The 121,896-nt window shown below is 43.9% G+C and overlaps 1 protein-coding gene and 1 long non-coding RNA gene across 5 annotated transcripts; one reads left to right on the forward strand and one right to left on the reverse strand.

Moving 5' to 3' along the window:
* The first annotated feature begins 29,167 nt into the window (after positions 1–29,167).
* LOC121282308 lies at positions 29,168–49,451 on the forward strand. Of its 2 annotated transcripts, none has more exons than XR_005944040.1 (3): positions 29,168–29,239; positions 40,270–40,525; positions 48,667–49,451. It is a non-coding gene; the product is annotated as an uncharacterized LOC121282308 (long non-coding RNA). The 2 variants fall into 2 exon arrangements; XR_005944039.1 differs by lacking the exon at positions 29,168–29,239 and adding an exon at positions 29,859–30,248.
* Positions 37,432–121,544, reverse strand: LOC121282307 (hydroxyacid oxidase 2-like). Of its 3 annotated transcripts, XM_041195969.1 has the most exons (8): positions 121,437–121,536; positions 72,736–72,883; positions 62,567–62,718; positions 52,633–52,910; positions 48,646–48,867; positions 46,507–46,665; positions 37,719–37,788; positions 37,432–37,606 (listed from the first exon to the last, which is right to left on the reverse strand). In XM_041195969.1, the coding sequence occupies exons 2-8, from the start codon at positions 72,864–72,866 to the stop codon at positions 37,551–37,553; spliced, it is 1,068 nt and encodes a 355-aa protein (XP_041051903.1). In that variant the 5' UTR covers positions 72,867–72,883; positions 121,437–121,536; the 3' UTR covers positions 37,432–37,550. The 3 variants fall into 3 exon arrangements, 2 of the variants coding, with proteins under 2 accessions (XP_041051903.1, XP_041051904.1); XM_041195970.1 differs by lacking the exons at positions 72,736–72,883; positions 121,437–121,536 and adding an exon at positions 63,522–63,660; XR_005944038.1 differs by lacking the exons at positions 37,432–37,606; positions 37,719–37,788; positions 46,507–46,665; ... (2 more) ...; positions 62,567–62,718; positions 72,736–72,883 and adding an exon at positions 111,037–111,707 and having other exon boundaries at positions 121,437–121,544.
* Positions 121,545–121,896: the final 352 nt, after the last annotated feature.

Consider the following 121,896-nt stretch of genomic DNA (forward strand, 5'->3'; position numbering starts at 1 on the left):
GCTCCGTCATTCAATAAGATCATGGTCTGTTTGTGTTTCGAATTCCACATTCCCATCTACCTCTGATAACGTTTGATTCCTTTGCGTAACAAGGATCTATCTACCTCTGCCTTAAAAATATTCAGTGATCCCACCTCCACTGCCTTCAGAGGCAGAGAGTTCCAAAGTCCCACAACACTGAGAGAAAAAATTTCCCATCATCCCTGTCCCAAAAGGGCAACCCCTAATTTTAAAACAGTGCCCCCTAGTTCTGGACTCATCGACAAGAGAAAACATCCTTTCCACATCCGCCCTGTCAATACCATTCAGACTTATATACTTTAATCAAGTCACTCTTCATTCTTCTAAACTCCTGTGGAATCAAGCTCAGTCTGTCTAACCTTTTCTCATAAGACAACTGGCTCATTCTAGGTGTTAATCTAATAAACGTCCTTTGAACCACCTCCAATGCATATACATCCTTCCTTAACTAAGGAGAACAAATCTGCGCACAATAGTTGATATGTGGTCTCATCAATGTCCTGTACAATTGAAACTTACTTTTATGTTCAATTCCTCTCGTAATAAAGGATCGCATTCCATTAAAGTACTTGCTATACCTGCATACTAACATTTTGTGACTCATTCACTAGAATACTGAGATCCTTATGCACCTCAGAATTCTGCAGCTCTTCTCTGTTTGAGTCATACTCTTTTTTTATTCTTCCTCCCAAAGTGAACAACTTCACATTTTCCTACATTAAACTCCATCTGCCAGATTTTTTCCTGCTCACTCAACCTATCTTTATTTGTCTGCAACCTCCTTATGTCCTCTTCACAACATACTTTCCTACCCATCTTTCTGTTATCTGCAAAGTTAGCTACCATGCCTTCACTTCCCTCATCCAAGTCATTGATATAAATTGTACAAAGTTGAGGCTCCAGCACAGACCCCTGCAGGATTCTGCTCATCACATCGTGCCAATCAGAAAATAACCCATTTACGCACACTTTCCTCTTTTCTGCCAAGCAGCCAGTCTTCTGTCCATGCTAATATGTTACCCTCTACATCATGAGCTTTTATTTTCCGCAATAGCCTTTGATGTGGCACCTTATCAAATACCTTCTGGAAATCCAAGTACAGCATGTCTACAAGCTCCCCTTTATCCACAGCACATGTTACACCTTCAAAGAACTCCAATAAATTGGGTAAACACGCTTTCATTTTCACAAAACCATGCAGACTCTTCCCGATTACGTTGAGTTTCCCTAAGCGCCCAGCTACAACCTTCTTAATGATCAATTTTAACACCTTGCCCACGACAAGCTAACTGGCCTATAGTTTCCTGTTTTCTGCCTCCCTCCCTTCTTGAATAGAGGGATTATATTTGCTACTTTCAGTTTGATGGAACCTTTCCAGAATCTAGCGAATTTTGGAAAATTAACACCAACGCAGCTACTAGCTCATCAGCCACCTCTTCCCAGACCCTAGCATGAAGTGCATCAGTACCCAGAGACTTGTCCGCGTGCAGCTCCATCAGTTTGCTCAGTACCGCTTCCCTAGTGATTGTAATTTCACCAAATTTCCCTCTCCCTTTCACTTCCTGGTTTACAGCTATTATTGGAATTTTTTTTGTATCTTGTACAGTGAAGACAGAAGCGAAATATTTGGTCATTTCATTCGCCATTTCCTTATTATCTATTAACTCCCCACTGTCGCCCTCTAGACGATCAACACTCACTTTACTTATTCTTTTCCTTTTTGAATACCTCTAGAAACTTTTGCTATCCATTTTTACATTTCTGGCTAGCTTCCTCTCATGCTCTAGTTTCTTTCTCCTGATTAACATTTTAGTTATTCTCTGCTGTTCTTTGTATTCTGACCTGCCACTCATCTTTGCACAGTTATATGCTTTTCCCTTAAGTTTGACGCTTTCCTTAACTTTTTTAGTTAACCACGGATGGTGGGTCCTCCCCTTAGAATTTTTGTTTGATTTGTATTAAAGAATGCGTTGTTCTACAAGGTTTGGAAATACTCTGTTCATGCAACAACACAGCTAAAGTGATGTACGATGTTTCTTGGTGTCACCCCCTCCCAAACTTTTCACAAGACAGTATTTCCTTCAACATAAAAAGAAAAATGATTCTCAGCTTGAAAGAGGAGAAGAATTTTATTTCCAAAGAAATAAGAATGTTATCTTATTGTTGCTTCAGTATAAGCTGCCCGCAGCGCAGGGTGTCACCTTTTATCAATGCCAAACCAGACAACGGGTGGGACAAATGCAAGGCAGGGCAGGCGATGAGGTCATGGCCAAATGATAAATGTTTGTTTTGTTGATTAAGAAAGTTACTAGAAATCTTATTAACTTAAATTACAGACGTGTTGTCATTATAAGACAGAAATAAGACAAAAATAATGGGTTTATGTTTTAAAAACACATTCTTGGTGTTTGGTTAATCCATAGAAATTTCTAGACAACTGACTGAAAAATCATTCAGTCCAAAACCAGTGTGTCAGAATAATAAAAAACAGTGCGGTGGCCTATGTGGTGAGAGATGGTGCTTCATAGATTTAACCAACACTAAAACCAAGAGCAAGTCCTGTGGTGAATTATTTTTTCATTAATTGTGCATCTACACACAGTACTTGAAGGAACATGCATTCAAATGGAACTGGTTGAAAGGACTGTATAATGTTGACAGCTAACAAACAGAAGATAGATTTGCAATGGGCTGGTAGTAAAACCATAGCAACAGCAATAAACTTCCTGATGTGCTGCAAAATCCCTATCTGCCTTCATTTTCAAACAGGCTTCAATTCAAAGGTGAGGGGGGTTTGGTGGTGGGGTGGTGTAGGTAGATGTGAATATCCTCCTTGGTGCCAGGGTCAAGATGTCACTGAGCAGCTGCGGAACACCCTGATGGGGTGGGTGAACAGCCCGGAGTCATGGTCAATATATGTATCAACAAGATAGGCAGAAAGAGGGATGAGGTCCTGCAGGCAGAGTGTAGGGAATTAGGAATGAAACTAGCAAGCAGGTAGCAAGCCTCAAAGGTAGTAATCTCCAGATTACTCCTGGTACCACTGGTTAATACATAAAGAAATAGGAGGATAGAGCAGATGAATGCTTGGCTGGAGAGATGGTGCAAAAGGGATGGCTTTAGATTCCTCACATAACGGGACTGGTTCTGGGAAGGTCGGACCCAAACATATCCCTGCAGGGCAATTTGGTAGTGCTATCGGGAAGGGTTTAAACTAACTTCACAGGAATGTGGGAACCATGAGGTAATATTAGAGAGGAAAATCAAGGTGAACAGTGAATTGGGAGAGACACATAGCATCAGAGAAGGAAATAGTAAGGTATTAGATGGGGCCAGAGTAAGAGTGTATATAATAATATCAAAATTAAGTTTACTGCGTATATATATATATATATATATATGTGAATGCATGGAGTGTGATAAATAAGGTTGGAGAGCTGCAGATACAGATAGCCTCCTGGAAATATGATGTTGTGGCGATAATAAAGACCTGATTCAAAAAAAGGCAGGATTGGATACTAAATATTCCTGCTCAGGAAAGATAGGGAAAGGAATAAAGTGAGGGGCGGGTAGAAGCAGTATTGACTAAGGAGAACATTACAATGCAGGAGTGAGAGGATGTCCTAATGGGGTCAGGGACAGAATCCCTTTGGTTAGATATAAGAAATAGTAGTGGTACCATTACACTGTAGGGTGTATTCTATAGGGCACCAACTAATGGGAAAGTTATAGAGGAATAAATTTGCAAGGAAATTACATAAAGGTGCAAGAACTATAGAATAGTTGCAATGAAGGTCTTTAATTATCCCAACATAAACTGGAATAGTAATGTTGTAAAAGGCAGAGAGGAGCAAGAGTTTCTAGCGTGGGATCAGAAAAAATTTTCTACATCAGTGTGTTTCTAATCCAGTGAGGAAGTAGGCATTGCTGGACCTGGTTCTGGGGAATGAGGTGGGCCAGGTGGATTGAATGTCAGTGGGAGAATATTTAGGCAACAGTGATTATTGGATCATAAGGCTTAGGTTCACTATAGAAAAGGAAAACGAGCTGGCCGAGTACTAAATGACATAGCTGCTAAACTGGGTCTCTGGCAGGTGGTGAGGGAACCAACAAGGGGGAAAAACATACTTGACCACATCCTCACCAACCTGCCTGCCACAGATGCATCTGTCCATAGTATCGGTAGGAGTGACCACAGTCATCGTGAAGACAAAGTCCCGCCTTCACATTGAGGATACCCTGTTGTGTTGTGTGGCACTACCAGCATGCTAAATGGGATAGATTTCAAACAGATCTAGCAACTCAAGACCGGGCATCCATGAGGCACTGTGGGCCATCAGCAGCAGCAGAATTGTACTCGAGCACAATCTGTAACCTGCCTGTAATATGTATATATGTAATATAATCTGTAATATGCCTGGCATATCCCCCACTCTACCATTACCATCAAGCCAGGGAGATCAACCTTGGTTCAATGAAGAGTGCAAGAGGGCATGCCAGGAGCAGCACCAGGCATACCTGTAAATGAGGTGTCAACTGGTGAAGCTATAAAACAGGATTACTTGTGTGCCAAACAGCATAAGCAGGAAGTGATAGACAGAGCTAAGCGATCCCACAACCAACGGAACAGATCTAAGCTCTGCAGTCCTGCCACATCCAGTCATGGATGGTATGGACAATTAAACAACACACTGGAGGAGGTGGCTCCACAAATATCCCCATCCTTAATGATGGAGGAGCTCAGCACAGCAGTGCAAAAGATAAGACTGAAGCATTTGCAACAACCTTCAGCCAGAAGTGCTGAGTGGATGATCCGTCTCGGCCTCCTTTGGAGGTCCCCAGCATCACAGATGCCAGTCTTCAGCCAACTTGATTCACTGCACGTGATATCAAGAAACTGCTGAAGGCACTGGAAACTGCAAAGGCTATGGGCCCTGACAACATTCCAGAGATAGTACTGAAGACTTGTGCTCTGGACAAGTGCCCCTAGACAAGCTGTTCCAGTACAGCTACAACACTGGCATCTACCCATCTATGTGGAAAATTGCCCATGTATGTCCTGTACACAAAAAGCAGGACAAATCCAACCCAACCAATTACCGCCCCATCAGTCTACTCTTGATCATCAGTAAAGTTAAGGAAGGGGTCATCAACAGTGCTATCAAGGGGCACTTGCTTAGCAATAACCTGCTCACTGATGCCCAGTTTGGGTTCCGCCAGGACCACTCAGCTCCTGACTTCGTTAAAGCCTTGGTTCAAACATGGACAAAAGAGCTGAACTCCCGAGGTGAGGTGAGAGGGACTGCCCTTGACATCAAAGCAGCATTTGACCGAGTGTGGCATCAAGCAGCCCTAGCAAAACTGCAATCAATGGGAATCGGGCGAAAACCCTCCACTGGTTGGAGTCATACCTAGCACAAAGGAAGATGGTTGTGGTTGTTGGAGGTTAGTCATCTCAGCTCCAGGACATCACTGCAGGAGTTCCTCAGGGTGGTGTCCTAGGCCCGACCATCTTCAGCTGCTTCATCAATGGCTTTCCTTCCATCGTTCTGTCAGAAGTGGGGATGTTCGCTGATGCTTGCACAATGTTCAGGACCAGTCACGACTCCTCAGATACTGAAGCAGTCCATTTCCAAATGCAGCAAGACCTGGACCATATCCAGGCTTGGGCTGACAAGTGGCAAGTAACATTCGCACCACACAAGTGTCAGGCAATGACCATCTCCAACAAAAGAGAATCCAACCATTGCCCCTTGATGTTCAATAGCATTACCATCACTGAATCTAGCACTATCAACGTCCTGGTGGTTACCATTGACCAGAAACTGAACTGGACTAGCCATATAAATACTGTGGCTACAAAAGAAAGTCAGAGGCTAGGAATCATGCAACGAGTAACTCACCCCCTGACTCCCCAATGTCTGTCCACCATCTACAAGGCACAAGCCAGGAGTGTGATGGAATACTCCCCACTTGCTTGGATGACTGCAGCTCAAACAACACTGAAGAAGTTCACACCATCCAGGACAAAGCAGTCCACTTGATTGTCACCACATCCACAAACATTCACTCCCTCCACCACTGACGCGCAGCAGCAGCAGTGTGTACCATCTACAAGATGCGGTGCAGGAATTCACCAAGAATTCACCTTAGACAGCACCTTCCGAATCCACGACTACTACCACCTAGAAGGACAAGGGCAGCAGATAGATGGGAACACCAGCACCTGGAAGTTCCCCTCCAAGTTACTCACCATCCTGACTTGGAAATATATCGCCATTCCTTCACTCGCTGGGTCAAAATCCTGGAACTCCCTTCCTAACAGCACTGTGGGTGTACCTACACCATATGGACTGAAGTGGTTCAAGAAGGCAGCTAACCACCACCTTCTCAAGGGCAACTAGGGATGGGCAATAAATGCTGGCCCAGCCAGTGAAGCCCACATCCCATGAATGAATAAAATAATAATAAAATAAAAATAATTAACTGGGGGGAAGACCAACTTCAATGGAGTGAGAATGGATCTGGCCCAGGTAAATAGGAATCAAATTTTGACAGGCATGACTGTAATGGAACAATGGGCTACCTTTAAAGAGGAAATAATTTGGGTACAGTCAGGGTACATTCTCATGAGGTGGAAAGGTAAGGCCAACAAATCCAGAGTTTCCTAGATGATGAGAGATAGGGAATAAGATAAAGCAGAAAAAAGCGCAAATGACAGATCTCAGGTAGATAATACAATAGAGAACTAAGCTGAACAAAGAAGGTTCAGAAGTGAAGTGAAAAAATATATAATAAAAGCAAAAACAGAGTATGAGAACAACCTCATTATAATCTCTCATGGAAAGAAAAACTTTTTCCTTCAGAGCTTTTCTGGCTCCCAATGGATTGGTGCAGAAAATCATTTTAAGGAGCTAATTTGCTGGCTGCTTGCTCATACACACCACTTTCAGCGTTATCTTCTGCAAGTGACAAGGGGTGTATAATATGATAATCTGTGTATGGGCAGGCACATTGTAAAACTGTGCAAATGGCAGAAAATATGTTGTATGATGTAGTTCAATCACCTCCTCCATGAAATGGCTGTTCATCTGATTCCCATCTCTTGTGTATCTCTGCCCTCTTCACCCCACCATTGTTTGCTGTGTCCAGGCGCCACACTCTGGAGTTCCCTCCCTAAATCTCTCCATTTGTCCAGCTCCTTCTTCACCTTCAAAATCCTCCTGGCTCTATGACCAGACTTTTGGTTACCACTCCAATATCTCCATCTTGTGGGCAGTCGCCACTTCTATTCCTTAATCCCCTGTGAAGCACCTTGAACTTTCTGTTCTACATTAAAGGCGCTATAGAAGTTCAACTTGTTTTTGCAATATTTGCACCCTAGATAGCAATGCTACACATCTGTGTGTTCCTAGGATATGTGATTGCAGTAAGGTCTACCTCAACTGTGCCGTCTTCATCATCTACATGGATTTGCCCCTCCATCTATGACCTTCTCAACGCTGAGAAGGCAACACTAATCTTCTGCTCTTTCACTTCTGGTCTCCTATACATCCCTCCTTCACATTCCCCCAACCTGTCAGTCAATCTTCAATGGAAAACACTGTCTCTGCCCCACAATCTGGATACCTCCCATAATACCTCCATCTTGCTTAATAACAACATTGATTATATTTCAAAAGTACTTCATTGGCTGTAAAGCACTTGGCAGTGTTGGGGATCATGAGGTTGTGAAAGGCACCTTTCTTACTTCTTTCTTTTTATCTCCTTCCTTAAATTTACCTCAATACTTAGGGTGGAATTTTCTGCTCCGAAGACTAAATGTGTTGGTCGGTGGGATAAGAGGCTCATTCTCTGCTGGGCAGCGGGGTGGGAAATTGTACCTGATTTTAAGCTTGAAAGCTCATTAATTATGGGTCAGTGAGTAGTTCTCTGAATCACATAGCGGGACAGGCACCGATTTGTCCATCCTGGCGTTGCCTGTTGAGGTCGAAGGTCCTGGCGCCATATTTAAATGTCACTCAAATACACACGTTTGCTCTCTGTAGCCCAGCTGTGTGGACGAGTGATGCCATGATGGCCCCAAGAACAAAAAGAGTGTTGCGCCAAGGTTTAGCCCCTGCTCCCTAGAAGCTTTAATCAGAGGTGTCATCCAACACCGGGATGTACTTTATCTGAGGGATAGATCCAGTAGATCCAGGAGGTCCACCAACCTCACCTCACCAACCTGGGAGATAATCACAAAAGAGATCAGCTCCGCGGGCAACTGCCAAAGAAACATGATCCACTGCAGGAAGAAGATGAATGATCTCATTCGTGCCATCAGGGTAAGTCAACCTTCTAATCACTCCAAACTCACACTCTCATCATAGCATTATACATTCAAAGCGTCTCACAGCTCAGGGATCTCGCACAAACAGCATCTTCAGCTCTTACTGGGGAGGGCTCCACACACACAAACAGGCATGCATACTTGCCAACCTTTGCTCCATCCCATCTCATTACATTCCATCCATTTGTCTTCATGCAGGCCAAGCTTGCTCACAACAGGAGGGAGAGATCCCAGACTGACCAAACTTGAGTTGACCAAATTCAAAGAGGATGCCACCGAGTTGGTAGGGAGGACAGAGATTGCTCCTGTGGCGAAGGTGAGATCGGCCTCTTCAAGCAAGCCAGTATGGATGAGCCCTCCATGAGTTGATCACATCCTGACATTCACAGTGAGTGAAATGCATGTTGTATTCAGCCTGTTTATGAACTAAACCTATCTTCTTTCTCTTTGACAGACACCGGCAGGCCCAGACAGACCACCAGAGCTATCATAAGCTCCAACTTCTAGGGCACCTCAGAGGAGGTTGCCAAGGATCTGTTCAATGGAGACCCCTCACTGTGTTCACCTGCACCCTCCATCAGCGCAAGAGACACTCACCCCCCCCCAGTAGGTCACAGATCTAGATTAGGCTTGGAGTCACTTTCTGGGGAACACCTCACTGACATGTCTGTGCAGCCGTCAGAGGCAGTGACAGCTATGGTCCCTGGCACTCAGAGAACTTTTGGAGAACAGGCATCCATGAGTCCGAGATGAGCCTCTGGAAGCAGCTGTCACAAACATGCTGGAGATGCAAAGATAGGCGGCAGAACATCAGAAAACTTGCGAGAGACAGTCAACAGACTAGAGTAAAGGATGGAGGAGTCTGTCTGCATTCTGTCTGATGGCATGGTTCTTACATGTGAATGCCTTGAGTTCTCCATGGTGGTGGATGCCTTGGAGATTTTGGTCCAGTAGATCCTGCCAGATTTGCGCTTGGACTTGACTCCATCGCTATAGGCATTGGCGGGATTCATCAGTGGCTAGGCTAGAGGTGGGGGCGGGGCACTCAACCTTCCTCCAGGTGCCCCTTCCCCTCAAAAAGATAGGCAGGGCCCCTCAGGTACCCAAAGGGACGAGATCCATCAGCTGGACACCCCGGGTCATTCACTTAGGTGACTCTGAGAGTGTCTAGCTGATCCCAATCCCCTCACGTGTGACCCAATCACCTCCAGCTCTACAGGCCAAGGAGGGTGCACCTGCCTCACAGCAGGAGACCCAAGGCAGGCCGAGGCCCTCCAGAGGATGCCCATCAAAGTCATCACAGACAACAGGTTGTCACAGTCAGCAGCCTGCCACCACCTTGGCTGTGTGTGTCAGGGATGTATCAAGACATAGCAGTAGGGTTAGAAAAATTAAGAAACGTTGAGATCACTATGGGGGCATGGGTGTTCAATCACTGTATATATAATGCATCTTTATAAATGCGTCTTTATAAATACATTTTCTGTTCATGATAATGATCTCATATGAATGCATCAAGCATATGCATCTATGTGCTCTCTTATTGTGAGGGTGACCCAAGCTCCCATTCCGTGAATGTCTTCCTTTGTAAGCCTCACATTCATGTAATGTTTAGCGGACTCATATTAGTTGCTCGCATCTTGTGTAACGTCAGGGATATGTGTCAAGCTCATTACTGAAGGTGTCTGCAAATATAGTTTGGAACCGTTATTCCTTACAAGACACCATAGAGTTATGTGTGCTCATGGCTCATGCCTTGGAGGGTCTCAAGAAATGTTGTTTCATCAACATTGAACTATCTTCATGGCTTGTGCCAAAACACAAGACTTGAATCCATGATGGTCCTTGCAACCATGTGTGCATCTCTGTGGCTGCAAGAAGTATCTCATTCAGGTGTCCAAGACTGCATCATATGCAGGGTTTGTGCTGGTGTGCTGCTTTACATTTCCCACAGCGGCTACATACAGCTTAGGGTGTTGACCTTTCCAAAGATGAGGACCTCAAGATTCTTTAGGGTTGCAGATCCAAGGCTGAATGCGGACCTCAGTTGCGATGTCACTGCTTGTAAAGGCCTTTCCGAGCAACGGCATGGCTCTAAGGGACAAAGAAATGTGTTTGGTTCCCCTTGCATGGGCCTTACTCCTCCTGGAACCTTGTGGCTATACCAGTGTGCCTGGGACACATCTTCCAAGTTGTGCTGCTTTGAGGGCATCATCGGGTGGAAGCTGACCCTCACTGCCCACTTCAGATTCCTGCCCTACCAGATCTTCATCATCCGAGGAGCACACAGCCTCCTCCATGTCTCCCTTTGGCATGTGATACCCCCTTTGAAGTGCCAGGTTGTGCAGGGTCCAGCAGACCACGATGATGCGAGAGACCCTCCGTGGACAGTACTGCAGATCTCCACCTGAATGGTCGAAACATCGGAAGTGCGTCTTCAGGAAGCCAATGGTCTGCTCAATAATGGATCTCCTCACATAGTGTGCCGTGTTGTATCTTTCCACTTTGAGGATGACACACAGGTGTCATGAGCGATCTTTTCAGCGAGTACCCCTTATCACCCAGCAGTTAACCCTGTAAGCGCTCAGCCCTTTGAATATCTGAGGCACCTGGGAGTGATTCAGGATGTAGGGGCCGATGGAACCCCCAGGGTAACTGAAACAAAAATGCATAATATGCTTCTGATGAGCACAGACCAGCTGAATGTTGAGGGAGTGGAAGTTTTCCTGTTAAGGAAGATCAGGGGCTGCTGCTATGGAGGTCTCAAAGCAATTGCACCCTGTAGTCTAAGGAAGCTACAAAACCCAGAAATCTAGCTGCCTAGCTAGCATCAGCTATTGTGAACTTTATATTATAATGAACCTTGTAGAGGGCATCTGTCACCTCCTTTTATATATTTATTTGTTGAGGACTGAGAGATGGCACATAGGACCCCTGTGGATTACTCAAATGAGTCGCTTACAGAAAAACTGAATGTGGCATTGACCTTCAGGGCAGTGGCAGATGATGTCCTCCCAATCCAAGTGGTGTTGGATCCTCCCACAGAATGTGGCAGATATGAGCCACCACATCTCTTGACTAGCGTAGATGTGCGCAGCACTGTCTTCTGCTCATCTCCAACTAGGAAAGGTGTCTTTTGTATACCCTTGGTTGTGCCAGTTGCCTCCGTTGGATGGGTCTGACTTCCTCAGCCTCTGGTTCTTTCTAGGGCTCCCCCAGACCATGCACCTCAGGCCAGGGCTCCTCTCAAAGCTGTGTTAGATGAAACTGGGTCTTTCATCTCCTCAGTCGGAACTCCGCCATCAAGAAGGCAACATTGAGTGCAACCTCCATTCTGCAATCCTCCTCCTTCCTGTTGACAAATGGATCCAAGTGATTAATGTAGAATGACCAGTTATAGTAGATCTCCCCACCCATAGCCAGAACGCCATTGTCATGCCCTAGTGCTGCGTCTGTGCTACTTGCCTTTCCCTGTTGCGGTCTTGTAGCTGAGGCGCTCCCTCAAAGATAATTGGTGCCTAAGAAGCCACCCCAGCAACTTGACATCTCAATTTCATTGAGATTGGAAGAGGCTTGAGTATAACCATGCTATGTTCACCCTCGCTAAAGGCACTTACACGATGCCTGATTTGCACTTTTGGAATTACTGGATGCCCTTTGATCTGTAGCCCATGTCAATTGGACAATGCACATTACAGGGTTTCATTGATCATCTTGCAGATAACCAGGAGCCGTGGTCACTTAATGGCTGGCTGCATCTTCTGTTCTCACATTCCTCTCACTTTTAAATGTTTAAACTGACCACCATTTATGTGACCCCAATGACTATTGCAGTCTCGTGTAAAAGCGCACTATTTGTCAGTGGTTCAATTCTAACTTCTCAATTGAGTGTTCATGAGGTGTATCAGTTGAGTCCTCATCACCATGTTGGGAATCTAATAAGTATGAGGGTGCCACCTGAAAGGGCCCTGAGTCCACACTGCCTCAGACCACATCCGTGGAGATTTTTTTCCAGTTTCATTTTTAAACTCTGTCATTGCTCAAGATGTCTCAAGATGGCGGTGCTGCATTTCTACTTCAAGATCAGCTTCAGCCCTCCCTCTGTCACTGTTCACATCCCTCCAATCATCCTGGAACCCCAAGACGTGCAGGTAGACCTCCCTCTGGTAATTCTGCAGCCTTCTCCAGTAACCCCGGAGCCCATTATTATTATTGTGGCCATCCCTGCCTTGCCCCCTGAACCCATCTCTGTGGATGTCCCCATGTCCCATGTGGACTTCACTCCTCCTCATTTTGAAGGTGTGCATGGCGATATACAGAGGCGACCTCCTCATCCCCCATCAGAGCTTCAATTACGTCCCCTTTATTATATTTTCTGCATTTACAGACTGCAGATGGCTCCCCTGACCATGACTGTCCCATCTGTAGCCCAGTACCAAGCCAGACGCCCCCAGCACTACCAAGTGTGAGACAACGATCACACCCTGCACACCAAGCTGTGCCATTCAGCACACAGGCCTTGCCCCTCCCTGGAGTGGGAATATGTCATGTATACCATGCATAGCCCTGTAGCATGGTCCGTAAAGCTCCAGGAGTGCCTTTGATCTCTCACCATGACTGTGCTGTCCTCAGAACTGCCTTTACTCTCTCGCCCTGACTATGTGGTTCATAGAGCCCCAGGACTTCCTGTAATCTCTCATCCCAAACTTTTCCTTTCAGTCCCGAGGCTCTGACTGTATGTTACTCAGCTACCCATTTCCTTCAGGACTGACTACAACACTGTTTCCCTCCCACCTTCCATGAGTCTCTGTGTAATCCCCCCCATACTGTGCAAGACTGACCCCATCCCCTGCAGTCATTGGTGTGCATGCAACCCTTTTCTCTTGTGTTACGCTAACTGTGACCCCTCCACCCAACTCTAAAGCCTGCATCTATCCCCTCCCACTCATGCCATACGAAGCCCACCCAAACCCCTGCTTTGTCTGTGTTCTACCCTCCCATGTCTGGCTCCACCTTCCCCACCCCCACCTTCCCTCTGCCTGCCATCTCTCCCCCCACCCCCCCAACCAACCAACCAACCAACCAACCAGCCCACCCTGCATGTCTCTGAAAACCACCTCTCCACATCCCCCCAACGCCCCCACCATAACCCCCCAACCGTAAACCCCCAAGCATCTCTGTCAGTGGGGTGCAGCCCTGCCTGAGATCCACAGGACATATTGAGTGCTGTCCTCCCAGAGAAGTGCAGCACCCTTCCTGAGAAGCCCAGCTAGACACCCATGGCACCCACCGCGAAGAGCCCAGCTAAACACCCGCAGCACCCACCATGAGGAGGTCAACTAGACACCCCCACAAGTCTGGCCTAATACAGCAGCTTTGGTATTGCTGATGACCCGGAACAGTGCCATTGCAGTTAGGCTTTAAATGTTGCACTCACCTCAAAGTCACGGGCAATGTGATGATTCCTGTCTGACCCCCATAACCCTTGTTTATCAAATTCAAAATACTATACTAAATTCTATACTGAATTCAAAATAAGCTCTATACTAAATTCAAACTAAACAAACCAGCAGGTGAGAAAAGTAAGTGCAAACATAATGAGCCAGATTGCTAGGAATCATGGGCCACCCCTCGGAGCTGAGAAAATCAGAATTCTCACTTTTACTCCTTTCCCTCTCTTTCATTGCCACATTCCACCAATTCATCCCATTCCCCTCCTTCCCATGAGTGAAAATGACTGTTCCCCCATCTAGTCCCCAATCCTCCACACGGCCTCATTAAGAACCCCTTCTTTCCTACTCCAACTACCTACCTTGCATAGCTTGGCCTAAATAGCCAAGTGGTTATGGTACTGGGTTTGTAACCCCAAGATCAAGAGTTCCGATCTCACAACGGCAAACTATGAAACAATGTAACTTCATCTGACTAGGAACAGATGGAAACGTGTTTGTACTTGAAAGAGTTACACCTTCTTAACCAAGAGTTCAAATCTCACAATGGCAAACTATGAAACAATGTAACTTCATCTGAAACAGATGGAAACGGGTTTGTACTCGAAAGAGTTACATGGGGGATTGTACCAAGTGAAAAATAGAACTAAAGCCAATATTATATCTCTGCCCCGCTGAGGAATCCTGGCCGGCAAACTGGCAGGAACTGCAGACGAAAGTCACCGCTCACCTGCGGCGCTGGACAGGACTGCTCCGAGTGCTATCTTACTGAGGTCGAGTTCTGGTCATAAACCAGCTGATCGCCACCATGTTGTGGTATCGGCTGGTCACTTTGACCCCTCCCCCGGACTTTGTCACAAGAATCCAGAGATTGTTAGTCGACTTCTTCTGGGACAAAAGATTGCACTGGGTCGCTGCCGAGGTTCTGAGTCTCCCGCTTAGAGAGGGTGGTCAGGCGCTGGTGTGCCTACGCACACAGGTGGCAACTTTCCGCCTTCAGACCCTGCAGTGATACCTCTATGTCGAGCCTCCTCCTAGATGGTGTGCCCTGATGACGTATTTCTTCCGTCAGGTGCATGGCCTGAATTATGACGTGCAGCTCCTGTTTATAGAACAGCTGGGCCTCGGTGGCTCCTTGCAGGCATTGCCCGTCTTTTACCAGGACCTGATCAAAGTCTGGAAAGTGGTCGCCTCGCGACGCAGCTCTCCCCCGTCAGGAGTAGCGGCTATCGTCAGAGAGCCGCTGCTCAGGAATCCGCCCCTCCGTCCTTTTCAGTGGTTGGCGGAGAGGAGGGCTGTGGCCGCAGAGGTGACCAGGATCGGGGACGTGCTGGGTGGCGGAGGACTGGGCTGGATGCTCCCGCAGGAGTTGGCGCGACGCGCGTCTGTGAGTGTCCAGGTCGCAGCCGATGCCATCCAAGACCTGAGAATGATCGTGCTCGGACCCGACGTTATTTTGGGTCTTGAGGTGGCCCAGGTGCGCGGTGGTCTTCCGTCTGAGCGTTCCCCTGTTCAGACAGAATTCCACATTGGCCCCAAACCCCGAACTCTCCCTCGAGTGCTGGTGCCCCGCAATATGAGCCGCCTTGGGGACATGCCCTCTGTGCCTTTTGGCACGGCAAAGAGGGGCTTTTTGTACGGACTGCTGCTGCACACCTTCCATTTTCTCGCCCTTGTCCGTCGACCGGACACGCCCTGGCGTGCCTTGTTGCCGTCTGGCGACGGAGGCCCCCGATGGGAGGCCCTCTACGGAGGTGTCCTCCCCCTTTCTATCGGGGACCTGGGTTGGAGGGTGTTGCATGCAGCAGTCCCTTATAATAAGAGGATGCATAGGTTCACGGACTCTCAGGACACGTGCCCTTTTTGCGGTCTTGTGGAGACCGTGGACCATGTATACATAGGGTGTTGTAGACTGCACTCCCTTTTTAGTTATTTGAAAAATTTTTTATTGATGTTTTGTTTGCACTTCAGCCCCACGCTTCTGATCTATGGGCACCTGGTGCGGAAGGGGGTCGGGAAGGAGGAGGACCTCCTCGTGAACCTGCTCCTGGGCCTGGCCAAGTTGGCCATTAACAGGTCCAGGCAGCGGGCGATCGACGGGGGAGTCCCGCCCGATCGTTTGTCCCTCTTCTGTGGCTACGTTCGCTGCCGGATGTCCCTGGAGAAGGAGCACGCGGTGTCTGCTGGCACTCTCGAGGCCTTCCGTGCTCGGTGGGCACCCCGGGGACTGGGGTGTTTTGTTGACCCCTTTAATCACATTTTGATTTAAAGTTTGTAAGTTTCCTTTAAACTTTGTTCTTGGTTTTACAGCTGACCTGAATTAGGGGCTGTGCCTGATTTATCCCAATTTTGTTGATTTGGTTTTCATTTTAAAGATTATCAAGAGTTCAGATCTCACAATGACAAACTACGAAACAATGTCACTTCATCTGAAACAGATGGAAACGGCTTTGTACTTGAAAGAGTTACCTGCCTTGCATACTTTTGAGGCATTAACTTTTTCTAAATGCTACAGCTGCCATCAGTCATGTGCACAGTAAAATATTGTAACGGTACATTTTATACTTCAAGCTAAAGCGGAACAGGCTGAAACCAATAAGTGCAACAAGATTTTATCCTTTGGCTCATCTGACGCCTCAACAAGAAACTTTTTCTCTTTCTCTCAAGTGCTAAGGAACGCAAGCTCCAACAACTCATCGACACCAACACCCATCTAGGACCCTCCACCCCTGCCTGTCCCTCCGTCCCCACCCTTTCTTCCAATCCCAACCCCAGCCGTGTATTCACTATACCCCCTGACCTTCCCCTCTCCGATGCTGAATGTTCAGTGCTCAGCAAAGGACTTAGTTTCATACCCTTACGCCCCCACCTCAATGAATTTCGGGCTCGGCATGATGCTGAACTCTTCTTCTGCCGTCTTCGTCTCCGGGCTCACTTCTTAGGGCAGGAGTCCTCTCCCAGTTCAACGGATCCTTTTACCCATCTCCAATACTCTCCCTCCACCTGGACCCCTCCCTCTGGATTCTTACCTTCTCTTGATCTTTTCATTGAGAACTGTCGGCGCGACATTAGTCGTCTCAATTTCTCTGCTCCTCTCACCCATTCTAACCTGTCTCTCTCTGAACTGACTGCACTCCATTCTCTCAAGTCCAACCCTGACATTGTCATCAAACCCGCTGACAAGGGTGGTGCTGTTGTTGTCTGGTGCACTGACCTCTACCTCGCGGAGGCTGAGCGTCAACTCGCAGACACTTCCTCCTACCTCTCCCTGGACCATGACCCCACCACTGAACATCAAGCCATTGTTTCCAGGACTGTCACTGACCTCATCTCCTCTGGGGATCTCCCTCCCACAGCTTCCAACCTGATAGTCGCCCAACCTCGGACGGCCCGCTTCTATCTCCTACCCAAAATCCACAAACAGAACTGCCCCGGTAGACCGATCGTCTCAGCTTGCTCCTGCCCCACAGAACTCATTTCTCGTTATCTTGACTCCCTTCTCTCTCCCCTTGTCCAGTCCCTTCCCACCTACATCCGTGATTCCTCTGACACCTTATGTCACATCAACAATTTCCAGTTCCCTGGCCCCAACCGCTTCCTCTTCACCATGGACGTCCAATCCCTCTACACCTCCATCCTCCACCAGGATGGTCTGAGGGCTCTTACCTTCTTCCTCGAACAGAGGCCTGAACAATCCCCATCCACCACTACTCTCCTCCGTCTGGCTGAACTTGTTCTCACGCTGAACAATTTCTCCTTCAACTCCTCTCACTTCCTCCAAATAAAAGGTGTGGCTATGGGTACCCGCATGGGCCCCAGCTATGCCTGTCTCTTTATGGGGTATGTGGAACATTCCTTGTTCCAGTCCTACTCCGACCCCCTTCCACAACTCTTTCTCCAGTACATCGATGATTACTTCGGTGCCGCTTCATGCTCTCGTCGGGACTTGGAAAAATTTATTAATTTTGCTTCCAATTTCCACCCCTCCATCATTTTCACGTGCTCCATCTCTGACACTTCCCTTCCCTTCCTTGACCTCTCTGTCTCAATCTCTGGTGATAGACTGTCCACCAATATCCATTACAAACCCACCGACTCCCACAGCTATCTCGACTACAGCTCCTCACACCCCGCTTCCTGTAAGGACTCCATCCCATTCTCTCAGTTCCTTCGCCTCCGTCGCATCTGTTCCGATGATGCTACCTTCAAAAACAGTTCCTCTGACATGTCCTCCTTCTTCCTTAACCAAGGTTTTCCACCCACGGTCGTTGACAGGGCCCTCAACCGTGTCCGGCCCATCTCCCGCGCATCCGCCCTCACGCCTTCTCCTCCCTCCCAGAAACATGATAGGGTCCCCCTTGTCCTCACTTATCACCCCACCAGCCTCCGCATTCAAAGGATCATCCTCCGCCATTTCCGCCAACGCCAGCATGATGCCACCACCAAACACATCTTCCCTTCACCCCCCCTATCGGCATTCCGTAGGGATCGTTCCCTCCGGGACACCCTGGTCCACTCCTCCATCACCCCCTACTCCTCAACCCCCTCCTATGGCACCACCCCATGCCCACGCAAAAGATGCAACACCTGCCCCTTCACTTCCTCTCTCCTCACCGTCCAAGGACCCAAACACTCCTTTCAAGTGAAGCAGCATTTCACTTGCATTTCCCCCAACTTAGTCTACTGCATTCGTTGCTCCCAATGTGGTCTCCTCTACATTGGAGAGACCAAACGTAAACTGGGCGACCGCTTTGCAGAACACCTGCGGTCTGTCCGCAAGAATGACCCAAACCTCCCTGTTGCTTGCCATTTTAACACTCCACCCTGTTCTCTTGCCCACATGTTTGTCCTTGGTTTGCTGCATTGTTCCAGTGAAGCCCAACGCAAACTGGAGGAACAACACCTCATCTTCCGACTAGGCACTTTACAGCCTTCCGGACTGAATATTGAATTCAACAACTTTAGGTCGTGAGCTCCCTCCCCCATCCCCACCCCCTTTCTGTTTCCCCCTTCCTTTTTTTTCCAATAAATTATAAAGATTTTCCTTTTCCCACCTATTTCCATTATTTAAAAAAAAACACCCCCACTAGAGCTATACCTTGAGTGCCCTACCATCCATTCTTAATTAGCACATTCGTTTAGATAATATCACCAACTTTAACACCTATGTGTTCTTTTGTACCATTGTTGTTGACATCTTTTGATGATCTGCTTCTATCACTGCTTGTTTGTCCCTACAACCACACCACCCCCCCTCCACCTCTCTCTTTCTCTCTCTCTCTCTCCGCCTCCCACACACACACCTTAAACCAGCTTATATTTCAACTCTTTCTTGGACTCGAACTCAAGTTCTGTCGAAGGGTCATGAGAACTTGAAACATCAACTCCTTTCTTCTCCGCCGATGCTACCAGACCTGCTGAGTTTTTCCAGGTAATTCTGTTTTTGTTTTTGTTTTGGATTTCCAGCATCCGCAGTTTTTTTGTTTTTATTATTAAGATTTGAAGAGAGGTGTTCGTAACCATGATGAGCTTAGATGGAGTAAAGAACTTGAAACTGTTTCCAAGTGGCAGAAGAATTGGTATCCAAGGGATACAGATTTAAGGTAATTGGAAAAAGAACCAGAGGTGACACGAGGAGATTTTTCTATGCAACTATTTGCTGCAATCTGGAATGTTTTACCTGAAAGGGTGGTGGAAGAAAAAAGGAAAAATTAAAAAAGTCTTGCATTTATATAGTATCCTTCATGAGCACATTCCAAAGTGCTTTACAACCAATAAAGTACAAGCCGATTTTGTAATGCAGGAATCAACAGGAGCCAATTTGCATACCTCAAGTTTCCACAAACAGCAATGTGATAATGACAGGTTAGTCTGTTTTTGTGATGTTAAATGCCAAGCAAACCAAGAACTCCCCTGCACTTCTTCAAAACAGTGCTTTGGGAGCCTTTTATGTCCCCCTGAGAGTGCATATGGGGCCTCTGTTTAATATCTCGTCCAAAGACGGCATCTACAGCTGATGGTGTAGCACTCCCTCAGTACTACACCAGAGTGTCAACTTCTGGTTTTTACACTCGAGTGGGACAACACTTTGACATGGAGTGCTACCAACTGAGCCATGGGTGACACACATCAGGTTCAATAGTGAGTTTCAGAAGGGAACTAGCAAGTACTTAAAGGGGGAAAATTTGCAGGGTTATTGGGAAAGAGGATGGAGTTATACTAATTAGATAACTCTTTCAAAGAGCTGGTAGAGGCACTAAGGGCTAAATGACCTCCTATTCCACATCATTGTATAATTCTAAGCAGTGGTAAGACATCATTGAAAGAAAAAACGTCTCTGATTATACACAGCACCTGTATCTTCAGGGTTCACTTCAAATATACACATTGAGTTCACTGTGATGATCTTTTCTGTGGTATTAATAGGCTGTACAAATTTAAAACCCACTTATTATAAGGCCTCTGCCCACATAGATTCAGGAGATATAGAAGAAGGAAATCACCCGAGAAAATCTAAAGATAACAAATTAATTCAGCATGATTTAACACTGTATATTGTATATTGGGGTTTACAAGCAGGAATGATATGATCCAAGGGAGCAATTATGCAACTACCAATCTTTGTGTTGGAACAACATAATGTTCATAATCAGTTTAACCCCCAGCTGATGGTAGTATGACCAGTCAGTTATGACAAGGGGGTGGCAGGGTCACTTGCCCAAATGTGACTGGCAGCCAATTAAAGTAATTAATGACCAATTAAGGCCTGTTAATGGAGATCATCTGGCATTTTCCAGTCAGCCTCTAGGTCCCTGCAGGCAGTGAAGGGGCAGGGCCAGTCCAGCTGAGCTGGCGGAAGGTGGCTTCTTGCCTACAGATCAGAGAGCTAGCACTCCATGCCTTCCTTGCCTGCCTAGGTGTTGCAAAAGAGGATGAAAGATTTCAAATCTGAAATGTTAACTCTGTTTCTCTCTCCACAGATGCTTTCTGACTTGCTGAGTATTTCCAGCATTTTCTGCTTTAATTCATATTTGCAGCTTCTGTAGTATTGCTTTTGTAATAATCTGGAGGTCAGGATTTATGATCCAGAGTCTCAGGTTTAAGTTCCGTAACGACAGTGAGGGAATTTAAACTCAATTGATTAAATAAATCTGGAATAAAAAAGTTAGTATCTATAATGGTGGCAGTGAAACTACTGGATTATTGTAAAAACCCATCTGGTTAGCAATGCTGTCTTAGGGAAGGAAATCTGTTGTTTTTACCAGTCAGTCTATACATGACTCCAGACTCTCAGCAATGTGGTTGACTCTTAATCACCCTCTGAAATGGCCTAACAAGCTACTCAATTTTATTCAACAAGACAGCTCACCACCACCTTCTCAAGGCTAATTAGTAACGTGCAATTAATCCTGGCCTTGCCAGAAATGCTCACATCTCATGAATACTAAAATAACATTTGACAATTCAAATAACATATTATTCATAAGCCATTTAAAGAAAGTCACTGTTTATATTTCAAAGGAAATTATTGGATCACAAACTACACAGATTCATATTTATAGAGCTATTGTAGTGATGCCAAGTGCAAAGCAGTGAAGAAAATGTTCAGAATGGGAATGAAAGGTAGATATAATTTTTGCTTCCACTAATTAAATAAAACATGCAGTTCAAGAGAAAGAAAACTCTAGCCTATTTAGCTTTTGAGAATAGGACAACATTCTTAATTATTCAGGTCAAATGGCAAATTAACCAGATAATCAGTGATGATGAGGTATGCTAAAGTGTCACATAATTAGGAAGATGTGCCAGATATCCAGTTTAGACTGAAGCTTGGAGTTCTTTGGGAACCCATAAGCAGAATTGCCCAGAGCAATGGATCACATTTCTATTATATTTCATTTACTTTAATGAGTACCATAATATAAAAAACCCTCATGAAGTCAATAGATTTGTCTCTAAATCTAAAGTAATATCCTAGCTGTTCAGCAATTTTCTTTACGGCTTGCAATATAACAAAACCAAAAGAAAATTCTAACTGAATTAAGTGATAAATTTATAAGTATGGCAACAGATATTTTATTTGCTCAAAGGTACAATTTAAGACATGAACAAACACATTATTCCTGGCTTATATCTGGCTTATATTCTGCAAAGGGATTTTTATGGCTGAATCAAATGACTTAAACTTGGTAAAAAAAAAGAAAATTACTATTTAAATATGTACTTCAGCTGAAGTGGTTAGAATGTGTGCCACAGGAATCATTTAATTATTATAGGGCAACTTATCATTTTAGGGACTCTTGTGTTTATTATTGATTGTTCAATAAAGAGCAAAGGAATGACTAACTCCCAAACACAACTTGTCCATTGCAAAGCTAACTTAATTAACAATCAGATTAATCCTCAGAAAGAACTTCTTGATATTATTGATTTCTCAATCACAATTCTTTGGAAATGCTAGATTGTAGGGTGTATACTTAAAGCTGGAGGCATCAGGGTCATTTCTTTCCAGCAGTAATCCCTATTTGATGTCAGCATGAATCAGATAATTGGAAATACGAGGTCAGCATGAATCATGTTCATTGATGGAAAGCTAGGAGCCTTGTGAATCAGACATACTGAGTTTCTCCCACTTAGCCAGGCTTCACACCAGAAATGGCGTATCACAAAATGAGTGCAATTAAGTACAAGCTTGTCAATTCACCCACACCCTATAAACAAATAATAAACACTAAATGACCCTATCTAACAGTTGTTAAAAGGTGCCGAGCAAACTTTTTCCTAATTGCAGTGTGATGGGAAACACTGATCCACTGCTTTCTTCTATATTTTTTATACAATGTGCTTTACCATCTACGTTCACATCAATTACTTTGTTTTTTGACAAGATTTTTAAAACAACAAATACTGGCAGAGGCATAATTCATCCTGTTGTTTCCTACATTGCAGCAGCCACTAGATTTCTGTAGTACTGGCTGTAAAACGCTTTTGAGGTCTTTCTTTCTATGTCATTTAAATTGATCTTATTGTCACCAAGGTAGAGTGAACACCCTGCAAAGGATCTCCCTTGCTCACATCATTCAAGATCATCCACGTTTAATAAATGCAATTATGATTCCTAAGTGAAACAATAAAAAGCAAATTGCCTTGGCTTCAGCACCTCCGAGCCATGGAGGGAAAGAATCAGAGCCCCTGCCTGCTGAGTGCTATCCAGGGCCCATTGTTGGAAAACATGTGTATGTGTATGTGTGAGCACTAGGCCAAGGAAGGATCAGACACAGTCTTGATGCCCAGAATAATGCAATCACCAGCAGTTCAGTGGTACTCAAAACACATTCCGGGAGCATTTATAGCCCATTTCCTCCTAATCTATTGCTTCATCTGCCCCTGCCCCTCAAATCACAGTCCATTAGCCCTAGTAAGATTATGAGGTCAGGGTTTAGGGAATAAAAGTTGACAGACAAAAAAAAAATAATGCCAAAGTTAGAGAAACAAAAGAGCTTTGAATCGTTTAAGGTGGGCTTGTGAAAGCGCCATTCAATAATTCATTGGTAAGGACTGTATGGCCCTTAACAAATGTGTTGCATTTACCCTGACAAGGCTAGACCAATTAAGGTTTGTTACCTAGTCAGGTTATTGGAGGTCTGTCTGTCACAGTTACACCATACTCCCATCATAACACAAAGTCTGGTTTTCATTAGAAAATTTGTGCAAAGAAAATTAATCACCTGTGATAATCTTGAAATGCGGAAAATACACAAAATGTTTATTACTAACGCCTGCACTGAACAAAGCCTGACAAATTTCTCCTTTTCAAGTTCATACTACCTAGGACATACTGCCCAGAAACAGACGATTGACCTAGTCAGTCCATGCCGGCATTTATGCTCCACTCGAGGCTCTTCCCATCTTTTCTCTTCTAAATCTATCTTGTAACCCTACTCCCCCATATGCTTATCTAGCTTCCCCTTAAATGCGTCTATACGATTTGCTTCACCGCTCTGGATAAAGAAGTTTCTTCTGAATTCTCTGTTGATCTTATATTATTGGCCTCTTGTTGCACTCACAAGTAAAAACATTCTCTTTGTATTCAGCCTATGAAAACCTTTCATAATTTTAAAGACCTCTATTAGGTCACTGATCAGTCTTCTGTTTTCAAGTGAGAAGAGACCCAGCAGGTGGAATCTTGTTGATACATCGGGGGTCTCGCGTTGCCTCTTTTCTGGAAGGTTTGCCAAACCACAAGCCAATCAGGTAGTGGCAAGGCCAGTGTTGGGCCTTTCCCTGGAATCAAGACTCCTGGGCTGGAAGTCTTGCCTACCAAGAGCTGCCAGCCAATCAGAGGCCAGCAGCTGTTGTGCTCAGCAGCGCCACTGGGGAGGCTGTGGCTGCTGCCAGGAGGACACACACCAGAGTCCCAGGGTTGCGGAACGACCCAGGCCACAGGTAAGTAATGTTGGGGGAGGGGGTGGTTTGCAGGGAGAGGAATGCAAAGGGGTCTTCATCAAGGGCAGGGGTTGCTCTCAGCCACCACCCCCTTCCTGATGTCCAGTCCCTTGATAAAGCACTGAATGCCTTTGATTGAGAGCGCCCCCCCTCACCACCACTGCTCCCACCACCCCCCCTCCCACCCCAAACGTGTGACAAGCAGCTCACACATGTTTACCTGTTGTGTCATGCTGCATGGTGACAGGCCTGTCTGCAGCTGGGTTATTACCAGCAGTGGGGGATAAGACTCTTAAGCGGTCATTAATTGGCCACTCAAGGGCTTCAATTGGTGGTGGAGTGGGAAGATTGACCATGGGCTTTCCTGCCCAGAACGTAATTCGGGCGGAGATGAAAGGCAGCAGTGTTCCAGTATGTCACCATCTTGCCTCATTACATGCCCTTCCTGTCTCCAAGCTCACGACCAATGATAGCAAAAGATACTGCCCAGCATGTTAATCCTTTCCTGATAAATATACACATGCATTTCTGGTATAATTCTTGTAAACCTTTTTTGCACCCTCTCTCATGATGCTATATCCTTTTTATAACATGGCAACCAGGAATGCATACAATACTCTTTAGAGGAAAGATTAACACAGAGCAGTTAAGCCTTCCTGTCTTTGGATTGATACCTAAAGTGAAAGTGCTTTCATATGTAAAAAATAACAATTTTACTGAGGTATTCTAGTAGGTCAGATATTTCAATAGAAATCCAACCACATATCATTGGTTAAAATATAAACCTTGTGTTCCAAAGCAGGATGTGATGGCAAAATCCTGAGGCTGTTCTGCTAAGTCTCTTGGGCCTTCCAAACTCTGTTTTAATCACTTATGGTACGTCAGAACAAATAAACACCTCCGGTATAATGTTCCTAATCTTACCAAATTGTTATTCTAATGTCTGAAAGTTATTTATTCATTCAAACTTGGAAATTTTGAATATAAAAGGATCTGTTGAGCTCTTTTGAATTAATAGTGTATAAATGGAACATGTCCTACATTGCAATGTGCCCAGTTTTTTAAACCATTCTTTAAAGTGTCCACCATTTTTGGAAACTTGTCGTAAGACAGACTGTAAAGACTAAAGGGACCATTTTGCTTTGCAATTTGAAATGACATTATTATCGTTTTCAACAGAATTATTCTCAATCCAAAGGATCCCACAGTACCACTGAAATTATTCAAAAGCACAGTGCCCACTACAGATGAAATCGATAGTGAAAACAAAATGTAATTCTACAATGTAAATTACTTTCCAAACCTATACAGTTCAAGCAAAAAAAACCAGTAACATATACATCTACTGGCTTGAAGCTGCCATTAATTTCCTCAACAGGAAGGATGTGAGGATCCTAGAGAGGATGGAGAGAAGATTTAACAGAATGGTTTAGGGATGAGAGATATTAGCTGCAAGGCTGGGTTGGAGAATCTGGGGTTGTTCTCCTTGGAGCAAAAGAGTTTGAGGGGAGTTTAAAAGGTTATGACAGGTTTAGATAAGATGGGCATTGAAAAACCTGTTCCTTTTACTTCAATGCCAAAAACCTTACACCCCAATTCTTCCAAACCTCTTTGCTCCTCTCAGGCCCCAGGCTGGTTTTTCAAATGGTGGTAGTGACAGGGACCCAGTACAGACGTGATTTCAAAATTGTGGTTCTGGAGGTCATCTCAGGGCCTTTATGCCATGAGGGCAGTTTGAAATTTCCAAGGTGCTGGCGTGAGGGGGAGGGAACAGGAAACTTGTTCACCTTCAATTAACAGCCATTAAACTCCTTTAGGAGCGTGTTAACAGGCCAGGGAGAGCGAGGACAGGATTTACAAAGGACAAGTCAGTAAACCAGCACAATCTTGTGCATGTTAGTTGCACATCAGAAAGTTTCTTTGCTTTTGTTGAAAACTCTTTTTTCATGGACCAACTTGCAAGGAGTCGTGTGCAGTATCTTTATTTTGTCTGCATGGTCATTTTCTTCACAGTAACGCTCCTCATGCTTTGAGAACAACCCCAGATTCTCCAACCCAGCCTTGCAGCTAATAGCTCTCATCCCTAAACCATTCTGTTAAATCTTCTCTCCATCCTCTCAAGGATCCTCACATCTGTTCTAGGTGGCATGTCAGCGGCTGCCCCATCATGGGTGTCGCCTTCCACTGCCACTGGCGACAGACAGGCAGCTCCCTCTTCCTGGGGGTGCTCGGCATCCGAAATGGATGCCAAGCTCGCCTCATCTCCAGTTAGGGTATATACATTTAAAAATTAGTGCTGATGGTTGGTTCATTATGTTGTTAAAGATACACAGCTGATGGGCATTGATTGATTAAAGATTGAAAGCACATATAAAGAGATCCTGTCTTCCATGAACAACAATTGTTTCCATCTAAACATTGGGAAACCAAAAGAATCATTTTCAGCCCTCCACATACAATGTACATCCTTGCCACTGTTTTTCTTTGCCTCCCCCACCACATACTGAACCTGCCCATTCAGAACCTTTTGTCCTATTTGATCTGAACTTCAGCTTTCAACCATTCACAAAGACCTCCTACCTCCACTTCATTAATATCACCAACATTCACCTCTCCTTCTGCCATCTATTATGAAACCTTCATTCTTACCTTTGTCACCTCCAGTTTCTATTATTCAAAAAGCAAAATGCTGGCCATCTGAATTAAAAACAGAAAATGTTAGAAATACGCAGCATGTCTGGTAGCACCTATGGAGGGAGAAACAGAGTTAAACCATCAGGCTTGGGATATTTTGACAGATTTCATATTATTCCATTAATTTTCTGGCTAGGCTCCCATTCCCAAGTCATCAAAACTCTATTACCTATATCATATACCACTTCAAATCTTGCTCATCCAATAGCCCTGGCCTTACTGACCTGCGTGTTGTGTTCTCACAATGTCCCATGACTTTATCCCTCCCAATCTCTGTAACTTTTTCCCACCCTAATCCAAACTCTCCATTCCTCTTGTTCATTTCGCCCCATTCCTTTGCTCCACTATTGGTGGCTGGCCTGGTCACAGCGGAACAGTGGCATAGTGGTGTTGTCATTGGACTAATAATCCAGGCTAATTGTCTGGGGATATGAATTCAAATCCCACCATGGCAGACAGTGGAATTTGAATTCACTCAATAAATCTGGGATTATAAAGCTAGTCTCATTGATGGTGACCATGAAAGCATTGTCGTAAAAACCCATTTGGTTCATGACTGCCCTTTAGGGAAGGAAACCTGCCATCTTGGCCTGATCTACATGTGGCTCAAGACCCACAGCAATGTTGTTGACACTTAACTGGCCTCTGAAAAGGTCCAACAAGCATGCCACTCAGATCAAGGGCAATCAGGAGGGGCAACAAATGCTGGCCTTGCCAGTGACACCTACATCCCATGAAATAATTTTAAAAAATCACTTGCTAAATCCCTCCACCTTTCCACAACCTTTCCTGTTAGATCCACTCTGGCCATATTGATCTCCAGTCCTATTGGCCAGAATTCACACTTGTCGGGACCATTTCCAGGTCCTAACTCAGCCTGTGTGTGCAGTCCACCAACCATGCAATCTTACAGTGACCAACATACCCCAAGTAGGGACATCTGGGTGGCACACAGATGTGAGAGAGCCATTTGGAGGGGCCAAAGGGAGACGAGGCCAGCAGCCTCACTGGGTAAAGTGAGTATTGCTCAGGTAGATGGAGAATGAGAGAGAGAGGCACAAGATGGAGGAGCTCACCTAAATGTCCAAACAGCATCCTGTGAATAGAGGCCAGAACCATCTCAGGCATCAGTATGCAGGGAAAACAGCTTCAAGTACCTGCAGATATGCCACATTCAACATTTCTGCTTATTTAAACCCTGAATCTGCAAAATAATATGATGGTGCTCTGATCATCTGCCGTGAAGTCGCCTCTGATATATTGCCAGATAATTGAGGCCTGAACGACTTTAATTGGGTACCCTCTGTGGATGATGGGTGGTCGTTGCTGCTAGCAGCTTGCCTCTAGGAAAATCTCCTGGATTGCTACAACTGAGTGGCTTGCTATCGGCTGATTCAGAGGACAATTAAGGGTCAATCACATTGCTGTGGGTCTGGTGTCATATCCAGACCAGGTTTGGTAATGCTTTCTTCCCTAAGGGACATTGCTTAATTAGTTGGGTTTTTACAACAATCTGATACCATTGCTGATACTAGTTTTTTGTTCCAAATTTATTTAATTAACTGAATTCAAATTCACAAACTGCAGTGGGATTTGGACTCACACCCCCAGATTATTGGTCCAGTCCTCTGGATTACAAAACAATTATACTACAATTATTGTCGACCATCTGTGAACTGGCTCAAGACCATCTCCATAGGTCAGTCAATGAAGTCTCTCTGTTTGACAACTGTCATCTGATCAGTGACCTGCATTTAGATTTGTACGAAGAACTATTCCCACCTCCCTTTGTTCTTGAATAGGTTGTCAATCTAACTGATAATGACTCAAGCTTTTTGATTCCACATCCTTAGAGACCTGAGCTGCTAATCTGTATATTTCTTCATCTTTCCCTCTTTGTGCTTCTGTGCCTCACTGCAACTACAGTCCAATTGAGTGTGATTGGGACTTCAGTGCTATATCTTTTAGCAATAGTATTTTCACCAGTTCTGGAAGCATAATTGATTCAGTTGCGGTCATTCAACACTCTCTTGCAGTGTGAAAAAACTGTATTCAATGGAATGTGATAAATTAGTGAGAATACTGGTCATACAGCGGAAACATGTCCCTGTCAGTTTGCCTTAATTCAACATATGCCCATCAGCATTTTTTGAGTTATCAACATTCAGGTTTAATTTATTCAATGAGTTGACTGAGTGAGTCAATATTTTTGAAATATGAGTTCATACAGAGATGTATTTGATATGAGAAGCACTTGCATGAATTTTAAAACCCAGAGGAAATGACATTTGACACAGTAAGTAATTTAACAGGGCGGTGCTCAAGGTTCAGCAGTTGCTCTATAAATATTGCTGTCACTTTCCCTTTTAATCAGAAATGACTGTTCACACTTGTTACAAATGTGTTGAAGAAGATAACCTAAGATGTAAAAGTTCAGGAAAAGGTTGAATTTCTGCACTCTTTTGGTCTGCACGTTCCAGTGTTACAATATTAAACATTAAAGGGAATTGTGACTGTTATATTACATAAAGCATCTTTTTCACAAGAGCATAAAACATTTAGAGGCACCTATATACTTGCATTTTCTGTTTTTACCTCACAAAACTTACACATGACAGGGAATTTTGATTGGTTCAAGTGGCCACTATTTGTTAAGCTGAACTTGCTGATTAGCTCAAATACCCTCATGTCAAAATATGAACCAGTCAAAGATCAGTTTTGTTCACTTGGCAGGCCAAAAAAAAATGCTGTGAAGCAGAAATGAGTAACAGCTCCTGTCAACAAGTTGAGATCGTGTGCCTACAGCATTCCATAGAGCTTAAATTATTAAATAAAATTTCTTGTGCTAAATGTGTTATTTGGGGTAATGTTTATTTTAGTTTCACTGAGGAGAGACTGATGTTAGTGTATGGATCAGAGAGCGTCGATGGTAGCACATGTTGATTCTGAGATAAGACATTATGGCCAGAGTCAGTCAGGCCTGGAGCATAACAAATGACTATCTGCTCCTCGTTGCAGACTCCACGTTGTATCACTTCCTGTATCACCTGTAACAAGGGCCTGGATTTTATGGGGGGCCGCAGTCCCATTGCCCCCAGCTATAAATAGTCAGGGGGAGCCCACCCACAATCCCCCGATGGCTGCCCTGCAACAATTTAACACCGGGAGCAGTGTTACTTACTTTAAAGTGAGACTTCTGCCCCATTATCAGGAGAAAGTCCCACCTTAGTGAGCTGTTGGCCATTTGCCAGGAGTGGTGGCCACTCCTGAGTCTACAGGCTGTCCCCCCACGCTGATGAGCCCAGGTAAGTCTGAAGTTCTGTGTCTGAGCTGTAATAGCACCTTCTTGTGGCCTTTTGGATATGTATGTATATAAAAATCAAACCGAAATAAACCAGTTCTGTTGAGTACTTGACTTACATGTGCATGCAGTTTCTTTTGTCCTGCAAAGATATCACATCAGCAAGGGGCTCAGGAGGTCAAGTTCAAGAGGCCAAGGGGAGGGTTAAAGGAGGTGATAACTGGCGGATGTGGATGGGGGTGGGGGGGGGAGGGGGTGGTGGTGGGTGGTGGGGGGGGGTTTGTCTCCAATGGGCGCAGGACTTACAAAGAAGGTCCCCCATTCTTGTCTGACACTAGCTCACGCAACTAAAGCTGCTGGGCTTTCCACATGGCAGGGGCCTCCCACGCTGTGGAAAAATTACTGGCAGGGGATGATGCCCTTAAGTGGCCAGTAACTGACTACTTAAGGGCCTCAATAGGTTCAAAGGGGGTGTGGGGCGGACCACCCAATGCCTCCTCCCCTCTTACCTGTAAAATTTCAGATGAGCAGGCAGTTAGGCAGCAGGAAGGCCGTTTGGTGGGATTTATTGCCCCCCTCGCCTTCAAACCTGTCAACAGAGGGATGAAAAATCCTGCCCAGGTTTGCATAAGTCACAGGTAACAAAGCTAATTGGGCAGGGCTCCAAAACTGAAAATAATTGTGCCGAACATTCTTTTTCAGGCATAATTAAAAATAGTTTTGATGATACGTTCAGAATCAGTTCTGCAAATCTATGAATAATTAACTAAACAAATCTTTAAGCTCTGCCATTGACTCACAAACGGCTACTGCACGGATGAAAGCGGTTTTATACAATGGTAGAATCTGGATGACCGGGAAAAATGTTTTGTGAGCAAACAGAAGATAGGAATTCCCCCGCACCCCCATTTCTTAAAATGGCAGGTGGGGAAAGTGGGCAGTTAATAATTGTAATAAAACGTTAAATAGCACCATCTTGTGGGATAAAGATGACAATTCTGGTTTTGACATATTGACCTCTGTCAGGAAGAGAGAGCATGCGTGTTACAGAACTTTTATGTTTCACTTGTTTAAACTTCACGAAGGCCGCATGCCTCTCAGTCTCTGTAATTTCCTCCAGTGCTATAACCACCTGGAACATTCTACTCCACTGGTTCTGGACTCTATTGCACTTCCTCCTCCCTTTGCCCATCATTAAAGCCTGCAAGCCAGGAGTAGGCAACTTTGCCTCTCGGGCCTGCTCTGCCATTCAATAAGATCATGGCTGATCTGATTGTAACCTCAACTCCACATTCCTGCCTACCCATGATAACTTTTCATCCCCTTGTTAATCAAGAATCTATCTAGCTGTGTCTTAAAAATACTCAAAGACTCTGCTTCCACTTTTGAGGAAAAGAGTTCCAAAGACTCATGACTCTTTGAGAGAAAAAATTTCTCCTCATCTCTGATGAATGACACCTTATTTTTAAACAGTGACCCCTAGTTCTAGATTCTCCCACAAGAGGAAATCCTCTCCACATCTTCCCTGTCAAGACATGTCAGGATCTTAAAGGTTTCAATTAAGCCACTTCTTACTCTTCTAAATTCCAGTGGAATAACCTGTCCAACCTTTCCTCATAAGACAGCCCACCATTCCTGTTATTAGTCTAGTAAACCTCCTCTGAACTGCTTCTAACGTGTTCACATCTTTCCTTAAATAAGGAGACCAATATTGTACACAATACTCTTGAATGTGGCCTCACCAGTGCCCTGTATAACTGAAGCATAACCTCCCTACTTTTGTAATCAATAAATAACATTCTATTAGCTTTCCAAATGACTTGCTCTACCTGAATACTAGCCTTTGTGATTCATGCACTGTGACACCCAGATCCCTCTGAATCTCAGAGCTCTGCAACTTCTCATCATTTAGATAATATGCTTCTTTTTGTTCTTCCTACCAAATTTCAATTTTCTGACATTATACTCCTTTTGCCAGATCTTTGCCCACTCACGTAACCCATCTATGTCTTTTTGTAGCCTCCTTATGTCCTCTTAACAATTTACTTTCCTATCTATCTTTTGTTTCTTCAGCAAATTTAGCACCCCTACCTTCGATCCCTTGATCCAAGTCATTTATATAAATTGTAAAAAGTTGAGGCCCCAGCACCGAACCCTGTGGCACACCATTTGTCACATCCTGCCAACCACAAATAGACTCATTTATGCCAAATCTCTCCTTCCTGTTAGCTAGCCAATTTTTTATCCATGCCAATATGTTACCCCCTCTACCATGAGCTTTTATTTTCTGCAATAACCTTTGATGAGGCACTTTATCACATGTCTTCTGGAAATCTAAGTACAGTACATCCACCAGTTCCCCTTTATCCACAGCACACGTGACTCCTTCAAAGAACTCCAATAAACTGGTTCAACATGCTTTCCCCTTCACAAAGCCATGTTGACTCTGCCTGATTACATTTATCTAAGTGCCCTACGATAACGTCTTTAAAATAGCTTCTAAAATTTTCCCTATGATAGATGTTAGGCTAACTGGCCTGTAGCTTCCTGCCTTCTGTCTCTCTCCCTTTTTGAATAAACGAGTTACATTTGCTATTTTCCAATCTAATGGAACCTTCCCTGAATCGAGCGAATTTTGGAAAATTAAACTCAATGCTTCAACTATCTCACTAGCCGCTTCTTTCAAAACCTTAGGGTGAAGTCCATCTGGGCCTGGGGGTTTGTCAGCCCGCAACCCCCAACAACTCGCTCAATACCACTTCCCTGTGAATGTAATTTTCCCAAGTTCTTCCCTCCCTTCCATTTCCTGATTTACAGCTATTTCCGGGATCTTACTTGTGTCCTCCATTGTGAAGACAGAAGAAAGTACCTGTTTAATTCATCCGTCATCACCCTACTTTCCCTTATCAATTCCCCAGATGCACTTTCTATAGGACCAATGCTCGCTTTGTTAACTCTTTTCTTATTTAAATATCTATAGAAACTCTTACTATCCATCTTTATATTACTAGCTAGCTTTCTCTTGCACTCTAATTTCCCCCCCTCCATTAATCATTTTGTCATTCATTACTGTTCTTTATATTCTTTCCAGTCTTCTGACCTGCCACCCGTCTTTGCGTAATTATATGCTTTTTATACTGCCTTTAACTTTTTTAGTTGATCAAGAATGGTGGGTTCTCCCATTGGAATTTTTCTTTCTCATTGAAATATATCTATTCTGTATATTCTGAAATATCCCTTTAAATGTCTGCCACTGAACTTCTATTGACATATCCCTTAAGCTCATTTTCCAGTTCACTTTAGCTAGGTTGGCTCCAGAATGTGCTGTTCCAAAAAACTAGCCCAAAAACATTCTATGAACTCCTCATCTATGCTACCTTTTTCCATCTGATTTTTCGAGTATATATGTAGATTAAAATTCCCTTTGATTATTGTGGTACCTTTCTGACAAGCTCCCATTACCTCTTCTTTTGTACTCTGTCCTACCGTGTAGTTAGAATTAGGGGGCCTGTACACCACTCCCACAAGTGACTTCTTGCCTTTATCATTTCCCATCTCAACCCAAACCACTTCTACATCCTGGTTCCCTTAACATAAGTCATCCCTCTAGAACATGCTAATTCCATCATTAATTAACAGAGCCACTCCTCCATCTTTTCCTAACGTCTTGTTCTTCCTAAATGTCACATACCCTTCAATATTGAGGCTGCAATCTATGTCATCCTGTACTCCTGACTCTGTAATGACTATCAGATCATATTTATTTCTATTTACGCTATTAGTTCATCAAATGCTGCATGTGCTTAGATACAGAGCCTTTAGTTTTGTCCTTTTATTATTTTTGTAGCATCTAGCCTTAGCTGCTGATTTACTCATAGATTTGTACTCCCTCTACCTTCCTGTCATGGTCTGTTTATAATTTCCTATATTAATAACTATCTCTCTTGCCTTATCCCCACTCTTTTGTTTACCACAGTTTCCCAAATTTGTTCCCTTGCCCCCACTATTTAGTTTAAAACTCTCTTTACTTCCCTAGTTATGAGGCTCGCGAGGACACCAGCCCCAGCACAGTTCAAGTGTACGTCATCCCAACAGTACAGATCCCACTTTCCCCAATACTGGTGCCTGTGCCCCAAGAACCGGAACCCTATTCTCCCACAACAGCATTTGAATCATGCATTCATTTCTCTAATCTTATTTGTCCTATGCCAATCTGCATGTGGCTCAGGTAGTAATCCAGAAATTATTACCTTTGAGGTTCTGCTTCTTAATTTGGTGCATAGCTCCTCACACCGACTATGCAGAGCCTGCTTCCTCATCCTGCCTATGTTGTTGGTACCTACATGGACCACAACTGCTGAATCCTCCCTCTCCCACTGCAAGTACCTCTCCAGTCCTGAGCAGATGTCCTGAACCTTGGCACTTGAAAAGCAACAAAGCTGTCTGCACTCTTGCTCTTTGCGACAGAGAACAGAGTCAATCCCGCTCATGATACTGTCCCCTAATCCAATGCATTTCTTTGTGCTCCCCCCACTTGAATTCCTGTACCATAGTGCCATGGTCAGTCAGCTCATCCACTCTGCAGCTCCCCACTCTCATCCAAACAAGCTGAAAGATCCTCAAACCTGTTGGACAATCATAGAGGCTGACGGTCCTGCACTGCTGTCCTCTGGGTCCCCATGTCTGCCACAGCTACAGTCATGCCCCCCTATCCCTGACCATCTTCCAGATCAATATGGCTAAAAGATCACATCCTAACGGGTGTGACCATTTCCTGGTACAAAGCATCCAGCTAACTTTCCCCCTCCCTGATGTATCGTGGTGTCCGCAACTCAGCCTCCAGCTCAATAACTCTGAGCTGAAGCTCCTCAAGCTGCAGACACTTACTGCAGACCTGTTTGCCCTGGATCACAATGGTATCCAGGAGCTCCCACATGCTGCAGCCATGACAAACCAACTGTCCTGCCACACTTATGTGCTTTAATTAATTACTTAATTATTTTTTTCAATTACTTATTTTCTTTTATAAATTTATTAAGCTTTTTACAAATTCCTGTACTATTTTACACCTTAGGAATAGAATAGACCTTGACCATTTACCATATACTCACCAAACAGCTAGCTTCTTCCCCTTTGCTTCTTCACCTCCCTCTTCATCTTAAAGATCCACTTTAAACACGCATTTATTTGCGCAAGTCTTTGGTCATCCTCTCAACATCTTTGTTGGCTCAGTATCTATTTCCCCCTTTTGCCTCTGTGATCTACTGTTCTTTCTACACTGAAAGCACTGTATGTGGTTGTTTGTTGTTTTGTTTCTCCTTGTTTAGAGTGCAGGCCTACAACAAAGGATGTGTCTGTGCTAGGGAAATGTCTGGCCTATGGAGATGTCTTGAGCCTTCCAACCTCATATTCGTGCCATCTGCAAGGCCTCTGTAAAATTACCTGACTTCGCCCCCGTCACAGCTCATCTTCTGCTGAAACCCTCATTCATGACTTTATTGCCTCTAGACTTGACTATTCCAATACACTCTTGTCTGGTCGCTCACATTCCACCCTTCATAAACTTGAGGTCATCCAAATCTCTGCTGCCCGTGTCTTAACTCATAGCAAGTCCTGTTCCTATCACTCCTGTACTCGCTGATCTACACTGGCTCCTGGTCAAGCAATGTCTTGATATTAAAATTCTCATCCTTGTTACCAAATCTCTCCATAGCCTCACCCCTGCCTATCAATCTCTTCCAATCCCACAACCCTCCAAAATATCTATGCTCCAGTAATACTGGCCTCTTGTAAATTCTCAATTTTAATTGCTCCACCATAGTGGCCATGTCTTCAGCTGCCGAGGTTCTAAGCTCTAGTATCCCCTCCCTAAATCTCTCTGCCTCTCTGCTTTCTTCCTTTAAGACCCTCCTTAAAAACTACCTCTTCGACCAAGCTTTTGGTCATCTAACCTATTTTCTCATGTGGCTCATTTTATAATGCTCCTGGGAAGCCCCTTGGGATGTTTCATTATGTTAAAGTTGCTGTATAAATATATGTGTAAAAGTGGGTGGCTTTAGATCAGTCAGTTGGACCACAGCTGGCATTTGACGGGTGGGGATAGTTAGGAAAATTGGGAAAATACCTTCACCAAATTTTGACAAATTGAGATTCAGGATAAACTTTTTCTGCCAGTCTGTGATTTCAGAAAATTCAATTGCCAAATACCAACAAAATTTTTTAAATTTTCATTTACATATATTTTTTGAACAGTGCTATCGTTCATTTTGATTTGTGTATTGCACTTTCTGACCTCTCCAATTTGTTCCTGCTTACTTATTACATTTGTACACATGCAGGAAATTTCAGATTAAAATCATCTTGGCTAAAAAGGGATGTTTATTTTGTTTATTTACTAATTTACTCTTGTTCCCCTCTCTACAGATGTTCTCGGACCTGCTGAGCATTTCCAACATTTTCTGTCCCATTATTAGACAAACATATGTTTGACAACAGTGGGAATATTCATCAGAAAATAGATAATCAGAACAAACTGGGTTGTGAAAGAATGTGTTGATTTGACATATTATCACTATGATTTTTAAGCATCTCTGAAAGAACCATATTCTGCTAGAGATAAAGGGCCCAAAATTCAATGGCCCTGTTCCACTGCCATAAAAACAGCCACTTTCTCAAATCCTCAGGATGGGATCATTTAAATAGTCAGGCAGCCTGAGCTTGAAGAGGAGCAACAGAGGCTTTAGCCCTGAAGACTCAAAGATCAGAGTCATGTGTACTCTGAAATGGAGATGGAGAGGGCTGACAAACTAGATGGTGTAACTTTTCCTGAACCAAAGGAGGTGGTAAAGGGCAGAATTTCTGGATCAGCCTGGAATGGCCGTTGAATCTATCCCAAAGCAGACTGCATAATGGGGAGGGCAGGCTGCCTGCTCTTGCCCCAGGTCAAGATGATAAATAGGACAGGAAACTGATGGATCAAGATTCCACCCTAAATTCCTTCACTTCCCCCATTCTCTGCATCCTTCATCCTAAGCCTCCAGGAATTAGAGGTCAAAAGGATCCATGTCTAAGGATAGAATGAACAATTCAAATGCCCTGTCCTTTGAACAAATAGTCAATGTCTGCCTGTTTGTTGACATCAGCTGAGTAGTTAACAGAGCAAAGAGTATAAATGAGAGATTCTAAAATACAAAGGTACATTTTAATCAATGAAATACCCCAATCAATGCAGTTAATCACTTTGTTCAAACCATGGAATGCATTCATTTTCAAATTTTTGTTTGTGATCAATGATGCTCATCCACTTCTAAAGCTTTGCAAACTGCACCAGTGTCCTGTCAATCTCAGAGAGAGTCTTGTATCCTGCAATGCAAAACAATTTGTAAGTGAGTTAAGAACAAGCTGTATAGTACATGCCTTAGTATATTTCTTAATTATGTTCATCTCGCAAAGTGAGTGCATTTAGATTTCATACCAGATAGAGCTAGTGCTGTATGAAGTTCGGTTTTTAAAATCTGAAGTATGCTTTTAACTCCTTCTTCACCCTGTTGTCAAAATGTAAGAAGCTGTTAGCTTTCAAAATACTCTTTCATTTATTGAACAGTCTAGTTGTCTCGGGCTTTGGGAAGGTGCAGTATGGGACCCATGGATGGTGTTACTTTTCCTGAACCAAAGGAGAAGATAAAGGGCAGAATTTCAGGATCAGCCTGGAATGGCCATTGAATATGACCCCAAAGCAGACTGCATAATGGGGAGGGCAGGCAGCCTGCTCTTGCCCCAGTTTAAGATGATAAATAGGACAGGAACCTGATGACAGACAGCAACCAAATTTAGGAAAGACTCTTGTTGTTCAGGAAGACATCTCCGCCACCTCTCCCCACCCCCCCACCCCCTCAGTTTTTAATTATATATGTATTGGCTTGAAGTTGGGTTTAAAATGGAAACATCTATATACAATTTTCAAAATTGTGTAACATTATTATCGGCTTTAACTAATTTTTCTTTCTGCTTTAGAAATAATTTGTTTTAAACAATGCTTATTTCAGGGAATGGCTTGTGGAGCTTGCTAATTAAGTGATCAAGGTGAATTAGTATACTTAACTGAAGGATCATCGTGGGCAGGATGGCGGAAAATCCCGGCCAAGGTCACTAAAATCCTGGCTCAGTGTTTTTATCTCAAAGGATTCATGCAGCTGCTGTCCACTTCTCCAGCGATCTCTTCAGTGATCAATGATTTTAACAAAAATATTCCCATCCCTACTGCCAACCACAAGCCACAGCAGAAATACATAGAACATTAAATAGAAGGAGGTTAAAAGATCAATTGCAGTTCTTCACAGAGATGTCATCCTCAGAGGTCTGCATGCATCAAGCATAAAATGGCTGCTGGGTGCGGTGTTGATCTCTTGCCAAAGAGCCAGGACATAAGTGACAGAGTAGCCAGCAGAGCTCAGGCCAGCATTTTCCTGCTTCTGCCCACAGCCTAAGATGTGGCACTCAACTTACCAAGCTTCAGAAGACTGAAAGACTGAATTAATTAACCTTGCATGGATTCAAATCAAAGGCCCTATGTTCTCCACGCTGACTAAGCTTTCCATCTTGCTGTGGCTCCCTGACATGATGTCTGTGGTGTGGTTTATATTGGAGCACTAACATATTGCACCATGACAATGCAGGGTTGCAAAATAATAAGAGAATTGCACTGAAAGTGAAAAGAAGGAAACCCTCCCACACCACCATGAGAGATTTCTGAACATAGTAGCACAGTAAATATGGCCATGAGGATGGAATTACCCCATCAGATGGGTCAGCCAATTGCAGATTAAAAAATGGATTAATTTATCAAAGATCAGTGTAAATCCAATCATTTGGTGGAACATATTTAGTATTGATTATATAACTATATTAATCAGTTGTTAATTAATGTCAGCATGAGTGAGACAATTTCACTTCCTGCATAATCAATTCTTGCCTCTCATGACTATTTTTTAAACCATATCGACACACATTCACAAATCTGTCATAAAATATTCAATTGCTCCTTGTATTAAGTATGCTCAGGTCAGATGATTTGAGAAGGGTCTGAACCATTTGGAATAAGTCAAAGATTCCATCTTTTCCAGACAAAGCAGAACCAGGTAGGGCTGATAGCCAACCCAGCTACTGCTGAACTGAATGCAGAAGGCCCTGAAGCTCGTGGCCATTGATGCATCTGGGCATGAGGGCTAGGTTTGTGGTGGGGAAATGCTGGGCCTATTTATTAACATGAACATTGAAGTGCAGATGCAATACACTCTGCCTGAATAACGCCTATGCCCACAAAGGGCATTTCTGCTGTTTGAAAGAGCACATTTGGAGAACGTTTTGATAAAGTGGGAATAAAAGTGGGATGAAATACTCCATCAAGACCAGAAGGGAGAGCAGGTTCATTATGCCTTTTTTGTCTTGAAAGTTGGTATTTAAACTATCCAATGTTGGAATTTACAATAGTGCTGACACATTGACAAATAATCCACCCCACAATAGGGGATTATCCAAATAGTCCAGTTCACATTGAAGTTTGTACAAGATACATACTGCAGTTGTTATTTGACAGTCCGAAAGCAGCCTCATGGGACTGGATTTTATATACCTTGACGATTGGTGGGAGTCTGTTCCGGAAGTCAGTGGCTTGCCAACTCCCGGCTTTAGAAAATGCAGGGCATTTTCTGGGCACTGAGGTGGGAGGCTGTGACCTGCAAGGAAGTCACGGCCGTTCATTTAAAGGAACAACTGGCATAGAACTGTGTCAGGTGCACCAGGGATTGGCATTTGCTGAGAGTAAATTTCTGTTGGTGATTATAAAACTTCAGACGCTTTGCAAGAGGTGAGTGATTTTAAAAAAATGGCTACTTAAACTGTCGAAAAGCTCTCAGGATCTTGGGCACTGAATATTTTGGAATGCAGCTGAACAAAATCCTTATTAAAATGAACAATGTATGGAGATATGACGCATCAGGCTGCTAATTCTCTGTGTCTCTCCACAGATAGCCAAGGGAAGGGAGTCAGGTGATGGGTAAGGGAAAAGGTACAAAATGCCTCAAAGTTCAATGACAATTCCCTGAGAGTCCTCCTCCAGACTGTAAGTGACCAGCAGAAAGTCCTCATGCCTGCTAACAGAAAGAGGAGATCTCCCAGCCTGACCAAAGCAGCCTGGATGGAGCTTGTAGCGGAGGTAAGAAGCTTTGGGGTCATCCAAGGAACCTGGATTCCAGTGCCCCAAGCCTTCTACGAAATGCAAGGGTGAGTGTGTTACTATTATGAATATGTGAATGCATGAAAGGTTTAGTGAAGACCCCATTAGGGGATTGTCTTGTGTGCTCCCCAAGGGTGTGACGCAACATGATACAGAAAAGCGACTCTACACGGCACCAGGACCTATGAAGGGGTTTTGAGGGGGGAGGGGGGGGGGGTTGGGGGGTGGGTGGGTGGGGGCGGTGGTGGGCGGGGGGTGGTTGGAAGAACTATGAAAAGTCTCACCGGTTAGTGTGCGCAAGTCATTGTGCAAATTTTGCCACCTTTAGAGTTGCCATAGGCCATACATAGGGAGGAATAATTGTTCAGGATAGTAGAAAGCATTAAAATGTGACACTTTAATTGCAGGAGTAGAGGGCAAGAGGGTGCACAATGCCAGGGAGAGAATCAAGACCAGAGGTGGTGTGCCAAACCTAACATCCTAGCAGAGGAGGTGCTTGAGTTGGTGATGAATGAGTGGAGCCAGTCCATTGGAGGATGTGAGATAGGAGGAATGGAATGATGAGAATGCAAGGGGTATTAATTACAATTGGAAAAAAGATCTGTTAAGAAGGCTGGGGAGGGGAGGGTGCACAATGCCTGGCATGCTTGGTGTCCTCTGCTCAGCCACCTTCAGCTGCTTCATCAATGACCTTCTGTCCACCATAAGGTCAGAAGTGAGGATGTTCGCTGATGATTGCACAATGTTCAGCACCATTCATGACTCCTCAGATACTGAAGCAGTCCATGTCCAAATGCAGTAAGACCTGGACAATATCCAGGTTTGGGCTGACAAGTGGCAAGTAACATTCACGCGACACAAGTGCCAGGCAATGACCATCTCCAATAAGAGAGAGTCCAACCATCACCCCTTGACATTCAATGGCTTTACCATTGCAGAATCACCCACTATCAAAATCCTGGGAGTTAACATTGACCAGAAACTGAACTGGACTAGCCTTATAAATACTGTGGCTACAAGAGCTGGTCAGAGACTAGGAACCCTGAGGCGAGTAATTCACCTTCCCCAAAACCTGTCCACCATCTACAAAGCACAAGTCAAGAGAGTGATGGAATAATTTCCACTTGTCTGGATGAGTGCACTTCCAACAACACTTAAGTAGCTTGACACCATCCAGGGCAAAGCAGCCCGCTTGATTGGCACCCAATCCAGAATCTTGCACTCCCTCCTCCACTGGTGCACAGTGGCAGCATTGCATACCATCTGCAAGACGCACAGTAGCACCTCACCGAGGCTCCTTAGACAGCACCTCCTATACCCATGACTGCTCCCATCCAGAAGGACAAGGGCAGCAGACGTATGGGAACACCACTACCTGGAAGTTCCCCTCCAAACCACTCACTATCCTGACTTGGAAATATATAGCCATTCCTTCACTACCACTGGGTCAAAATCCTGGAATTCTTTCCCTTACAGCACTGTGGGTGTGCCTACAACACATGGATTGCAGCGGTTCAAGTAGGCAGCTCACTATCACCTTCTGAAAGGCATTCAGGGATGGGCAATAAATGCTGGCCTAGACAGCAACGCCCATGTCCCATGAATGAATAAAAAAATGGCTGTTAGGAGAGACACTTTGATGGATTGTGAATTTTAAAGCTCTCATGCATCGGGGAGTAAAGAGTAACTGCATGTTGCAGGTTGTAAAATGCAAGCAATGAATAACATTTCACAATGCTTGCACTGATGCCAATGAGGAAGTTTGTCTTTGCATAGTCATCTCAAAAGTAGAACATGGCCTTAACCTTCCCTATTTTTGCTTCCTGCATAGATGCACCATCAACTGCTGCTGAAGCAAGGTCCGAGGGTCATGCGTTGACCCCTGAGGAGGAAGAGGAAGCCTCAGAGGGTGCAACGTCACACCCTTGCTCTGCACCTAGCACTAGTGCAGATACACACTTCAATGGGTATGCTTGCCTCAGAACTAAGGGAACCACAAACCAATGAAGGCACATCACAGTCGCAAAAGCAGCTGCTGGACACTGAGGTAGTGCAGTCTTCTGGCAGTTGGAGTGCTGGAGGTGACCAAGATTCTGAGCCCCAGTCAGGTGAAGAGCCTCTGGAGTCATCCATAAGGTGGCAGCTGCTGGACATCCCATGCAAGGTCCGTGGAGATGTGCCAGCATTACCAGAGGGGTTACTCATTCTGGTATGGACTTTGGTGGAGCCTTTCCAGGCCATGAGGGCGGGATCACCTATTCTACAGAATATACTGCTTCCTCCATTGACAGACTGGTGACTCTCATGGTGGGCAAACCCAGTAGATTACTGAAACAATTGTGGGTACGCATTCTAACCTGCACTCCATAGCCTTGCCTCTGAGCTCAGTGGCCCAGAACCAGGGAAATACAGGTTGAGGAGCCTAGAGTCACATTCAGCTCCTGATCCCACTCGGGAAGCAGGGAGGGCCAGGTAGACTACATGACAGAGGGTGAGCAGCAGCTGACTCCATCTCGGGGCCATTGTCAAGAGGTGGTCTTTTGCCACTGGGGACCCCACCATGCCGGGGCCGTCACAACATCAGGCATTAGAGGATGGCTGCTGAAGTCATCACAGACAAGGGGCCATGCGGGTCAGCAGCCTGTCTCCGCTGCAGCTCGCAGCAAGGGCTGGGGAGCACCATACCACAGCACCCAGAAAGGATTCAAGAAAACCCCACACTGTTCATGCTTGGCTGCACATAGTGAAGTTATGATTTGTATTATTTAATCATGTTAATGAGTTTCTGTGTACATAAATGATCTATTGTTTCAACATTTTCCAGAAGATCACTGGTTCATTGTCGTATGTGGAGCGATTAGGCCGACTAGGCCTCTATCGATGGGAGTTTAGAAGAATGAGAGGGGATCTCATTCAAATGTCTAAAATTCTGACAGGGATGGGCAGACTGGATGCAGGGATGATGTTTCCTCTGGGTGGGGCGGTCTAGAACAAGGCGTCACAAACGCAAGATACGGGGAGGCTATTTAGGACTGAGATGAGGAGAAACTTCTTCATTCAGAATTCTCTGCCACAGAAGGCTGTGGAGGCCAAGTCACTGATTATATTTAAGAAGGAAATAGATTTCTGGACACTAAAGGTGTCAAGGGGTATGGGGAGAGGGCAGGAGTATAGTATTGGGATAGAGGATCAGCCATGGTCATATTGAATGGAGGAGCAGGCTTAAAGGGCCAAATGACCTACTTCTGTTCCTATTTTCTATGTTTCCATGCTTCTATACACTGTGTGTAAGAGTGCCTGCAGATCAATTCTAATGATGGTGCTGATTAATAATAATGTGCATCCGAATGAATGACGTGGTTTGGAAGTTTGAATGTATTCAGGATGACCATCTGATTTTCTTCTGATGAAGGATAGAGAAGCAGGAAACACTGGGCCAGATGATGACATATTTGGGCAGACTTAACTATCGGAATCTTCTCCAGATTAGAGCCTTATAGTTTCATGCCCATCAAGACTCTCCCTGGCAGGACCATGCACATCTCGAACACCACATTAAAGAAACAGTTGCACTCCGCAACTCATACTCTGAAAGAGGATCCCCCTCTCTGTAGTGCCAGGTTGTGGAGCGCACAACAAACAATGACCATGAGGGACACTCACAATGGAGCCTACTGGAGATATCCACCAGATCGGCTGAGGCATTTGCGTCTTATTTTGAACAGGCCAATGGCCTGCTCAATGATGGACCTGGTCACATCATGGCTCCTATTATATCTGCACCCATTTTCAGTCCTAGGATCTCTAACAGGTGTCATAAGCCACTTCTTTAGAGGTACCCTTTGTCTTCCAGCAGCCATCCTTCCAATGCATCCGGTCCACAAAGCATTCCTGACAGCTGGGAGTGCCTGAGGATGTAAGAGTCATGGCTGCTCACTAGGTACCGTGCACACACCTGCAAGATGCACTGCTGGTGGCTGCAGACTATCTAGACATTGATTAAGTGGTAAACATCTTTGTTAATAAAGGCCCTTGGCTGCCTTGCTGGTGCCTTAATGGCGACATGGGTACAATGGCACCTTGTATCTTTGGAAAACCAGCCACGGCCGCAAAGTCTCTGGCTCCTTCCATCTGACTAATGTTGTCAGTATTGAAGGAAATTAATTGCTTGGCTCGGTGATACATGGCAAGTGTAAAGACCTTAATACAGTAGTGTGCTGCACGTTAGGCTATGCAATTCATGTCTCCACAGGTGGCCTGAAACGACCATGATTCGAAGAAGTTTAATGCCACTGTGACTTTCAGTGCCTCAGGCATCAGGTTACCACCCACACAATTGGATCAATCTCAGAGACTAGAATGTCACACAGAGATGTCACAGTGGCTCATGGAAGACAAAGTCTCTGCAGGCACTACCTTTCTGTCATTTGTAGATATATCATACAGACCCTATACGCATGATTGGCACGGTATGACCTTCGTCCATGTCTCTGTGCCTGCTGCAGCCTGTCCTCAGCAGTCCCTCGCTCCTCGTCAATTTGTCCTCCATCCTCCACTTCATGTGGCTTCTGCCCCTGTTCAGCTGGCCTCCTTCCTCTCCTTACCCTCCTCACAGGAGGAGGTATCTCCAAGAGAATACACTATGCCCATGTTGGACTCAGTACCAATGCTGCAGTGGTGTTAGAGTACAGTGTCAACAATTTTGCAGACACTATACTGAGTAATACCCCTGATAACTAAAGAGTTATGCACAACAAAAGATTTGCCAGGGAAATGCCTGTCAGCAGCCTCACCTGCTAAAGTCAGGTATAGACCCACCTGCAGCCTTAATATCTGCCCTTTTCAGTATCAAAGAAAAAAATTGAGGTTCCTATCTGCCATATTTCATGTGCAGGCACCATATTATAGCTTCAGGATGTATACTTGCAGTCGGTTGGACTGCTAACAAGATTTAATAAGCATTAATTAGAAAATTCAAAATGACAGGCATGCTGCTGATTTTGGAGCTTGCTCAGCCACAATATAATTGCCAACTGGCATGATGCCTTTGGGATCGTGAACCAACATCATCATGCCAGATATTATGCTTCCATGCGATGACAACAGGCCCGTTTCCCATGGAGTGTTGAATGGCAGAAATTGTTTTTAATTTAGATTCATTCAATCGACCTATCAGGATACATAGGATGTTAATTTGAGATCATTTAAACAAATACACCTCAGTATATTCTGCAGTGAAGTACATTATTGAGCAAGTTAATTTGAAGCCTGTTAAATATTTATAGACAACCATCCTGAATTACTGATATCAAGGCTCAGCATCAGATTTGAAAATGTCCACAAAGAATCAATTAGTGTAGCATCATAGTGCATCATTCTCATTATAGGCATTTTGCAAATATTGTATAAATGTCTCTCACATAACTATATTATTACAATTGTTATGTGATGGGAAAGATTGAAACCAAAGTGTATTGAATTATCAATTGATTGGTTATTGAGTAAATATTTAGCATTTAGTGCTTATTGAATTTAAATATACATAAGTTATTTCTATTTCCTAATGTTCAGCTGAAATTTGGGAGGTTTATAGTGATGCTAAAAAGAATTATGACTATACCAATCCAGGCTTTAACTTCACAGAATCACAACATCATCAGATGCAGGACAAATCGGTTCCTGAACTCATTTGTGCCCTTCTCTATAAGAAAGTTTAACAGGAGCTTGATAAATGGATGAGAATATGTGCTCAGGTTGGGACTTACTGACTGATTATTTTAATTGGAATAGTTTTTAATACATATTTAATTAAAGTTAGAACTCTGTGATAGAGTAATTTTCTTTTATTATTATCAACCATTTATATGTATTTTTTTTTACGAACGAGCAATGTGCCCAAAATGAATTTCCATTTGAATTTCCATATAGATAGTAAAGTGAAATTAAATGGAAGTTGAAGTGAATTATTCCATAATAAAGAAAATTAAAAGTAATAAGTGACAGAAATAAAAAGAACTTGAGAGTTTACCTTATAGGCTAATCCCCAAATCACTGGACGACCAATGAAAACACAGTTCGCTCCAAGTGCTAATGCTTTCAGGACGTCAGTTCCTTTTCGAATTCCTCCATCTACATAGACTTCAACACGGCCCTTCACAGCTTCAACAATCTCTGGCAGCACTTCTATCTGCAATGGGACAGCACACCTACATAAGGATCAAATAAACACTTTTACATGCACACAACTAATTACAGGGAGCAAAGAATGCCATGTATTGTTTGATTTTTTTCATGTGTCATATTGACCATTTCACGAAGTTGGCAATAATTTTCATTGCCAAGTTAAGTCAAAATTTACCATTTTTTGTTGCACAAGTGCCTGAAATATAAAATTTCTTGCCAACAGTCTGACCTTTGTAATTTCTGACAACATATTTATATATACAAACACATGCCAATATATGCAACAAACACATAGGGCAGAATTTTCTCTTTGGCGTCCCCCGCATGTCGACGTGTAAAATGACGCGTAGTGACATTGGGCACGCGTCTCAATGTCACTGCACTTCATTCTGATCTTTCATTCAGCAGGCATGCACCGGACTCGGCTGCGCGCCCGCTGAACTGTCAAAGGCCTGTTAAGGCCATTAATGAACCAATTGAGGCAATTGACAGGGCTGCCTGTCCAACCTTAAGGTTGGCGGGCAGGCGAAGAGCCTAGCAGCCTTTGTGTTTTGCATGAAACCTCATCCATGGGCAGGATGAGGTTTCATGAAGGTTTTATTAAATAAATAAATAAAATTTTCACAATTGATAAACATGTCCCAGCTCATGTGACACTGTCACATGAGGGAACATGTCTGAATACTTTTATTCTTTTTTTCAAACTTTCAGTTTGATCTTAATCTCCCTGAGGCAGCTCTGTGTCTCAGGGAGATTTCTGCGCTCTTGTGAAAGAAATAATATTAATAAATGCAGTTTATCATTAATGAGGGCCATAGTGTTTTTCTAGACCAGTTTCAATTACTGAAAAAAGTTAGAGGATAGTTTTCCAAACTTTTTTTCTGACTCTTATTAGCCTGGGTTTGATCTGTTTTTTTACACCACTCCATCACATGGCAGTCAGGTGGGATGGAGATTGTATATTGTGATACATAAGACATTGCAGTTATGTGGGACAGGCTGGACAGACCAGTGAGTCTTTTTCTGACTGTTTTGATTATGGGGAGAATTTTCTCTCTGTCGGGTGGGCCGTTCGGGAGCGGGCACGGGAGGATGCAATGCCCATGATTGGCTGCGTGCCACCATTTTACGTGAGTGGGCCAATTAAGGCCCAGTAGCGCACCACTATCTGCGCGGTGGGGGGAGGAGGAGAGTCGGGGTCTCTCAATATACAATCTCCATCCCACCTGACTGCCATGTGATGGAGTGGTGTAAAAAAACAGATCAAACCCAGGCTAATAAGAGTCAGAAAAAAAGTCTGGAAAACTGTCCTCTAACTTTTTTCAGTAATCGAAACTGGTCTAGAAAAACACTATGGCCCTCATTAATGATAAACTGCATTTATTAATATTATCTCTGTCTAGCCAGAAACAAGTCCAGATCTTGCTTGAAAGAATAAAGAGGATTGGCTTGACTGACCTTATGAACAGTTTTCTTAGCTCAATTTAAGGTCAGGTATTTGGAAAAGTACACAAGCAAATTTTTAAAAATTAATTTATAGAATTTGGCATTGCTATCAAGGCCAACATTTATTGTTATATTTATATTGTTATTTATTGTTCATCCCTAATTTCCCCTAAAAAGGTAGTGGTGAGCCACCTTCTGGAGCTGCTACAGTCCATGTGGTGTAGGTACACCCACAGTGCTGTTAGGGAGGGAGTTCCAGGATTTTGGCCAAGTGGCAATGAAGGAACAGCAACATATTTCCAAGACAGGATGGTCTGTGCTTTGGAAAGGGAAAATAAACAATCAGTTCATTTTTTCTAAAGCCCCCACTTTGTTACTTCAGCTGAGGCCTTAGCTCACTTTAATAATTTCAGGACCCTAATATTTCAATAACAGAGTCATTCCTACCCATGATTGAGGCCATCTTTTCCATATTTCAGGAGGTGCAAAGATAGAAGGAAATAAGTGGATTCTGAAAGCAGCATGTTTAAAAACTTACAGTTGCCTGTACTCCATCTAGCTGTCTGCCTCCATGATTGGACACAATGATTCCTTGGACGCCGTGCCTTACTGCAAGCTCAGCATCCTCCTTAGTCAGGATGCCCTTCAGAATGATCGGAAGATCAGTCAAGGACCGTAGCCATTGGATATCCTTCCAGTTTACCGATGGGTCCAAGACATCATTGTAAAGAGGAACATTGTCATGACGATCTTTATCTTTCTGCGCCACAAAATTATGTGAGGAATGTGTTATTTATGTATGAAAATATATTTGCTTGTCTTTGATATTCTGTGAAAAAGATGGTGCAAAGGCCATTACATCAAAATATTGTGATCAAAAATGTAAAGTGAATGTGGGCGAATAGAGTTAGTGTTTTTGGAAATCTAAAATATTTTAATTTTCTGTTACTATATACAACTATCTGTGCATATTTATATTGTTGTTAAAGTCTATAACAAAAAAATTATATTGATATATCCATTCAATCCATTATCCCTCATTTCAGTACTGAGTTGTTGCAAGATTACAACAATCTCTCAGGTTTCCTTGGAAGCAGTTACCCATGACTCCATTGTCCAGACATTTTTATTATTCTCAAATGCTACATCATACATGAAGAAATTCAAACCAGATTCCTTCATGTCCTGAGGCATGTCACTGGCTCCAGACCTAATCCACAGAGACTTCCTTGTATCACTGGAAAAACTGAAATAGGTGTGTGACATTTAAACAAGGCAGATATTTTTCATTTGTATATTATTGGCTAAAATGAACAGAACTAAATTAAACATTTTTGTTTCTGATGGAGCCAAAAAATTCACTGTACAGTACCGGTCACTGAAGTGCCCACACCCTTTCTCACATACTCATTTAAGAGATGTTTTCTATTTGTCAAAGCTCACATTCAAGCATTTAATGCAAGTGAACAAATTCCTTGATGCATTACTTTTAGACAAATGTTAATTTGCTTAAGTGCTTAAAACCTGTTAAAATGTTGGAGGGATGTAGTATGAGCAGACTGAGCATTCATATATGAACTTTGCCATAATATTGTATAATCATAGAGTACAGAATAATAGAATGATAGATTATTACAGCACAAAAGGAGGCCATTCAGCCCATCGGGAAACACAGTTAATCCCACTTCTCCATTTTTCCCCGTATCCCTGCAATTTTTACTCCTTCAATTATATATCCAATTCCTCTTTGGGGTGACCATTGAATCTGTATTCACCACACTATGAGGCACTGCATTCCAAATCCTAACCACTCAATGCATAAAAAAAGTTTTCCTAATCTCTGGCTTCTTAATTGCCAGTCACCTTAAAACTGCATTCTTTGTCACTTGACCTTCAACCACTGGAAACTGTTTATTTCTATTTACTCTATCTAAACCCTTCATGATTTTAAATGCCTCCATTAAATTTCCTTTTAACCTTCCCTGCTCCAAAGGAGCAGAAAGTGTTACAGTTGGTCATTAGAGGGATTGAACCCTTGACATTGGCTTTATTAACACCACATTCTAGCCATCTGAGCCAACCAACTGAACATTAATATTCAAACTCTGTATTGACTGGGAAACAAATGCAGGTCTCCAAAATGGCAGGTGGGAATCCACTGGACCACCATTGCTTGGACAGAAGAAGCCCATTCAGCTGGCTCTTTGAAACAGCTATTCAATTAGTCCCACACCCTTGCTCTTCCAGTACATTCGCCTCCATGACCCAAATGTTTTGAGGAGGTAACCGAGAGAAGGCAAAGATAACACAGTAGATGTGATTTATCTGGATTTTCAAAAGGCCTTCGATTATGTGCCTCATAATAGAACAAATATAAGGTCAGACAATGTGGAACCAGGGGACAAGTGGTAGAATAGTTTGCTAGCTGGCTTCAAGACAGAAAGCAGAGAGTGGGGGCTGGACTTTCGTGGAGTTGGGAAGACTCCAGAGACCTTTAAAAATAACAGGAGGGACACAGCTGTGGAAGTTGTGCCCCCCATTTCTGTCCAATACCATTTCCACCTATAGAATAAAGGGGGTGTGGTGTGAAATGCATAAACGCAGAACAAAAAGCTGGTGGGCCATTTGAAAATAGTTCTGAGTTTAAACAGATGCAATATTTGCTGCTTCAAGTTCCTTAGCCCACAGTGTGGGATTCACGAATTTAAGGTGCAGGCATAAAAGCTTCTGAAGGCCTCCCCATATACAGAGCTCTGCAAAGTAACATTTTAAACAGCGAAGCCTTACTTCAGAGATAGAGACTGGTGGGAGACTACAAGGAAGGTGGGGAGTGGAGTTTGGGAGTGGGGCGTTGTGAAAGATGAAGGGCAGATCTGTATGGCCCCTGTACATTAACTCTTGCTTCAGGCAGCCAAGTGGCAGACAGGGCAAACTGCCAGGCTCGCTGGGCAAAGAACATGTTGCAAAGGATGGTAGCTGAAATAAATAGTATTGGTACCTTCCCACATACAGGCAATAAAGGAAGGACAGTGGCAATGATATGTGGCCAGAGCCACGGCATTTGGTCAGGAGGTGTCAGAACTACCGCAGAAAGCAGCAGGAAGGAGGAGATGTAGCCCTGAGTGAAGCATACTATCTCTGAACACGTTTTCTTGACATGATTATGAGGCAGTGCAAAGGCTCTGATTTTAAAAGAAATGCTTAGAAGCATTGTAGGTCTTGGAGAAAGACCTCGTGCCATGATCAACTAATCCTCATGCTCTGCCTTTTGCACTCAAAGTCACCATGGCCCTCAATTTCGATGCGACCATCTCCTTCCAGTGTTCACAGGTGTCATTTACTCTCACAATGTTAATAGCTACTTTCATGCACCTTGTAAATGCACTGTGTACTTTCTGATGTGGTGGTCTGTCATTGTAGAGTAATAGCTACAGTTACCAGAAAGACAAACAGCAGCACGATCTTTCCAATGACAATGGAGGCTGCAGCTAGTAGTCCATCTCTTAATGATGGTATGAGTGTGAAGGTTGTGGCTATGCATGTCCTAGGGCCTGGACGTACAGGAGGGAGGTAGACCTAGGGTTCTAGGAACACAGGAGAGATATGCTTAAAACACTCATAATTGCCTTTTTATGTTTCTCAATTGGCTTCCCAGCAAACCCCATGAAGATGCCCTTCATCTTTCACAACCCCCACTCCCAACCTCCACTCCCCACACCCCCTTGTGGTCTGCCACCAACCTCTATCTCTGAAGTAAGGCTTCTGTATTTAAAATGTTACTTTGCAGAGCTCTGTATATGCAGAAGATCCCTGCTGCACTCGAAACAAGCCTCTGGAAAAGCAGGGTGTGACCATGTCAAGATCCCAACACAATGTCATTTTCTTGGACTTTTCCACCCCGTTCACCCCTGAACCCACATCCAACAGCAAGGCCAAATTATGTCATGTCTCTGCAATGCTCCTAGAACCTAGGGTTCCTGTGCATCCAGGCTCTGGGAGCACTACCCCACCCCCTTAACAAATAATGTTAGACCCCAATCCCAGTGTTCTCCAATCCCTGGGCTGCCTACAGTGTGGAGATGTCAATGTCCTTAAATTACCCCCCTGTTCATTTAAAATCTTTGACTCACTGCGAGCCATGCCTCAGAAGATTATTTTTAAATTCATTCTTGGGATGAGGGCATTGCTGGAAAGCTTGACATTTAATGCCCATCACAATGAGAAGATCTCCTTGGAAACAGTTTGGTAAACTAAGTGGTTTTCCCGCTTTAGACGGCAACTGGGCACCAACTGCATTGGTGTGGGATTGGAATTCTGCACAGATCAGACTGGATAAGTACAGCAGGTTTCCTTCCCTAAAGGCATTCATGGACCAGTTTGGTTTTAAGACAATCTGATAGCTTCATGCCCACTTTTACTGAAACCAATTGATTTAAAAAACTGAAACAACTGATATAACTTAATATATTTCTACCAACTATCTAGTGCTTCACACATGACATCTCATCATTGATGTATCACTTGCCTTAAATATTTCAAAGTTCTTCAGTTCTAAATGGGCAGGTAGCTTGAAATTGTTCACCATGTCTTTTCTCCTCTTGCCAACATAAGGCAGATCAACAGTCACCACGAGAGCCTTGTACCCCAGGCTCTTGATCCGTTGCACCAGTTGCTTAGTAACCTCACGCCTTTTGAAAATGTAGAGCTGAAACCAGCAACAGCCAGAGGAGGCTGCTGCAATCTCCTCTATGGAGCATGTTGCATACATACTGGCAATATAACATGTCTTCATGGCATCGGCAGCTGCAAGGAACAACTCCAACTTATCATCAACTTTAACAGAGACATCAAGAGCAACATCTTAACTCCTGGAGGGATCACGCCAAAGTGAACCTCATTGCTCCCCAATGTGGCCCTCAGGTTAAAATAACAGATTGAGCCCCGATGTTGCCGTTGGAATCCATCAGGATAGTTAAAGAGGGCTAAGCCCTCTTTGGGCATGCCCACTTACCTCCTGAAACTCAGCCAGATTGGGGTGGGAAAAGAAAGGCTAAGTCTCCTGTTTCATTTTAATTCTCCCCCCAGCCCCAGCCCCCCACTCCCCTGGCACCCTCCACCCCCTTCCCCCCTATTGATACCCTTCCTCTACTGGCTGCATCCCTGACTTGAGGGAACTAAGTTGGCTCCAAGGTCGGAAACGTGGAGTTGAGGTAAAAGTTCCTCCCTGTTCTTAATGAATAGTGCAGCAGGCCTGAGGGGCAGTATGGCCCACTCCTGCTCTTAATTCATATGTTGTGTTAACACAAATTGCAACAAACAATGTAGTTTTTATGGAAATTACATGGTGGATGTCAAGAGACTGGGCACTGAAGTTTTATCAGCAACTGGAAGTAGTTGCACAGGAAATATTTTTCACAGCCTAATAAGTGTCAATATTTTATTGCACATTGGATGGACCAACAAAAATAAAATGAGGAGTCACTGATCATCATCCTTTATAGCATGGCAAATGAGCAAAGAGCTTTGTTCATGTCGTGCTTTTTGCATGCTAAGAACATCCAAAAGTGTTTTCCAACCAATTAATTATTTTTGAAGTGTAATCACTGTTGTTTTACAGAAAAATGAGAAAACACTGGCATTAAGTGGCAATGTTTGATGAGATTTAATTACTTCACATAAAATGTAGCTCTTCTAAATATAATTTCAACAGATTATACTGTGGCATGGCGGGTAGTGTCCCTGCCTCTGAGCCAGAAGCAACAGGTCCAAGTCCCACTACAGGACCTGATGGTCAAAGGAGGTTTTTTTATAATGTGGCCAATAGGCTGATTATCAACCTGAAAATCCTTCCAGCACTTGCCAAAGCAGGTGGTAAGAGCAGAGAGATTCCTGTGCATTATAGATACCACCTGAATCCCACTGAGCTGAGTATTGCTGGGCTCCTCCAGAGCTGTCCCAAGCAGGGGAATTGCTTCAGGATGCCATTGGCTGATCTATCAGATTTATTGTGGCAGCACACTTCTCATTGTATGCATGCTGTGCATGTGTGTGACCAGGGGGTCATGAGTCCTCTTGTCAGTGTTTAAGTCTGGCCACCCAGAGCCACTCTTTGGTTTGCTGTGATAGTTGACATGCAGTAAGCACTGAGGACCGCTGCAGAATGAATGCATCGTGACTGTTGCCAAGATACTGGGTAGTGGTCTGCATGATTCAATGCCTGTGGTCACTACACATTGATGGAATAAAATCCCTTCTAATTCCAGTACATGGAAAAGCTGACACGAGGTGCTTGCAGTTAATGGCACCCTGCACCCTGAAATCCTTGCAAACCCTCATAATTGCTTTGCCTGCTTCTCTCTGGCAAGAGAGAATGCAATGAAGTTATCTCTCTTTAAGTCAGGAGCTTCAGTGGTTTCCTTTATGCAATTGTGCCCTGCAAACAATGAGATGGCGCTAACATTGCCAGCCACAGCTTTGACAAAGCCAGATGCATAAACCCACGAGAACCTTCATAGCCACTGGCAATGCCATCCTCCCCTGCTCTGAATTGGAGTTGTGGCTGTAGCAGGTGGCTACATCTGACCTCCTTAGTGAAGTGCAGGTATCTCAAACATTGGTTGTCGATGAGGTTCAGTTGGAAAATTGCTCCCAAAGCAACCTGGGCGGATATAGTCTCCTGCTGACAGCCCTTCTCCTCCTCCTCCCTCATGTAATGGCTTGTCCTGCTCTGTGTGGCCTTTGCTCATTCTCCCAGTTGTTATTGATTCCAAATGAAAGGCCTACTAGGCCACCCACATCTGGAAACAACTGGTTTGTACACAAGCCTTTGAAATGACCAAAAACATGTTTCAGCTCCAGCCAGATCACTTCCTGTAGACATTGAAACTTTTAACAAGCATGGAAAAATACCCAAAATGTGTGGAATTGCAGAAGAAGCCAGGATAAATAATTTAGAAACTAACTTGTAACCTTGATGATCCCATTAAGTAGTGCTGAAGGATCCTTCATGAAGTTAAACCTATGTTTCAACTGTGGGAGGTTAAGTGAGAGTGTCAGCTGGAGCACGGAGGTCAAAAATGTCACAGTTGGTGTCACAGCAGCATTGTGTGCTGATTGACACTATAATCTGTCTTTTCTCCATGCTTCTGATGGATGTAAAGTGTGCACATGCTAACCTCCTTACCAATATAGCATCCAGTGCACTTCAAGTCAGATATATGTATGCCTGCCACAGGTATCATTTCAGAACCTTGATGAGCCTCACAGCACTCCAAAACAGGAGCTACCAAGCCCAATTCTGCACCCACAACCTTTCCTTTTTTTTATGTTGGTATCCTTTTCTTTCAGACTTTGGTGACTGTGCTTTTGACTTCTGTTATTGCCAGGATTGCTGTTTTAAAATGAATAAATCAAAGGCTGTTTCATTGGTTGGGATTTCATTGCTTTTTTAAAAAAAAATGGTTTTGGCGTTAGGCGCATGGGCACCTCTGCAGTATCTGTTAACTCACAGGAAGCAAGTGCAGGAGGTTGGAGGGGCACAAGAATAATAAGCAATTTTTAAAAAATTCTTTCATGGAGTGCAGGCACCACTGGCAAGGCCAGCATTCTTTGCCCATCCCTTATTGCTCTCGAACTTGCCCTTTCAGAGGGTAGTTAAGAGCCAACCACACAGTTCTGGGTCTGGAGTCACACGTAGACCAGACAAGGTTGGTAGATTTCCTTCCCTAAAGGACATTACTGAACCAGATGAGTTTTTACAATTGATGATGGGAGGCAGTGGTGCTGTGGTATTGTCATTAGACTGGTAATCCAAACATCCAGGATAGTGCTCTGGGGACCCAGGTTTGAATCACAACATGGCAGATGGTGGAATTTGAATTCAATTAAAATCTGGAATTAAAGTCTAATGATGACCATGAATCAATTGTCGTGAATTCACTAATGCCCTGTCTGCCCTACATGTTCCACCCCACATGTGACTCCAGATCCGCAGTAATGTGGTTGACTCTTAAATGCCTCTGAAATAGCCCAGCAAGACACTCAGTTGTATCAAAACTGTTAAAAAGTCAATAAAAAGGAATGGACAGACCACCCAGCATTGACCTGGTTACTGGAAACTACAAAAGCCAAACTCAGCCCTGGTGCCCCATGCAAAGTCCTCCTCACTAACATCTGGGGGCTTGTGCCAAAATTGGGAGAGCTGTCTCATAGATTAGTCAAGCAACAGCCTGACACAGTCATACTCATGGAATCATATCTTACAGATCATGTCCCAGACGCCACCATCACCATCCCTGGGTATGTCCTGTCCCACCAGCAGGACAGACCCTGGAAAAGTGGTGGCACAGTGGTATACAGTTGGGAGGGAGTTGCCTTGGGAGTCCTCAACATTGACTCTGGACCCCATGAAGTCTCATGGCATCAGGTCAAACATGGGCACGGAAATCTCCTGCTGATTACCACATACTACATCCCCCCGAGCTTATAAATCAGTGCTCCTCCATATTGAACACCACCTGGAGGAAGCATTGAGGGTGGTAAGGGTGCAGAATGTACTCTGGATGGGGGACTTCAATGTCCATCACCAAGAATGGCTCGGTAGCACTACCACCGACCGAGTTGGCTGAGTCCTAAAGGACATAAATGCGGCAGGTGGTGAGGGAACCAACAAGAGGGAAAAACATAATTGACCTCATCCTCCCCAACCGGCCTGCTGCAGATACATCTGTCCATGACAGTATTGGTAGGAGTGATCAATGTACAGTCATGGTGGAGATGAAGACCAGTCAACAGGCCATCAACAACAGCAGGATTGTACTCAACCTCAATCAGCTATAAAGAGAGACTGGATAGGTTAGTGTTGTTTTCCTTAGAGCAGAGAAGGCTGAGGGGGGACCTGATAGAGGTATACAAAATTATGGGGGGCATAGATAGAGTAGATAGGGAGAAACGTTTCCCCTTAGCCGAGATATCAATAACCAGGGGGCATAGATTTAAGGTAAGGGGTAGGAGGTTTACAGAGGATTTGAGGAAAAGATTTTTCACCCAGAGGGTGGTTGGAATCTAGAACACACTGCCTGAGGGGGCGGTAGAGGCAGGAACCCTCACAACATTTAAGAAGTATTTAGATGAGCACTTGAAATGCCATAGTGTAAAGGGCTATGGGCCAAGTACTGGAAAATGGGATTAGAATAGACAGGTGCTTAATAGCCAGCATGGACACAGTGGGCCGAAGGGCCTGTTTCTGTGCTGTATAGCTCTATGACTCTATGACTCTATGTAACCTCATGGCCTGTGATATAGGAGGTCATGCCAGGAGCAGCATCAGGCAGACCTAAAAATGAGGTGTCAACCTGGTGTAGCTACAACACAGGACTACTTGCATGCCAAACAGCATAGGCAGCAAGTGATAGACAGAGCTAAATGGTTCCATAAACAATGGATCAGATCTAAGCTCTGCAGTCCTGCCACATCCAATCATGAGTGGTGGTGGAAAATTAAACAACTCACTGGAGCAAGAGGCTCCACAAATATCCCCATCCTCAGTGATGGAGGGGCCCAGCACATCAGTGCAAAAGATAAGGCTAAAGCATTCACAACAATCTTCAGCCAGAGGTGCCGAGGTGGATGATCTGTCTCTGCCTTCCTCGACAGTCCCCAACATTACAAATGCCAGTCTGCATCCAATTCGATTCACTCCACGTGATATCAAGAAATGGCTGAAGACACTGGATTCTGCAAAGGCTATGGGCCCTGACAATATTCCGGCAGCAGTACTGAACACTTGCGCTCTGGAACTTGCCGCGCCCCTAGCCAAGCTGTTCCAGTATAGCTACAACATTGGCATCTACCTAGCTATGTGCAAAATTGCCCATGTATGTCCTGTACACAAAAAGCAGGACAAATTCAACCCGGTCTATTACCGTCCCATAGTTTACTCTCCATCATCAGTAAAATGAAGGAAGGAAGGGGTCGTCAACAGTGCTATCAAGTGGCATTTGCTTAGCAGTAACCTGCTCACTCTTAGCAATAACCTGCTTTTTTATAATACTGTTACTGGGTCAAAATCCTAGAACTCCCTCCCTAACAACATTGTGGATGTACCTACATCACAGGGACTGCAGGGGTTCAAGAAGGCAGTTCACCACCATCTTCTCAAGGGCAATTAAGGATGGGCAATAAATGCTGGCCTAGCAGCGACGTCCACATCCCATAAATGAATTTTTTTTAAAAATGATGGTTTCATGGTCATCATTACTGAGGCTTGCATTACTTTCTAGATTCATTAATTGAATTTAAATACCACCAGCTGCCATGGTGGGATTTGAACCTGTGCCCTCAAAGCATTCACCTGGGCTTCTGGGTATTATTGGTCCACTGTGCCAGCACTGTCCCAATCGTCATGTTGAAGTTGTAATTTGACAAGCCTGAGATCATCCACAGGCAGATGCTTGCAATAACATGTTTATCTCCTGGAGTCTGATGTCTTGGATAGTGCTGGGGATGAAGAAGCGCCTGTTGTTTACCCCAGACACATCTAGCCCCCATTTTGTCCCATCCTCTCGCATCACATTCCCCTCAGCAGTACTCTCACTGCAGACATAGTGACGGCTGCCGACTCCATTTGCAATTTCATGCGCTGTATTAACCTACTTCCTCTTTAACCTATCCATCATCCCTAATTGGATAGCGATTCTGGAGACGCCCTAATAAACCTCCCAGAAAATTGTACTGCCAGTCCCATTGCTGCAGTGATCAGGTTTACAACCCAAAAATGGTCCTTCCATCCAGAAAAAAGCTAAGATGGGAATATTCAACCCTGTGATTCCGTCCTTTTTTTCTACAGAAACATGTATACCATGTACAGAAAGGACGGCAATTTCTTAAATAGTTTCTGATGATCGAAGAAGCTAATTTATGTCTTATATAGAAACTAAATCACCATTCTTTCTCTGTCACTGGGTCAAAATCCTGGGACTCCCTCTCTAACAGCACTGTGGGTGTACCTACACCATTTCGACTGCAGTGGTTCAAGAAGGTGGCTCACCACCACCTTCTCAAGGGCAATTAGGGATGGCCAATAAAAATGCTGGCCTAGCCAGCGACACCCATAGTCCATGAAACAATTTAAAAAAGGGATCTTAGCTTAAGATTTCAGGATCCATGATTTTGTCTATGCTTAAATGAAAATCAAAAAAACATTTTCCTTGGTATTCTACCACAGCTGGTGGGCTTTGCATCATGTGACTGGAAATTACTTTAGAAGTCAGATTGGATGCCACAGTAAGCTTTTTTTAAAACATAAAATGTGTTCTCCCTTGATGTGAAAAATGGTTTCATTGAAAAATACTGCATCTTGGGTTTGTGTATGTATTATGAAGCTAGAATGTACCAACATTTCAAAGGAAGGACATTATGAACATTTGAATCAGGTTAGAAATTAAATACCAATGTTGCACCAGTAATATGTGGAGATTCTTTGATCTGATGATTTTAGAGTACTGAGCCTACGTGAGCTTTGATGAGAGGAAAATGGGCACAAATATATATTTATATATATATATATATATATATATGTATAACGTAACCAAAAAACAGGAGTTTGGAAATTGGTAAACATTTATACAAACCCATTGGAATCAAGAACACGGAAAAATGACCTCCCACTTTACTTAGACAGAAATGACCTTTACATCTGATGGTATTAACTGTTTGACTTTCTGTCACATTGAGCTAATGAGTCAGATTTCTGCTTTGCAAATTAAGAGAGACAAATAATCTTTGATACAGCCAAAGGTACAAATTTATGAATTATCATACTTGCTTGTTGACTGTAGTGAAGACTGTGTGGACAACATTACTTTTGTAGCAATAGGATGCTCTGGGTTTTTGAAGAGCACCTCCCTCAAAGATCAGCAATATGACTGTGCCAGCTTTGGCGCAGTGATCGCACTCTTGCTTCTGAGTTAGGCATTGTGAGCTCAAGTATCTCTTAAGAGACACAAAGGCCAGGATTGTGCCCTCGTCGGGCGGGCTCGGCAGGAGTGAGTGGGAGTGGTCGGGAAGCCTGACCATAATTTCACGCTGGTGGGCCAATTAAGGCCCGCCCAGTGTGAAACGTGCACTGCAGCACTGCCTGTGCAGGCGCGGGGTGGTGGGGGGTGGTGGGGGGGGGGGGGGGGGGGGGGGCGTCGGTAGGGGGGTAGGGGGGTGGGTGCGGTTGGGTGAGCAGGGAACTTCGTCATGCACGCAGATGCGTGCAAGTAAAGCTCCCTGAGGCACAGAGCTGCCTCAGGGAGATGAAGATTTTGAAAAAATAAAAAAAGATAGATTTTTAAAACGTTATCAACATTGACTCTATTACATGAGCAGGGGCATGTTGGGAATTAGTTTGAAAATTATTTTTTTTTAATGACGGATCGAAGTCTCATCCCACCCACGGATGAGGTTTTGAAAAAATCCAAAGGCTGCTTGGCCTTTTCGCCCACTTGCCAGTTGTAAGGTCAGCAAAAACTTTAATTCAATTAGATCTTTAGTGGTCTTAATAGGCTTGTTAACTGACGGCAGGCGCACTGCCGACTCCCGCAAGCACCCACCGACCAAAATATTGTGTGAGTGCACGGTGATGTTGGGACACTCGCCCGACATGATCGCGCGTCATTTTATGCACATTCTGGTCAGGTGCGCGCCCACCCAACGAGCAGAAAATTCTGGTCAAAGTCTCAATTAATGTTCCAGTGCAGTACCGAGAGAGTGCAGCACTGTAGGAGGTAATGCCTTCCAAAAGAGGCATTTTTAATAATGTTTTTATTCATTCAGGGGATATGGGCTTTTCTGGCTAGGCCAGCACTTATTGCCCATCCCTAGTTCCCTTGAGAAAGTGGTGGTGAGCTGCCTTCTTGAATCGCTGCAGTCCATGTGGTGTAGGTACACCCACAGTACTGTTAGGGAGAGAGTTCCAGGATTTTGCCTCAGTGACAGAGAAGGAACGGAGATATCTTTCCAAGTCAGGATGGTGAGTGACTTGGAGGGGAACTTCCCATGCGTCTGCTGCCCTTGTCCAGATAGATGGTGAATTCCTGCAGTGTATCTTGTAGATGGTACACACTGCTGCTACACCCCTCTCTGGGGGATGTAAAAGATTCCATATCACTATCTTGAAGGAGAGCAGATGAGTTCTCTCTGATGTCTTGGTCAATATTTATCCTTCAATGAACATCGTAAACAGATGGGCCCGGGTCTGCCGAGCAGTTACAATGATCGCCGTCGGATTGCCATCGTGCTTCAAAATTCCCCGAACCCGACATGGCTCCGCATTACTTCCGGGGCCTTTTGAGCCCAGCTGTCAAAGAAATGTGCAGCGCAGTATCCCTCAGACAACTCCATCAGAGTAGGGTGGAGTTGGGGGAAGGCAGGACATGCTCACTTTTTCAGGCACTAGCTGTAAGCTTAAATGTCCCATTTGAATGTTTGAATGTGAGTGAATGGGTGAGTGGGTGAATGGGTAAATGGGTGAGTGGGTGAATGGGTGAGTGGGCGAGTGGGTGGAGGAGTGAATGGATAGGTGGGCGAGTGGGTGGAGGAGTGAATGGATAGGTGGGCAGGTGGGTAAGGTGGATAGGAAGGTAAGATAGGTACATTGGTGGAGGGGTAAGTGAGTAAATGGATAGGTGGGTGAGGTGTGGATGAGTGAGGTTGGTGAGTTGGTAGATGGGTGAAGGGATGGACAGGTCATGGGGGAGTCAGGTTGGATGGTAGGTGGGTGGTCGGGGGTCGTCAGGTTGGGCTGGGGGCACTCAGGTAGGTTCAGGGTGCTAGTCGGGTGGACAGGGGGTTAGTTGCATTGGGTCAGTGGTGTAATTGGGTGGTTGAGGGGTAGTCGGGGGGGCGGGGGGTGGTGATAAGGGGGATGATTCAGGGTTGTGGGACGGGGCCAGTTGAGTAGTTCCCCAGATGTCAGATTGGTTTTTTCTGCCTAACATTTCCTGGGTAACTATTCAGGTGAGTATAGCAGAACAGATTAAAGTCTCTGACTCTGGCCTAGAAGGTTCCAGGGAGCAGGGAGAATTGCCCATTGGAAGTTGAAACTTTGCGGGCAATTCCCACGCAGCTCTGTGCATCAGGACTTTCACAGGGTCCCAATGCACATCTTCGGTCACACATTCGGTCTCTTATGAAGCTTAGGCTGGAAGGTTTAGCCCATTATCTGATCGTTATCACATGGTTATTTGTGGAAGTTTGCTGTGCACAAATTAACTGCATTTCCTACATTGCAACAGTGACTGCATTTCAAAATTATTTAAATGTCTCTACAGTGTTTTGGGCAGTCCCAGGGTCAGAATTCTGCTATATAAATGCAATTCTTTCCTTCTTATCTTGTTTGACTTGTGATATGGAGAGAATTCATGGACCAGAAAAGGAACATAACTGGTCACATGCTGTAGCTTGCCAACACTTACCTTTGGCAATGCTGACCTCCCCATTAGGCCAGGCCATACTTAGAATACCAGTTGGAGCAATTCCTACAGGAAAGCTGATCTCCGTGCCCTGAATGATGGTTCTCATATCCACGGCTGAAACATCTCTCAAGACTCGAGGGTGTAGTCGGATTCTGCAAAAGCAAAGTGAAAACATTACGAAAGACTTTCGAGGCAACAGAAATCTAATACTAATGAAAATAAAATGGAGGAAAAATCTCCTTCCAACTTGATAATTTAAATGAACAAAGTCCATTATCAGACATTCAATAAGGTACTGCCCAGTAGACTCATGACTAAGCTCAGGACATGTGTAGTCAAGTTGGCTGCAAAACAGGAAATAGAGATTAGGGGCTACAGTAGTTACTGTCAAAAGGTAGGAAGTAATGTTCCATATAAGGATCGGTGCTGTGAACCAGTGTTGTTCACCATTTAAATAACCATCTTAGATTTGGCAATCAGAAGCACAATTTACATAACTTGTGGACAACACCAAATTGAGGGGTATAGTTAATTCAGCATACAGGAAGACATTAATAAATTTGCAGAATAGGTGTGTAATTTGACCGTTACACAGATGTGTGTGGTGGTACTTTTTCATAGAAAGAATGCATGCATGTTAGATGACTTGGTGTGTCAGCTTTAGCTCAATTGGTAGCAATTGTCTATGAATCACAAAGTTCTAGGCTCAAGCCTCACTCTTAAGGTTTGAGAATAAAATTCAAGGCTGATGCTCCAGTGTATTACTAAAGTCAGGATGAAGTACTAGTAAATAATGAGCCTAACTTTGGGCAGACCATAAAGCAAATCACTCAAATACTTTGTAATTATTAGTGACATGCCCCTTCTTCCAAGGTGTTCTGCAAGAATGCAGCTGGTAATACTAAGCTGCACACCATATCCAATGCTTAATTTCAGGAGGGAAGTGTTTGCTCACTTTTTAGCAGTTTAAAAGTAGAAGAATTCTCCTCTGTTGTTTGTTGGCCTGGATCCTTCTCCCTTCAGTCCTTCTCCCCAGTGCTGCTGCTACTGGAACAAGCTGTGTCTGGGAATTTCGGCTCTTCCAAAAGCGGGCAGAGGTGAAGATCCCTCAACTTGTGGCAATACTAGGGAGTGACGCTGAGGTAAGAGAAGCTGATCTGTTAGCATCACTCCTAATGTGTTGCTGCTGAAGAGACTGGAGGCTGTCCCAATGCTGCCCCCTACTGGCAGTGAGGGTGGAGCCGCTGTGAGGGTACAGAAAGAGGGAAGGGGAAAAGGAGATCTGGATGGCAATGAAAGGAAGGGGAAAAGAGACAAACATGGATGCTACTGAAGAAAGGGAAATGGGAAGAGAAAAAGGAAATGGGGCAAAATCAGGGAGCTGTGCTTGAAAGGGGCTGAGGGGAAGCATGGTGCAGCTGAGGCCAACTATTTGGGATGCATGGGAAAAGAAGAAAATTTCCAGCATTAACTTGGTTTGGTGGGGGTGGGAGTGGGGGGTACTGAAGTGCAGCATGAAGTGGGGAGGAGGGGAAATTAGAATGCCAGAAAAGAAGAAAAACACCAGCTTGAATAGGGAGTGGAAGAAGACTGTCAGATTGAACCAAGATTAGGTGGTTCCCAGATTAAATTGAGTGAAAAGAGGGAGGGGGATGTTTTTGGGGGGGGGGGGGAAACAAAACTTCCAAAAGGAGCTGAGAGAGCGAGAGAATTGGATGATATTTCTGTAAATTGGTGAGTAGGAAGAGGTGGAATGTGAGAGTGTGACTGTTGGGCTAAATGATAGTATCTGGTGATGCACTGCAAATCCAAACTCCTTTTTGTTTATTTTTATTTTCTTAGATGTGAAGTAGAAATTTTTAACAATTAACCAAATAGTAAAGTTTGTAATGGCTTCTCTTTCTGCTTCATTACCATTACCCCTGGCAATGCCACGGAGCTATCCTTGGTCCTCTCTTGTTTCTCTTCTACATGCTGCCCCTTGCTGATAACATCCAAAAGCATAGTGTTAATTTTCATATCCACACCAACAACACTTAACCCTACCTCACCAGCACCTCTCTTGCCCTTCCACTTTTGCTAATGTCATACCCAGTAGAGGCATGTCATATTTCTAACTTTTAAGATACAAACTTTATTCAATGTGGACTCTATTTTTAAAAAGAAAAGGAAGAAAATGACACTGTACTCTCCCAAAATGGCTGCCAGAAAGTCAGGTGACTACTGTGTGGTTTCTAGATGGACAAGGATTAACTCATGTCTGAAAAGCCTGGAAAGTCTAAAGTATAAACGTCCTTGGGTGGAAGACGGTCCCTTGAAAGGCATGCAAAATGCAAGACCCCTTATGGAATTTACAGCCCTCATTATCTGAGTACATACAGGAACTCACTGGAGTATCAGCCTCGATAGTTGTTCTCAAGTCCTGGAGTGGAACATAAACCTATAACCTCTGGCTCAGAGTTGAGAGTGTTACAACAAGACTGGCATAAAACTTTCCTTGTCAATATTGGTGATTGCAGCTCCTTCAGTCACTATTGTTACTTTAATAGTGGTCAGACTTTTTTAATTCAGTCCCCACCACTAAGAGAGATACAGTGGTCTTTACTTGATTTGCCCACTATGTATGACAGATGATAAAACAAGCAGCGGGTGAAGCTGTAGGAGGCAATAAACCTTCTCCCTGACCTTTCATCTAACTGAATGGGAGAGTACTCAGTGAGAAGGAGAAGCAAAACAAACTCAAGAAGCTGCCAGAAAACTACAAGTGGTTAAGAGACAACAACCTGTGGTTACTGAAGAGAAAATATCTGTTTAAAGAAGGATTCCATGAAAAAAACTGTCTTAGATGACCAACATAAGTAACACATTAAATAACCGGCCAATTGTTTATTATTATTATTTACACCTATAATAAAGGTAAATGGATAGCACCAATTACCCGATAAAGGCGGCTACCTGGAGGATAGTAGAAGTGGTGGGGCCAGTAATCTTCTAAAATACTGGCTGAAATCCTAATGCGATATTTGAGATGAAAATATCGGAGCTACATTTTAAGGCTGAATTTTAACTCTGTGTAAGTGGATAGGTTTTGATTGAGTTAAAGACTCACCCTAAGTGCCAGTAAAATACAATAATGTGATGGCATCAGCAGGAAGCTACCAATTTTATTTTTTAATTATAAATGAAACAGAAGACCGAGGTCCGTTTTGAATGAGGGTGAGGTAAGCAGGCATCAGCATTGTAGCCCCTCCCAAGCATAGCCAAACTCCATTTCCCGGATAGCATCTCTGCAGCCAGGAGGACTAGGCTTGTTACCTGTCTGGATTTGGCTGCGGCCGTCTGGATATTGTTTATCTGTAAATTTATGAAATGTAAACCAGACACAAAAAAGCTAGTCCTTTAGAAAGTCACATTTCTTCCATTTACTGCTGTGTTTTATGACGAGGAACCATTAGCTATTAAAATTTGCGATTGATATTTATTATCTGCAAAGAACTGAAGCCATGCCCAAGACCACATCTACTGTGCCTGAATTGGGGCTGAGCAATGGTTCATATTGGTCAGCTTTAAATGCAATTTCAGCAGAGCTCTGTCACCATTCTGCCGATATGCATTCCTGGACAGCTTTTCCTAGACCACCTGGAAAGCGGCAATCCAGATGGGCTCATTCTAGCTGACCTGAACCACTCATGACTGCACCTGACAAATGATTTAAAAGGCAGTTAGCCTACTGAGGACATGGATACTCCTTTAACTATACAAAAACACAAAGCAGGAAACTGCTTTTTATATCATATTGTGGTATAATCCACTTCTCAATGACTTTCCAAACATTCCTCATTTGTCTATCAGTAACTGCTGTGAAAAATTGCCAAATGATCCTATAATGCAGGACATTTAATCCCTCAGGTTAGATGTTAAATTAAACTCTAACTTTCTCAGTAACATTGTCTCAAACTTAATGTCCCTTAAAGCACTTACTGTATAGCAGTAAAAAAATCATTTCATGTATGGACCTGAAACTGAAAGCAATGGAGATTAAAAGCTGTGGTCAGTCTGGGATTAAAAGCTCCCCTTGGCAACTCAAGGGGACCTCTGTTAAATCAAAGGCTTTACATACCCCTCACTTCTTATATAATATCCTGTTCTGCATGTAAAACATGCAGAGTGACATTGTCCTTGTTTCAGTTCTACTACGAATAACTTCAGACCAAGGGTCATTTAATAAAATAAGAGCATATTAATTTTGTGTTTAGTTTATTTAGAAAAAAGAAAGAGGAAACATTGCTAGATTGCCATATTACCACAGTGTCAATAATAATAATAAACTTTCTATACAGGGTTATGCTACAAAGCCCAAAAACTATAATAAGGCTGTGGTAACCTCTGTATGGAGTTGGCATTATCACATGCTTTCTGCAGCAAGACTTTTATCAGATTTTTGACTTTAGATTTGGCTAAAAATGGGGTTGTAATTAACTAACTAACAGCCAGATATTAGTTTGTGTAAACATGGAAACAGGAGTAGGTTACTTAGCTCCTTAAGCTTATTCCACCATTCAATTAGATCAGTACTGAACTGTGCCTTAACTCCATCCACTCAACTTGCTTCCATAACCCTACTTACCCTTGCCTAACAAATATCTATCAATCTCAGTTTGAAATTTTCAACTGACTAGCTTCAACACCATTCTGGGGGAGAGAGTTCCAAATTTCCAATACCCTGTTGTACATACTGACCTGAGACTGGGGCCAGTGGTAGAAGCCAGTTTGCTGTAGTTTGCACAGTATAACTCCGCCTCATGTTTCTGACATGCCACTTGCCATTTTAGCATGGCAACTCCAACTACTCATTACTGCTCTAACACACAGAGTAGGGCAATTGTCATCAGCATACTTCGGTACTGAGTGAGACATGGACCGTATAACATATCAGCGACACATACCACCAGAGAAATTCCATAAAGCATTGCGTCTCCCACATCCTCCAGATTCAATGGAAGGGCCATCGAACAAACACTAGTGTCCTTCTTGAAGCCAGTTCCATGAGCATTCAGCCAAAACTCCTGCAAAATCAACTGGAATGGATTGTTCATTGTGTTCAGATGGCTAAAATGTGACAATCCCGCCAAGTCCGGTTTTCTCAACTCTCAAGCGGCCAACATTCCAGGGGAGAGCAAAGAAAATGCTGCAAAGACACTCTGAAGCTCTCCTTGAAGCTTGGCAGCATTGATATTAATGACTGGAGGAGCTTGCTACCAATCATTTAAATTGGTGACAACTTGCCCATCAAGCTTTGGGTCAGAACGTTTTAATGATGAGGCAGAGCAGCAGCAGAGAAGGAGAGAAAAGGAAGCAAATCCTGCTCTCACGTCCCACCACCTCATGGGCCCCATGTACTCAGAGATCTGTAGGTCAATGATCGGCCTGTTCAGTGAAAACCCATTGCAGATACTCATGCCCCTGAGTAGACATGATCCTCAAATCTAGGGACAGATGCCGATGACAACTGCTCTAAACTCAGTGTTCCAACAAACAGAGCATCCTGTTTTGTGTTTCTTATCTGGTTAATGGAGTCAACTACTACCTCAAATGGAAATAGTCCAGCTGAGTGTGGCATCACCGTACATTGTGTCAGCGTGGCATCAAGGAGCCTTGCAAAATGGAGACTAAAGCTGGTAGTGGGGATCCTACGGGAAAACCCTCATGTGACTGGAGTCATATAGGACAAACAGGATTACGATTGTCTTAGTTCAATCATCACAGCCCCAGGACATTGCTGCAAGGGTTCCTCTGAACAGCATCTTCAGTCCAATCAGTTTTGGCTCCTATGTTAATGACCCTCCTTCCTCAATCAGGTTGAGGCTGCACTCATGAAACACTTACAATAATGGAGCAGCCCATCTGAAGCCACAACAGAATGTGGACCACATCCAGGCTTGGACTGAGAAGTAGCAGTGAATATTCACACCACTGAAGCACCAGGAAATAACCACCTTCAATAAGAAAAAGCCCAACCACCTACCCATTTCTTTCAATGGCACTACCATCATTCAATCATTCTGCCTCTACCTCAGCCAGGAACTTAACTAGACCAGTTATATCAACACCATGGCTACATGCCAGGTACTCTGTGATAAAATCTCTCCACCAACTACAAGGTTCAAGCCAGCAATACAATGGAATACTCACAACTTGCCTGGATAGGTGCAGCTGCAACACTCAAGATGCAAAGCACTATCTAGGATAATGCCTCAATGATGTCTGCCGCTGAACTCAGTATGCATTCCATCTTCCAGTGTAACTGCTGTACATAATATCTTTGGGATATACTGCAGCAACTCTCAAGACTTACTTCAACACTGCCTCTCATTGCCCATCCTTTACCACTAAGTAATGAGAAGAGCAGCAATCTATGGGAACATCGGTGCCTCAAATTACACCAAATCTTACACCATCCTGACTTGGATATATATTGCCCTTTATCTTCGCTGGGTTAAAATCCTGAAATTTTCTCCATTGTGTGTCTATAGGACTGTGGTGGTTTCGTCTCCAGGCAACTAGGGATGAGCAATAAAAATGGTCTTGCCTGTATAACCCACATTACTCAAACAAAGCATAAAACTCACTGCACATTCAGAGAAATCTTCATTGCCAGCGTAAGATAGGTAGCAACAGTAAGAAAACAGAGGTCTAAAACAAGACACCAGTAGAAATATAAATTGGATATTCCTGTGCAGTTTTATTGTATAGTTAACATATTTGTATCAAATTCTTCTTTCCGCTATTTAATGGAGCTGATCATCCATTTAACAAAGGCTCCAAGAAAGGTGGCAAAGGTTACAATTCTCAGTTCTCATGGCATTTTAAAACTGTACAGCTCCACTCATGCAGAGTCTAACATCAGATATCCTAAATTATAGTCAGACCGACATCCCAGATGTATGTAATTATAAGTATTGCACATAAATCCAGTCTCTTTACAGCAGAATTCTTCTAGGTTGCTGCCTTGGATGAAATTTGATATTTAAACTGATTGGTGTTATTACTTAGTCACATTATAAATTTTCTGGTCTAGCAGTTAAAAAATCTACTCCAAACTCTGACAGAATACTAGTCCACCAATGCCAATCCTTCCATTTTTCCCTCATTGTTACACAATATTTTCAAAAATATTCTCAATGTAATACTTTATGGCCTGAGTTTCACGCTTGGCATGTGCGCCTAGTCGGCGGGCTTGGAAGGAGACACAAAATGCGCTTCCACCTATGATTGGCCCCAAATACAATTCACACTGGTTGGCCAATTAACTCCTCCCTTATGGTCTAGCGGTTAGGATTTCTGGTTTTCACCCAGGCGGCCTGGGTTCGACTTCCGGTATGGGAATGAGCACTTTGTGTATTTATGACCGAGATAGATAGGTTCTTGATTGGTAAGGGGATCAAAGGTTATGGGGAGAAGGTGGGAAAATGGGGTTGAGAAACTTATCAGCCATAATTGAATGGTGGAGCAGACTCAATGGGCTGAATGGCCTAATTTCTGCTCCTATGTCTTATGGTCTATGCTCGCTGAGAAAGCCTCAGCGCTACCAAGGGGGGCAGGAAGAGGGTGGGCGCCGACAAAAGTGAAAATGTGGGTGGGCACTTATAGTGAGCTCCCTGAAGGCAGAGAGCTGCTGTGGAGCTGCCTCAGGGAGCTGCAGACCTGGACAGATTAAATGACAAGAAAAAAATGCAGCAAACTGTTTGTATACACCTGACAGCAGAACTCAAAAAACATCAGTCCCCAGATATCTTTTTTTAAAAATATTTTACCCTGGACATTTCATCCCACCCTTGGATCAGGTTTTGTTAAAAACTGGCTGCCCACCTGCCCATTTTGCCAGTGCGACGAGCCTGAAATCGCACGGGCAACGTAAAATTGTGGACAATAGGGTTTTCGATGGCCTTAATTAGTCCTTTAATTGTCGGCAGGTGCGGGTGTGGCGCCGACTCCCGCGCATGCCCTCATGCAATTTCGCGTGCATTCGGGCTGGGCGCACACCCGCCCAATCAACATAAAATTCTAGCCTATATGATCTTTTCACTCTATTTATTTCTTGTTTAATTCTCTTCTTGATCATTTTCCTTCACTGCTTAAAAACACAGCCTACGTAATGTCCTCATTTTCATTGGTAGGTTATGTAAAATAGAAATTTGTGATATGTAATTCTTTTTTTTCTTTCTTAGTTCTGTACTGGTGTATTGATCGCTTGTGGCCAAATAGCTAACTGATGGTAATATATACTCCGCAAGCCTTTAATATGTTAAAGACATTCCATATATCCAACACAGTGGACCTTGAAATTACATCAGGGGATATATAACTGCTTCGATCGTTCATCAAAAATTTTTCTCTTCCATTTTAGAGGAGGCACAACCTAATTCAAATGAATGTGTTAACACAACCACTAAAATATCGGAGAGCAGCCTCAGATAAATAGACAAGTTGCCCTTCCCTAACACAGAAAAAACAACATTATTTTCCACCTGTGTTCTTGTACCATCCTCGATCTGTTCATAGCTCTGACAAGACATGAGTGGGTACAATTCTACCCACAATCTGAGGTCAGAGATGTGTGGAAATTATAAACTAAACAGATCAATAAGAGAATACTCCATAAAGAAAGTAGAAGAATGAAAAGAAAGTAATGCATGGAGCATTGTGAACTCCATGAAAAATTGATGAGGATTTATACTGTTCATAGACAAAACAGAATTAACCTTGCTTCATACCAAGGTGCTGTAAGATTACTCATAATAGAGTAATGATAGGCAATTATATTATAAAGTTCTGCTGCTCTTGAATTATTTTTGCACTTTCACATGTTTCACATATCCCAGGCTCCAACTTCAAAGAGGCTGTGTTGTACTGAGGTTAAGTTAACAAAAATGTTATTGTGTGTTGGCCCACATTCCGATGTGTACCCCTCAGACTGTTCCATTGGGCCCTCCCCCTCTGATCTGTGCCCATCAACCTGCAACTTTACTCCTTCTGTCCTCCTGTGGAATGCTGCTGCAAAATGGCTGACATTCCACCCCACCAGCCCCTTCAACATCGCCAACTTCCACTTGTCAGGAATCTGATCAACCATGTCCCCCACTCGCCACTGGCTTCATCGCCAAAGGAATGTTTAATCCCGTTCACCAGCATGTAAATTATTCTTAACAGGCCTCTTAACTATCTCAATTGGCTTGGCACCACATTGGTGCGGGTTGGCTGCCTCACAGACTTCAATCTGCCCATCAGTTCCTGGCTGCAGCAGCAACCACAGACCGCCTGTGGAGGGGCTAGCCCTCCCCCACAACATCCCTTCTCCCCCCACCAACAGCGCCCCCAACCCCCACTGACCCCTAACATTGACAGAATCGTTGAAAAAGCCATTTTTTGGTTTGAAGTAAAAAGGTTGCAGAGAGAGCACCTGCATTTTAAAGCGCTTTGCCCCTTATTTACCTAGCTTTACAGCTTGCGGCGCTGCATTTAAGCTGGAAGGCCTTTGATTGGTGCTCTGGCTTCGAGAGTTGGCCCACCATTCTTAATTGGATGGTAAACACCCCCAATCCCCACACACTCAAACATAAGATCACAATGAGTGACTGTTTCACAAACAGTGCAGGCTTGTGACCCAGAATTGAGCCTGGCCATGGGGTTCAGAAGCCCGCAGAGACTCTACTAGTAAAGCTAACAAAATTTTAAAGAACTCATCCAGCTGAAAACTGAGATAATCTGTATTCTTAAGCTTTGCTACTAAAGTAGGTAGATCATGTTGAAATTAACACATTGGTGTCTAAAAGTGGAAAACATCTCTGCACACTGAAACAGTCCGGGTTAATGGTTGGAGATGTGCACATTATTTCAAAGTCAAGCCAATTTCACTGATAATCCATCTACTAGCACTTAAAAGCATTTTTAAAAACACACAAAAATGAGTGTCGATCGCAGTTTGAAATTATTGCAAATTTCTTTTTTGAAAGTGACTGTGTCATGCACAATTTGCATGAAACATAGCCCTGTCTTGTTGAAAGAACTAGGAGTATTCATTGATGCCTTTGTTTATGTCCTAGGAGTAGGTTACATTTGTTATAATAAACTGCAGCATGTACTCAAAGAGCTACATATAACACACAAACCTTTTAAAGGCCAGCAGGTTCCTGTCTCTTGATTCACAATCATCTGCACCTCCAGCATAGAAATCCCATACTGCTAAAGGCAAGGAACATTCAGCGTGGGCTTCAAAGTCATCTAAGCAAATCATAGACATTGCCAGGGAGGGCGAATCTTGGAGAATGAGAATATAAAATATTTATTTTATTCGAACAGTAATAAAACTTCTCCAGATACTTACAGTTGTTACACAGTTTCATCCCAAATTCTGAAATGTGCTGTTTAATTCTGTAAGGTCTTTCATCCAAGTAAGAACAGGAACAGTCTTCTTTAAACAGTTGCCAATCAGTTGCCCACTGAGTTTAAAATGCTAATTTAACTGATGGCCTGATTTCCTATTCCTACCCATTTGCCAGGCAGTGATTCCTGCCAGGTTCAGATGGGAGTCAGAGCCTAAAGTGAGCCACAGGAGTTAAAATCTCTCTGGGCTTCGACCTGTGAGCCATAAATACAACTCCATTTAGTTGCCCAAGAAACTCAGCCCAAGATGAGTAAGTGGTTCCTGCACTTTTCTGCAGAAGCTGGAGCAGTTTGAACACTGTCCACACCTTCCGTCAAAACATTGGCAAGGTGGTATAGTGTGAAGCCCACTTCCTCAAATCAAACTGGTTCATTAAGGCTTTCTGTTTCCAAATACATTTTCAACGGATAGAGTCTTGTAGTGACCTTGAGGATATCTTTCTGGACTTGAAAGGGAGAAGCAGCCTGATTAATCATTGTCACCAGCCTAGAGGAAACTTTCTGACCATGATTCATGACAAATCTTCGCCAATGGGAAAATAAGATTTTTTTTGTGCAATGGATGGAACACATTGTTCTCAATATCTCCCTAATCACCCTCTGGCCTTATGATAGGCTGGACCAGCATTTATCCCTGCAGCAGCTCTTAATTAATTTAAAGAAGCTTCAAGCACAACTTTAAAGGCTTATTGTTTCACCCGCAATAACTCTCCTTTCCTTTGCAGATACATTAACAGGGTGTTTTCTTGTGAAGGAGCAGATGCAGGATTTAGCTTTGATTTCTCTCCAACTGGTCATTGTCATTGTCATCTTCATGCAATCAGGCCATCAGATTTAGCAGCCACACTTTGCAGCTTTATCAGAATCATGCCCAACATAGCTAAGAATTGTTCACTGATAAAGGTTACTGGACAACGATTTAAATTTCTCAGCAACAATAAACAACACAACTGGTAACAAAAGCACATGCAAACTATTCACTAGTATATGGTCAATTCTGTTGCCATGATCCCCCAGACCAATTCCACCTAATTGGCGCACTTTGGAAAGTGATGGGATTTGTGACATCTCTGAAGTGATAGACCTGACCTATTCAAATCACCCATAACGTAAGAAATACGATGGACTGAATTTTTTCCTCCCAACACTGAGCAAACCTGTGTCAAGAGGCCCAAAGTAGAGGCATGCAGGACTGCAATTTTAAACTTACCTATCGATTTCTGTTGGACACTATTATCCTCAGGGTGGGAAGCATGGAGGGTCACGACCCATGCTCATGTAAAGTGATGTTGGGGTCACCATTTAAATATCTGCAACATATCCAATTTTCCCTAACAAGAGGCAGTGGCCATGACAGCCTTCACCCAACTCTCAGCGACCAAAATTCCAGGTGAATGGGTTGACTTTCTGAAGTCAGGAATGCGACATTGGGAAATGGCCCGACACATGCTTCTGAAACCGAAGGGGAAAAACCAGCCCAGTGAGTTTTTAAATCATTCTAATGTTAGTACTTTTTTAAATAAAGGCAAGACAAGCTCTACCATAGTTGTTTTAGTGATAGAAACTGTATAATAAACAATTTTTGTGTTAACTTTTAATCATGTGTCCCTTTTCACATGACAATGCCCCTTCTTTCTACTGAAGTGATCAAGATGAGTTGGGTTCTTATTGTTAATTTATTAATTGGTGCTTTTTAGAAGAAATTTTCATATGCTATTGCCAGGTTTAGCTGGGCAATATTTATCTAGTGTCAACTTGGTATACAACATTCTATTTACAAAGAGAAGAGGCAAACAGGGCAACTTGAATTAGATGAATTGATTGGTAAAGAATTGCTTACACATTACATATAATTTTTCTGAACCCACCCATTAAGTAATGTTTCACCACCTTTCCTAATCATTGACTAAGAGATCATCTAACCATTTACAAAAATCTAATGCCTGTATAACGTGAAAGTTATGCTCTTTTAGCACAAGATTTTAAAGACCTTATGTGAAAACAACAATGTTTGGTGACTAGGTAGCCTAATTTGGCTACTAAGAAGAAGGAAAGAACTCATATTTATATAGTGGCTTTCACATCCTCAGGAAATCCCAAAGTACTTCACGGCCTATTTAATACTATTTTTCCAAAGCATCATTACTGTTGTAATATTGGCAAATGTGGCAGACAATTTGTGCATAGCTAAATCCCATAAATAATAATGAGATAAATAGCCAGTAATCCTTTTCTTTTAATGATGTGATGGAGACATGAATATTGGCCATGCCATTAGAGAACTCCACTGCTCTTTTGTGAATAGTGCCATGGGAATTTTTACATGCAGCTGAGAGGTAAGCTGGGGCCTCAGTTTAATGTCTCATCCAAAACACCCATTTGGGTAGAATCAGACTGTTGTTAATGACCAGCCTGGAACATTTGATCAATTATTTACAATGTTTTCTGTGCACAATTACACACGTAAGCCCCATCATTCAGAAAGGAACACAGGCATGGTATTGCATTTCATTAATCTTCTGAATTTTAATGGAATTTAAAACTGCTGGTGTAATTTCTGTTGTTGATTTTCAAATTAAGCTGCTAACAGTGGACATATGAGAGTACGATGGAATGTAATTGAAGACAGACTGTTTGATCTAAGCACTAGGCTGCTGGCCAGGTGTTTGAATCAGCAAATTATCCTCAATTACAACCTACTATAAGACAATAATGTTCAGTATTAAGATTCCTTTCTATACAGCATCTAAAATAATTTCTGCAGTTTTGATTATGTATATTCTCTCCTGTTTTGTCCTTTGGCCATATAATCACTGCAATCTGAGACCTGATGAGTGACCTCCCCAGGCCACTGAATCACCAGCCACAAGGCAGATAAGAACAGTCCACTGGTGACTTTACTGTTAACTTCTCTTCTCTAATTGTAGGGAAATACTTGCTGCCCATTTGGTGTTCGCTCACTGTGACATGACAGTGCCCTCACAGTTAGGAACTCAAAAAACTTGGGAAGTCAAACCTGCATATTGGTGCCCCTAGTGTGATAGCTATTTTAATGTTGTGATCTTGTTCGGGGGCCCAATAACCCAGGGCTGGATGACACAGGAAATCAATGAGAATTATGATGTTTTAAATCATCTTTACATGCAGTGCCTTGTTCCTACCATGAGAGTTTCACAGACAGACTGCCTCAGGACAGGACCTAACCAGTTTCTTTTTTAGAATTCTTCCATGGGATGTGGGCATCACTGGTGAGGCAGTCATTTGTTACCCATCCCTAATTGCCCTTGAACTGAGTAGCTTGCTAGGCCATTTCAGAGGGCAGTTAAGAGTCAACCACTTTGCTGTGGGTCTGGAATCACACGTAGGCTGGACCAGGTAAGGACAGCAGATTTCCTTCCCTAAAGGACATTAATGAAACAGACATTATTTATAGCATTAATGAACAGATGGATTTTTACAGCAATTGATGGTAGTTTCATGGTCACCATTACTGAGGCTAGCTTTCAATTCCAGATTTTATTAATTCCAGCTGCCATGGTGGGATTTGAACACATGTTCACCAAGGCATTAGCCTGGGCCTCCGGATGACCAAAACATTGTGGATAAAATATGTGTAAAATCCGACATTAAGATGCAGTGCGTCACCTGATCAAATAAGGAGCTTGTTAAATCTTTCCTGTGAACTATGTAGTCTCATTGTATTATGATATTCTCATTCAATTTGGAAACAGAAGTAACTATTTGCTTGGGGCTTCCAACCAGCAGAACAGGATGGTGCTAGCCAGTTTGATTGGCAGCCCTAGATGCTAATACTTCAACAGGGAGTCAAGCCATTAATTCCATTCCCGGAGATTGAGCAATAGAACAAGGAAACATTCATGTTCTGAGTCAATTGGTAAGATCTGCTGAGAGAGGCAACCAGGTCCAATGAATGCCTTGGTCCAGTTCAGTGATAGGGCTGACCAGAAGAGTGTGTTATTTTGGTCACTAACACCATGCAACATGTTTTTTGTTCCTTATCACAAGGAAGGGATGAATAAGTTAAAAGAAGGCAAGATTTACTGCAGGTTAGTCTGCAAATTAACTTCCCAACTGAAATGATGATTCAAATCTAGCCTTGTATCCCTAAAGTTTAAACTATCTGCCTCTTAGAAGGTTGGATTGTGCTGGAGCGAGTTTATGGCAATAAATTGCGATAACATAGTTCCCTTCTTAAGCCCCACTTTTCACCAGTCTCACACACTACGGTATGAACTAGTACAGGTAAGGAATGCAAGGTCTGTTTATAGGAGACACCAGTGACTCTGAATATAAGAAAGTATCAATGCCAGACCAAAATTCCCCTTTTCTGATAAACCCCATTCCTACCAATTGTTGGCTCTGGCTCAGAGGAAGCACTCTGACCTCTAAATCAGATGGACCATCTAGGCTGATAGTCCAGTGCAGTGCTGAAGGAGTGCAGCACCACTGGAGATGTCAGAGAACTTCACTTGCATAGCATTGATTCTAGTGGCATTGGACTTACACTGATTCCCAAGGGCATATCATTGAAGAATGCCAAACAGGCTGGGCAGTTAGTCATCTGCAGGGAATTGATGTGAATATGTGTACCACCAGTAAAAGCAGAGATACTTGAATGAATTTCTCCCCTGTCATCTTTCAGATGAAACATTAAACCCAATCCCTTTTGCTCTCACAGGTGAATGTAAGATATCCCATGGACTATTCAAAAAAGGGTAAGGATAGTTGTCCTTGTATCCTGGCCAATATTCGCTCCTCAACCAACACCACCAAAAACAAGCTATCTGATCATTTTTCTAACTGCTGCTTGTGAGGCCTTGCTGTGTATAATTTGCTGTTGTGTTTGCCTACATTACAACAGTGATTACATTTCAAAAGTACTTTGTTGACAAGGAAGAACAGATACTATATAAGTGAAAGCCTATCTGTCCTACCTGCAATCAAAAATACCTTCCTTTCACCTTTCTCTGTTCTGAGCCTTTAAAAATAGTACTATAATTAAACAAACATAAAACCACTCATTTACATTTTTTCCCTGAAAATATGGCCTGAAAATATCACTAACACTTTTCAATTTGATCATAGATATGAGATATGCCTTATTGAGTCCATTGTAAATTGCTGCCTCTTATTTTATAATTTATGTTATTTAGGATAAGATAATGAGTACTCTGACTCATGACAGAAGATCCACCATTAAAAAATGAAAATGCTTACTTGCAAAATCCTTTGTGCTTTTTCACAAGTTGCAGTCTCGCTGTAAATAAGAATAGCACTGATCTGATCCTCTTACAAGAAAGTTATTCATTAATTTAGAACAGAATTATGGTTAGACATTAGTATGGTTACATTAAGTGTGTTCCAAAGCAAATATTTACAGTAAAGGACTGCATTTCTCATTTCTAAACCAATGGAACAATGTAAAATCCACTGAAATGACTTGGTTTCCAGCACTGTAATAGGAACAAACAAATGATGTTACATAATGCTTGAGATATCAAAGGGCAGACACAGAGCGAACAAAAAATTCAAAGTATCCTCCATTACTCTGCAATAAATAAGGTACAACCATGCTTTGAGTAATGGTGCGCAGAAGTTGTGGAATAAATCAATGAAAGTTCAAACTCATCATTCAAAGAGGACTACTTGCGTATAGAGTTAAAGCTTTGTTATTTAATATTCAATGTACACTATGAGAGAATGGCCCCGAGTCCTAGTTTGGTATATGATTAACTTTGTCACAACTATTCTTGTGTTCAACAGATAATAATATCAATAGGTTTCCAAGGCTGGAGTTTGGAGGGGGAAGGAGTCTGGGGTGGTTGGGGGCGGGGTGGGGGGGTGGGGGGGGGGGTGTTGGTGGGGGGTGGATGTTTGTGGGGAGGAAGAGTGGGGGGAAGGAGTGAGGGCGGAGGAGGGAATAAGGGTGAGGAGGAAGTGAGTGGGTGGGGATGTCCAGGTGCATGTGCAAGGGAAGGGTCTGTGGAGTCAATGACTGCCTGCTGGGGAGAGAACTGAGGGTGAGTATGGTAAGAGGTAACAATGAGAATGAGAGAGCGCTGAGTGAGCTGGAAGGGTGGAAGGCTGAGTGTGCGATGCTAGTGGTACAAGGGACGTTGAGGGTGATTGTTGGGGACTTGGAAGCAGACACAGACCCTGAGGTGGAAAGGAGGAGTTCAATGTGCATGGAGGTGGGATTCTCAAGAAGGTAGGGAATGTACATGTTCACCTGGACATCCTGGAAAGAAACGAGTTCGGGTTGGTAGGTGACGGTGGGGAGGTGGAAGGTGATGCCAGGAGTGTCCACAGTGATGGGGGAAAGGACATGGGTGACTGGGGGAGGGGTAAGGACAGGGGAGCTGAGCAGAAACTTGACTACGACCATGTTTTTCAAATTGATAGTGGGAGGAGCCCCGCATTGGATGGGCACGGTGCTGCATGGGAGTGAGCTCATTGGATGGGTGGAGATGCAGGTCAGCTCAGATGGACAACTGGAAGAGAGCCCCAGCAGGCAGCATTGAAAATGTTCAGGACAGCAAGATGAGTGTGATGGATGAAGGCTCCATGTGTTTAGGACAGTGCTTGCACGAGGCTCCGAAAGGCCCTGCCACACAAACACACTTCTCCCTCCAGAATCACATGAGGTCCAGCTGCGTGCAGCTGAACTGTTGGTGGGGAGGATGCAGGGGGAGGACTCGTGAAGCCTGTAAATGAAGCTGAAAGACACCATTACACATTAATTAGTGAAAGCGAATATATTTTCAGATTATACAGTGGCAAAAAGTGTTCACTCTTGCAACCACTTGTGATCAGAAATTCTTAACTTTTCTAGGCCTTCCACTTCTTCTAGGTGCTGCCCTGACATCCGCAGCAGGGGTGGAAACAGCCTGTGGAATGATTGGCCCTGTTCCTCTGATGACTTTAGCATGAGTCCTCTGGGGAGCTGAGGCCTTGAGGGGTCTGAATTGCTTTGGCGGTCCTCCTGTGGTCCAGCTGCTCCCTCTGCGGTGACAGAGGATGAGGTTGAGGGGGCCACTGGCAAAGGGGACTTGGAGGGAGAGGGCAGCTTCTGAGATTCCTGAGTGGATGACCCAGGGGTGTCCAGCTCCTGACTCCTCCTCCCTTCGGGTGCCCTAGGGCCCCGGCCTGACTCCTTGAGGAAAGGGAGCACCTGGCATGACATCGAGGTCCCCCGTTTCCCTCTCACCTTGCAACTGCAGGAACTCACCCATGGCTACCGCAGTGGAGTGCAGGTCTGCGCGCATCTCTGCGTTCTGCTGGACCAGAGTCTCCATGAGTCTGCCATCCTTCCCATGGAGACCTCCATACTGGTACATGTGGACATTGCTTCATTGGGGAGCAGGCAGGTGCACTCCTCCAACTTGTGTGCCACTCTGTTCAGGGCTTCAAACAGCTCTGCATGATGTTCCCCCACCTTCTGCTGACTCTCCAAGAAGGCAGAATCCAAAAACTCGTCATCTGACTCAGACCTCACAGATGCCTCTTCCCCTGCCACCCTCTGAGTGCTTTGGAGCTTAGCTGAACCTCCCTCCTCCTGCTGCGGACATGTGTCCATTCGGTAACCAGACTGTGAACCTGAGCTCTAGATCTAGGTCCCACTAAGAATGTGTCTCTGCACTGATGCAGGGTGTAGGTAAGCGCTGTGATGGGTCTTCCAGGCTGCTTATTTCCAGCCCTTCGATAGAGGAGGTGTCCTTTTGGCTGGAGGTGAGGACCTGGATGGAGCTGAGTGACTGGCTGACTAAGGACATCAGTCACTTGGCAGAGCTCCCTGTGAACCAAAGTAGAGATAATTAGCAAATGGCAGCAGAATCAAAAACAGGAGAGAGAGCACAGTTGCGTTGAGAGAGGGATGATGTGGTGCAGGATCCTCAGGTGGGTGTTCGCCGCCGACCTCATCATCACCACAGGAACAGTCCATGTCCTTACCAATCAGTGTGATGGCATGCTCCTCAAAGTGGGTACAGGGCCTAATGTGGGCCACTCTACCCATGGTCTGGGACCTCTCCCTGCTGATGTGAGCCAGCTTCTCCTGCATGCAAACAGATGGGAGAGCGTAAGCAGGACACATGGCACTTCATGGAATGTTTGTGTGGTGAGCAGAGCCATGGGCAGGATGAGGACACGAGCTCCAGAGGATATGAGCCTGATGGAGATTTGAGGGTGTGTGTGAGTTAGTGATGTCATTCCTTGAGATGTGAGATCCCTGTGAATGTGTGATAGGTTTGTGAGGGTGTGAGTTGAGAGTGAAAAGGAAAGTGACTTACTGTGGTGGAATGGATGAGATCATTCATCCTCTTCCTGCACTGGAAGGCTGACCTCCTCTGTGCTCCAGCAGTGCTGACCGTCACTGCCACCACCTCCCAGGCCGGATTGGTGACTCTGGTGGATCTCCTGCAGCCAGAGCAGGGTTAGGGGACATTGTGGCAGCCTTCCACTGTGTCCCAGAGAGGTGTCACTAAAGTTGAGGGCTGCTGTCTTCTTTGCTTTCGGGGCTATCTGTTGCCTGGAGCAGTCCTGGTCTGAAGACATGAAGTAGGCAGCGCTCTGGTGCACTTTAAATATGGTGCCCAGAGCGACGAAGCTGAGGTCACGGCGTGGTGGGCAAATTCAAGCCCACCCACCAGCAATCCGGCGTGTTCCCTGTGAATGCATAATCAATGAGGTGGGACATGCAGGAATGGGATTCCCTGGTGTGAAAATCCACCATTGTGGCCGGCGGGTAAAATGTCCTTTTTCCCTCTCACTAACGCACTTAGTGCAAATCCAGGTCTATTCCGTTCCATGTCTATTGGATGTATATGTAATTACATTGTATAAACCCAGCATTGGCTGTGAGTGATGCAATTCTACAAATAACATGTTTGCACCAATTGATCCCTGTGCTGTTTTACAAATGATATTAACCATTTCATTTCAAACAGCGTAATGTCCTGAACACTTTAAGTACCATATGTCACGGCATATAAGTTGAGATGGTATGTAAGACGATTCCATTTTTTCAGTGCCAGGATGCATGTTTCGGTCTATACTCTGCATTTAAGTTGATCCTCCATGTTTCAGCTATGCATATTTAGGGCTATATTCGCTTTCGGAGTTAGCCTGAATTTTTCAGCTTAGAAATACATGTTTAGGGTTATGCCCACCTTATAAGTTGGCATTTGTGATCAAGCAGCTGATATGGGCCATGTTGCCAAGAAGATACGCGGTAGTTTAAGACACCAAAACAGAGCAAGCAGCGCATGGTGACTGACTGAATGGAAATGGGTCCTCCTGCACTAGCACTGGCAGTTCACATTTTATAATCAGTGTATAAGCCAACCCCCTGTTTTTGGAAGGATTTTTCTAAGCTTCAAAGGTTGTCTATACACCATTTGACCTGTGTTAATCATGAAATAACACTACTCATTGTCAATATCAGGTTACAGACTTAAAACCCACACAAGGGTTGGAATCAACTAGGTTGCATGTGCATGTAATCAATAATAGTACCAGGCTTTTTACTTCCATTTGATTTGTCTAAAAATCATCATTCATTGACTTATGTGTAACACATGGGGTTGTTTAAGTCTTTCAGTTAGAGATGAAGAGGACAAAGTTCCTTCATCACTGATAGGAATAAGGTACTTCACATCAGCTAACGTCAGCTGGTAAAAACCATGGCAACAGCAAGTCTGCCGGAGCATATATGAATAGGATGCAGCCACAAATCCCTTTTCCATGGAGTGCAAGGAAATATTGAAGCAAGGCTCATCAGATTTTCTGACGTTCAGTGAAAACATCCTGTTATTAAAGGGCCAACAAGATGAGGAGAATTGTTATTCTCATACATGAGAAACTCCATTCAGTGGTTAGGAGAAAGCTAAGAGAGAAAATGATTAAAAGGTGAGCTAGAATAAGAATACACCATCTTTATACTGTAGTGAAGATGCACATTGGCTAGCTTCATATGAGGCAAGTGACAGTGCTTGGTTACATTGTTACCATGGAATTGTAGAACATTACAGCACAGCAGGAGGTCATTCGGCCCATCGTGTCTGTGTTGGCTCTTTGAGGACATGATCTTCTCAGCCTGCAGAGGCGGGTTTGAAGGTGATACCGGGAGCAAGATCAGATGAGGGCGTCAGATTGGTTTCCGCCTCTGGGTAATCTTGTCAGAGGCAGGGTCAATGTGGCACCAGCTACCTGTCTGGCAGCAGCAGGTGTTCAATTAGTTCAATCAAGTCTCCAGTGGGGACATTAGTGAGGACTCCGCCAAAATCTTCCTGGCATCGGAGCAGATCCCCTGCTGAGCGGCTTCATGGAGGCAGCCTCTTGGTAGCAGGCTGGGGTGAGACATCAGAGTCAAATGATGCAGCCTTGGGGATGAAAGGCCTCACCCATGGCCACCACCAATCCTCCAGAGTGGTTTCCCCTCTGCTCTGATGTCCCTACCAACTTTGGGCCTTTTTATTTTCAGCATTTCATTCACACCTCTGAAGGTGCCTCCATTTTGAGGCACCCTCCTAGTCTCCTGTCTCAGCAGTGCCCACCTCTTTCGGTAGGGCTGCAGGCCATTCACAGCTGCATACCCTCTGATTGGTCTGGCATGCTCAGGAACCTGCCCGCCTTCCTTAAGTAGACAGTGGACGTGGAGGTAGCCAGTTAGGAGGATGCCTCTCTGAAGACCATGCTGGAGTGCACATTTCACAGCCCTGTGTGGTCAGGGTCCAAAAATGGTCCCAATGCCTGAAAATAATCTTCAGCAGAAGATTCCACCCTGAAAGATCTAGTCTATTAGTCCCACTTCATTGCCTTTTTCCCATAGCCGTACAATTATTTCCTTTACAGTATGTATCCAATTCCCTTTTGAAAGCCATGAAATTGGGGAATGCAAAAGTCCTGGCATGAGTTTAAATATTGAGAGCATTGTTTATTGACCTCATACATTCAGAACCCTGTTCCTATACTAACCAAGTGTTTAAATAATACTAATAATACAAATAATACTAATTGTGTAAATTAGTGACTTAGAGATGCTGCATCAGCAATAACTAGACAGTGAATTCAAACTTAAGCCTGAACTATGGTATTCACACAATGACGCTACTCATCATCATTATCAGGCTACAGTATTAAAGGCCACACAAGGGTTGGAATCTTTAAATCAACTCCATTGTACATGTAGGTAGTCAATAATAGCACCAGGCCCTTTTGTACCAAAATCATCATTCATTGACTTTTGTGTATTTCATGGGGTTGTTCAAGCTTTTCAGTTAGAGATGAAGAGGACGTAATTCCTTCATCACTGATAGAAATAAATTACTTCACATCAGTTCTCATTAGCCCATGTGCAACTTGCTACTTCTGACTGTTTCTGCTTTTAGCCAAACCCATGCTTTGCATTCCTTGTGTTTAGAAGATGGAGGGGTGATTTAAGTGAAGTGTTTAAAATAATTAAGGGATTCAATAGGGTAGGTATATAGAAACAACTGCAGAGGTTCACTTTAGGGAAGGAAATCTGCCACCCTTACCTGGTCTGGCCTACATGTGACTCCAGACCCAGAGCAATGTGGCTGACTCTTAACTGCTCTCTGCAATGGCCTAGCAAGCCATTCAGTTCAAGGGAGGTTAGGGATGGGCAACAAATGCTGGCCTTGCCAGTGGCACCCACATCCCATGAAAGGACAAAAAAAACTATTTCCTTCAGGAGGGAACCCAGGACAAAAGGGCATCATCTTAAAATTAGAGCTAGGCCTAATTAAGAGTGAATCAGGAAGCACTTTTTCACACAAAGAGGTAGTGGAAATCTAGCACTTCCTTCCCAAAAAAATGTCATGACTGAAATCAAGTTTTGTTGGGTGGGAGTATCAGGGAACATGGTTCTATGGGACGGTGGTGTGTGTGTGAGCTTCACCTCTGACTTCTGAGTGGTCCAAATCGCTCCCACTCTCTGGGTTCTAGACCTTGGACTTATTTGGGGGTTGTGACAAGCTGCAGCAGACAACTGGTTTTCGTGCAAGAAAAAAAAACTGGGTTTATTGTATTCACAACTGAACTTATAACATTCGGATTACATTGAGATTATTCAGACCTACAAAATACACTTAGTTAAGAATGGGGAACACATGGCATAATGAGGGAAGATCACGCTACTAATCCCCTTACTCTTGTCCCACCCCCCAAAACCTAACTAGCTTGAACTAGGAGAGGTCAGAGATCATGCTCACCAACCAGGGTTCCTTGATAGTTCAAAATCCAGCCAGGTAAGCCGGTTGCAGTTTTGGGGTACGCTCTTTGCGTCCTCTGGGGCCTGCCATCCCCACGTGGTCCTGGTTTGTGGAATCTGCGAAGGTTCTTCAGTTGGGTGGAGGGCATGCTTATGGGTGGTAGATCTTTGTGCAGGGCTGTGGTTGTGGCCTTGTTGTCTTCAGTTGAGCCTGCTACCCCGTGCCCCTCACCGTGATGTTGCCTGCGGGCCTGCAAACATCCAGATCTCCGCCCTCTGTTTGGCACAGCTATCTCTCCCTGCTTAAACTCTGCTTCAACCACTCCAAAACTGCTTACCCTCCTCTTTCATAACTGGTGGCCCAGTTATACTGTTTACGAATTTCTTATCTCAGTCCAAATCAAGGTTAGCTCTTTGTCTGATTTTGGTGGGCTTCTTCAGGTGATTGTTGTCTCGTTGTTTTTAATGGGCTCACATGATATTTATCATCATCTTCCTGCCCCCATAACTAGTCTTGAACTGAAAGCCATTGTATATGTGGAGTATTGATGGGTTCGCATAATTACATTGATTGCTGCCTTCCTGCCTTAGTAGTTAGTAGCGATTATTTATGCAAGATTTTGATGGGCTTTAGTTTCGTATAAGATGAAGTCTTTCTCTGGGTTGATTGTTTTAAAGGAAAGAATTCTACGTCCTCTCACTGTCTAGCTTCAGGCAACAATCCACACTGCACTCAACAAGCCTGGGCATGTCCAATCCCAGGCCTTCATGGGCCTAGCCTCCTGTCTGCAGGGTTCTACACTTAAATCAGCAGTTGGGTCTTCTGCCATAAAAGTCCAAAAGTCATATCCTTGTTGATGATATGAAAAATGTGGGAATTTTGAGAACCCTTCAGCCGGCAAGGTGGGTCAATAGATTTGAGATACAGATCAGCCACGATCTGATTACATGGAACAGATTGAGGGCCCAAATGACCTACTCCTGTTCTTATGTTCCTTACTACTTTAACTAGGTGTGAGGTTTAATTCCTCATGTTGAGAGAAGATTGCAAGTTGGCATTTGTAAATTCCCTGTTGCAGGTCAGAAGAGCCAACACGAGTGGATTACCTTATTTCTCTGCCTTTATTCTCTTGATACTTCATTGAATGATCATAACTTTTACATACTTTAAGAATGGATCAAAATGGGTTAGATATTTGATGTAAACTGAATGGAGCCTTCTGGAAAAAAATGAGGCTCAATTGTTTGACATCTGAATTTCTCAACTGTGTGTTGGAGCCTCATAGCACACTCCCTAGCATCTGGTATTGTTTACATAGCAAGAAAGAATGACTTACATGTATGTCGCCCCTTATCACGACTCTCAGAAATATCCTGAAATGTCTCACGTAGAATGAATGACTTTTGAAAAGCACTGCGTGTTGTTCTGAAGACAATGCCGTCATCATTTTGTTGAGATTTTCTGGTAATCAGTGCCAATGATAGCATGAGAAACCCAGCAGTAATAATGCTCCAGTAATAATTGTTAATCATTTGAGAAAAGCTGCAGCCAGAAAGCGGATTGGCCAAGAATACCTTGCCTATATACCACACAACCCCCACCAACAAAATTGTAACTTTACAAATCATAAGTAATGAGAGATTCCACGTCTTTTACCTTTCATGATTTATGCTATCATTTGATCCCCTCTATTAGATTATTCCTTGTAATCGCCACCAGGTACCCCTTCTTCTGTTTTAGCTTAAAGTTAACGTCCATATGGATTGATTTTCCCATAGTCTCTAAATTTACTGAAAATGTAAGTAAGAAGTGTTGTCATGCTGCTGGATGGTGCTAATAATCTATTTGTTCATGTTTAGTGCTGTCTTTAATGATTTCACTGTTATCAAAATGGCCAAATTTGTTCAGTTTTCCTTGAGCTACTTCCCATTTAAATAATTATTCCTTCCACAGTTGGATCAATCAGCTTCCTGACATTTGAACTATTTGAGTTGCTTGTTTTGTTGCTTGAGAAACTTTAAAGGCCCATTATTACAAGCCAGTTGTGATGACTCGTTCATTAGTACTGCTAGGAAAAAATGCTTTCTCTGGAAACAAGTGCTTCAAAATAATATATTCTTGTAATTTGATTGGCTGTTCATAAATTGTAACCAACAACTTGCATGTTTGGGAGGAAATGTGACTTTGGGCAATAGTGTAAAACGTGCAATATTGGAACCGTCATCTGTTAAGTATCTTTGTATCTTTGCAAATGAACACGAGGAGATGTGTTTAACAGGTTGCTGACCTGATATCACCCATTTTATATATCATATAAATGCAAAATTACTGCTTTCTGTGCAGGAGGGTGTTTGAGGTATTTCACAATAATGATAAAAGGATTTGGGTTTTACAGAAAAGAAGAAAAGGAGAGGAAACTACTTCCATTTATATAGTTCAAAACCCTTCGTTTTGACTGTGCCTTTGGTTGTCCATTTTAATTCAAAATGTAACCCATTACGATAAGCTTTGGACATTTGTAACTATAAATACAGAGCCTAAGATAGAGAACTAAAGGCCCAGTTGAAATGCAGGGTTTGAAAGCAGGGAATGGGGTGGCAGGGCGGAAAAAATTGGGTCGGAAATTCTATAAGACAGGAATGAAGTGACTGAATGAATGGCACTTGATGAAAGAGTGGAGAATGTGAAAGGTTGGCCGAAGTCCAGTTTTAGGAAGTGCAAGTCCATGCAGGAAAGTAAGACTGGAAGAGGTCATCAATTTAAGGTGGGACAAGGCCATGAAGGGATTTTAAATCAAGGACACGACTTTTGAAACTAATATCCTGGGACATGGGCAGCCAGTGGAGTTCACCGAGAAGGCAGGAGTTTCAGGGTATATGGTTTAGTGTGGGTGAGGATGCAAATGAGTTTATGTTTTTGACGGACTGATACATAAAGGACAGCTAGGTGGAATGTAGAGATCCTGAAAGACTAGACACATATGTTGCTGGGAGATGGGAGTAGAGGAGGGTAATGTTGAGGTAGACAAAGATGTTTTCTGATAATGCAGCAAATGTGCGAGACAAAGTTGTCTAGTCTGAAACTGCAAAATGGAGGATAACTACAGGCCAAGGATTCGGAGAGGTTGGGCAGAGTTGAAGGCAATGATATTCAGCTGCAGGAAGTCTTGGCTTATCCAAATCTTGCTATCAAACAAACAATTAGAGAATGTGGCAACACTATTTGGGTCAGTGGAGAAGGCAGCAAGTTAAAATTCAGTACTCTCAGCGTATGAGATGAAAGCTGATCCATTACTTCTGGATAATGTCACCGAGGAATAGAATTTTAATAGTGAAGAGAAAGAGTCAAGGATGAATCAATGAGTTACACCAAAGCTGATGTCAGTGGGCGAGGACACACCATTGGGTTCAATGTAGTATCTGGCTTAATTCAAGTAAGAGCAGAACCAGGTGAGAGCACTGCCTTGGAGATGGATTAAGTAGGAGGGATATTTAAGGTGAAAGAATGGTTAACTGGGTTGAAAGCGGTAGAGAGATTGAGGAGAGATGATGAGAAGTAGTGAGGCCATACCGGTCAGGATTACACTGTGCCCTTTGTGGCTTTGACTAGTATGATGTTAGTAGAGTGGGCAGGGTGGAGACCAGGTAAGACAAACCTGAATAAAAAAAATGTGGGTGTGTAATAGCAAAGCACCAATACATCCCAGGATGGTGGACAAGAAGATAAAGTTTAATATATGGTGCTAATTGGAAAGAATTAAGAGGTTTAGGTTTATCTTATTGAGAAGGGGGATTACAACAATATTTTTGAAAGATGAGGAGACAGTGGCAGATTGATAACGGTAGCAAGCATAAGGATGTGGTGCTGATCTCAAATTGGAGAGGATTTCTCCACTTGACCATTCCCCCAGACTTTCTATTTATCCAGAACAAAGTAGCCTGCTTGATTGGCACTCCATCTACTAACTTAAACATTCACTCCCTCCACCACTGATACACGGTGGTTGCAGTGTATGTCATCTACACTCCAGTAACTCACCAAGGCTCCTTCAACAGCACCTTCCAAACCCATGACCTCTACCACCTAGAAGGACAAGGGCAGCAGATGCATGGGAACACCACCACCTTCAAATTCTTCTCCAAGCCACACACCATTCTGACTTGGAAATATATAGCTGTTCCTTCACTGTCACTGGGTTAAAACCCTGGAACTCCCTTCCTAACAGCACTGTGGGCATATCTACATTTCATGGACTGAGGTGGTTCAAGTTGCTGGCTCACCACCACCTTCTCAAGGGCAGTTAGGAATGGACAACAGATTCTGGCCTAGCCAACAATGGCCACATCCTGTGAAAGAATTTTTAAAAATCCATTCTACAGTATGGCGACCATATCTAATCACACAGCATGACCACTGTTGATGACCATTCTGAGTATATATTCCACCTATTAGTTCTTTATCTTAAAATTTATCATATAAGAGAAGAAGAGATTTTCCAGATACAACAGCCATTTACATGGATTTGAAAAATTCTTCCTGTGATCTTCACTTTGGACAAGAAATATTTAGATATCTTCTAATGAACATAATGTTTGTTAAAACAGGTAATAGTTCAATTTAATTCATCAGTTAATAATTCACCAAAAGATGTCAAATGTTACTGTAGGCGGAGCAGATCTAAGGCCAAGATATTTAGGTTGGCGAGCGGGGAGCGGGGCCCGCACAGCAATGCATAAAATGACGCGGGATGATGTTGGGTGGAACTCCCGATGTCACCCTGCGTCATTTCAATTTTCTGGTCGGCGGGGGTGCAGCCAAATCAGCTGTGCACCCGCCAACCTGTCAACTGCCTATTGAGGCCATTTAAAAACAAATTAGACTAGTTAATGGACCTGCCTGTACAACTTTAAGGTTGGCGAACAGGCTGGGAGCCCTGATGGGCTTCAGAAAAAGCATGAAGCCTCATCCACGGGCAGGATGAGATTTCATGAGGGTTTTAAAAAATTTAATACAAGTTTGATTAAAAGTGATGGACATGTCCCAGTTCATGTGACAGTGTCACATGAGGGGACATGTCAGGGAAATTTTAATTTTTAAATTTGGCGTTGATCTCCCTGAGGCAGCACTTAGCCTCAGGGAGATAAGTGCGCTCTTTTGTGCACACAAAAGAGTGCACACTCGGCTGAGGGAATCCTCCCCACCTGCACAGGGAGTGCATAGCACTTCCTGGCGGATGTCACGTTGGGCGGGCCTTAATTGGCCTGCCTACGTGAAATGGCGGCATGCCCCCGATCGGCAGCGCCAATCTGAGGTGTGCCAGCACATCCCCGCTCCTGCACTTCCCCCCCAACAGGGGGAAAATTCTTCCCTAGGTTACTAAAATTTAACTAAATTATCTGCTCAGCCTGAAGTGAAGTTTGATCTCAATTGATAAATCTCACATCACAGTTAATGATCACAGTTAATAAGAGAAATTGCCTTGAATTCTCTCAGACCTTTTGCTCTTCATACTGTCATGAAAATATAATAATTTTCATAATATTATTGTGATTTATTGTAAAAATGGGTTAATAGCAGGATTTGTTTTAGTTTCTCTGTGTGTATCTCCGTGTATGGGATTTAATTGAATTGGAGGCAGCTGGTTTGAGATTTGAGTCATCAAACAAAGAAGCTAATTTTGAAATGCTAAATGTGAAAACATGACTGAAGTTTTAGAATGTGAGGTGTGAGGGAAATTTGCATTTATAGATCAATTAGATTAGTTTGAATTTGAACAAGATGGTAGAATGTTATACCAAGCTATAAATAGCTAAGCCAAACAATGTGTTTATTTTTCCCAAAGGTTACTGATAATATGAGCACAATGAAAAGATTTATAATATGACAAAAGTAAAAGTGGCAAAAACGTATGGAAATAATGGAATTTGATTTTAAGGGAGAAACATGTATAAAGGAGATGAAGTTATGTGTAAGTAGAAGGCATTCTAAGATCTAACACAATTGTGAAAAACCTCCAGCCTCTGTGCATCAAATTGCTGTCTACAGGAGCCGAAGTTCAGAAAACTAATTTTGAATGTGTTGTATTGTTTTGCCTGGGTCTGTTTAGACTATTTGTTTTCACTGTTGCCTTAACGGAGGTGTGACTGGGAGCCAGATTAATTAGGGGTTTAGGAATTATTATAGTAATAATTTGTAGACCTATGCATGTGCTTGAAATCTTTTCTTTTGTTAATAAATGTTTAATTTAGTTTTGTAAAAAATCTCTAAGTCTAGATGGACTTATTACTACTGAATTCAAGGCAAGCATCTCAAACTAAAATATAAATTACAAAATTGTTTTGATCACATGATGAAATTTCGCTCATGGATTTGATCTGCCTGGCACACATCATCTGACATGTCATAACACGCACCTCTGCAATTTTGCCAATAAATTCATTTGCATGAGTAAATTGGGGTCTCCATTGAACTTCTGGCAAAGATAGGCACAGGCAGGAAGTGCAAGGATATTTAGGACTGATGTTTAACCATTTGAGGGAGGTTCCAGTACCACCAGTGGAGAAAGCTAGAGTGCAGGTATTCTGTTATACTTACTTTCTAAGAGTTGAAGTACCATCTTTGAAGCTATAAAGAACAACAAGCATTGCCATTACAGCCTTACCCACTGATTCAATGGCCTGGGGACATGACCATTTGTATAAAGGTGATACTTACACTGGTTTTCACCTCTAATGATGTAACAAGATTTGTTTTTGTCTGCTTAGTTAACAACCTCCACCCACTGGCAGTGGATATAATGGCTCTGAAATCATAAGGATCATAAGGAAAATTCCTAAAATCTGTGCATTATAGTGAAGGAGTCAAAGATAACTTATTTTATTGTAATGATCCACAATCATTTGACTCTTTTTCCTCATAAATTTCCATGAAATTTGATGATTCATCCTATGAAAGAAGTAAGAGAAACTCAGGAAGAGCTCCAATTTCTCAGAAAGGGGAAAAATTAACCTTGATTAAAGCACTTTTGCCATGTCATTGCTAACCTTCTGGGCTCCACCAAAACTTAACTGGAGGAGCTTGTCATCCGAGCATTTTAAAATTCTTTTCTGATGTCACAGCAATCCTACATCAAAAATTAACTTGTTACAATATCATAAGAAAATGTTCAATCATCTTCGAATGAAAAACACACAATTGCTGTAATATTATCTGCAGTTTTAAGGTCAGTTACTCTATAAACAGTAGCTTCTGTCGGTGAGTTCTACTTTCTGATTGAACACATCTGGGTTGAGCTGCACGGCTTTAAAATCCCCAAGCATTCTGTAACATGTGAGATAATTTCATTAGCTCAGAATTTCACCATTCTCTGATTGTGATCACACTATTCTGCCATATATTTTCTGACTGGCTTTGATTATTTTCCTATTTACAGGAAAGATAAAATAAGGCAAGGGCCCAGATCTTGCAGTCAGAGACCGGACATACCCCGGAAGATATGTTATGGGAACCCTCAGAAGTTCCAATGCTCTAATGCTGTGGGATTGGCCCAGGAAGTTTGAACTTTCCCTGTTCCCTGTGATCCTCCGAAAAAGTCTACAACCCTGAGTGAGAGTCAGATACTTCAGAAGGTTCCGACTTACATACCTGAATAGTTATCCAGGAAATGTTAGAAAAATCCTAGTCTAACTCCTGGGTAACTATTTATGCTGAATCCCTGACTCCCTACTTGATTTGTCTGGGCTACCCACTGACCCCACCAACCTCCCTGACTCCCCCATCCCAATCTGACTAGCCCACAACCCCTGACTCTCCCTGCAACCCCTGACTCCCCATCGACGCAACCCCAACACCTGACTTGCCCCCCAGCTCTCCCCAGAATCCTGACTGCTGCTGGACCAATGAATGGACCGAAACTGACTCGCCACCGACCCAAAACAAAAACAGAATTACCTGGAAAAACTCAGCAGGTCTGGCAGCATCGGCGGAGAAGAAAAGAGTTGACGTTTCGAGTCCTCATGACCCTTCGACAGAACTATTTCACTCCTCCATGCCAGAACACCACACTTCTGGCTTGGACTTCAGATCCTGGCTTCTCCAGAAAAGCAGGCTGTATAGTTCCTTGTTGCACTGGAACATTATGGAACATTCCTGTAAATAGGAAAATAATCAAAGCCACTCAGAAAATATATGGCAGAATAGTGTGATCACAATCTGAGAATGGTGAAATTCTGAGCTAATGAAATTATCTCACATGTTACAGAATGCTTGGGGATTTTAAAGCCGTGCAGCTCAACCCAGATGTGTTCAATCAGAAAGTAGAACTCACCGACAGAAGCTACTGTCCAGTTCTGTCGAAGGGTCATGAGGACTCGAAACGTCAACTCTTTTCTTCTCCGCCGATGCTGCCAGACCTGCTGAGTTTTTCCAGGTAATTCTGTTTTTGTTTTGGATTTCCAGCATCCGCAGTTTTTTTGTTTTTATCGCCACCGACCCAACCTGATTAGCCCCAACCACCTGACTACCCCCAGCCCGCTGACAGCCCCTGACCCAACCTGACTAGCACCTGACCTGACAACCTCTCCCATACCAACCCGACCCACCTACCTGCCTCACCCATGTGCCACCCTACCCAACTGCCACCCTGCCACCCTAACCAGCTGCCACCCTACCCCCTCATCAATTTACCTTACCCACGTTACCCCCTTATCCACTTATCTTACTCACCCTACCCCTTACCTCCTTCCCTTACCCATCCTACCCCTTACCCCTTGCACACTTACTTTTTCTCTGTAGTTTATCAAAGAAGGTTTGGGACATTTAAACTCTTTACTTACCGAAATATGACAGCAAATGCCATAAAAAGGCATGGCCTCCCCTTAATGTTCCAGTGCAACAAGGAACTATACAGCCTGCTTTTCTGGAGAAGCCAGGATCTGAAGTCCAAGCCAGAAGTGTGGTGTTCTGGCATGGAGGAGTGAAATAGGATCAGGGTTGCAATTTGACAGTGATTGCCACACCTTGGAAGATTCGGACCATTGAGATAGAATAGATTTGTGTTTATCACTTACCAAAGATGTCCTGAAGCACCTTGTACACAAAGGATTACTTTTCAAAGGAGTGTTATGGCTCTTGTCATGTTGCATGGGAACACCACCACCTGCAAGTTCCCCCCTAAGTCACTCATCATCCTAACTTGGAAACATATCATCATTCCTTCACTGACACTGGGTTGAAATCCTAGAACTCCCTTCCTAACAGCACTGTGGGTGTACTTACACCACATGGACTGCAGTGGTTCAAGAAGGCAGCTCACCATCACCTTCTCAAGGGCAACCAGGGATGGGCAATAAATGCTGGCCTCACTAGTGATGCCTAGGTTCTGTGAACAAATAAAAAAGCAGAAGGCATAAGGAAAAATACAAGTGCAAAACTGCAGAAATAATTCAAGGGCTTGAATTTTCCACTTGATTGTGCTGTTTTATCTCAGTGCAATTTGTCTGACACCAGCATAGCTGCTACAAAAGATTGCAGAACTTTAAGTGCAAATTGCATTCAGGGCAAATGGAAATTCTGTGCTCTTTTCTCCTAGTGTGAAAAAAATCACACTGTCAGGCCCCATCCACAAAATTGGCTAGGCCCGCAAGATGAACTCATCACCACTGGGGCTTTCTGCTAACTGTGCTTACTTGCATACCTTAGAGAGGGCTTCAAAAGTTAAGCTGTATCTTTTGGGAGCAAGGTCAAGAATATGCAAGTTTGGAAAGCTTTTGAATCAATTTGTTGTTAATTTACTAGCCAGTTGACTACTGTACACCAACCTAACCAGAAAAGAGTCTTGTATGCTTTTTAAAAGTCATTTAAAAATTGGGATACACATGGTTGAGGGACTATAATTTAAAATGTTTATATTTTTTGGAATAAATTTAATTTTGGTTGTATTAAATAAACTGCACCAAGTTAACACTTTAAACATATCAATTGTCATGCTGAGAAGGCACGAAGAAAAAAGAATGAAAATTTGTTTCCCTTCCATATTCTCTTGTTTAAATCCTATATTAAAAATGAACAAAGGCTAACTCTTCAACCTCCTGGAATGTGACAGCCCTTTGCATTGTATGAACATTCCAGTCAAGCCAACACAAAGGACTGGTAGACAAAACATCTGCAGCGGCCAGCTCTGGACAAAGGCAGAGCTACTGTGACTCCTCATCTCCAATGTTGTCTAATGGTTCCACAGTTATCTACTGAAAATATAATGGCTTTTAACTAGGGCCCTGAAAGTACATTGTTAGCTGTCTGTTATACTATAATATCCCGTTAGTTTTCTTTATAATTCACTCATCCCTCATTTTATCTATCTCCCAAATGGAGAGAATACCACGTCCTAGTTTCCAAACCTCTCCATGATCCTTGACCCTTGCTCCTTTTTTGATCTCCTTCAACCCTACAATCCTCCACGATCTTTGCACTCCTTCAATTCTAGCCTCTTTTACTTCTTCAATTTTCATCACTCCACCATTGGCAGATGTGCTATCAGCTGCCAAGGCTCTAGCTCTGAAACTCCCTCTCCATCTCTCTACCTCTCTGTCCTCCTTTAAGAAGCAATTTAAAAGCGACCTCTTTGACCAATTGAGCTTTTGGTCATCTATTCTAATATCTTATGTACTTGGTTTTGGGATGTTTTACAATGTTAAAAGCACCATATAAAAGCACATTGTTGTTTTACTCACACTGTACTGGTTTGTACAGAGCCTTAAGAGAACAGCCTTTTGTGGCCTTGAACCTCAAGGGGTAGTGACCTCTTGCTATTGCTGCTTCCTTCCTGGTTTCTAACAGTGACACATTTGCTGTGAGTTTTCCAAAATCCTCCCCCTTCAGCTCGTATCTCTTGTTCTGCTCACCCATGGAACTCGGACAGCTCCCTGTTTAGTCACCAGATTTAAATCGGAGAAATGAATACAGTACGGGAAAGTAAATTTTACACATTGCACATTAATTGCCACTTAACTAAAAGGCAAAAAGCAAAAGAAAAACACCAATGCCAAGTTTGTATATTAACATTTGAAACATTTAATTAGAGCAGGTTTAGAAACGTAGCAATAAACAGTAAATCACAAAATGAATGGCTTTTAAAGCACAATTAGTGCCTGTACTCACTATAATGTTCAGAACAAATTAAACCCACGCCAGAGAATTGAAAGAACAGATCCATATCCTGCCACTTACAGGCACAGTACATTGAAGTACCATTATTGAGCCCTTTATTACAGTGTGCTGCATCTCCTTGTTAGCCCACTGAAGATCACATAATAGGTACAGATGAGAAAAGTTATTTATCCCCTCCCATCTCACTCATCCTGAAAGATCTACAATGCTCCCTCTCATTTCTATTTGTTGTGTGTGCCTGTTTATTGCACTGAGCTGTCCCTTTAAAGTTGTTGTATGTCCAAACACACATGTATCTTAAAGGGAAGGCTGTTAGTGTGTGGTCCACTTGTTGCACTGTGTGCTATCTCACATCTGTGCAGCTTCAAGGGAACATTGCCGACAATGCTTTGCCCAAATAATTTCTTAAATGATTCTAAGCTTTTTGTCTGCACTGCTCTACCCAGAAGTTAATTTCATTGTTTGGTTGTGATTTATGTGATGAACTTATTGACATAAGCCCTAAACTTGTCATTCACCAGTTTGCATTGCACTCTATGTCCTAGTATTACCTCTCAAGAACTCCATTTCATTATGATTGTAATTTCACATTGACATTGTGTCAGTATCTCAATATTGCCAGCAGAATGAAGCATTTTGCTAACTCCAGTTACTAATGCTCATGAGTACAGGATGCTGTAATTTCTTCTGAATGTTGGGATTTCAAATTAATCCTAATTTAGAAACTGAAAAATTGTATGTGCTCCCTTTTCTATTCTGCCACCATTTAGCAACTACCTCCAGCAAAAACACAAGTGTTTTATTGCACGGTGGGTTAACATCAGAATATATTGGAGCATCTTAAACATATGTCATAGATTTCAGTGATGTGCTTATACATTTTGTACTCCACATTGTCCCTGTAATGGGTCGATTGGTCTGTAAATGCCATTCAGCTTCTATTGCAAAACCAGGTTATTTTCAAGGGTGTGTTGAGACACTGATTTGTTCTTATCAGCGGTGTTTTTGCCCTGTGATTTATTATTAAAAACTAAATAGATTTTATGTTGATGCATCTGATACCCAGTGGGGTACCTGATTGGAAATGTACCATTGAAATAGGAACATAGGAACTGCTAGATGTAAAAAGTCAAAGGTCTATCTAAAACAGAATTACCTGGAAAAACTCAGCAGGTCTGGCAGCATCGGCAGAGAAGAAAAGAGTTGACGTTTCAAGTCCTCATGACCCTTCAACAGAACTGATTTTTCTTTACAAGGAGAGGGGTGAAATAAAAGCTGGTTTAAGGTGGGGGTGGGGGGGGAGAAGTGGAGGGGGGTGTTGTTGTAAGGACAAGCAAGCAGTGACAGGAGCAGATCATCAAAAGATGTCACAGACAAAAGAACAAAAGAACACAGAGGTGTTGAAGTTGGTGATATTATCTAAACGAATGTGCTAATTAAGAATTGATGGTAGGGCACTCAAGGTATAGCTCGAGTGGGGGTGGGGGGCATAAAAGATTTAAAAATAATGGAAATAGGTGGGAAAAGAAAAATCTATATAAATTATTGGAAAAAAACAAAAGGAAGGGGGAAGAAACAGAAAGGGGGTGGGGATGGAGGAGGGAGCTCAAGACCTAAAGTTGTTGAATTCAATATTTAGTCCGGGAGGCCGTAAAGTGCCTAGTCGGAAGATGAGGTGCTGTTCCTCCAATTTGTGTTGGGCTTCACTGGAACAATGCAGCAGGCCAAGGACAGACATATGGGCAAGAGAGCAGGGTGGAGTGTTAAAATGGCAAGTGACAGGGACGTTTGGGTCATTCTTGCGGACAGACCGTGGGTGTTCTACAAAGCGGTCACCCAGTTTACGTTTGGTCTCTCCAATGTAGAGGAGACTGCACTGGGAGCAACAAATACAGTAGACTAGGTTGGGGGAAAGGCAAGTGAAATGCTGCTTCACTTGAAAGGAGTGTTTGGGCCCTTGGACGGTGAGGAGAGAGGAAGTGAAGAGGCAGGTGTTACATATTTTGCGTGGGCATGGGGAGGTGCCATAGGTGGGGGTTGAGGAGTAGGGGGTGATGGAGGAGTGGACCAGGGTGTCCCGGAGGGAACGATCCCTACGGAATGCCGACGGGGGGGTGAAGGGAAGATGTGTTTGGTGGTGGCATCATGCTGGAGTTGGCGGAAATGGCAGAGGATGATCCTTTGAATGCGGAGGCTGGTGGGGTGATAAGTGAGGACAAGGGGGACCCTATCATGTTTCTGGGAGGGAGGAGAAGGTGTGAGGGCGGATGCGCAGGAGATGGGCCGGACACACTTGAGGGCCCTATCAACGACCGTGGGTGGAAAACCTTGGTTAAGGAAGAAGGAGGACATGTCAGAGGAACTGATTTTGAAGGTAGCCTCATCAGAACAGATGCGACGGAGGCGAAGGAACTGAGAGAATGGGATGGAGTCCTTACAGGAAGCAGGGTGTGAGGAGCTGTAGTCGAGGTAGCTGTGGGAGTCAGTAGGCTTGTAATGGATATTGGTGGACAGTCTATCACCAGAGATTGAGACAGAGAGGTCAAGGAAGGGAAGGGAAGTGTCAGAGATGGACCACGTGAAAATGATGGAAGGGTGGAGATTGGAAGCAAAATTAATAGATTTTTCCAAGTCCCGACGAGAGCATGAAGCAGCACCGAAGTAATCATCGATGTACCGGAGAAAGAGTTGTGGAAGGGGGTCGGAGCAGGACTGGAACAAGGAATGTTCCACATACCCCATAAAGAGACAGGCATAGCTGGGGCCCATGCGGGTACCCATAGCCTCACCTTTTATTTGGAGGAAGTGAGAGGAGTTGAAGGAGAAATTGTTCAGTGTGAGAACAAGTTCAGCCAGATGGAGGAGAGTAGTGGTGGATGGGGATTGTTCGGGCCTCTGTTCGAGGAAGAAGCTAAGGGCCCTCAGACCATCCTGGTGGGGGATGGAGGTGTAGATGGATTGGACGTCCATAGCAAGCCTTCAACATCAAGCCTTTGTTTCCAGGACTGTCAGTGACCTCATCTCCTCTGGGGATCTTCCTCCCACAGCTTCCAACCTGATAGTTGCCCAACCTCGGACGGCCCGCTTCTACCTCCTACCCAAAATCCACAAACAGAACTGTCCCAGTAGACAGATTGTGTCAGCTTGCTCCTGCCCCACAGAACTCATTTCTCGTTATCTTGACTCCCTTCTCTCTCCCCTTGTCCAGTCCCTTCCCATCTACATCCGTGATTCCTCTGACACCTTATGTCACATCAATAATTTCCAGTTCCCTGGCCCCAACCGCTTCCTCTTCACTATGGACGTCCAATCCCTCTACACCTCCATCCCCCACCAGGATGGTCTGAGGGCCCTTAGCTTCTTCCTCGAACAGAGGCCCGAACAATCCCCATCCACCACTACTCTCCTCCATCTGGCTGAACTTGTTCTCACACTGAACAATTTCTCCTTCAACTCCTCTCATTTCCTCCAAATAACAGGTGTGGCTTTGGGTACCTGCATGGGCTCCAGCTATGCCTGTCTCTTTATGGGGTATGTGGAACATTCCTTGTTCCAGTCCTACTTCGGCCCCCTTCCACAACTCTTTCTCCGGTACATCGATGATTACTTCGGTGCTGCTTCATGCTCTCGTCGGGACTTGGAAAAATCTATTAATTTTGCTTCCAATCTCCACCCCTCCATCATTTTCACGTGGTCCATCTCTGACACTTCCCTTCCCTTCCTTGACCTCTCTGTTTCAATCTCTGGTGATAGACTGTCCATCAATATCCATTACAAGCCTACCGACTCCCACAGCTACCTCGACTACAACTCCTCACACCCCGCTTCGAGTAAGGACTCCATCCCATTCTCGCAGTTCCTTTGCCTCCGTCGCATCTGTTCCAATGATGCTACCTTCAACAACAGTTCCTCTGACATGTCCTCCTTCTTCCTTAACCAAGGTTTTCCACCCACGGTCGTTGACAGGGCCCTCAACCGTGTCCGGCCCATCTCCCGCGCATCCGCCCTCACATCTTCTCCTCCCTCCCAGAAACATGATAGGGTCCCCCTTGTCCTCACTTATCCCCACCAGCCTCTGCATTCAAAGGATAATCCTCTGCCATTTCTGCCAACTCCAGCATGATGCCACCGCCAAATACATCTTCCCTTCACCCCCCTGTCGGCATTCCGTAGGGATCGTTCCCTCCGGGACACCCTGGTCCACTCCTCCATCACCCCCTACTCCTCAACTTCCACCTATGGCACCTCCCCATGCCCACGCAAAAGATGTAACACTTGCCCCTTCACTTCCTCTCTCCTCACTGCCCAAACACTCCTTTCAAGTGAAGCAGCATTTCACTTACATTTCCCCCAACTTAATCTACTGTATTCGTTGCTTCCAATGCGGTCTCCTCTACATTGGAGAGACCGAACGTAAACTGGGTGACCGCTTTGCAGAACACCTGTGGTCTGTCTGCAAGAATGACCCAAACCTCCCTGTCACTTGCCATTTTAACACTCCACCCTGCTCTCTTGCCCACATGTCTGTCCTTGGCCTGCTGCATTGTTCCAGTGAAGCCCAACGCAAACTGGGGGAACAGCACCTCATCTTCAAACTAGGCACTTTACAGCCTTCTGGACTAAATATTGAATTCAACAACTTTAGGTCTTGAGCTCCCTCCTCCATCCCCACCCCCTTTCTGTTTCTTCCCCCTTCCTTTTGTTTTTTTCCAATAATTTATATAGATTTTTCTTTTCCCACCTATTTCCATTTTTTAAAAATATTTTATGCCCCCCACCCCCACTCGAGCTATACCTTGAGTGCCATCAATTCTTAATTAGCACATTCGTTTAGATAATATCACCAACTTCAACACCTCTGTGTTCTTTTGTTCTTTTGTCTGTGACATCTTTTGATGATCTGCTCCTATCACTGCTTGCTTGTCCCTGCAACAACACCCCCCCTCCACTTCTCTCCCCCCCACCCACCCACTCCCACCCTAAACCAGCTTATATTTCACCCCTCTCCTTGTAAAGAGAAATCAGTTATGTTGAAGGGTCATGAGGACTCGAACTGTCAACTCTCTTCTTCTCCGCCGATGCTGCCAGACCTGCTGAGTTTTTCCAGGTAATTCTGTTTTTGTTTTGGATTTCTAGCATCCGCAGTTTTTTTGTTTTTATCAAAGGTCTATCTAGTCTGCCTTATACCATATCTTGTTAGTCACATGCTGCAACAATAATGGAGCCGCTGACTAAACAGAGCAATCGAACTGTATCAATTAGTTCTCAACAGATCCAGACATGAGGCAAGGAAAGCCCAACTGGTGGACACTTTTGAGAAACATCAATCCAAATGGACCTATCCCTCCCAACATGTTACATTACCACATCTCATGTTTCAAATTGTTCAGATACCTTTTCCTAACATATTATTTGCTGCCAGAAATCAAACAAATTTGTATTTGAGTTAATCGATACAAACTGCTTCCACCGTTTCCCTAGGAAGCCTGTTCTATCAATTAACTACTCACTCACTGAACTATTGGGTGAGATTTTATCTCATTCCAAACCCATTGAAATTGTTTTTTAAAAATTGTCCATTGTTCCTGCAGATTGTTTTGAATTCACCCCCGCCTCAAGCGCAGACTTTGGTGCAACATCACTTTTCTCCCTTCGGCCAAAATAAAGTGCACGGGCTTTTAACTTTTTTCTAAGAATGTCAGTATTTTCCAACTTCTGTCCCACTGAGGCCAAGAATCTGAATGTCCCTTTCCTAAGCTATGTACTTATTGATGTTTTGCATTCGAAGGGATTTTACACAAGAATGCCCATTGCAGTAGTGCATTTCAGGGAATGAAAGAACACACAACAGTGAGCTTAATAAATCAGCAGAGGGAGAAAAGGACTGTTCACAAGTTTTAGATAAGGAACACTAAGCGCCAGCACAGCTGTTGTCAAATAACTTGTGGGAAATTCTTCAGGTCCTTTAAAATATAGATTACAAAAAAGAAACAAAGCAGTACCTTTACAGACAGCTATGTTTCTTTCCCTGTTTTACCTTGTATTGAGGGGGTAAAGCTAGATCAGTGGAATTGGTGTGCCTCTCTCCATCCATTCCTCTTCATGGTCAATGTTAACAAATGCCCTCCGCAAAGACGATACAGTCAAAACTCTGTGCATGTGGCACAGTTAAACTGTTCTGAATGTGAACAGTAGCACTGGGTAAAGTAGCAATTATTGACCCAGGCCAAACACTTCCTCAGGAGGACACCACTGCATCTGAAAAGCAGTGGGAAGGACAGCACAAATTATGCACTTAAAGTGCACTCCAGTTGAAAACTAAATGACAAAAAAAGGAAATCAAATGCATGTGGTAGGCAGCGCTGAAACCTCAGTGTAAAAAGTTGAAACATTACCTTTTAGGCTGGAGCATAAATATTTAGACAGGCAGCATACATTTTTTAACCCCTTTGTGTTATTTTACATTCTGGGGAATAGTTGTACTACTCATGGTTTTTCTGAGCTAAATCCCTGCATCAGTGCCAGCTGGAGAAGCATTAAATAGCAATATTTTTCCAAGTGCTCATTCTTGACTGGGACTTGGATTAAAACTGTACGAATTTCTTTTACTAAAGGACTCTAGAGCCTTGCATTTATAATGTTAGCAATAAAGTGGAAAGAGGTAAAGAGTAGCAGTAGAAAGTAGTGACAGTTGTCCATTGTGCCCAGTGATTTTCTGAGGATTGTGGCACCATGTCTTTATGGTGACTGGGTATACCCTGGATTTTTATTTAATGAGGCCTGGTTAATATCTAGTTATGAAAACTCCATGCTAGAATTATGCAATAGTTGATGATCAAAATGTGTGTATTTTACTTCAGTTTAGTCCTCACATTATTGGTGAAATAGGGAAGATTTTGAAGGGTCACAACAGGAGCAATGGGAGCAAGTATTGCACAGCAGTTTTGTATACCAGAACTTGGGTCCAGTGGCTGTTGCTAAGCTTCTGATAGGAGGAGATGGAGAGAGATAGGCAACAGTCTGGGAGCACAGAGAACAGAGGCAGCCGGCTGTGGCTCTGACAGCAGGCCTACTGCAACAGCATCGAGTACACAGGCATCATGCAAGAGGAGTGACCTGATCTTGGGGTTTTGGATGTCAATTTATATGTGGTTGTCATGCAAGCCGCTGTATCTTGGAGTCTGGGTAATTTGAGGAGTCAATGTCCAAGTTGCCATGGACATGCCTTCCACCATCAAAGAAATGGTCAACCCTGCCATTGTACCTATAGTGTTAAAATAATGTGCAAGTCAGGTATGATTGGTGTGAAGGAGGTGCAGGGAGAGTAGTGTACCATTGACTCATTCTTGGGGTTTGAGCTTAGGATGTTGGATGGCATGTCATGCTGGCCAATAGATGGGAATACCACCACCTGCAAGTTCCCCTCCAAGCCACTCACCATCTTATCTTGGGAATATATTGCTGTTCCTTCACTGTCACTGGGTCAAAATCCTGGAATTCCCTTGCTAACAGCACTGTGGGTGCACCTACACCACATGGACTGCAGCAGTTCAAGAAGGCAGCTCACCACCACTTTCTCAAGGGCAATTAGGGATGGGCAATAAATGCTGGCCCAGCCAGCAAAGCCCACATCCGTGAATGAGTAAAAAAATACTTTGGCCCTTGTGTCTTAGATTTACGGGCAGCTGGGTGCTTTGAACAGCTGTGACTGCCAAAACCAGGGCTAACGCAAAGCTGGTGAAGACTTAGATGAAGGTCAACTGCTCATGACAAATCATCCCAGCAGGCACTGCAAGTGGCATCTTTCAACTGAGGGCAGGTTGAATGAGGGAGACTATGGGTCTGCCAAAGACATTGATGTTAACAAGCACTTGGTTTTCAGTGACTCGGGTAACTCCATATTACCCTTGACCAAACTCCACTTTTTCCTGCAGTGGAGGTCCATCATTTTTTACTAGAACATGGTAATGGAAGAATGACATGTGAACAGATATGGTGCAATTGAAAAATAACATCATTTTGTTTACATGTCACATATTTGTCTAAGGAGTTCTGTTGATATTTTTATCAAGTGATTGTCATGAACTTCTGTATAAAGGTTGGAGATGTCATCTACAAAGTGCTCCTCCAGCTGCTAACATAACCAGTCAACAACAGGATATCTGAGGAATGCAGAGGCCTGCTACCTAGATCTGTGACAAACCCTGTTATACCGACATCTACTTTGCTATGCTCACTATGTGTGCATTTTTTCAGAATCATCACCTGTTGTCTCCTTTGCAGGGTTACATGATGGAACAGAACGAAAAGTTTGGATTAAGAGGAATCTTAAAATCTCCAACAACAATTCACTATCTGAAGGAATGAGACTCCACATATTTAATTGTTCACTTTCTGAGCCAGTGAGGTTGATTGCCAGCCATTAACAATTATCACATAGTTGAAAGGGTGGGTAGAATTTTCCATTCCGGAGGCTAAGGGCAAAATCATCCACTCCCATTTGCAGTTGGCATCATAGCAGGCAGGAACACAAACTATCAGGAGATTGCAAAAATCTGTTTCACAGTTTGCAATCATTCGCCCCTGCATCAATGGTGGGCCGCATTTCCCACCGCCACACATCAGGAACCTAATTTCAATAGAAAAGCATCACATTATGAGCCCCACTCACCAGAATCATCTCCCCATGCTGGATCATCTGGGCGCATTGGTTGATTGCACGCCGATGTATTTCACAACTGTACATAAGCAACGCACAACTGATGAGCTGCACTTCGATTGGGATATTGAGGTTTGTTTGTGAACCTTGCTTCGGGCAGCACTCACAGTCATCAATGCCAGGCTTCACAGACAGCACCACATCACTTTTATGGGGGCTTATGGGTAGGTATTTACCTACCAGACCAGCCATCAGGTGGGGTAGCATTTTAATGGCTTCACTGCTAGGGCTTGCTTGGCAAAGGGGGTGAAGTAGCCTCAGGCAAGGGTGTAGGCAGCAAGGCAAGGGCTGTACTGGGGAAGGGGGGTATTCCAGGGTGTGTATGGGGGCATATTTTGATCTGTGCAAGTAGCTTCAGGAGGAGATGAGGCCTGATGGCGATGTGAGAGTGTGCATGAGAGAGTGAGTGGTGATGTCCCTTGAGCTGGCAGTGAGTGAGATGCCAGTGAATGTGTGATGGGTTTGAGTGTGTGAGTTTAGAGTGATGAGATGGTTGCCTTACCCTAGAGGCACGTATGAGATCATTCATCCTCTTTCTGCAATGAATGGCCAAACTCTTCTGTGCAGCATTGGCACTGTCCACCACTGCCATCGCTTTCCAGTGAGATTGCTGGACCTTCTGCGGCCAGGGCAGGGGTGGAGGACATTGTGGCTGGCCTCCATAAGGCATCCTAGGGACAGGTCACTGAACTCTTCCTGACTTTCAGGGTCATGTCTTCACTGGAGCAGTCCTGGGCTGAAAGCATTGAGAACTGTGTGCATGGCTGTAGTTTAGATATGGCATCCGGAGTGAGGTGTGGCGGGCTATTCAGAGGCCGCCCGGCAGCAAGACGGCATGTTTCCTGTGGCTGAATAATTAATGAGGTGGGAAGCAGACGATACAATGCGAAAACTCACCATTGCGGCTGATAAGATGTAATTTTTCACGCCCACCACTGCACTTAGCACAATTCTGGAACGATTCCACACTAAGTGTGGTGGCGGGCCGGAAAATCACCGTGATTCCCGCTGGGTGGCAATGCAGATTTTCACAGCTGCTTTTCCGCTCTTCAGCTCATAAATTATGCATCAGTGAGGAATTTGTTGAGTCTTGTGGCAGGGTGGGCAGTGATTCAGCCACCCCGCCATTACAACATGGAGTCGAAGGTCCTGTCACCATATTTAAACGGCAGCCACATAGGCAGGCCAGGTGTTGGCTGAACACCTGCATTTCCATGGCGACCAAACATAACAAACCCTTGGCTCCTCAACTCAGTGAGGCCTCCCTGGGGATTCTCCCCCCGGACGTGCAGGAAAATCGGGAGGTCCTCTTTCCATGCGATGGGAGCAGGAGGTCCTCCCACCTGACCATGCTTGCTTGGGAGGATATCACCAGGGAGATCAATGCCCATTGTACTCAAAAAAAAGACCTCCCTGCAGTGCAGCAAATGAATGACTGATCTGATGCACTCCGCCAAGGTAAGTGAAACTTCTACTGATGCCAAACTCACACTCTTGTAAGGTGTCAGGCATTCTAAAGGTTACAGTCCACAGGAATGTCACACACTGCCAGCAGATGGGATATCAGAACTATCTACCAGCCACTTTAAGATCACCATCTCATGTAAGATCCTGCACAAATGGCGTCTTAATCCCTTACTGGGGAGGGCTCAGCACACACAGCAGGCATGCATGCTTCTGAAATACTCTTTCATCCAGAGCGTTCACAGTCAATCCATCTGTATTTGTGCAGGACAAGATCTCTCACAGCTGACGGGAGAGCGCAAAAGGCGGATGGGGAACCCCAGTGCTCAGGATGCTCTCCTACCATGAGGAGCAAGCAGCAGAGGTTGCTCATAAGGATGGAGATCGTTCCTGCGTGGAAGGTGAGATCAGCTTCCCTCAACATGCCAGTGAGGGTCCATCCTGTATACATCGACCACATGTGGACAATGACTCTGATGTAGGAGCTTGACTAATCAATCACTAATTATCTCTTCTCTTTATTCCAGCCACCAGAAAGAGAAGGCAGAGGAAGATGCCAAGCAAGTGCCTCAGCCCCAGCCCCCAGAGCACCTCAAATGAGGAGACAGAGGAACCATCAGTTGAATACATGTCACTACATTCACCTGCACCCTCCACCAGCGCATTCACATGCACCTCGGTGATTCCTAGTAATAAAGTAGGCTTGAGTTCACAATCTGGAGATCACCTTATAGACAGGTGTCCACAGCAGGTGGAAGCAGTGACAGCCGAGGTCTCTGACACTCAGAGGACTGCTGGAGACCAGGATCCTGCATGTTCCAAGTCAGTTGATGAGCTGCTGCAATCAGCCCTGAGGGAAATGTTGCCGATGCAAAGACAGGCAGGGGAACATCAGGCAGAGTTATCAGAGGCCGTCACCAGACTGGAACGAAGGATGGAGGAGTCTATCCATGTTCTTTCTGATGTCGTAGCTCTGGCATTCAAGAATATTGAAGACTTCATGGGGTGGTGGCTGCCTTGGAGACCCAGGTCCAGCAGTTTCTGCTGGAATTGTACTCAGACCTCCACACCATCACTCTAGCCATGGCTGCGTTCAACAGTGGCTAGTTGAGAGGGGGCAGGGCACCTCGACTTCCCTCCAGGTGCTCCTTGCAATCAAGGAGTCAGGGAGGGGCCCTGGAGCACCCAAAGATGGGGGAGTACCTACTAGACACCCCGGGGATGACCACCCAGGACAGTACTGCTGCTCCAAATCCCTTCTGCCTGTGACCCCATCAACTTCAGCAGGTCAGACCGAGGAGAGTGCACCTGCGCCAGAGCAGGACATCCTTAGCAGGCTGGGGCCATCGGAAGTGCAGCACCTAAACATAATGTATTCTCTCCTGAATGAATACCGTTAGTAAAGGAGCCAAGCTCATTCATTGTGCATTAAACCCTCAAATCCAGCACTCAGCTGAGCAGGACAGTAATAGGGTGCCTCTTCAATCTGTCAGGAATTGCTGTTCTGCTCTCCTCCCACAGGCCCTGGGACCCCTCTCTGACTGATTCTTTTCTAGCTTGTTTTTTGAACTGTGTCATTGTAAGGTGAGCTCGAAAATGGTGCTGCTGACCTTCGTCTGGAAGATCAGCTTCAAGAAGACAGCTCACCGCCACCTTCTCGAGGGCAATTAGGGATGAGTAATAACTGCTGGCCTAACCAGCGAAGCCCACATCCCATAAATCAATTTTTTAAAAATCACCCACTAAGTCCCTCTCGACCTCTTCCATCCTCACAGCTACTAATTTCCCTTTCTGCTGCCACTAACCAGCCTCCCTCTGTTACCCTTTACCCCATTATTACCCAAGTGGGTACTCCTGTCCTCCCCCTGAACCATTTAATGTTGATGTCCCCATGACTTCTGTTGACCTGATCCCTCCCGTTCTCAAGGCCACATGCACCCTGATTTTCCGGGACACCTTCCCATTAGAGCATCCAATAATCCCCATGACTTTTCAGCTACTGCCTTATAGGGTACAGATGCCTCCCCTGATTGTGACTGTACCATCTGCCTCACAGCACCATGACTCCAACCCCCAGGTCCAAATTCCTTAGGTGACTGACCATATCTTTCACACCATACTATGCACAATCATCACTGCCCAGAGTGGCCTTCCCCCACCCAAGACCAGGTCCAGGACATACGTTCCATACATACGGCCTCTAACATGGCCGACACAGCACCAGGACAGTCTCTTCAATATGTCCCTAACAGCAGGGCCTCATTCCAAGGACATTCTTGGACATTTTTGTGGACTGTCTTATAAAACTTGCCCCAATACAGCCTTTCACTATTGCACTCTGTTCCTTGACCACACCCAGTGCTGCCTCTGTCTTCCCCCTCCACTCACGTTTTCCACAACCTGCCCCACTAGTCCTATCTCTGTCTTCCTTCTCCCATCCCGTGTTCCACAGTGCCTGCCCAGCTAGTCCTGTTTCCTATTCCTTCCCCGCTGGTATTGCCTCCTGTGCCCAGCCTTGGCACAGCTTACGATACAGGCATCCAAAATCTCGCAGCAATGCTCTGAAAGGTAGGCGAAAGCAACGTCTACAGACCTCAAAGTCATTGATGAGCTGAAGCTCGCTAAGTTGAATGCCACTTATATACATTTGGGAAACAGACCATTCTAATTATTCGCTGGGGGAGCACATAATTTGGAGGGGCAATACAATCTGGCAAGTTGGCCTTTTAATGAGCATTCATGAGATGGAAATGATTGCAAATGTTGTTCCCAACATAGATCAATGGGAAACGCGACCTGCCTTTAACCCACCATCAAAGTTGGAAGAACAATACTCCAAACTAATTTCCCGCTGGTGGGAAATTGACTTCTTCCATCACGCCAAATTTAGTGTCCCCTGCCACGATTCCTGCCCCTAGCAGAAGTGGAAAATTCCACCTGATGGTTATTCTGTTAATTCCTAGAGTTCACATTCTGTGGTAAACTTAATAGGTATTAACATCTTTTATGTGAAAAACAAAGTTTTGCTGTACACATCTGCCAGAAGGAGAGAGATAGAAATTAAGCAAGTGTGCTAGAAAAAAGAGAGACCTTCAAAGCTTATGTCTGAGTTCAGCTCAAAAAACTGTTAGAGATGCAAAGGAAACCTACAGAATGCAGTAAATATTTGTGACCTTGACTATTCATCCATGGGGACATTTGTGTCCTAATTCAACTTTAAAAAGAAAAGTAGATCAGCAGCTTGTTTTGTTTCACACAAAATATTAGGCCTTTAATAAATTATTTTGTGTTCTGGAAAGCAAGCGGAGGAACATAATGATTTCCCATGATGAAAGGTGGCCCTAGAGAACACAAAGATGGAAGGATGTTTTCCTCAGTTAATGTACTTGGTGCCACCTCAAACTGCCATCTACAAAAGTTAAGACTATCACCAGGAAAGATTTGAAAGCTATTCACATGGTTATTAAGTATAGTAACTACTTGAATGACATTACCTTTCAAACTAATGTTAAAATCCCGAAGAGGAATGCAGATCAATTACTTCATTTACATTGTTATTATCATGTTACCAGCATCGCTAAATGACCTGTCTTCCAATGAAAGCTGACAATATTTTGACTACGCCATTGATCGTACCGATGTGCTTTCAGTGAGCTTGGTGGCCTGGGAATCGCACAGTTCCCAGTTTAATCTGCAGATGCCTTTGCAGGGTGTTATATCATTTGTTATTAATTCCACAGCATAAGCCAAAAAAAAAGGTCTCATTTTATGCATTGGATTGTTTGGGCACCGGTGCCACAAAACATGTGTGTCTGGTTTGAAGATTTGCCCAGTCCTGGAATCCCATGTGAAACACATAAAAGCCAATTTAATCCAAGGAAAAGAAACAGACATGACCCAAGTACATGACGCCCTGTTTGTTGTGCAAGTGTAAACTCAAGGGAAATTACTTCATCAAAACCTGATCCAGACTGCAGTAATAAAGACCGTGGTGTACCCAATGTACAGCCATGTTGACTTTACGGTACTGGAATGAATCCATCTGCATTGCAGTGAAATGAAATCACTTCCAGCCGCCAGTCTCGCATTTCATCCTTTGGGCCCAGATGCTTCCCAAGAGCACTAAAGAGAATTTGTCTCATCACTGAAATGCAGGTGACCTTTTAAAGTGACACTGACTTCCTCAGAGAAACTTTGTGCAGGTTTAGCACTAATTTGAAGTATTGGAGGCACACCAGCAAAGGATAGGTATAACGCTCAGCAAATTTAAGATTGAACACACAAATCTATAAAGATTGCACATCTGAAGTTACTTGTAGGACATGCACAAAGTCATTGTTGCAGTATTTTGTGAAATATTTTCAAATGTATTCATGTAAAGATTATTTGACAGGTATTTGTTACACAAAAAGTTTGGGACAACACACTATTTTCTCATATTTACTTCACTCTTACTACAATTTGTACTAGATACAGTCATATATGCAATTTATATTGTGTTCTTGGAGATGAGGAGGTTATCACCATTTTATTTGCCTACCCATTAGATCCTTTTACATTCACTATAAGTCACAGCTGGTGTAATTACACATTGTACTCTTTAACCAACAAAAATGGAATTAAATACAAATTGTTCTGTGAGAATATGCTCACATATAAATTGATATGGTAATACATTTAGACATTTGTGAGTTAAATGCAAGCACATTGCAGACAGTGGATTGCAAGGAGTAGAGTGTGATTAGCCACAACATTCAAAATGCCTGATAATTTAGTCAGAGTTGATGACTTTGTATTATCCATGCTGCTTGGTGCTGAAAGCATGTTAGCGGTTAAATCATAGAATAATTAGTGGTTTGCAATTGCAATAGATGTAGTTCCAGTTGGTCTTGGGCCAGTATAGGCAGAAATCATTGATCCATACCATACACGTCTGTAGTTGATCCCTGACTGAGCCTCTGGAAATTTATACATACAGTCTTTGTTCACTTCTGTGAGTGGAAAATGTTCTAATCATATCTCAGTGCATTGGCTGCGTCAGTGACTGGACTGTCAACAATGGAGCAAAATGAATACGGTCATCACAAGTTCAGGAGCACTGGATGGCCAAAGTTGAAATGTTTAAATCAAACAATGTAATTGGTACATTCTGACATAGTCACATGCAACTGATAGGGATATCCTTTTCAAACAATTTGGAGATAAGTATATTACACAGAAATACATGTATATCTATATAAGAAATATAGATTGATCAGGAAATTGTATATTGGATGATAACAAAATAATGCAATGATCCCAAAAAGGAAGATCATGAGATGCCTGTTGTCACAAATTGCAGTGACCACCATGCCCACAACAGGAATTCTTTATCATATCAAGTTCAGTGTGACACACAACAATTTGATAACTTCAGGATTAATAATTCACTGCTCCAATTCACTATCCCACAGATTAGAATATGTGAGTACAATTAAAGCAGAGTTTCCTTCTGTGCATATTTCACCAACATATATGTATAAATTATACTTTATTGCATATCATAATGTTAAGGATAAAAATTTAGTCCAAGTCATCTTTGGAATCAACAGCGGTGCACCTTTGCCAAAGATCCAGTTGCACTTGTTTCCAATAAAGTTACTGGGTGTTTGAAAAGGAAGGGGTAGTTTATATATTGTTCTATCCAGGGTTGCTGTTTTATTATCATCATGTCTCAAAACCAAATGGACTTCTAGATCATCAGGTAACTTCAGTTCACACTTGATCCAATGGGGAACGTTTTAATTGTCAGGCCATTCAGAAGAAGATCTATTAAATATGTCTGCATTTAAATTAGAGAAATAATATCTACATAATTAAGGGACAGTTTCCCCTAATTCCTTGCTTGGCTGTGGTGTTACAAGAGGGAGCACTAAAATTGAGTCATCTCCCATATAGCTTCCACTGTTACTAAAAAGGGACTATAAGGAATTCAGGTATGTTGTTTTGAGTAAGCTCATGTGCTATTTAAGCTTGGTCACTGTTCTTTCAGTAACTTTCTGTGCCCGTCTCCCACCGGTAAATAGGTCTGACCAGATAAAGACTTCGCATTTATATGGCGCCTTTCATGATCTCAGGACATCCTAGAGTGCTTTTCAACACGTCACTGTTGCAATGTAGGAAACAGGGCAGCCAATTTTCGCACAACAAGGTTCCACAAGCAGCATTGAGGTAATGACCAGATAACTTGTTTTAATGATGTTGATTGAGGAACAAATTTTGGCTAGAACACTGGGAATAACTTCTCAACTCTTCTTCAAAATGTGCCGTGAGATGTTTTACATCATCCTGAGTGAACAAATGTGTCACCTGAAAACCTGCATTGCCAACAGTGCTGCACTTCCTCTTGCATGTGGTGTCTTATTTCTCATCTTTTAAAGGGAAAAGGGAAGTCTGATGGGGAAACCACATATTCTCCAATGAAAAACAGAAAATTTTGGGTTAACTGTTAAACTTGGTCATCTAATCCATAAACAGAATGACCCGGAGTTTCCTCAATGAGTGCAGCCGCGAAGTTACTTCCAATGGTACAATAAGGTATCCTCCTTATCCTCCCAACCTCATTAGAATACACCCAAATTTAACATGAAATAAATGACATAAATTAGCATAAACAATTGGAGGTAATGGCATAGTGGTATTGTCGCTGGACTGGTAATCAAGAGACCCAAGGTAATGCTCTGAGGATCCAGGTGTGAATCCCACTGTGGCAGATGGTGAAATTTGAATTTAATAAAAAATCTGGAATTAAATCTCTAATGATGCCCTCTGAAATGGACTAGCAAGCCACTCAGTTCTCAAGGGAAATTAGGGATAGGCAATAAATGCTGGTCTAGCCAACAATGCCTCCATTCCATGAACGAAAAAAAAACAAGCAAAACCAGACCAGTATATTTCTTCCTTAAATATGAAAATTTAAGTTGTTCCTTATTTTACCATTATTCATGTATATCAGGCGCAACATATTTAATAACTGGGAAATTAGGTACATGTTTGTATTAAGCCATAAGAAAGTTAAAAGAAAATAGAGACCAGGCTCAGAGACGGTAACCTTTTAAGAAAACATTCAAGCCATTGTAATTAAAATATCAAAAAAATAATTGCTTCTCTTATGAAGTCCATTTTTTTCTGTGTCCCCCAGTTAGCAGACTATGGAGATTTTAACATTTAAGGTACAGGACGTTCCACTGCTTCTTACATTTGTTCATGCCTAGTAACAAGGGCAGGACCCTCTTGGAGTGTTTTGATAGGTCACCAGATCAGTTCAAGGGTCAGTGAGCAGTCATTTTTTTTTTAGTCTGTCAGCCAGCAAGTGTCCCAGGTTAGGGAAAATGACAAGGGACAGCAACAGGTCCCAGATAAGTTAAAAGAAATGAGCAGAGAAACTAGCTCCAAGTTAGCTGTGGGGAGTAGACTTTAAGTGAATTGGGCTTCACAGAAGTGCAGAAGATCCACAAAGGCAGCTGAAGGTTGGTGCCTTCATGCTGTGGGCTGTTGGGCAGAAGTGCCCTTTGGAGCACTGGTAACCCTGGCGCAGCTGAAGAGCTGAAATTGTGCTTATGAGCTAGTATTTAAATGTACTCAGGAATCCAGGGGAATGAAATCTCAGAAGGCAAGATTAAAACTCTGTGAGGTGGGCCAACAATTAAAGCCTTCCAAGTTGAAGCGACTAGTGGAAAGAATTCCAAGACGAGATCTACAAATGGGAAGATTAAAAACCCTCATGAGAAACATGGAGTTTCAGTGAGATTGCTTGACTCATAGTGTGACGAACATCTGGGTGGATTGTTGACAAATCCATGGAATCCACTTTGGTCACATCTGTCATTTATTGTGCAGTGTGGCGTGTTCAACCACAGTTGTCTTGTTAATTCACATGTACCTCATATTTACCCTGTATGTTAGAATATAAGATAAATATTGTAAATTGTTTTATCTTTCTGATCTTGTGTAGTAAAGTTTGTTTTTGTTTGTTCAAAACCTATGGAATCTTGTGGCTTTCTTCATTTAGTAAGTGTCTTAAATCTCAAACTTTTTCCACTTTAAATAAAACATTATTGGTCCACAGCTGAATCACACTAACAACCCGGGGTCTGGCTGAAGATCATAATACTTCCCATTGTGCCTGAAAATCTAGTCACAATGTTGAACTGCCAAACAAATTCAATCGGAGAGTATTGCCAAGATAAGGTTTGTGGGCAGAGATTTATTTGGGATGGAGGGTTTGATAGTCATCAAAGAACAAGGAGACCTGGGCAGGCAACTCACTTATGCCCAAGGTTCCAACGATATTTTAAGCTACCTAATTAATTTGTGCCCAGATTACATAGGTGTATCTAGGCAAAATGCAGAGGAAATTCCATGACTACGTTCAAAATTTTAACTCTTAGAGAGGTTGGTCTACTCATGGAAACTGCTGTTGAGTTGTACATACAACACCAATTTTTAGGGAAGAATTGTAGACTGTAACAGATGGTTCATGTATGTAGTTCCTTATCTTGGTCAAGCCAATGAGATGAAATATTGCACAAAGTCAGTTAGCTCTCCAAAGAGATTGAGGCTCCACTGAGCTTTGTTTCCAACACTGGTCACATCAGATTATTCTTTATCACTTTGATAAGTTGACATATTCATCCTAAATGTTCTAATCAGTGTACGAAAATTAATCCACAGTGGAACTTCAACCCCACTGAGAGAAAAATCAGATAATGAGTCATCCCAGGTTATTATTGTTCATCTCTTAGCAACCAGTCAGCAACATTTTACTATTGTCCTAGAGGCAGTCATTTGCTTGGCCATGACTTACACAATCTGCAAGAGGTAGAGGGATGCAAAATTGTGGTTGTGTTAATCATAAAAATCCATGAAGGTCAGAGATTTGGGTGCTGTCATGTTCTTGAAACCTCAATAGGAGTAACAGTGGGGTAAAAATTGACCTCCTGAGAATAGGGAGGGGAAAATTGGACACAGTCACTGCTGTTGTTTGCTATTTGGTGATCCTCCTACTGCATGTACACCAAGTTATTCCTTAGCCTTTTAAATTCCAGGGAGTGCAGCCCAATTTTGTGTAATCTCTCCTCGCAATTTAACCCTTAGGGAAAAATTGTGCCAGATTTGCACAAAGTGCGGTAGCAGGCAAGATAAAGGACATTTTACCCGCCAGCCACTATGGTGGCTTTTTGCACCATATCGTCCCATTCCCAGCACAAGCTGCCTCATTAATAATGCATTCATGGGAAGCACACTAGATATCTGGCAGGCGGGCTGGGATTTGCCTGTCATGCCATGACATCAGTGCTTCCTTGCTCTGGGCGCCATATTTAAAGCACACTGGAGCACAGCCTACTTCATGACTATAGAATAGGGCGACGCCAAGCACAGGTGGCCCCAAAAGCAAAGAGGATGACAGCCACCAGATTTAGTGACACCTCTCTGGGGCACCTGCTGGATGCAATGGAAGGCCACTGCGATGTCCTCTACCTCTGCTCTGGCTGCAGGAGATCCACCAGAGTCACCATTCCAGCCTAGGAGGCAGTGGTAGTGGCAGTCAGCACCACCTGTGCACAGAGTAGGTCAGGCATCCAGTGCAGGAAGAGGGTGAATGCTCTCATCTATTCCACCAGGGTAAGTCAACCACCTCATCACTTTCAACTCACACACTCACAAACCCATCACACATCCATAGGGGTCTCACATCTCAAGGGACAACACCATTAATCCTGACACACACCCTCACATCTCCATCAGACTCATATCTTCTGGAGCTCATGACCTCATTCCATTCACAGCTCCGCTCATCACACAAACATTCCACGGAGTTCCATGTGTCCTGCTCACACTCTCTCCAACTGTTTTCATGCAGGAGAAGCTGACTCACAGCAGTAGGGAGAGGTTCCAGACCAGTGGTGGAGTGGCTCACATTTAGCTGCTCACTTACTTCGAGGATCGTGGCATCTTGCTGACTGGTGAGGACAAGGACTGTGTCTGCGGTGACAGTAAAGTTGGCAATAAACACCCACGTGAGGATCCTGCACTAGCTCATCCCTCTCTCAGCACAACTGTGAGTGCTCCCTCTTCCTGCTTTTGACTTTATTGCCTACACTAATTATCTCTACTTTGGTTCACAGGTAGATCTGCCAAGCAACTGATATCCTCAGCCAGCCAGTCCCTCAGCTTCATTCAGGTCCTCACCTCCAGCCAAGAGGACACCTCTTCCATTGAAGAGCTGGAAATAAGCAGCCTGGAAGACCTGTCACAGTGCTTACCCACACCCTCCACCAGCACAGAGACACACACCTCCGTGGGACCTGGGTCTAGAGCAGGCTTGGGTTCACAATCTGATGGTCACCACATGGACACGTGTCTGCAGCAGGAGGAGGCAGATTCAGCCGAGCTCCCCAGCACTCAGAGGACAGCTAGGGAACAGGCAACTATGAGGACCATGTCAGATGGCAAGCCCCTGGATTCGGCCTTCCAACTCATCATGGAGAGTCAGCAGAAGGCAGGGGAGCATCACACAAAGCTGTTAAGCCCTCAACAGAGTGGCATGTGAGTTGCAGGAGTGTGTCCTCCTGTTCTCTGATGAAGAGGTGCCCACATATGCACGTATAGAGGTCTCCATGGGAAGGATGGCAGGTGCCATGGAGCCCCTCGTCCAGCAGAACGCAGAGATGCATACAGACCTGCATTCCATTGCGGTAGCCATGGAAGAGTTCCTGCAGTGGCAATGCGAGAGGGAAATGGGGCTCCTCAACATCCCTCCAGATGCTCGTTCCCCTCAAGGAGTCAAGCTGGGGCTCTCGGGCACCCAAAGGGAGGACAAACAGCAGCTGGACACCCCTGGATCATCAACTCAGGAATTTCAGATGCTGTACTCTGAGACCCCTTTGTGTGTGACCCCCTCAACCTTGCCCACTGTCACCACAGAGGGAGTGGCTAGCCAAAAGGACAGCTGAAGCAAGCCAGGGCCCTCCAGGCCTCGGCTCTCCAGAGGGCACATGCCTAAGTCATCAGAGGCAACAGGGCCAACCATTGCACAGGCTGTCGCCACCCCTCCTGTAGATGTCAGGGCAGCACTAAGAAGTGGTAGGCCTAGAAAAGTTAAGAAATTCTGATCACTGGTGTTTGCACGGGTGAACACATTTTGTCACTATAATCTGAAAATATATTCTCTTTCACTGAATAATGTGTAATGGTATCTTTCAGCTTTATTTACAGGCTTCATGAGTGCTCCCTTGCATCCCCCCACTACTAGCAGTTCAGCCACATGCAGTCGGCCCAAAAGTGATTCTGGAGGGAGAAGCATGTGTGTATGTGTATGTGTGTGTGTGCGTGTGTTTGTGTTTGTGTTTGTGCTTGTGTGTGTGTGTGTTTGTGTGTGAGCGTGCGTACGTGTGTTTGTGTGTGCATGTGTGTGTGTTTGTATTTGTGTGAGCGTGCGTACGTGTGTTTGTGTGTGCATGTGTGTGTGTTTGTGCTTGTGTGTGTGTGAGCGTGCGTACGTGTGTTTGTGTGTGTGTGTGTTTGTGTGTGTGTGTGCGTGTGCATGCTTGTGTATGGCAGGGCATTTGTGCAAGCACTCTCCCACTCACGCGGAGCCTTCTTCTATCACACTCATCTCAGTGTCCTGAGCATTTTCAGTGCTGCCTGCTGGGGTTCATTTTCAGTTGCCCATCTGAGCTGACCTGCATCTCCATGCATCCAATGATCACACTCCCATGCAGCACCTGTGCCCATCCAACACGCGGCTCTGCTCACTTTCAATTTGAAAAACATGGTCGTAATCAAGTTTCTCATAAGCTCCCCTGTCCTTTCCCTTTCCCCAGTCACCCATGTCGTTTCCCCTATCACTGTCGACCTTCCTGCATCACCTGCCACCTCCGCACCATCAACCACCAACCTGAACCCTTTAATTTCCAGGTTGTCCAGGTGAATGTGCACATTCCTTACCTTCCTGAGAATCCCACCCTCATCCACATTGACCTCCCTGAACTCCTCCTTCTCACCTCCAGGGCCCATATCGGTCTCCAAAATCCCGCCAACCACCCTCATTGTCCGTTCTACTGCTACTGTCTCACCCTCATCCTCCCATCTTCCAGCTCACTCTGCCTTGTCTTATATCCACCATTCTCTCCTACCATGCGTATCCTCAGTTCGCTCACCAAGAGGCAGCCATTGACTCCACAGACACCTTCCTTGCAAGTTCACCTGGACATCCATACCGCCACCCTTACTCCCCCTTCCCTCCTTAGACTCCTTCCACTCCCCATCGGACTCTTTCCTCCCCAGCGGACTCCTTCCTCCCCCAAAATCCACACCGCTCCCCCCCCCCCACCCCCCACCGGACTCTTTCCCCAGACACTTTTCCCCCCTCTGAACTCCTTCCCTCACATGTTTCTTCCCACTTGCCGCATTGTCCCCGTTACACCCTCCACCACATACTCCCTCCTCTCCCCTCCAAACCTCACCCCCAACACCTTTGTCCCCCCTTCCCAATCTCACCACCACCTATACCTTCGTACCCAACCTCACTGCCCCTGACCTCTTTGTTCCTCCCCCCTCAACCTCACCTACTCCCCCCCTCCCCACCACCGCCGTTACACCTTCATCGCCAAGCCAAAACGAGACTTTTCTCCCCTATGCCATCCCAATATGCCTTCCTCTCCCATTCACAACTGGACCTTCCTCTCGTTGCCCTCCCCACCCCGCAACCCCACACCCAACCTAACATGCCTCGCTGATCATCGATATTAGCCTATGGCCAAGACTGTGATGTTCTGAAGCAGACCCAAGGCATCAATGAAGACCTCTCACCTTCCATGAGCTGCTTCATAGCGGAGCCATGTCCATGAGGATCCACCCAGCATGCGATGCATATGTTCCTCCAGGGTCCGGTAGCTGTAGGTCTCCAGCATCTTCTGCTCCTCGGATGGCCACAATGTAAGCAAGACCCTAAGGGTGAGTCCCGACTTCACTTGTCCAGGCGTGTTCTGGGCCAACGTGTTTTCCCCCTAGCGTAATGGAAATCTGGTCTGGGGGGATAATTGCAATCGGGCCTTACTTTGCATCCCACTAGCAGGATGCAAAGTGGGTTCACATCGGCCTCTAGTGGGATTGACGTTCCGACATGGCAGGCACCATCGCATGATCCTGCTGTGCATTTCACACCAGCATTAAACCAATTTTTGGCTTTCTCGCCATATTGTCTCCCCCCAACACCTAGTCCATCCCTTCACTTAATCTACCAATATCTCTATAATTTTATGGCTCCATCAAAACAGATTACAATGCTGCCTATATCTGTGTCATTGGTAAACTTGTATTTGTGACTGTTTAATCAAAAGTTCATTAGAATGTTGAATGTTTCCTGCGTTCTTTTGCACATGTGTGCAAAAGAGCGCAAAGATCTCCCTGAAGCACCTCCGTGCCTTGGGGAGATTTGTTTCAGCCTTAAACTTTAAAATAAAGGATTTTTAAACTTTTAAAACATGTCCCCTCATGTGACACTATCACATGAGCTGGGACGTGTCAAAGAATAAATGTATAAATAATTAGATTTTAAAACAGTTTGTGAAACCTCATCCCACCCGTGGATGAGGTTTTATGAAAAATGCACCGCCTGGTCTCCTCGCCTGCCTGCCAACCTTAAGGTTGGATGGACAGCTCATTAAATTGAGTTAATTAGTTTTTAACAGGCCTTAATAGTCGGCTATGTGCCCGCCAAACTGACAATCTAAATGACGTGTGGTGACAACGGGACGCACGCCCGACGCCATCGTGCGTAATTTTACGTGTCGGTGACCCCACCCCTCCCCCCGCTCGCCGATGGGAAAATGCTGTTCCATATATTGGATTTTAGCTCCCAATACTGACCTCCATAGATTGGATTTTAACTTGGGGAGGTGGTGGCTTACTGGTATTGTCACTGGACTGATAATCCAGAGAACAAGGTAATGCTCTGGGGACTGGGGTCCAAATCCCACCACTGCAATAAAAATCTGGAATTAAAAACCTGATGATGACCACAAAACCATTGTTAATTGTTGTAAAAACCAATCTGGTTCACTAATGTCCTTTAGGGAAGGAAACCTGCCATCCTTATCTCCAGCCCCACCAGCAATGTGGTTGACTCTTAAATACCCTCTGCACAATGGGCAATAAATGCTGGCCTAGCCAGTGATGCCCACATCCCATGAACAAATAAAAAAAGACTCCCAATACTGACCTCCATAGATCTGAATTTTAACTTGCGGAAAATTCCAGTTGAGATTTGAGAATATTCAGATGCCTGGTTAAACCATAATTCCAAATGAACCAGTGCAAAATCATAATTAAAACTGCATGTAAATTGCCAATTTGAACTGTTTTATATGAAAGTTATGTTCAAAGAGTCATCAGGACAGGACTTGTTTTGCTCACTTTATGCAGCAAAATCTCTGCCAACATTTTGATTAGGTTTACTATTGCTACAGAATAGTGACTGGGACAATTATTTTCCTCTCATTTACTTGGTGAAGATTCCTGATCATTGCATTGCAGCATTAATTTTTAACTTGAAACAAATCTGATTATATATTAGCTACATCTCCAATCTGAAGAGAATGGATTTAACTGTGTCAGAAATTCTACAACAAGTTTCCTGATCTAACATTCCCTGAGGGAAGGCTCACCCAGCGACTGTGCTTATCAGGCAGTCACAGCCACATTGACCCACTGTCAGCCCTTCTTTTATTTCAGTGGAATATGGATGTGATTTTCAGACTTACAGGCAACGTGAATTCATACTCACACTGTATTTCAACTTTCTGAAGTTCCACACATATCAGCAGTCTTAAAATGTTCCACAGCTGCCTCACTCTCCTGCGTATCTGAAAATGGTGACAGCCTTGGCTCCGAGGAAGCATTCTTGCATCTGAGTCATCAAACCACGGGTTCAAGTTCACTCCAGGGACATCAGCACACAGTTGAAGACTAGTACTTCAAACACAACTGAGGGAGTGTTGCACTGTTGGAGCTGCTGTCATTGGATGAGATGTTAAACTGAGGCCGTGCCTGTCCTCAGGAAAATGTAAAAGCTCCCCCTTCAACTAACACCTAAAGCAAATGATCAGGCCATTTATTTCACTTGCCTTTTTATCATTTATTTCAGTATAGACTTGCTATGCATAATTTGGATGCTATGTTTCTATACATTACAATGGGAGCTACATTTCAAAAATACTTTATTAGCTGCAAAGTACTTTGAAGTG

This window comes from Carcharodon carcharias, chromosome 9 (assembly GCF_017639515.1).
Source record: "Carcharodon carcharias isolate sCarCar2 chromosome 9, sCarCar2.pri, whole genome shotgun sequence".
Taxonomy (NCBI): Eukaryota; Metazoa; Chordata; class Chondrichthyes; order Lamniformes; family Lamnidae; genus Carcharodon; species Carcharodon carcharias.

Coding starts and splice junctions, on each gene's coding strand:
- LOC121282307 (XM_041195969.1), bottom strand. CDS start 72,866: ATGTCTATGATTTGCTTAGATGACTTTGAAGCCCACGCTGAATGTTCC. Junction 62,719..72,735: donor AACCTGCTGGCCTTTAAAAG/GTTTGTGTGTTA, acceptor TTGCTTTTGCAG/AATCCGACTACACCCTCGAG. Junction 52,911..62,566: donor GGAGGTCAGCATTGCCAAAG/GTAAGTGTTGGC, acceptor TGTTCCTTGCAG/CTGCCGATGCCATGAAGACA.